The sequence below is a fragment of the Gymnogyps californianus genome, unplaced genomic scaffold (genome assembly GCF_018139145.2).
Source record: "Gymnogyps californianus isolate 813 unplaced genomic scaffold, ASM1813914v2 HiC_scaffold_92, whole genome shotgun sequence".
NCBI classification, from domain to species: domain Eukaryota; kingdom Metazoa; phylum Chordata; class Aves; order Accipitriformes; family Cathartidae; genus Gymnogyps; species Gymnogyps californianus.
The window spans coordinates 98,803-221,634 of record NW_026114485.1 but is presented as its reverse complement, the minus strand read 5'-3'; the positions used below and the strand labels follow the sequence as shown (position 1 = coordinate 221,634).

The window sequence follows — 122,832 nt, the reverse complement described above, 5'->3', positions numbered from 1 at the left end:
GAGAAGAGAAGAGAAGAGAAGAGAAGAGAAGAGAAGAGAAAGAAATCAAAGAAAACACATCTTGCACTAAACTGCAGGAAGATAAAACATTTTAATTTTCAGCTCACTTGCTGCAGGACCAGATTCCATTCCCCTTTCTCACTCAGTGAGTTAAGGCACAGGACTGATTATGGAGAAAAAAGCTAGCAGAAAGAATCAGACTATCAGAATTTACCCCATAAGCTTAAGTTACCCACTTCTGAAGAGCTCTTCAACTCTCACTATACTGTTGACTGAAAAAACTTCTTTGAACAGACCTTAGTTTTAAATCAGCCATTATCACTGTTTTTACAGGTTACATGGATCATACAAGTACATAAGTACCAGGCAATTCTTAGTGTATTTAGTTTCGCAAAACTCCTGTACAAACACTCCAGTGAGCTGGGCAAGCATTTTGCAGAGGGGAGACTGAGATATAGAAAGAGTAAAGTATCAGACTCATGGCTGAGTGCGTACAGTGTAATGAATTGCAGTCAACAGCAAAGGCACGATACCACTTTATGCATGCTCCTAGCTATGGCAAACATGAATTAAATGCATTACCTTACACTTCATTCAAAAATGTTATATGAGAGACATCATGGTATCTTAAAGCCTAAGTTAAAAGTCATGGAACCCAAATCTATTACAGGAATACTTCATCACTACCATGTTCAGTCTCAGGAGGCTTAAAACAAACTGTATATGTTATTTTCCTCAGGAAAAAATTTGATAGCACTTAGCAGGTTGTGTCTGTTGCTTGGATAGAAGACTTTTCAACCTAAATAGGCCCTGCTGGCTTTATTTTTTTAATACATTATGTAGAAGTGGTAAACCCTCCCAAAAAGGGTCAACATCCTTATTAAGTTATGTTCACAGAAATCCTAATTGAAGAAGAGAAGGATGCAGATTAAGTCTGAGTAAGAAGGCAGTTTGAGGACAGGGCACCACATTCTTATGAGCTTTGAAAACTGGAAGGCAGGACCCTTCTGAGGGCACCCAGTATCTCAGCGAAAATCTTAAGGGTGTCCAAGCAGTAACAGGATACTTCAACTCCCAGCATGGGCAAGTCTGGAGGCTGTGATAGGTGAAAGGGAGATCTTTAGGTGAGTAGACTAGAGGTTCTTTGACATCAGTGTGACAGCAGGGAAAGTACCTAAACTCCAAAAGTCTCCCAGAGAGTTTGCAATGTTTCATCTCTCTTGGATACAAATCCAGTGGTTTTTTTTTTTAATCTGCCAAACAGAAAAGCAAGAAATGGCAACTTTTTTTCTTCTCATAACCATTTTCAAGAAATCTTTATCTGGCTCACAGAATAAGCAGCACAGGAGTATCACACAAAGCTATTTCTAGAAGTATCTTTTGCAACTACTGAGAATACCTGTTTTGTTAGTATATTATTTAGTAGGACTCAGTCATCAGTCTTGGAAAGAAGATACAATTATAAACTAAAGAAAGAATGCGATTTTACTACTCACTACCACCATGAACAATAGTTAGCAATGGAATTATAAAATAAGGAGTCACAGAATTGCTTGTGAATGCAGTTTAATCCCTCTTTGATTTCCCCAGTATTTCTCCAGGATGTCAAATTGTACTGCTCAAACAGATGTTTTCATCATGATTTATTTCATGTAGAGGAGCTAATGTTGCAAGAATAAGATGCCATACAGAAGTCTAGAATCACAGAATCATAGAATCATAGAATATCTGAAGTTGGAAGGGACCCATAAGGATCATCGAGTCCAACTCCCTGCTCCTCACAGGACTACCTAAAACTAAACCATATGACTAAGAGTGTCGTCCAGACACTCCTTGAACTCTGACAGGCTTGGTGCCGTGACCACTTCCCTGGGGAGCCTGTTCCAGGGACCGACCACCCTCTCAGTGAAGAGCCTTTTCCTAATGTCCAATCTGAACTTCCCCTGACGCAGCTTCATTCCATTTCCACGTGTCCTATCCCTGGTCACCAGAGAGAGGAGATCAGCACCTCCCCCTCTGCTGCCCCCCTTGAGGAAGTTGTAGACTGCGATGAGGTCACCCCTCAGCCTTCTCTTCTCCAAGCTGAACAAACCAAGTGACCTCAGCCATTCCTCATAAGTCTTGCCCTCGAGACCTTTCACCATCTTGGTCGCCCTCCTCTGGACACACTCTAATAGTTTGATGTCCTTCTTATATTGAGGCACCCAAAACTGCACACAGTACTCGAGGTGGGGCTGCACCAGTGCAGTGTAGAGTGGGACAATCACCTCCCTCGACCGGCTAGCTATGCTGTGCTTGATGCACCCCAGGACACGGTTGGCCCTTTTAGCTGCCAGGGCACACTGTTGACTCATATTCAACTTGCCATCCACCCAAACCCCCAGATCTCTTTCCGTGGAGCTGCTCTCCAGCCTCTCGTCCCCCAATTTGTATGTGTAACCAGGATTACCCTGTCCCAGGTGGAGAATCCAGCACTTGCTCTTGTTAAATTTCATATGGTTGGCGATTGCCCAGCTCTCTAGTCTATCCAGATCTCTCTGTGTCCTGGTTTCAGCTGGGATAGAGTTAATTTTCTTCTTAGTAGCTGGTACAGTGCTGGGTTTTGGATTTAGTGTGAGAATACTGTTGATAACACCCTGATGTTTTAGTTGTTGCTAAGTAGCGCTTATCTTTTAAGCCAAGGACTTTTCAGTTTCCCATGCTCTGCCAGCAAGCAGGTGTGCAAGAAGCTGGGAGGGAGCAGAGCCGGGGCAGCTGACCTGAACTAGCCAAAGGGGTATTCCATACCATGGAACGTCATGCCCAGTATATAAACAGGGGGAGTTGGCCGGGAGGGGCGGATCACTGCTCGGGCATTGGTCAGCGGGTGGTGAGCAATTGCTTTGTGCATCACTTGTCTTTTCTTGGGTTTTATTTCTCTCTCTTTGATATATTCCTTTTCATTACAAGGAGGAGTGAGGAGTGGCTGTGTGGTGCTTAGTTGCTGGCTGGGGTTAAACCACAACATGCCTTTTCAGTTTTTATTTTCTCACTATAGTGTATCTTGAATCACTGTCAGTTATTGAATTGTATCCAAAGTGTATCCTTGCAATGCAGTGTTTAAGGACAACAATTCTCCCAGCCTTTTCAGTCACCAACTCCCTGCTGTTGAGTGGGTTACAGAGAAGGTGCATACTGTAGGAATAGAATTTCACATAAACCATCTGTGACAAAAGGAATTTTAATAATTTGAATTGTCTCTTTTCACAGTTATAATTTAATTAGAACTTTAATTTGAAACAGATCTGAGGAAAAAAATAGTTTTCTAAAGTTGTTTTGATCATTCTATTTTTAAGTTTTGATAGAAGATATCATAATGATGGGAAATAATGGGATAACCAGTTTGATCCAGTTTTACTCTTTCAGTTAACTTACATCTACATTTTATATGACATTTCTTCACAGTAGCCCTGGGAAGGAATTCATAGCTGTTACTGTAAGCTATGTGAAATGTCTTTTTTTCTCTGAGTTTGCCCAGAGACTGCACATTTTCTGAAAACAAACCAGCAAATTTCTATACTTCATCTGAATCACAGCTCTCACATTCTCATATGCTTGGAGACTCTACTTTTTACTCTTCATTCACAAAGAATCCACAGGCGCCACTGGAACGAGAGTTTTGCCAGGGGTAAGGCAGCTTCAAGATCAAAGTGCAGATTTATCAAGAAAACAATAAAGAATAGGAAAACAAAACCACTTTAACTATATAAAGTCATTGTACATTCATACCAAGAAGATTTCTCTCATTACCACATTTGTGAACAAAAGGGAGAGGCAGGCATAAAGAGGAAAGGCAGACTGACGTTAATGAGGTTGCAAAAATGTAGCTGAGAGATTCGTCCCTCAAGTTTCATATGTGTGTAATATAATCAGTAATGGATTAACATGCTGGAAGTGAGAGGTTTGGAAGCTTTTCTGAACCCAGAAGAATGTCTGGTTTAAAAGTGATGATGTTGCTATTCAGAACAGTCTCCCCCAAAATTTCCTGAGAGTTACTATGGCAAAAATATTGCAATATTAAACTTTTCTAATAACATTCTTGTTTTAATCTTGGTAGAATTTACAATGAGAAAATGCAGGAGGGAGAAGGAAGTTTATGTTTTCCTGTCTACAAGACTCTTATTCAAATATACTGCAAAATGTTATATTGATGGCCCCAAAATACTGTAAAAAACATTTTCCAAATGACATGATCTAGTCAGTTTAACAGAATAAGCTATAGTGGCAGTAAAACTAGAGAAACAGTATATAAAGGTGGTCCTAATGCATTTATTCTTTGAGGATCCCTTTTAAGACTTTTCTGTCCCAACTCCTTCAATCCAAAACTTTTCTATTTGCATATTTGCTAATCAGTTGTGCTGTTTGCACTGAACTACTGTGATTTAAAAGTCAGTGCATGTACTGACTTTCACATGTATGAGTACAGAAAAAAGCCAGGGAATTATCTTACATATTATATTGTTAGAAAAGGAGAAAGCATAATTTGTAAGGGGGAGGCTCTTTTTGCTTGTTTGTTTAGGAAAGGCCAGGCTGTTTGTGATGAAATTCAGGAAGAGAAGGATATTATTAGGATAGCAAGGTAGGCAGGATGTAAACTACTCAGATCTAGTTGGTCTCATTAATTCCAAGTAAAACTGTGTCTGTGACATCCTTGCAGCTGAAAATGGAAATCTGTTCCACTGTCCATACCCTCTATTATTGTTTAGTTGGAGGAGGGAGAGATTTATACCTAACCAATTCTCAGCATGCTGCTATGTAAGTGCATATTCACTGATCTATAAACACTTCCAGCTATACACTTGTGATACAAACTCCTCCATGAACACAAGTCAGTATGAGTGAGACCTTCAATCCCATTTCCCAACACAACTGAGAGTCAGTATAAGCAGAACACAGAGAAAAGCTCAAGGTGAAAAAGGAGATAGAATCAAGTAAAGAAAAAGAACAAAATAGCAGGACAAGAAAGCCTATAGGGAAAAGACAACATGAGAGAACAAAGAGGAAAGGAGTATTACAGACTACACACAGAAGGAGCATAAAATAAGGGATGATTTGGAATAGGTGTCTAAGAACCAAATAGGGCCAAGATCTAAGCTTCCCTCAAAACTTGGATTCACTGATTCAAATGAAAACAAGACTTGTCCTTAATCATTTTTCTCTGACTCAAAGGAAAGTAGTGGTGGACTAAGGAGTGAAAGGGGAGCTAGACTTAATCGAAGTAGAAGGGAGAAGGAGAACAATGAACCTGCAAAAACATGGGGAGTAGTTGCTCTACCAAGGAAAAGAGGGGGGAAGGTAGCACTCTCTTGGGGTAGAAGTTCAGAAGGGAGCAGAAGGGATGGAGTGAGTGACTGCATGAAAAAGTAAACCTGATATATGTATTATATAGTGAATCTGTAAATGAAGGATAGGATACTATACTATGTCTGAAATATTTTATTTACATCTTTCTTTTAACAATTTCTGGTCTGAATGAAAAGACTACTGTTTGTGTTCTTTCTACGGATGCATTTATAATATATGGTGGAAGAGCTTTCATTGTATACCAAATAAATCTAAATAAAAACAATGTACAGTGTATCAATCCCTTGTGTTGATACAGAAAAGAAAGACAGTTTTAAAATATGAACTCAATACATTTTTCTTTCTTGATTTTTCTTAATTTTGAATTACAATTTTCTGGATTTCTTTTGTACAACAGTAATATTCATATCCTCTCAGACACTGAGTGAAGAACCTGGTCCTTCCGAACAGAACAAATTCAGCTAATATATAACACCAGTGATATGTCATCTCTCCTTTGAAATATACTTGTTCACTCTGCTATCTAATGCCTTCATAGGCTTAATTTTTCTATAGATCTGATGACAGGCATTTGATCACATTTCAAGAAGATCAATGAGTAATAAATATTAAATGACTGTTCCTATTTTCTTTTAAGTAAATCACAGATTACCAATGAGTTCTGTGGGCCCTGGATCCCAACAGAGAATGGAATTTCAGAATGAAAAACACAGCAAGAAAATAAATGCTGACTACCACACAGCCTGAACGTCTGGGTGCCAGGGATACTATGAAACAGAGATATTTTGAGATCTTCCATGGTATATGAAACAGAGATTATCTAGGAGAACCTAATGACTTTAAATCATCTCAGCCTATGTGGACTGGAAAGACAGAAGCAAAGAAGACTTTCTGCCATTCTGTTTTCCAAACCTGATGCTGCTTTTTCCCTTGCTGAAAAATTGCATGTTTTCTCAGAGCCTGTTTCTTTCTCACAATAAACAATGCAAAGCCCTCCTGCCAAAAAAATGTCCAAATGCTAAACAGTTGCTATTATAGTCATTATTATAACAGCAACTTTGAGCTCTGTGCTTTTAAATAATAATTATTTTTACAAAAGATTTTTATGTGTCTTGATTGCAGTAATTATGATGCTATAGTAGTAAATGTGTTTTTAAAAAGTCACGTTAGCTTACTGCTCCAAATAAATGAGTTTCCTTAACTGAACTTCATACAAATGAGTGGTTTTCTTTGTATTTATCTTACTTGCTATTCTAACAACACACTAGAATGTATTAAACAGCTGATAAACCATTGTTTCATTATGAAAATAACTATGGACAAAGATGTCAAATGAAAAGCAATGTTTTATATGAAATGTGTTTCATGCAGATAATATCAGATTCTAATTTAGAAATGAGCATTTCTCTCTAGTCTTGTTTCTCACCTATCTGCCCTTGCTTTGTTTAAGGAGATCATGTCAAGAAAATAAAGCAATGAAAAAGGAAAAAGGAATCTGAGACCATGTCCATTGTACAGGCTAGCACATGTACTAGTGATAAGCCTGTATCCTGTGTAAAGAACATCCAGTATAAAGAGCATCACAGGATCCAAGAAATGGGCTTCTTCAATAACCAATCTGGTAGGGAATAAAGACAGAAAACAGTTCAGCCAGTGGGACACCCACCAATGGTGCTATTATCCCAAAATAGGACCAATGTGGGTCATCGTTTTGTTGCTACCACAACCAGCAGGGATTGGAGGTAGTAGAGTACCCGTGACAGTGTATACTTCCAGCCAGAGCTTCCCCAGGGGACTTTCAGTAGCTCAGTCGATTCACAAGCTACTGAAGTTTACAGCTGATCAGAGAAAAGGTTTAAAAAAAAAGAAATCAGGAAGAGGAAACAGAGAGGGACCTGAGAGAAAGGGGGTAGCAAGTTTCTGGCTCCAATGCCATGCTCTTTTGTAACTAGCCACAATGCTGTATTAACTTTTCAAATGAACCTGTCTGTCCCTCTGAGCCCATTTAAGTTGTTGCCACTAGCTGTGGGAAAGCCAGTGAAGCCATACTATACAGCGGTTTGGTATCAGCTATCGATGCAATGCCATTAGATTTCTTACAATGACACAATCCCATCCTATCTCCCATCCTTCCTAGACAACCTTTCCTATTCTTTGGTGAGAATTGCTCCATTGTACATACAGACATTCACATTCTTGATAAGACATTCAGGGGAAAAGTTCATGAGCCACATCCTCTGCTGGTATAACTTCATTTCCCTTCCCCCTTCTCCCAAGAGTGAGTGGGTAATCTGACTCCCTGTGTTGAAAGGAAACAAGATTATCTATTCAGCTGCAGTCAGACATACAGTATGTGTTAAGGCCCAGACAGCTCACGATGCTGAATGGAGATACTAGAGGTTTGTGTTTCTCTGCTGGGAATTTTCAGAGAGCAGAAAGGAATGCCACGTTTTTGTTGTACAACTTCTGACTGAAAACTGACAGAGCTCCAAAGCATAAAATCAGTTATTCTCATGGCACAAGACCTCAAAATGTAGGAATAAAAATGACCAAGAGGATTTGTTGGCTGACTTGAGTGAGCAATGTTAAGACTGTAATGGGACAATAAATAGAAATGTAGAAATAGATCACTGAAAATCTGAGTCCTGCTGATGAGATTGGTCATTACTACTGTGGTGGGTTGCCAGGTGCCCACCAAAGCCGCTCTATCACTCCCCCTCCTCAGCTGGACAGGGGGAGAAAATATAACGAAAGGTTCATGGGTCGAGATAAGGACAGGGAGATCACTCAGCAATTACCATCACAGGCAAAACAGACTCGACTTGGGGAAAAAATTAGTTTAATTTATTACCAGTCAAATCAGAGTAGGATAATGAGAAATAAAACCAAATCTTAAAAACACCTTCCCCCCACCCCTCCCTTCTTCCCAGGCTTAACTTTACTCCCGAACTTTCTCTACCTCCTCCCCCCCCGAGCAGCGCAGGGGGACAGGGAATGGGGGTTTGGGTCAGTTCATCACACATTGTCTCATCCGCTCCTTCCTCCTCAGGGGAAGGACTCCTCACACTCTTCCCCTGCTCCAGCGTGGGGTTCCTCCCACGGGAGACAGTCCTCCACAAACTTCTCCAATGTGAGTCCTTCCCATGGGCTGCAGTTCTTCACGAACTGCTCCAGCATGAGTCCTTTCCATGGGGTGCAGTCCTTCAGGAATGGACTGCTCCAGCATGGGTCCCCCCTGCGGGGTCACAAGTCCTGCCAGCAAACCTGCTCCAGCGTGGGCTCTTCTCTCCACGGGTCCACAGGTCCTGCCAGGAGCCTGCTCCAGCGCGGGCTTCCCACAGGGTCACAGCCTCCTTCGGGCACATCCCCCTGCTCCGGCGTGGGGTCCTCCATGGGCTGCAGGTGGATATCTGCTCCACCGTTAACCTCCATGGGCTGCAGGGGGACAGCCTGCCTCACCATGGTCTTCACCAGAGGCTGCAGGGGAATCTCTGCTCCGGCACCTGGAGCACCTCCTCCCCCTCCTTCTTCACTGACCTTGGTGTCTGCAGAGTTGTTCCTCTCACATCTTCTCACTCCTCTCTCTCTGGCTGCAATTGCTACTACCCTGTAACTTTTTTCCCCCTTCTTAAATATGTTATCACAGAGGCGCTACCACCATCGCTGATTGGCTCAGCCTTGGCCAGCGGCGGGTCCGTCTTGGAGCCGGCTGGCATTGGCTCTATCGGACATAGGGGAAGCTTCTGGCATCTTCTCACAGAAGCCCCCCCTGTAACCCCCCCACTACCAAAATCTTGCCATGCAAACCCAATACAACTACTAATCATTCTGCTTAATCTCAGGCAAAACACTTTGCTTTTGAAATGTTCTTTTGATGGAATAGTAGCATTTTATAATAATAATAATAATAATTTAATCTTTACCATGAACAGAACATTTCACAACATAATTTTTATTGATAATTGAGTTTGACCAATGATTTGCAATGTATCGAAGATAAACTCGAGTTCAGAGTAATCAGTAGAGGAAATTTTCTACTAAAAGTGACCAACAGCAACATGCTTTGATTCATATCATGGAGTGGTCTTAGAAGGTGTGAACTGGATTCTTTTAGGAGAAAACAAAACCAGATCATACAGTCCAAGCACTAACAGTTGTTTGGGCCACAAAATGAGGTTAGAACTAATTAAAAGTAGCCCTCCTGCAGTGCATACAGTGCAAATGTCAGGTCCTCAATAGCAACTATGGATCTACAGATCTTTTCCTGCAGATCTTCATATTTGCTAACAGAACATAGTCTATGCCTTTTTTGATGTGTGCAGAACACACACAAGTATGTAAATTACAGCACACTATCTCTTCCCACTGTCTTCAATAAAGCAATGTGTTAACTTTCATTGCATCAGATGTTAATAAAAAATATATTTTTCACATTTGGCTGGCCAAAACTGAGGTATTTGTCAAATCCCACTGTGATAAACAGATTTGAAAAGAAACAAACACCAAACCACAATTTCTCATTTTAGCATGCTCAAAAAAAGCAAGAGCCAACCAAGTATCTCAGGAAAAAAAACATACCATGGTCCTGTGGAAATATTCAGGAGCCTAAGGCTGTGTCTTAGCTCTGACAACTATTTGCTAACTTGTATGGATTAAATTTGACCCCTTAGAGACTCAGTTTCTTCATTGGTACAACAGGGTATAATGGTAATTAACAGTTCTAAGCTAGATTGAAGCTTGCAAGGGAGTCATATATATTCTTATTTTGTTCAACTTAACTGAAGACTGGGGACATACTGACATACCATTTACTATGAATAAACATATTCTTTCACAAGAATTTCATTCCAATTTCACCATTGTGATTTCAACAATACTTCACTGAGCTTCTACCTAAAACTCCAAAACTTCAAAGATTCAGCCAGTATTAATTTATGGTGCTGATTTATTAATGTGAAGACCAGGTTATTCTGAATGTTAAAAAGCTTATTTCAGCTGGGATCCGTGCACTCTCATACTAGATTTATTACCATCTGGGACATGAAACAGTTGTACAATTTGTTGCTTCATTTCCACTTCTTGCATTTGCTACAGCTGACTTCCCTGGGTTTTTGTTTGATAGCTCTAGTCAGCTGAAAATAACAATACTTTATGTTTGAACAGCAGCTTCCACTCTAATACCTTTACTTATTTTACAAAGGCACTCAGATACTTTGCCGACATGCAAAGTACATTTACTGACTGATTTTGTTAGCCACAACCAAACAGGGCTTGAGTTTACCATGACACATGATTTCAGCTGGCTGAATCCATGCTGCCTGGGAGGACAAGGTTCAAGTTAAAGCCAGTCCTTACCCTATACTTGCATTTCCCTGCTTTGCAAGCCACCTGGTGCATTGTCCAAGAAGGGCTGAAACTGAAATCCAAAGCACAAATTAAGAGTGCTGAGCTAATGTGACAAGACAGACAGGCTCATCAAGGCCTTAGGTCATTCCTTGTCTATTTTTATGGAAAAAACCCTGAAGCACGTAGAAATTATTTTGTCAATGTAAAATTGGTGCTCTGTGTTACTCCACAAAGCATACCAATGCTTTTGTATATTCTTAGTGTTGGCTGATCCAATCTAAAGTCTACAATGCTTCTAGAAACTTTTATGTTTTAAGTTGCTCTTCCTAGAAACTAATAATACTACTGAAAATTACAGACTTAACCAGTAACATTTTAAATTTGTCCTAGTCCTAGTCTTAAATATTGTATACTAAATCTGTTAAATCTATTATGTATGTAAAAGGAAATTCCAGTAGGTGCATTGTAATTTTATGTATTGCAGGGTGACACTGTGCTATGAACTGTGACTTATTTATTGTTATCCAGGGATATCCAAAATACATGTTTATTGTAATGTAAAGGATAGCACTCTTTATATAGTTTAGTTTCCTTATTTCACTATCAAAGCTAAGAAAATCAATAAAAGAAATGGATGTCAGGAAAGGAAGGAGAGAGGAAAAAAGCTGGAAAGAAAATTTTTAATAAGAACATGTTGCCAAAAAGCACTTAATATTCTGTTTTTCTAAGCACTGTGTAATAATATCTGTTGTTCACTGAGAGCTAATAATAAAAGTATCACTGCTGAAGTTAAGCTAAGCTGTACGACTGCTTATTGTCTATTTTCATTTTGTCTCACTGAATAGCTAATTCTCTCACAGGATTATCCTCATTTCTCATAGACTCCATTATTAATGAAAGCATTAAATGATGACATAGTTTTGGATCACCTCATTTGGGGCCTGACCCCTGTCCCATTAAGGCAACTGGAACATTACTATTCATATGAACAGAGGGCAGAACGAAGTCCTTATCTGGGAGATTTCATAGAAAGCATGCCATACTCCAAAAAGAAACATCAAACAAGCAGATCACTAAAGGCCAAAGGTCAGTTAAGAGGTCAATTCCCATCTCCAGGCAAAATGGTGAAAGTATTTAAAAACTGCACCATGAAAAATAAGAATGAGATAGATATTGCAACACAAGCGGTCAAGAATTTTTCCTGCTTTTTTAAGTAAATGAATAATAAATAAGTTAATTCAGATGTTTACTTTCTTTCTTGAGTTAGATACCTAAGATCAAGATTCTGTGGTTCTCAATCCAAACGCAAACCTACATTAATCATGAGCAAGTTTGCATTATACTGTAAGATTATTTTTCTCTACGTTATACATCATTATTTGAAATACATTTAAATTAGAAAACACTTTAGCAAAACCATTACTGTGACTGCATGGAAGTAACACTGCTCTTAATTTTATTTCGCACCTAACTATTTTTTGTGTGTCTAGTACACAAGATTATTTTTGTATACTTAAAATGGCTTTACAGGGAAAAAACCATTAAAAGCCACATCATCTATAAACAAACTTCTTAATTATATGTTTAGCATACATTTATATAAATTTCCATTTACAATATTTGTTCATCTTATAAGAAAATACACTTAAAAATCTCATGAAAGATGCACTGAAATATAATTATTGAATATTTTAAACTGACTTTACCAAAATTTAAAACAAAAATGTTCCTCTAAAAAGTGAAAGAATGTCTTTGGGAATTCCCCTGACTCTCTCTGCAAATATCTTTTCAATAGTGCAAACTTTTAAATGCTAAAAAAACTGAAGGCCACTTATTTCTCAGAAGTGGATGTTTTATGCTTTTCCCTTCATCATTCATTCCATGCTATTGAAACAGGCTGAATGGGGCTTAGTACCAGTGAGTTTAAATTGCTAAACAAGAGGCAAGTCTCATCATATGTTTTGAATATCTACAAGAAACATGCAAAGAATTATAGTTGATTATGTTTTTCTCTATTCTTGATAATACTCCAGTTGCTTCTGAAAGATATGTCTGGTTCCCCACCCTGAGAAGAGTAGTTCATAAATAACTGTCTTTAAGAATTAGAAAATACGTGATAGACTCACACCATGTCTCTTTTTAGAACAAACTAGCATGCTCACATATTTTACCATTTATTTTAAAAAGCACAGGAATAGTGTTATATAATTATGTTTAGGCTTTTCAGATTTCCAGTCTGGAATATCTAATGAAGAAGCATTCCAGTCTCCCCTGTTCTGTGTGTGTGTGTGTGCGTGCCATCTTCAATTCTTCCTGGGTTCTGATTTTGCATTTCTAATGAAGCTGAACTGACAAAGCGTGAAAGTGGTCTAAAAGGAAAAACAAAGAAAGTGACCCTGCTTTCACTGTGCCAAGACTAATCAATATTCCAGAAGCTCAGCTTTCCCCTCTCTTCTGATGTGTTTTTATTTTTTTCAGAGTTCGGCTAACAGTCTCCTCCCCTTTCCTTAAGTTACAGTGATAGTAAATTGCTGTATTCCAGAGCATATGCAGATTGTTAGTTTTCTCTGTCTCCCGCTCACTCAACTTTGCAGCTCTGTTGTATTTGCTGGGAAACCCCTACCTTAACTGCCACCACCGTGTTCTTAGAGTACTGAAGATCTGAAAAGGTGAGCCGATCATTTCACTTGGTGGTGTTTTGAGTACGGAGTCTTAATTTTTCACTCTCTTCCTTTGTATGTTACTTAATGTAATGATCTTTTTGGCTATACCCATGTTCTTTCTTGATCTTAATGTAAGTTATAAAGGACAGATTAGCTGCATTAATCATCTTGGAAGGAAAAAGCACTGTGAATGAATCTGTTTTTTTACAAAATACTGAAAATTAATTGTTCTGAAAAAATCCTTCTTGCACACAGTAGTCGTGTCCAAGCTAGAATACTTACAAATTTAAATATCTAGCTCAGTCTAAGAATGTTTTCACTCTCTAAAGAAGCAAAGCACATATCATTCTGTTAAAATTCAGAGAGAATATTGCACTAAAGTGCCAATCTTCAAACATATGGTAAAAGCAGTGATCAAATCCCATCAAAATAAATTTGTTACAACATGGTACTTTCTCTAAAACATGCTGTTTGAAAACCTTGTGTATTTATATTTTAAGTGCTTCCTAAAAAAAAGGTATTTAGGCACTAGATTTATTAAAAGTAAGATGTTAGAGTTGGACTGTGTATAAACGGACAGTGATTTCAGTGGAAGCAACTAACTATCCATTTATGATTTTCTAATTTCTTCATAAAAACATGCTGGTGTATCAAATAACACTTCAGAAAACAGGATTCTCAGTCTGGAAAACACCTTTGTACAGATTCCATTATTAAATAAATTCATACCAAGCAGCCACAAGAAAAATTCATTTTAAAATGAAAAATAATGTCCTAATGAAGGATTTTTAATATTAAAACATTTTAAGGTTGATTCAGTGTGTGATTTCTTAAAATCAGATTATATCCCCATAATTACTGTCAGACCAAGCTAAGCATTACTTTGCAATATGAACTTGTATTACAGTCTGAAGCGACAAGCTAAGTGGGATATAACTTCTGATGTTTTATAGATGTGCTCTGAATAATTTATAGACTTCAAAGATGAATGTTATCAACATAAAATTGTCAAAGAGAAATCTTCTAAATAGTTGTTGAGGGATAAGTAAACTATTCCTGCTGTGTTTTGCCATGTGAAAAGGAGGAATTCAGCCAATGCATTCAACCATTTAAAAACATCTGAAATGCAGAACATTTTAAACTTTCCAGTTCAAGCAAAATATTTCTCTCCAATGGTTAATGCGAAGGCGAGCTAGAATTTTTTTCAGATAACATGGGCCTGCTAAACAGATGAAAAGCAAGCCTGACATAGTTTTAAATATTATAGCATCTTATGTTTCTATGAATTGTACCAATTTTACATTAGTATATCTCTAGCAACTGCAAAAAAAAATTACTCCTGGGTTTTACAGCATGACAGCAAATTCAGATTAATTTCTGAAGACACAGGACATATATCTGATCAGTCCATATAATCCTTCTTTCAAAGAGTTCTTCTAATGGTCATTGAGGCTATCAAAAACTGCAATCAACAACTTAGGTATTACGAATAATATAAATTTTACTGAAACATGAAGAATACTTGCTTCCATGTAAACATATGGCTAATCATTCCTCTAAAATCTTATTGCAATATTTGATATTTCTTGTCATACAGGTTTCTCCAGTACCTCCCATGGAAAAGGGTCTTCCACTTTTCTGAAGGGATATTGACAGAAGTTAATTGTAAGAGAAAACTTTCTGCAAGATAGATGACTAAAGATAACAGAGAAGATCCAAAAACTAGAAGTAGGATGGAACGCTTTCAACAAGGAGTCCAGAAACATACACTTTTGGCAAAAAAAAAAGTGCAGAGCATAACAAAGGATGATGTTAAAAGTTATTTATTGAGGAATGCCTTTGTGCTCTTCACCATTGTTGCTGTGATTCTTGGTGAGTAATTTGTTCAATAGGAATATTCTGTTCTCCAATGCATTTGACAATGATGATTTGCCAGGGTGATTTGCATTACAAATGAGATCACAAATTCCTCTCCACTGATAAGAATGTTCTGGCTTGGAGAGTTTTGGCTTTGACAGCTCCATGTTGAAGTTTTGGGAAAAGCCATTTTAATTATTCTAGTATTCCTAAGGAGAATTTTGGTGAAAGAAATCAGCTGTTTTATGGATTCTTCTCTTAAAGAATCAGGTACAATAACTGAATTGAATGTTCTCAATTAAATCTTTTTCTACCAAAACCAGCTGCAGCAAAATGCTCAGGATATAACTTTTATTTACCTAATCTACCCAAAATTAACACCTTGCAATGACAAACAGAAGTCCTCAATGAATGAAATTAAAATTGAAGGGTGACATTTCTAAGCAAAGGTATATATTAGAGCCTCAATCTTTTCAGTTTTCCCTCGATAAATGCAAAACAATCAAACCTAAGTACAAGCTTATGTTCTCTCAGTTGCTCACAATCTTACACATGCATCTTTCAGATGCAATTGGGGAAACAATGGAAATGCTACTTGTTCAAAGGACTGCAAGATAGCACCTGATTAAATGCCTTTTTAGAGTGTATGGAGAGGAATCCAGAACATCAAACAGCATTTAGATTTGGAATGCACCAAAATGTTAATTTAAGATATAGCTACACATTTTGAATTTACATTAGAAAGAGAATCTTCTGAGAAAAACATACAATTTTTTAAACAAAATTTCCTTTATATAATTATGTGGTCACTTTTGGTAATTTTCCTTTAACTACAGATTAATGTTCTAAATGACACCAGATGTTTCATGAAATACCATTCCTTATAGTGTGAGCAAGAACATTATGGTTTTACTGTACTATTTTAATTTTTATTTTCTAATTAGTTTAAAATATAAAACTGCGAATCTGCTAATCAAAACCCAAATGTTAGCACTTAAAGACAGGAGTATATATCCTACACCTACGTAGGCCCTAATGTCCTTGATAATGCTGTTCCACATAAATCTGCTTACTATGTTTCTACAACTTTTTTAGGAATTAAAATTTTAGGGCTTTACCATTATTGTTGCTTGATACCACATCTGCAGGGTTATTTTAAATTAATTTTAGGTTTGATGGTCTTTTTCTGGGAGATAATTATATTAATTTTCATATGGGTAAAATAAAGTACTTTTTGTTGCTATAACAGAAATGTCATTCTCTCATATTTATCAACAGTATTTGATCACAAATGCTTTTAATTACTCAATAAAAATTTTTTCAATGCAAAACCCCCATTAATATCAGGGGTAAAAAAATTAGACATTTTATCTTCAATGGTCAGGAAAGGCAGAACAAACTAAGCAGGTTTTGAAACACTGTCCAACCTCAAAGTAATGCAATTCTTAGATTGTCACCTGTCTATACTGCACAAGACCAAATCACTTGCAATTTTTTCACTGTCATCTAGCTCGAGTGACTCCCATAAATTTGGCAATGTGAGAACAGAAATGTAGGCTGGACAAGTGTTTTTACTGTTATTGCATGTTCCAATTAGCTTTAGATGACTAACGACAAATGTCTGACCACAGTTCCACTACCACCTACAGCAATGGCAGAGTGACAGTAAGGCTGGAACACAAGTTGGAGAACTGATGAAAATGTACAGCCTAGGATGAGCCGGCTGCTCAAATTCTGCTAATGAACCTATAGACATATCTGGCATAATATCTGGAAAAAAGTCTTCTCATTACTATGATGGAATATTCAAAATTTTCTCACATTTGTTATTTGTGGTGCAATTTTACGGTGTATATATGATTAGAACAACAAGTTCACACTTGGTAGCTCATAAAAAGGTAAAACTTGGGTTTTTTTACAGTTTTTTTCTGTTGTGGAAATAGGGAAGAAGTAGGGAAGAGTTGGCTAAAGAGTTTGGAAAACACACAGTGATTGAACCGCATCTGTCTAGTTTGGCAAGGACTAAATTGTTATCATCTCTCAGTTGTTTGGTGATCTGTGGAAAATCAGATGGTGGGCTTGATCCCTTTCCTAGCAGACAATAATCAACATTGCAAAATTAACCCACCAATTAGCACCACTGGCTGTCTCATCAGAGATGCTTGGATGTGAATGTAGGTGGAAACCAAACTATACTCAGGTCAGGGTTGAATCATTTACAAGAAACGATGCTTAATGCTCTCTGTAATCTAAACAGACAGATGACATCAGTTTTTAGGGCTGTTGGTCCAGCAATTTTCATAAAGACTAAACTCAGGAAAAGCAAAATTTTAGCTTTAAAGAGCACAACATTTCTTCAGAAACATTTATTTCAGGCCTCTTTTGTCAAGGGACTGACATGAAAAAGCCTATTTAATAGAGAATTTCCAACTTCTTTGCTGAGCAGGATTGATGCTGGTAGAGGTTAAGTGGATAGGATCATATGTCTTAGCCCAGTTTCAGGACTGTAGTTTATAACAAGCACTTGAGCTTGTCAGATGAGTTTGTGTCTGTGGAAACATGCACTTTGTTATGAATTGGGTAGCTGCAACATGCATTTGTTTGTTTTGCATACTGATATTTTGCAGGCAGAGCAGAGATTTTCTGGCATTCACATGATAAGGAGAAATATAGCTGTTTACCCTAACTTCTGCTGTTACTCTGATCCTGAACTGAATTCTAAACTGAATTCACTAGCTGCTGCAATACAAAAGCAATTAATCTTTAAAAACCTAATTATAAAGATGCCAGAAGTTATAACTCATGTTGAGAATTGCTTACGCACTATTCTCTATTTCCCAAAAACCTCAAGAAAGGTCCTTTTGACTTCACATTTTGCATAGTTAGGGTTTGTCTACACATCATCCTTATCATCATTGCTATTTTTAGTGAAATTTAAACTGCTTTCAAGCCCTTTGAGAAACTTTGAGAAAAGCATGGTCAGTAAGTGAGTTACGATGAAGTGTTTCAGATTCTGCTGGCACACCTAGAAATATTAAATTAGTTTTTTGCAGTGGATCTTGGCAAGAGCCAATAGATGAGAACAATTATGTGAGGCGAATTTGGGAAGCTGACCATTGGTGAATTCAGAGTGTCACGACGACCAGGAGCAATTTAAGGTAGGCTAGGGGTCCTGGTGGCTCATGGGAAATCTGCAGGAAGTCTTACAAACTTTGAAGTGCTAGCCAAATTACTGGCAAAATCTCAGGTGCTGCCCTCTCTCCCACGCTACTTAGCTTCATCATCCTGTCCTCAAAATGCCTTCCTTTCAGATACCCTTCCTTCAGCAGACTGTCTTCATTCTCTGCTACCTACCTCCCATTTTCCAAAAAATGCCACAGGAGTCCAGACTACTCTGGCAGGACTCCTAAATGCCAAAGAATCTCCTGTGGATTCTGAACTTGTAGTGAAGGAAAGATCAAGACACACAGAGCTGCTGAGCAGAAATCCTGAGAAGCTGTTCACAGAGAAATACTGTTTTAATTGATGGGCTCAGTGAAGTAGAGAGAGGTTGTGGAGCAAGTACTATAAAAAGAAATTTCTGCATAGTTAAGAAGCCATCATAGCCCCAAATTGTTAGCTAAAATCCTCTTTACACTGCCAAAGTTATATGCCACAGTTGTCCACTGGGACATTCAAGGGGGACAGAGATGGATCCAGTTCTGGTTTCTGGCTACCAGTCCACTGAAGGGAGTGCAGGACTGGCTGTGTCATGGAACCCAGTCCTCTGTAATTGCAGGCAATCTCACAATAGATGTAAAATGTAGATAGGCCCATACAACTTCTGTTCTACAACAGCATGCACCATATAGAGGATCCCAAAACTTTCCAACATCCTTATAAAAAAAAAAAACCTAATTAAAAGTACAGGAAGAAGACAGGAGAGATGAAGGCATTACCAATGTCCCTATGTTCCTGAAAAAGCAGAGTTAAATAAAGCTTGCAAGTGCTCCTTCATAATACAGAAGGCAAAAAAAAAAACCAAACCAAAAAAACCCACTACACAATCTAAAATATCTGAACAGTGAAAAGCTGTGCAGAGTAGCAGATTCTCCTATCTCAACACGCTGCTGGTCTGAACAATAAGTTAAAATGACTCCAAAGAGGTACAAGTCTGTGATACACAGGTAGACAGAACCCTGGATAACGCCCACAAAAAAGACAGTCTCTTGTCTATTGAAGCGACATCTTTTCTGCTACTGGCAGATCCTCTGTATCCACTGAAGACCGAGGCTGACATACCCAGAGAAGGGTATTTGACCCCATTACACACTGACAATGAACACGGTGACAGTGCCTAAGGCAGCCTTGGTAAAATTTGCATGAGAATAAAGCAAAGATTCATCACTATAAGGAGAAACAGCTGTGGGAGGTGAGTCCTAGGTGAGAAAATATGGTAAAACATAAAGAGAGAAATGTGATACCAGACAAAAGGTTAAGATATATACAAGAAAATCAAGACAGTTTAGGGACAGCTAGGAAGAAATTAATTCTATTTATGCTGAACTCAGAGGCTGCCTCTGTCCCAATGCTCTCCTAAAGAACCTGTCCAGTACAACTGCTCTTTCTCACCAAGTGACAAAACCTTCCTAAGTAATATCTTGAAAACATTGCTAATCAAAATCTTAATTCTATTTGAAGTTAAGAAATATTTATAATTTTGGGGAAAAAATTTAAACAGACACCGTAAGGTCCAGAGTAACAGTTAAAAATTCAAAGATGATCCTTTTCCAAAAGGAGAAAAAGTATAGAAATACAAAGAACTTTAATTCTGCTATTAAGTAGCCAGTAATAAAAGTCAGACTGTGAAATATAAACAGTATGCTAGTTTAGCAGTTACTTTCAAAATAAAATTATGTTAATTTATTATCACAATCTTAATTTCTTATCGTACACTGGTGTTACTGAAATGAAACAGCAGTGGTTGTTGAACAGCCATATGTGGCATAGAGTAACAACAATACAGTTGGCTACTTTGTGAATCACAATTGTGCATTCTGGAGACAGTAGCTGTGCATATATACACAGTAAAGGTACAAAATGTGCTAAATACAACCTTACTACCTTCTTATTTGCTCTAAATTGTCAAATCAGTGGACTTGCAAAGTGGTGCTGAAAAGTAACATTTCTGAGTGGTCATAAAAGAATTCAGAGAAACATACATTCACTGCACTCTTCATACAGCTTGTGAAAATATAGGCACTGGTGAGCTTCTCAAAACTCTCTCTAGAAATTAAATTTAAATTTATTTATGTAATACCACTTCTTACAAAGCAGATTTCAAGGCTATCCTGGGTGGAATACAGTACAGCAATAGCATGAGATATTTAGGATGTTTACGTGGTTCCTAAGAGATTTTACAAGAAATTTCCCTGAATGCTAGTAGAATATGGCAATCATGCAATCAAAAGATACGTTACAACAGAAACAGTGGTCATCTTACAGCCTGTCAAGAAACAATTTGTGTTTGTATGAGCATCAAAAGGGACTAAAAAGACATTTCAGTAGCAAATGAACTAGTATTAGGGCTTGCCAGTCCTTTCCACTTTTCAGTAGGCATGCAGTGTAGTCACTATGGTAACTGCAAAGCAGTACAAAATCATAAGCAAGGTGCCAATGACTTGTATGCTGAGTAAATGTTTAACATCATTGTTAGATTCTTACTAGCACCTTAGCTATTGTAAAGCTAGAATGAGTTGTCATCTGTACTGGAATGCCTTCAAGTTGGCCAAAATGAAGATGTAGCTGAAGACAGCATGTTCAGTTGTTTATGAATTCCTGAAACTTTCATTCATCTGGCTTAAATTTCTCACATAATTTCTTGAAAAAAACCAGGCATCTAAGTTTCCAGAGATTTTATGATATCAAATAAAAAATAGTTTTATAAAATATTTATCTCTTTAGGTGAATCAAGATAAAGTGCATTTGAAAAACTATAGAAAAACACCCAATATTAAAGAGAGGTAAATAAAGAAATAAGATCTTCTGGATTTTAATAAGGCTGCTAAAAAAGTAAGATATAAATGCAGGCATTCTGATACTTTGTACTGTAGCATTGACTTTTAAATCAGGATAAATAGCAGCTGAGAGATATTAATTGACTTTATTTTTTCATGCCTTGTTAAAAAAATCATGTTCTGGAACCAGCAACTGTGTAAAATAATCCATGCAGTCACATTACTTGTGTATATCCTCTGTCCATCCTCCCAATTCCTTTCATTTACTGTGCATTCCATTCAGATTTTGTATTTCATTCAGTTTCAGATTAGAAATCAGCATCTTTGGGATTTAGCATATTTTGTCATATATTTGTTTCTCAGCATAATACAGCCCAGTTCAACCTGGAGCTTTGGAGCAATAAGGCAATGCAAGTGATAAATAAAAAAATAGTAAGGAGCTAAGAGATTTCTTCCTCATACACTAATTTCTTTAAATGTGTTCTTCAGAGAATATGCTATGATGTCTACAATGTATATTAGAAAACAACTAGGCTCCTGACCAAGGAGTTTTAAATTACATCATTGACACAACAAGAAATAGAGGGTACGGAATAGGGAAGACACTATGGAAAATAGGGAAAGAACAAATGGAAATTATTCCAGAGAAATTTTAGTAAGAGCTGGATTATTCCATTTATTATGTCAAGCCAACAGACTTGAAATTGTACTGACACTGTTTGTACTTTTAATCAACAGGATGAAACCACAGAGTGTATAACTTTTTAAAAGCCATACAAAAGAATTTTATTTTGATGATAGATTTTATAAGGCATTTTTGATCAAAAGAGGAAAATAATAGGTCCAGTGAACTGTACAACAGTGAAGAGGAAAACAGTTAAAAGCAGGAAAAGAGGCAAAGAAAACCAGGAGAATCAGGATAACAGTGACTGTTACCCATATTCTGTAGTTGTCCTCCCATGTCCTTTCTCTTAGCAATAGTTATATTCATCTTCTGAATCTTGTTCAATTCTGTAAATTGAAGAAATGCATTTTCTTGCTTGAAATTTGACATGTCTACGTACTTTCTATTGGCATGGATAGAAGATCATAAATCGAAATCAGCTTGACAGTTATAAAGTGTGTGCTTGGTTTTCACCATTTACTGTAACTCGGCATAATTGAAAATTCATTTATTCAGAAAAAGTCTATAAAAGATGAGACTTAAGTGTTAAGCATTATTTACACAGAAACATAAGCTGCTCCCTCAAAATGGCTCTAGTAAATGCTCCATTTACCGTTACCATCCACTAGGACTAAATTAAAAAAAGACTAAAATTGCCTTTGTATTAATATAGCAGGGAATTCCTGGGAGTACTAACCAAAGGCAGTTGATAAATAAGACTACTGCATACATTTTGATGTCTTTTAAAATAATTTTGACTTAGGAATACATACATTAAACAAACATGGATGTACAGTCAAAGCCTAAAACGTAAGCAAAGGAAGCTGCATTTGGAATCCAAATCTCAGAGCTGGGTGTCTTTTTAGTGCATGGGCAAGAGCTAGGAGATTCAAAAGGGTAACCCCACAAGTCCACAAACTAAACATGTAACTGCCCAAAACTTGCCAGGAGAAAAAAAATAAACAGGATTACATTCCTACTCCCACTCCTTTCTGAGTGAGTCAGGACCATGCCAGATACTTTCACCCAGTGAAGATCCAGAAGCACAAGAGCCCTCACCTTGGAAATAGTGTCAGCAGTGCTTGAGGAATTGGCTCACTTTTCCTTTCAAAAGGCAAGTTACAGGAGGATGCAATTCCACCATTCCTTTCAAAGTTGTATCCTCAGGCAGAAGGAAATGCAAGATTTCTAAAGGCAAATACATATGCCAAGAGAGCAAAAGATGGCATGATATTTTACCTAATGGCTAAAACACTCATCTATAACAGGGAGCCCCAGGTTGTGAAGCAATCCTTGGAGCAAGAACAAGAACACAGGGCATCCAAAATCCAGGTGATTCTCTGCATGGGTGTGTCAAACGTGCTCAGTTTCTAGATCCCCAGGACTTAGCATGGAAGTAGGCAAATAGATGTTTAGGCCATGGCAATTCTGAGAAAAACACAAGCAGAACAGTGAGAAGTGAGGGGTCTTCCAAAACAAATGGAGAAGTGCCCATTAACTTTATAGATTTTTCACAACTAAGCTTTTTTTATCTAGAGGTACTTTGAAGGTCACAATTTGGACTCAGGTACTTACTATGTAATTAAGTATTGTTTCAGGTGCCAGTTTCCCTTTGCCATTTTTGTGACCTTTAAGATAGGGAAATTCTGCCATTCTGACTAACACCTAACAGTGAGAAGAGAGTTATCATAACCTATATGGAGGCTACATCTAAATTAATCCTCTATGCTACAACATTTTCAGAATCACAGACCACCCACTGTATCCTTCAAATTACTTAACTCACAAGAAGTTAGGCAATGAAAAGGCTTACATCAGACCTCTTTTTAATCAACTGAAATAAAGCACTTTTTGAAATTCATGTGTTGAAAGAGACTGTTGACCAGTAAACTAAATAGATGGAAGGTTCCATCTAGTCATATTGATGTTTTTAGGGATGAAGTGGCTCAACTAACAAAATCAAACAGCTAGGGACTGAAAGCATCCTAGCTATCTTTTTAAAAAGATGGTAACATGATTCCATGAATTTTAGTCATGAACCTGAATTCCTTATCAAAAGAATACAATGAATGATAAATCAAACATAAATAAAGGATTCCAGTAATACTTACAACTGATATGGCAACAGTCTTGTATTCTACAACGGGAAATCCTTCCTCTCAGTCTCTCCAGGTTGCTTGTATGTGTCAGCACAGAGGGATCTGGACAGGCTGGATTGATGGGCCAAGGCCAATTGTATGAGGTTCAACAAGGCTAGGTGCCGGGTCCTGCACTTGGGTCACAACAACCCCATGCAATGCTACAGGCTTGGGGAAGAGTGGCTGGAAAGCTGCTTGGCGGAAAAGGACCTGGGGGTGTTGGTCGACAGCTGCCTGAACATGAGCCGGCAGTGTGCCCAGGTGGCCAAGAAGGCCAAGAGCATCCTGGCTTGTATCAGAAATAGTGTGGCCAGCAGGACTAGGGAAGTGATTGTCCCCCTGTACTCGGCACTGGTGAGGCCGCACCTCAAATACTGTGTTCAGTTTTGGGCCCCTCACTACAAGAAAGACATTGAGGTGCTGGAGAGTGTCCAAAGAAGGGCAACGAAGCTGGAGAAGGGTCTAGAGAACAAGTCCTATGAGGAGCAGCTGAGGGAACTGGGGTTGTTTAGTCAGGAGAAAAGGAGGCTGAGGGGGGACCTTATCGCTCTCTACAACTACCTGAAAGGAGGTTGTAGCGAGGTGGGTGTCGGTCTCTTTCCCCAAGTACCAAGTGATAGGATGATAGGAATCATAGAATCATAGAATGGTTTGGGTTGGAAGGGACCTTAAAGATCATCTAGTTCCAACCCCGTCTGCCATGGGCAGGGACACCTTCCACTAGATCAGGTTGCTCAAAGCCCCATCCAACCTGGCCTTGAACACTTCCAGGGAGGGGGCATCCACCACCTCTCTGGGCAACCTGTTCCAGTGCCTCACCACCCTCACAGTAAAGAACTTCTTCCTTACATCTAATCTAAACCTACCCTCTTTCAGTTTAAAGCCATTATCCCTTGTCCTATCACTACATGCCCTTGCAAAAAGTCCCTCTCCGGCTTTCTTGTAGCCCCTCTTTAGGTACCGGAAGGCTGCTATAAGGTCTCCCTGGAGCCTTCTCTTCTCCAGGCTGAACAACCCCAACTCTCTCTCAGCCTTTCTTCAGAGGAGAGGTGTTCCAGCCCTCTGATCATTTTCGTGGCCCTCCTCTGGACCCGCTCTAACAGGTCCATGTCCTTCTTATGTTGGGGACCCCAGAGCTGAATGCAGTACTCCAGGTGGGGTCTCACCAGAGCGGAGTAGAGGGGCAGAATCACCTCCCTCGACCTGCTGGTCATGCTTCTTTTGATGCAGCCCAGGATACGGTTGGCTTTCTGGGCTGCGAGCGCACATTGCTGGCTCATGTCCAGTTTTTCATCCACTAATACCCCCAAGTCCTTCTCCTCGGGGCCACTCTCAGTCCACTCATTGCCTAGCCTGTATTTGTGTTTGGGATTGCCCTGACCCATGTGCAGGAAACGGCCTCAAGTTGCACCAGGGGAGGTTTAGATTGGATATTAGGAAAAATTTCTTCACCGAAAGGGTTGTCAAGCATTGGAACAGGCTGCCCAGGGAAGTGGTTGAGTCACCATCCCTGGAGGTATTTAAAAGACATGTAGATGTGGCACTTAGGGACATGGTTTAGTGGTGGACTTGGCAGTGTTAGGTTTATGGTTGGACTTGATGATCTTAAAGGTCTTTTCCAACCTAAATGATTCTATGATTCTATAAGAAAGTTTTTACGATGAGGGTGGTGAAACACTGGAACAGGTTGCCCAGAGAGGTGGTAGATGCCCCATCCCTGGAAACATTCAAGGTCAGGTTGGACAGGGCTCTGAGCAACCTGATCTAGTTGAAGATGTCCCTGATCATTGCAGGGGGCGTTGGACTAGATGACCTTTAAAGGTCCCTTCCAACCCAAACTATTCTATGATTCTATTAATTTTTGTCTTGCTGCTTCAGACCTTGATTTTAATACTCAATTCATCACACTGATGTTAATCCATTTAAGAAATTTGATATAGAAGGTTATATGTTTCTTAGCAATTACAGATGTACCCATAGTTTTTAAAGCCTGATATGAAGACTTTATTGTTTCCTTTCTGGTACTGCAGCATCTAGAAGTGAAAACCCTAGGCCAATTCATCAATGTCTTCCTGTTTTAGGAATAAGCAATCCCAAATCATGTCTGCCATTTTTGCCATTTCCATCCCATTCATATCACTGTCAGAATTATTTTCACCTTCTGCTCCTTTCAAGTTTTAAATCCTCTCTTCACTGTATTCATATAAATTGAGTTTTATTTTGAACATCTACATTGGTATAAAAATGCAATAAAATAATTTAGTTCAAGGATTGTTCTGATTGTCATCAGGATTATCTGTAAAATGTTCTCCATAAATTTGACTGTATCACTGACAAGTACACCTCAAAAATATTTTTATAAGTCTAGCCTGGTTTGCTTCTTCATTATGAACTGTATAAATTATTCAGCAATATGGTTCTGTTATATGACTATACACATATATAGAATTCATCTCCTTAACTTAAACAAGCACTACCGATTTTTGTCCAGAAAAAGCCTAACAGATTCTGTCGAGAAATCTACTCTTTCCTGCCATGCAGAAATGGTACACCATTTATCATTTGAGAAGTCAGGCTCTGATAATGTAGATTACTTGTTCTTTTCTGTTACAAAGGGTAGACAGAAACCTGCACAACAGGTTGTGGGAGCACGTTTCACACAAGGCTTTGTTTCATTACAATTTTCAGAATTAATCAGAAACTTGAAACTTTTACTGAGAAAGGCCAGCTCCAGTATTTTATCTTCTCAGTCTTGATCGTGAACTCTTACCACACACACAGATGTGGATGGTTGTTGAAATACTGCACACCTTCCAAAGATTTAGTACCTCCTACCAGGTCTTACTTCCTGATTTTAGTTTGATACCTTGTCATTGTGTCTATCTTTAAATCATCATTGTATGCTGTTATCTCACTATTTAAAACCTGTGAATGTTGGCTCTGAGAAGTGAATTCAAAGAAATCAAAGCTATCTTGCCAAGTTTGACTTTTCTGTTCCAAGTTCATCATTTTTGTTAATAAAACTTTGACAGACAGGATGTAATATCCAGTATCCAGGTATTTAAACTCAGAATGGAAAATAAAGTCTCATCTCCATATATTCTAAAATGAAGAGAGACTGGTAAAATCACGCTGTTCTGCTTTCATTATCACAGACTACAAAGAGGAAATAATTTGCTTAAATTCCTTGTGCTGCTAAGATCACTATGTGAACACAATTAATTTTCAGAAAGATTTGTGAAGCAACTACTACTATACCTATTTTACAAGTAGGGATACTGAGTCAGAGAAAGGTTCTTATGTCTTAGGCATGACTGCATATAAATTAATAGCAGTGCTAAGATTAAGGCTGAAGAATTAGTAACTATCAAGCATCGACCCAGTTCACCAGAATACACTACCAGGGCACATTTTTTCCACATCGCAGAAATTCTTTTTGTAAACTGCAGTGCTGGGAAACCCTGTAATTATGCGCAGAGCACATTAGGACAAAAAAAAAGGAATAATTTTTGGCTCAACAGGTTTACATGGAGCTTCAGAAACTTACTCTCACTACCAATAATATTCATTCAAACAACCATCTACTCAGGCCCTGATTCTCTCTTAGGCCACTTTGTACTGCTTGGACAGCAGTGGACCAGATAATCAAGCCCTTATAGCATAGCATAAGGATTAGTTCTTATAGCAGCCTCAGAAATCCTTACTAACATCAGTGAGGCTTTGTACTAGTGCAGAGATTAATACATGTGGAACTAATTGCAGGACTGTGGCCTAAGTAAGAAACTGGTCTAGCTCTATTTGCTTGTTATCCAGTTGTCAAAATGTAGTGCTCATTAAGTGCAGAAACAAAGGGTCCAGATGGATTCTTTATATCTGAGAAATGTGTTTCCCATATAAAAAGAAAATAATCAGTAACACTGCAGTGGAATTTAAAACCTTATTGAAAAGAAGGGAACTCTAAGACAGGTCTTTTAATCAAGAATAATTCAAAGGCCCTTCCTCTATGCCATTTATGATCTACTTTTACCTAAAAAAATCATTTATACAAAATGCACTTTGACTACCTGAGCCCACAGAACATGAATGAGACTAAAACAAATGCCTTCTAGTCCCACCACTCTCTTCCATAGCGTGAAATCCATGCTTTGTTCCAATTGTGCTCTAATCACTTTTCTCCCATCCTGTAATATTGAGATTTTCTGTCCTACACAAGACACTTCTGGACTCCTCTAACTTAACCAACCTGCTGAAGTCCCTAACAGCATGATCAGACGGACAGGGGTCACTAAGATCAGAGTTATAGATGTTTCCTTACATCAGCAGATGGCAATAAGCTAGTGTAGGAGGCATAACAGCATATTTTAGCTAGTAAAATTTGGCATGAAGATATTATCTGCTGTATGGATGTACCAATCTAAAATCTGATTTAGAAAAAGAAAAAACACAAAGTGATTAAGAATTGAAACTAGCAATTTTCACAAGTGTTCAATATTATGGCATTTTCAGGACATACCCAAGTTCTAACAAGCTCTAGAAGTGAGCTTGAGTGTGCTGCTGCCTAACATCAATAAGGATGCAGTTTCATGAAAAGTTTTAGGAAACCTAAGTCTGCCTATCTGCCAAAAAGGGCAGTCCTACTCTTCTCCAAGGCACATTTCTACCTATTCCCTTGTGAAGGTACCAAAACTTGTGCAGTCATGCAAACAAATTACCTCAGGGAATTGACCTGGCCAAAAAATAACCCAGTAAAATAAGTTATTTTTGCAGTAGGATCAATTCTCTGATCCAACGTTCTATACAGCCACAATTAGCACAAATGCCAGTACTAGGCAGTGGGCAAGAACACAGAGTCAAGAGTGGGAAAGAGGGATAGTTGAGTTTCACCATCTATATAGTTCCAGATACAGCCATGTGTTGCCTGGCTGGATATAGACGACCTACATCAGATAGGCATCAAACCATTTAACACTCAGTAAATTGTAACTAGTTGTGTCAATTAACCAAATAAGCAAATAAAGCAGTTGGTGCCAAGTACAGGACAAAATCTGAGAAGTTCTAGCTGAGAAGTTTGGGTTGCCACACATATCAGCCCATCTATGGCTTCCATTTGTAAATTTATCTCAAGCACCATTTATCTGTTCCCAGCAAGATAAATGGATTCAGGCACTCCCTTACCCCACTCCCTCAGGCATTGAAACCCACCACTTAATCATCCAGTAAGACCTTCCAACCCCAATTAGCTGTTTCTTTGCAAGTGCCTGTGTTTCTGAAGGTAGGCATGTGTAAAGCTACTTACCTCCTGATGCTGTTTTGCTGTGTAAAGACCTAACCTCAAGGGAATTCTCAAGTAAATCTCTCCTGGTTATCTCATCCAATCTGAAGCACATCTACAGGATCAGGTCCCACAGAGAAAACAGGCATGGACAAGACTTCTGAAGGTTGGTGGCTAGTATGTATATGCAGTGCATATATGATTACACTCAAAATCCCAGAAGTCAAAGCACTCAGCTGTAGTAGCAGGGACTGTTTCCTTTTTGTTAATGCTCAAGATGTACCTTTTACATTAATCCAGATTTTAAAAAATAGCAACAGAAATAACCTTCTGAATCTGTTACAGTAAAAAGTAATTTACTGGCTTCAGTAGGACTACTCATATAGGTAGCTGATATTTGAGTGCAATCTGGGGCATAGTAAAAACTGCATGTTACAATCAGATACGTCAAGTAAGTACTATACAGATATTCATGTTCAGATGTTACTACTACTTTAGAGGAGTAAGTCATGATATCTTTTCCCCTCTCTTCAGGTATAATCCTTGGATTTTCTCTCCGATCATATAAAATGAGCTATCGGGAAGTCAAGTACTTTTCATTTCCAGGAGAACTACTCATGAGAATGCTGCAAATGCTGGTCCTGCCACTAATTGTATCAAGTTTAGTCACAGGTAAAAAAAGAAACAGTTTCTTTGTTCTGAAGTTTTCTTTTAAATAATTTGATAAAGATGCACACACCAAATCATAAAAAAATGAACATTTCATGTGCTAGAGCAGAAGTGTTATAACCTGCAGAAAGAGATACCGCTGCTATTGCTGTTTTAGAGACAATATAACAAAAGGTTTGAATTAATACACACAGAAACTAAAAGATGCTTTTCCCAGTTTCTGTATTCAAACAATACCCTTCTTCTTGATGTTTTTTTTTCTTTTAAATTCTTTGGAGCACTTTATCCTTTTTTCGTAACAATCATTTACATTATTATATAAATGTTTTTGGCAAAGAGAAATGTTATCTATGAGATTTGTCTTATTATCATACAAGTGCCTCACAATGTTAAGTGGATTATTCTTAGAGTTTCCCTTTGAAGTAGAGACATTTATTTTCAAGGTGAATAACAAAATTTTAAACTTCCTTAGTCAGGCAGGGAACAATCACAGAAAACTCAATGCGATTCACAAAATGACAGATTTAATTCTTTTTAAAAAATCCTTAAATACAACAGGATTTATGAGAAGTGGGATTTAATAATCCCATAATACATGGGATTATGAGAAATTTCCCTGTTTATTGCTAAAAACTCTGGAAAAACTGTTTTCTACACTGAACAATACCTCATTTAGCACACAAATGGTTTTTAAAAAAAAGATGCTCTTACATATTTGCTACAGAACTCATACTCAAGTAAATATACAAGTATTATTCAATATCTAAATAACAAACTAACCTTTACAAGTATACTACTGTGCAATTTTATAGAAACTACTGTTTTGGGGTTTGTTTTTTTTTTTTTTACACATTATAGGATAATTCATTGGATAAAAGTCTTATGCTTCTCAAGTCAGTCTTAAGACCACTCTTGGCATCCATGATCCAAATCTCTTATTTCCTGTATTTTGTTTGGCAAAGCTGTAACCATAAGATTCCTCCAGGGTCTTGCATGCTGGTAATATTACTTCTTCTGACTGTAAATGATCTGAATAAATATTTTTGCTGTTTGCATGCATGACAGTGTCTCCCAGATACGATGTTCTGGGTTTCCATTTGTATTTATGTAAGTGTGCTCAATATAACTGGTTATGACAATATCAGAATATATGGTTTCTGAGGTGTTAGAAATAGGCTAGGAATGATTACATTCCTTCGCAAATTTTTTGAATATCAAAGAAATTAGAACAATAAAAATGAAGTAATAATTATAGAAGCTATGAGCTGTTATGTAAGTGACAGATAAATTGAGAAAAAGTGAAGAGTTTTGCTATACAGGTAAACAGTTCTGACGGTTATTCACAGACTCTTGGGAAAATAACTATAAAAGGTGAAGTCAACCCAGTCATTTCTCTATAGTCTGTTTTGGTACTTTCATGAAAGAAACAATGCAGAATCACATTCAGAGGTTTTTACTCTCATTTGCCTTATGATTTACAATTATTGCACATGGCTCAAGCAGGTATGCAGTTTTGTCCATGAGATTCTATCTTCTGATGTGTATGTTACCAGGCATGTACTAACATCTGCTTGGGAGAAAATAGAGGTTGTTTGCATACCTTTCATCTTTTACTGTTTATAGGAAAATATGATTATATGAATATCTGTATTCTTAATCTTTTTGTGGTTTAGACATAAATCCAACTGCATACTCTATGCTGGTCTTTATTCTCTACAGTCTTTCAAATGGGAGAACTCCCAAGTCAGCAATCCCAATCAATATCTCTTACAAAGTCAAAGGCAAAATTAAGGCACACTATATGGGAGGCAGCATAAATAACCAAAGAAATAGATGAAATTCCCATTTGAATTATTTTATGACCAAATCTAGCCTGAATTCTTATACAAACACAAGGCTGACAATTTTGCTCCATTTCTGTTTTGAATTTGCTGCACTTATATGAGTTCAAAATATTTTATACCTTCTTATTTCATTATAACTTGAAGCATTTGACATAAACAATTTGCTTGACATAATTATTTTAAAATATGCATTGTCCCTAAAAAGTATATAAAATATATATGCATATGCTAAAAATGCAATTCATCATGAAATAGGCAAAGACTGCAGGATTTGCACCAGCATTAAGAGCACTATGCATTAACATTTTTTGAGCTGTTACATCAAGATCATAATGAAATTGAAATTCCAGTCCTTAAAACTGGCCCACAAATTTTATCTGCATGTTTCAGTTAGGAAGACAGTTATTCACTGAATATAAGGGCATCAGAATGAGGTACCTTTTCTTAACTGGACGATATTTCCTGAAATCAAATTCACAAAAATGATTCATGACCAGTCTTTATAAAAAGCATAGTTGAAAAATAACATTTGTGACAAATATTAAAGCTAGAGAAATTTTCTAAGGGTTATTTGCAAATATTTTGCACAATTCTGCTTATAGCTCAGTTTAACAGACATGCTGCATCTCCTTTCCCAAAATTTCCCCCAAAAGTTTGGAAGCTTGGAATTTAGTTGTATAGGGACCACTACTTTTAAATGCAAGTAAACTAGGATTAATTTTGTGTATTTCTTTCAAATATCTTTGTCTGGTAAAGTATAGCAGAGCATAAAAAGCCCGGTCAAGATCTGAGACCCATTTTTGCTGCACATTGCACAAACAGTAAGAAAACATCCTGCCCTGGAAAATTTACTAACATAAATCAAGCTGGGGAAAGAGAAAGGGAATGTAGAAACAGTGAAACAGAGAGGTCCACTGGCTTGCCAAAGATTATACAGCAGATCAGCAATAACAGAATCAAGCAAAGATCCCAGTCATGAATACCAGTACAACGCACTGTGCATTAGATGATAATGCTTGTCCAAACTGTTAATGGGAGTAACACTGATACGGTACAAATGAATCTTAATCACAGACCAGGATTTTGTGTGCAAGATTCTGTACAAACACAAAGAAAAAGACTGTGAATTTTCTTACACAAAATGCTGTATAGTAAAACAATTTAGAAGGCTGAGTATGGAAGGATTACCTCAAAGAAGAAAAACATCTTAGTATGCAGTTTGTAGTATGTCTTTGTTTATATTCACTCCCTTTTCTAATTCCAATCATGACATGACTGTCTTTCATGGATTCTGGAAGATACAGAAACTTCCCTGCCTCTGATGCAGCCTTTCAATAACAGACTACAAAATCAACAACTGCAGGAGACACAAGTGACTTTCCTTTGGGCAGACTCAGAGACACAAGGTTTTGTCCCCAGACTTTTTCAACATGTTCATAGTATTTACCACTACACAAACTATAGAAAGAGTTGACAAAGTGCAGAGAGCTGGAATTTCCATGTGTGGATGCCTCTTAACTAACCTCAGATGTACATATGATGCTCTTGATTTCAGCTAGCAATGGACTGCAATGAATGGTGACAATGTTAAAAACAAGTAGTAAGGAACATGGTCTATCCCCTCACCAAGATAAAAACAAAGGCACACAAAGTGACTCAAATAATAAAACAAAACACAAGTAGAGGTCACAATTAACAGCCAAGTTGCAGATGCAGTTGCTTGAAATTACCTATAATGAAAGAAGGATAATATTCAAAGAAACAACTGAACTTGAAATAGTCTCTAAGCCACTCCCTTACTTAAGTCAGGAAAAACACAGCATCTGGATATGAACAGATTCAACTGGTGAAAAGCCACATTTTGCCCAAAGCAACTTATGGATGTAAAATGTGGAAAATTAATGCTGTGACATGTTGTATAACCTTAGGCAAATCACGTTAATTTTCTTTTATGACAAGGTCACCCATCTAGTTGACCAAGGGAAGCCAGGAGATGTGGTGGTTTTGGATTTTAGCAAAGCTATTGATACTGGGAAAGTTGTCACGGCACCAAGCCTGTCAGAGTAATCCTGATTTTCCTTACTGAATATATTACTTTCTCAACTAGTTTTGGTTGTTTGTTTTTTTTTTTTTTGCTAACAGCATATTATAAATGTATGTGGAATAAATAGCTTCCCTAAGTCTTATACATAAATCCTGAGTTTAGACTCCTGTTTACAAAGATAGTAATATAAAAGTTACCCTCTTGGTCACAATGCTTTGAAAATAATGTTGTTAATTTTATGTAATTAATTAACTTGCACCTGCATTGTATGTAAATTAAGCATTCTGAAAACCTGGGTATAAAAAGCTGGATTTTCCCTCTCATGTCAGTACCCCTTGGAAAGATCTCTTTTTGATGTGAAGATGAAAGATTTGTTACTGTATTTGTCACTGATAGTTATTGATATGAAATTATATAGGCATAACAGCTGTTAAGAGGCAGAAGGTGCAGAGTAACAACTGTCTTCTCTGTCTGCTTCTTACACTGTCTTGGAATCAATTCTGCCACAGGTACTTTATCAATTTCAGTTATTGTTTTGCCCTCTGATGTGTTGTCTTCCTGGGGTAAATGTCAAGTATTACCTTACAACATGTTCTTTTATTTTATGAGAGCTTCTGAAAGGCAGAAAGTACCTGGCATTATGCTGGAAAGACACAAGCTTTTCTTCAAGAATGTTGGAGTGTGTGTGTTCAGTGGTGGTGGTTATCCTACTAATGCAGCTAGGATATATGCAAGTAGTATGTTTTTGTTTAAGAAAGTGATGAACATAAAGCATTTAAAGAATTTGATAGGAGCCAGCTATGAATGAGGCACAGCAAGCTGGGGAGAACAGCTAGAAATAACTAAAAGATTGCATGAGAGAGACTTTTTGTCTAAATGATCCCTTTACAAAAGAAGGTGGCACAAGGAGTCTGTGCAAGGATACGTGTAGGTGAACCATCCTTCTTTTGGGACTGCGGGGGAGGGATACTCCCTAGTAGAAAAAAACTGGGAACAGTTTCTGTTCCCCAAACATGGCAGATATCCAAGGACAGACAAGTCTCGATGGAGATTGCATGGCGCTCTGCCCCCCACACCTCCAGTTGAGTTCCAGAGAGCACAACAGGCACAGGAGTCATTCTGGCTAATAGGTCTGCTTCACAATGGACCCCCATTTTTACAGCTTTAGAAATTCTCTACAAGATAAAAAGAGATTATGTGGATTTCATTTACTGCTCTTTCTTTATTCTGCCCTTTTACTGCTTTTTCATATTGAAAGAGCTTTAAACTAGATTTGAATGGGGGAAAGGGATAAAACCAGGCTCGCTAGAGATAAGCCTGGGGGCGTGTCGTGGTTTAACCCCACCCCAGCTGGCAACTAAGCACCACGCAGCCGCTCGCTCACTGCCCCCCCACCCCTGGGATGGGGGAGAGAATCAGGAAAAAAAAACCCCTCGTGAGTTGAGATAAAGACAGTTTAATAGGACAGAAAGGAAGGAAAAATAATGATAATGATGATAATAATATGACAATAGTAATACTAAAAGAATTAAACTATACAAAGCAAGTGGTGCACAATGCAATTGCTCACCACTCATTGACCGATGCCCAGTTACTTCCCAAGCCGCGATCTGCCCCTCCCAGCCAGCTCCACCAGTTTATATACTGGGCATGATGTCATATGGTATGGAATAGCTCTTTGGCCAGTTTGGGTCAGCTGTCCTGGCGGTGTCCCCTCCCAGCTTCTTGTGCCCCTCCAGCCTTCTTGCTGGCTGGCCATGAGAAGCTGAAAAATCCTTGACTTAGTATAAACACTACTTAGCAACAACTAAAAACATCAGTGTGTTATCAACATTCTTTTCCTACTAAATCCAAAACACAGCACTATACCAGCTACTAGGAAGAAAATTAACTCTGTCCTAGCTGAAACCAGGACAGGGCGGCATGCCAATGTTTGAGGGATGGTGTGCTAGCGAGGTCCTTCAGTCTGCTCCACGATGTGCTGAGTACACTGGAGCACATTTGAAATGTCTCTATACTAATGCACGCAGCATGAGGAATAAACAAGAGGAGCTAGAAGCTTTGGCCAGTCCCAGAGCTACGACATCATTGGCATAAGCAAAACCTGGTGGGATGAGTCCTGTGACTGGGGTGCCATGATGGACGGTTATAGGCTCTTCAGGAGGGATAGGCAGGGCAGGCGAGGCAGGGGGGTGGCATTGTATGTAAGGGAGGGGTTGGATTGTATGGTGCTTACAGTTGGCGACGACATGGTTGAGAGCCTCTGGGTAAGGATGAAGGGGAAAGCAAATAAAGCAGATGTTGTTGTGGGAGTCTACTATCGACCACCCAGCCAAGGCGATGACACCGATGAATTATTCTACAAGGAATTAAGGGATATCTCTAGATCAATTGCCCTTGTCCTTATATGTGATTTTAACTTCCCAGACGTCAACTGGGAATATCATACAGCAGACACAAACAGGTCCAGAAAATTCCTGAAGCATGTTGAAGATAACTTCTTGGTGCAGGTACTAAGGGAGCCAACTAGGAAAGGTGCCCTCCTAGATTTGTTTGTAAACAGAGAGGGACTCGTGGGCGAAGTGGTGATTGGTGGCTGTCTTGGTCACAGTGACCACGAAGTAGTCGAGTTTCAAATTGTTGGAGATGATAGGAGAAAAACTGCTAGCAAAACTTCGACCCTGGATATGGGGAGAGCAGACTTTGGGCTGCTGAAGGAGCTAGTTAGTAAGATGCCCTGGGAATCTGCTTTTGAAGGTATTGGGGTCCATGAACACTGGTCACTTTTTAAGAGCCATCTCTTAAGAGCGCAGGAGTAGGCAATTCCAAAGTGTCAGAAGTCAAGCAAGCAGGGCAGAAGGCCAGCTTGGCTGAGCAGGGATCTTCTAGAATTTACGCGGAAAAGGAAAGTGTACGGACTTTGGAAGCAAGGACAGGTGACACGGGAGGACTACAGAGATGCTGTTCGCCACTGTAGGGAGAAAATTCCTGTGGCCAAAGCTCGATTAGAGTTCAAGCTGGCCAGCACTGTGAAGGACAACAAAAAGCATTTTTTAAGATATGTTAACAGCAAAAGGAGAATCAGAGATAACATTGGGCTCTTGCTTGACGAGGTCGGTCACCTCACAAATAGGGACATAGACAAAGCAGAGATGTTTAATGCCTTCTTCGCCTCTGTCTTCAACACCGATGATGGGCCCTGGGATCCCCAGATCTTATCAAATATCCCAAATCTTATCAAAACATCTATCCTCTAGTAAATTATTACCATTTTTCATTTTGACAATCATAATGTCCTTTATTAACATATTAAATTAATAGCAGTAAACATAAAGGGCCAGAATTTTGAATTTACTCTTCCTAACTGCTCACATCGGAGCACACAAAACAATAGGAAGGTCTTGTAAAGAGACCTGTGCATCACCTCTTCAAAAAAGAGGCTGGGAATCCATCCTGCGTCTAGCTTTGTGGAAGCAGGAGCCATACTGCATGAAGTCTTGTCCTGGTTTCAGCTGGGATAGAGTTAATTCTCTTTTTAGTAGCTGGTACAGTGCTGGGTTTTGGATTTAGTGTGAGAATACTGTTGATAACACTCTGATGTTTTAGTTGTTGCTAAGTAGCGCTTATCTTAAGCCAAGGACTTTTCAGTTTCCCATGCTCTGCCAGCAAGCAGGTGTGCAAGAAGCTGGGAGGGAGCATAGCCGGGGCAGCTGACCCGAACTAGCCAAAGGGATATTCCATACCATGGAACGTCATGCCCAGTATATAAACAGGGGGGAGTTGGCCGGGAGGGGCAGATCGCTGCTGGGGCATCAGTCAGCAGGTGGTGAGCAATTGCATTGTGCATCACAGGCTTTATTTCCCTTGAGGTTTTTTTTTTCCCCTTTTTTTGTTATATTCCTTTTCGTTACTATTATTATTATTATATTTCATTATTATTATTGTTAGTATTATATTTTACTTTAGTTATTAAACCGTTCTTATCTCAACCCATGAGTTTTACCTTTTTTCCCGATTCTTCTCCCCATCCCACTGGGATGGGGGAGGAGTGAGTGAGTGGCTGCGTGGTGCTTAGTTGCTAGCTAGGGTTAAACCACGACAAGTCTCTATGTAGTTCCAGTGTTCTCCTGTCTACTTGCTGACAAGTCTATGGTGGAAAAAATGCTATCACTTACTACAAGGTCCCAGGTGCTGTCTCATATCAGCCACAAATGTTTATGATAATTTCAACAGATGGAAAAACTCTCATTCAACAGGATTCCAGAGAGGGGAAGAAATGCTGTGGAGCCAGCATTATCCTTCTCTCATGAAGAAAAAGGAGGGGCCTAGAAGTAATTCCCTTTAATTCATTCTGGCAGTGTTACGACCCAGACCGGACAGACCAGAGGGTCCTGGAGGTTCTGGGATCCCCCCGGGCTAAATTAAGGTGAAACGACACCAAACGATCACTTTGAATGCTTGATTTGAACAATCCAAACTGTGGAAGGCGTAACGGTGGGCAGCGTGGGTTGCAGCAAAACATTCACAAGAAGAGAGAAGAGAGAGAAAGAAAAAGAAAGGGGGGGGGAAGAAAAGAGATAGTCACCACCCTTGGATCCCGCGGCGTCGACGACGAGCATGGCAATCCTCCAGTGATGGGCACACACAACGTGGCTCTTTGCAGTTGTGTCTTTTATAGTCTAAATCTCTGTCCACAGTCACGCCTCCTGAAGACTTATATGGGTTCATTCCAGACAGTTCTCAACATATATGGTAGTGTTCCAGAGGGTTCTTTATCTACTGAGCATGTGCGGCTTATTGGGGTGGTGGTCTTAGGGACTTTCCAAGGAGCTACAAGCCCCCTCCTCAGATAAACTTTGTGTGACCTCTGACCATATATGGTGGGTTACCAGGCTGGGTCTGCCAGAACACAGGACTTCACACCCTCTGGCACACCCCCTGTGTCCATGCCAACCAACTTCTTGCTGATGGCCCTCCCTCTTTGTTATGCAGACCATACCTTGGTTGCTACAATGTTTGAGACATTGACAGACATTAACTCTTTCAGTCCCTCACAGGCAGAACAGACCTATAACTGTCTATATTGCCTGTGCAACATCTTGGGTACTCACAGTAAAGCTGGAAGCCAAAAATGTTAACAGAAGTCAGTCTTACTCTTCTGTGTTTCAGTTTAAGAAATATAGCATTCCTGATTCAGTTCATATAGTTCATATGTGAAAAGCGAGAAACAATTAGGCAGTGTTTGCTCAATTTATCTGGTCACCAGAGCAATAAATCTATTTTCCAAATTCTAAAATTTGAAAATTTTCCAACTTTCCCAAAATTCTCTGATTTTTGCATGTCCTAAAGAAATTATTTTAGAATTCAAAGCAATCAAAACCCATCAAATCAATGAGAAGTTTTATACTGATCTCAGTTGACTCTAGTTATGAGTGAGAGTAACGGTGAGAGATTTAAACGGGGTGTAACCAAAACTAGCACTCAGTTGCCAAGGCGAGCAGCTCCAGTGCTGGCAGGATCCGCAGCAGAGCACTCTAGCACGGTGCACAGGGGGGTTTCCCGAACCGGGGGAACCTCAGGGGGAGCCGAGAGAGCTGCCAGGAGCCTGCAGCTCGCGCTACAGTGGCTGACGGGACCTGGGCGAGGCCAGGAGCAACGGCGGCCAAGCCCCCCCCCGCCGCGTATAAAAGAAGCCCTTATGGAGCGCTAGCGACTAGGAGCACTGCGACCAGGGCGGGCCAACAGGGCGTGGTGCGGCGCGGCAGTTTGCGCAGGAAGGGCGCTGAAGCCCTGCCAGCTCGACCAGGGAGCAATGGTATCCACCCGGCAGAAAGCCATGGCCTCTCTAAGCTCTGCACCCACCACGACTGACGCAGCTGCCCAGACAGAGCTCCGGTGGGAACATGCTGCCACCCAGGTGTCAGGCTGTAGGGTGTGCCCTACTCTTATGCCAGTACCAGATGGCAGTAGTGAGCACACCTGTGGGAGGGGCGCCCAGGTAGAGGAACTCCTCTGCTTAGTGACAGAGCTCCAGGAGGAGATGAGTAGGTTGAGGAGTATCAGGGAGTTCGAGAGACAGATAGACTACTAGAATCGCACCCTACTTTCCCTGAGACAGGCCCAACAGGCAGACAGGACACATGATACAGAGGATTCCCTATCCTCTCTCTGCCTGGCAGAACACAGTGACTTAAGGGATAGGGAGGAATGGTGACAAGTTCCTGCCCGGTGCAGCAGGCAGGTCTCCTCTGTGACTACCCCACTTTTCCAGGTGCCCTTGCATAATAGGTATGAGGCTCTGCAAGTGGAACCGAACAATAACGAGCACGATGGTTCATCTAGCTTGGAGGTGTTGCTGAGGTTAATTCGGCCTACGCCCTGCATCAAAACTGCTTCCATAAAGAAAAAAATTGTCATAGGAGACTCCCTTCTGAGGGGAACAGAAGGCCCAATATGCAGACCAGACCCACTTCTTAGGGAAGTTTGCTGCCTCCCTGGGGCCTGGGTTAAAGATGCGAAGAGAAAGCTTCCTACCCTGGTACGGCCCTCAGATTATTATCCATTATTGATTTTTTCAGGTAGGCAGCGATGAAGTTGCAACAAGAAGTCCAAGGGCAATCAAGAGAGACTTCAGGGCCTTGGGATGACTGGTTAAGGGATCAGGAGCACAAGTAGTGTTCTCCTCTGTCCTTCCAGTTGCAGGGAATGATGAGGGAAGAAACAGGAAGAGCCAGCAGATCAATACCTGGCTCTGTGACTGGTGTCACCGGCAGAATTTTGGGTTTTTTGATCATGGGTCGGTTTACACGACACCAGGCCTGCTGGTGACAGACAAGGTACACCTGTCTCAAAGGGGGAAAAGGATCTTTGCACAAGAGTTAGCAGGGCTCATCATTGAAAGAGCTTTAAACTAGATTTGAAGGGGGAAAGGGATAAAACCAGGCTCGCTAGAGATAAGCCTGGGGGCGGCACACCGATGTTTGAGGGACGGTGTGCTAGTGAAGTCCTTCGGTCTGCTGTCTCAGTGGAGGTAGGGGATGGAGATCCATGTGGCAGCAAAGATGTAAGGGTTATTGATGTGTTGGAAACCATGAAAGCACCTGAGAATGGTCACGTAGGAAGTAGGGCTTCTCCCACCAAAAAAGGTGGCGGGATCAATAGCCCAACTGAAGTGCATCTACACCAATGCACGCAGCATGGGCAACAAACAGGAGGAGCTGGAAGCCATTGTGCAGCTGCAAAACTATGATATAGTTGCCATCACAGAAACATGGTGGGATGACTTGCACAACTAGAATGCTGCAATGGATGGCTATAAACTCTTCAGAAGGGATAGGCAAGGAAGGAGAGGTGGTAGGGTAGCCCTGTATGTTAGGGAGTGTTTTGACTGCCTAGAGCTTGACGATGGTGATGAAAGGGTTGAGTGTTTATGGGTAAGAATCAGGGGAAAGGCCAACAAGGCAGATATCATGGTGGGAGTCTGTTATAGACCACCCAACCAGGATGAAGAGGCAGATGAAATATTCTATAAGCAGCTGGGAGAAGTCTCACGATCGCTAGCCCTTGTTCTCGTGGGGGACTTCAACTTACCAGATGTCTGCTGGAAATACAATACAGCAGAGAGGAAACAGTCTAGGAGGTTCCTGGGGTGTGTGGAAGATGATAGATAACTTCCTGACACAGTTGGTGAGTGAGCCATCTAGGGAAGGTGCCCTGCTGGACCTGTTGTTTGCAAACAGAGAAGGACTTGTGGGTGATGTGATGGTTGACAGAGTCCCTTGGGAGGCAGTCCTGAAGGGCAAAGGAGTCCAGGAAGGCTGGACATTCTTCAAGAAGGAAATCTTAAAGGCGCAGGAGCAGGCTGTCCCCATGTGCCGAAATAGGAGTCGGCAGGGAAGAAGACTGGTCTGGCTGAACAGAGAGCTTTGGCTGGAACTCAGGGAAAAAAAAGAGAGTTTATGACCTTTGGAAGAAGGGGCAGGCCACTCAGGAGGACTACAAGGATGTCGTGAGGTTATGCAGGGAGAAAATTAGAAGGGCCAAAGCCCAGCTAGAACTTCATCTGGCTACTGCCATAAAAGACAATAAAAAATGTTTCTATAAATACATTAGCAACAAAAGGAGGGCTAAGGAGAATCTCCATCCTTTATTGGATGCGGGGGGAAACATAGTGACAAAGGATAAGGAAAAGGCTGAGGTACTTAATGCCTTCTTTGCCTCAGTCTTTAATAGTAAGACCAGTTGTTCTCAGGGTACCCAGCCCCCTGAGCTGGAAGACAGGGACGGGGAGCAGAACGAAGCCCCCATAATCCAAAGGGAAATGGTTAGCAACCTGCTACACCACTTAGACATACACAAGTCTATGGGGCCAGATGGGATCCACCCAAGGGTACTGAGGGAGCTGGCGGAAGTGCTCACCAAGCCACTTTCCATCATTTATCAGCAGTCCTGGCTCACTGGGGAGGGCCCAGTGGACTGGAGGTTAGCCAATGTGACTCCCATCTACAAGAAGGGCCGGAAGGAGGATCCGGGGAACTACAGGCCTGTCAGTCTGACCTTGGTGCCGGGGAAGGTTATGGAGCAGATCATCTTGAGTGCCATCAAACGGCACGTACAGGACAACCAGGTGATCAGGCCCAGTCAGCATGGGTTGATGAAAGGCAGGTCCTGCTTGACTAACCTGATCTCCTTCTATGACAAGGTGACCTGCTTAGTGGATGAGGGAAAGGCTGTGGGTGTTGTCTACCTGGACTTTAGTAAAGCCTTTGACACTGTTTCCCACAGCATTCTCCTGGAGAAACTGGCTGCTCATGGTTTGGACGAGTGTACTCTTCACTGGGTAAAAAAACTGGCTGGATGGCTGGGCCCAAAAAGTGGTGGTGAATGGAGTTAAATCCAGTTGGCGGCCGGTCACAAGTGGTGTTCCCCAGGGCTCAGTATTGGGGCCAGTTCTGTTTAATATCTTTATCAATGATCTGGATGAGGGGATTGAGTGCACCCTCAGGAAGTTTGCAGACAACACCAAGTTGGGCAGGAGTGTTGATCTGCTTGAGGGAAGGAAGGCTCTACAGAGGGATCTGGACAGACTGGATCAATGGGCCGAGGCCAATTGTATGAGATTCAACAAGGCTCAGTGCCAGGTCCTGCACTTGGGTCACAACAATCCCATGCAATGCTACAGGCTTGGGGAAGAGTGGCTAGAAAGCTGCCCAGCGGAAAAGGACCTGGGGGTGTTGGTCGACAGCTGGCTGAATATGAGCTGGCAGTGTGCCCAGGTGATAGGAAGAGAGGAAATGGCCTCAAGTTGCGCCAGGGGAGGTTTATATTGGATATTAGGAAAAATGTCTTCACCAAAAGGGTTGTCAAGCATTGGAACAGGCTGCCCAGGGAAGTGGTTGAGTCACCATCCTTGGAGGTATTTAAAAGACGTGTAGATGGGGGGTGCTTAGGGACATGGTTTAGTGGTGGACTTGGCAGTGTTAGGTTTACGGTTGGACTCAATGATCTTAAAGGTCTTTTCCAACCTAAACGATTCTATGATTCTATGATTCTAAAAGAACAGAATTGTCAGATTGTCTACAAGTAAAGCACCTTTTGGATTGCCAGTGTATTTGAGCTGCCTGTATATTTGTATTGGAAGCTTTCTACAGAGGAACCCTGTAGATATCTCCTACAGTAGTAAGCCTGCTATGACTAACCAATCCATGACCATCCTAGGAGTATGTTATTTTTTTTCTTATGCCTTTCTTTTAATACACAAAATGTTATTAAAAAAATAACTTACCTTCTTTTTCAGACAACTCTTCCCTCTTCCTCCCCCATCCAATACTATATAAGCATGTCAACGTTGTAAAAGCTGAATTGCATGGCAGCTTTAGTTTTATGCACTTGTACATTTCATGCACACATCAGTTTATTCATTAATATAGGTATTTACATATGCGATTTGCATAACTGGACAACAGTGCTATTTAATTTGAACATCCAAATACTTTTTTCCACAAATAAAGGAAAACTCATGCTTTGATTTGTGTGTCTCCAAAACCAAGACTGGCTAAAAATATGGCCATGCAAATTACTAAGTTTGTAAAGATCTAGTCATCTTGTAAATGGGATTTCCTGTAGGAATAAAGAAACAACTGAAGAAATATTACTAGTGTTGATCCATGTTCTGTAACAATTTCATTTCAAGCTAGCATCTGTATTGTAGATTAGGGCCAACAGCAGCTAAAAATATACAAACATGAAACTTTATACACATAATTACTTTAAACACCGGCTCTTCAGTACCTGTATTACTGTTTAAAATAAATGTCTATCAAGTCTGGCATATAGCCTCTAATAATCATTGTTTAGACAGGCACTCAAAGATGAAAAAATTGGAACCTTCTTATACTGTTCCACTCCACAGTATTTAAGGGAACGTGGGCAGGATAAGTTTAATAATCATGTCATGTAATTCTAAAATAGTTTGGACAAAAGCTTTTAAAAGTTAAAAAATGAGTTTAAGTAGCAGGCAGCTAAATTTTTGAAAATCAATAAGAAAGAAAGGTAGGTTGGAAACTATTCAGCACCTAGAAGCATCAATTTTCAAGTTGAAACACAAAAAGAACTATGTGCAGATTCAGTGTGTGTTGGCAATCAATTTGACTATGATTTCCTGAATATGTTTCCTGAACAAGTTTTTGCACAGAAAGTGCTCCAGGAAGAAACAAACTATATCCAGTTGGAAGTCAGAAAGCATTGTGCAAGGCATGGATGTTAGAAAATCATAATGAAATGTCATACATATTCGTACAATAAATTCAGCTTTGGGTTGAGCCTCTTACTCAGAAAGTGCTATATATCTTAATCTATGCAAATACTAAAAGCAAGGAGCTACAGAAAGGATCATAAAATGAAAATATAACTCACTTCTGAACCATTTCTGAAACAATTTTGCAGTAGGAAATACACAGCAATCTATCTTCACAAGAGCCTGAGAACAGTTCTAAGTGAACCCAGATCTCACTAAAAATTAAAACACAGTGAGAGAAGAGATTAAATTCCTGCATATAATGACATTCTGTATAAAATAAAATTTTATTATACCTTAAAAAAGAAAACCTAAGCACGATATACAGCATCCAATGGTGGAACGTAGTAGTGTAGGTTTTGAGGTCTTATTCTCTGCAAGCAGTAATGCACAAACAGCAAGGGTGTTCAAGAAGAAAGTCTGCAATAATTAAAGAGAGCAAAACTAAAAAAATCCTCTAAAATCACTCGAGTTTGCTAGTGGTCCTTAATTAAAGGCTGATTTAAATTTTGTTGTAAAATATAGCTTTTCTTAGTGGACCACTACTTTTAGTTGTTTCACAAAGTATTGAATAACAGGTTGTTACACACTGTTATTCAGTTTGCATTCTCCATGGGATTCCAATTGAGTTGATAATAGGCAACAACCTCCCATCCACAAAGGTTTAGTTTTGATTTTTTTATCTTAGTTCAAATGCATAACATCAAGACTTTGCTTGCTGACAGGCAAGTTGCTGGCAAAACAAAAAGCAAAAACTATTTGAAAGAACATGTAAGAGTTAAAGCATCTTGTCTGAGCACTGATGGACCATTGTAAATCCACACTGTCTCTTTATTAACATTTCTCTTTCAATCAAAGGCAGAAGGACTAAAAATACCTTAGGGACAATTCATAACAATTTTTTTTGTTTAATACAAAGAAATATGAACTGGTTACAGGAAAACAACATACCTGAAAATTAAAACCCACAAAAATATTACGAAATGCAAAATTAGTTACATTAGATTGTAAATGGAAAAGACTTGGGTTTGTATTTTATACTGCAAAATGTCCAAAATGCAAAAACATATCTCTTCAGCAGTTTCGGAATTAGGACACTGAGAGCAAGCATTTTTTTCAGGATATTGAAGACGGAAACTGTAAAGAATGATGTTTTTAATAATGAATGACTCTGTGATAAAGTGACAGAGGAACTAAAATGGTGCCAAGTGCGAAGTAATACACCTGGGAAAGGCAAACATGCTACACCTATACTACACCTAATCACGAGCTCTCAGTTGGCCATTAGTACACAGGCAAGAGTTCTCAGACTCACCGTGAACGGTCCGGAGAAGGTGACAAGGCTTATTAGTGGTATGGAGTTCCAGTGAAATGCAAGGAGGGATTAAACAGACTACAACTTTTTGGCATCAAAAACATATGTCGTGGTTTAACCCCAGCCAGCAACTCAGCACCACACAGCCGCTCCCCCCTCCCCCCACCCAGTGGGGTGAGGAGGACGAAAGGGAAAAAAAAGTAAAACTCATGGGTTGAGATAAGAACAGTTTAGTAACTAAAGTAAAATATAATACTAACAATAGTAATAATGAAATATGATAATAATAGTAATGAAAAGGTATATAACAAAAAAAGGAAGGGGGGGGAAGAAAAAAAAGTGATGCACAATGCAATTGCTCACCACCCACTGACTGATGCCCAGTTAGTTCCCGAGCCGCGATCCGCCCCTCCTGGCCAACTCCCCCCTGTTTATATACTGGGCATGATGTTCCATGGTATGGAATACCCCTTTGGCTAGTTCAGGTCGGCTGCCCTGGCTCTGCTCCCTCCCAGCTTCTTGCACACCTGCTTGCTGGCAGAGCATGGGAAACTGAAAAGTCCTTGGCTTAAGAGAAGCGCTACTTAGCAACAACTCAAACATCAGAGTGTTATCAACATCATTCTCACACTAAATCCAAAGCACAGCACTGTACCAGCTACTAAGAAGAGAGCTAACTCTGTCCCAGCCGAAACCAGGACAATATCCACCCCTTATTCTATACCATTTATGTCATGCCCAAATCCCACACTTTCTGATACATTTCCAATTAATCACCATCACTTTTCCTGTCTTTTAATATATACACACAGATATCATTCCTGCGGTCTATGGGCCATCTCTATCAAATGTCTGTTCAGTTCATTCAGTCCATGACTTTGAGCTCCATCTATCGTAACAGTCTGTCTGGGCAGGAGGGATGGTGCAAAGTCCGCTCAGTCGGCAGAACAGGATTGGGCTTCAGTGTGGTGTGGCGGGCGGGTGACATTGGGCGCAGCAGGAGGATGGTGTGTGGTGTCGGATTGTTGCATGCTGCAGTCAGTCCTGGTTCCATCACTACTGCACTTCACTCAGTTTTGTCAAAGTTCATTCTTCATTAATCTAAGAAATTCTTACTGTAATACCATTAATATAGCATATAACAATTATAATAATGATGACATACAGTGGCAAGATTATATAGCAATTAATAGCATACAATTTAATCTATTGGCTGTTCTCACCTAAAATCAAATCCCCTTGAGGCACACATCGGACTTCCCCATCCTTCCGCATCACCCACCAAGTGCACCCAGGCCCTTGAGCAAAAGCAATCCCACGAATGGGTTTGCCTTTGCCTGAGGCAGGAGTAACCCAGACTGTTTTTCCTAGCAAATTTTTTATATGCATTACGGGGACTTTATCCCCTTCTACAGTACATAAAAGTTCTGATTGGGCGGGGCCAGCTTGATTGACAGATCCTCTAGTGTTGACTAACCAGGTGGCCTTTGCTAGATGTGTATCCCAATGTTTGAAGGTCCCACCACCCATTGCTCTCAATGTAGTCTTTAACAGTCCATTGTATCGCTCGATTTTCCCAGAGGCTGGTGCATGATAGGGGATATGATACACCCACTCAATGCCATGCTCTTTGGCCCAGGTGCGATAGTGTCCATGGTCAGGTCCAGCCCTCGATCACGAGCCCATCTATATGTTGCATCTCTTCCTTGATGGCCTGAGGTGTCATGGGCCCACCGAGCCATGAATAATTCACCCTTATGCTGCCAATCCAGATCCACCTGAGCCACTTCAATCCTAGCAGCCTTGTGTACCTGTTGATTGTTTTGATGTTCTTCAGTGGCCCGACTCTTGGGTACGTGGGCATCTACATGACGTACTTTCACAACCAGGTTCTCTAGCCGGGCAGCAATATCTTGCCACAATGCGGCAGCCCAGATGGGTTTACCTCTGCGTTGCCAGTTACTCCGCTTCCATTGCTGCAACCACCCCCACAGAGCATTTGCCACCATCCATGAGTCAGTATAGAGATAAAGTATTAGCCATTTTTCTCGTTCAGCAATGTCTAAAGCCAGCTGGATGGCTTTCACCTCTGCAAACTGACTCGATTCACCTTCTCCTTCTGCAGTTTCTGCAACTTGTCGTATAGGACTCCATACAGTCGCCTTCCACCTCCGATGCTTTCCTACAATGCGACAGGACCCATCAGTGAACAGGGCATATTGCCTCTCATTTTCTGGCAGTTTATTATACAGTGGGGCCTCTTCAGCACGCGTCACCTCCTCCTCTGGCGATATTCCAGAATCTTTGCCTTCTGGCCAGTCTGTGATCACATCCAAAATTCCTGGGCGACTGGGGTGTCCTATTCAACTCCGTTGTGTGATCAGTGCAACCCACTTACTCCATGTAGCATCAGTTGCATGATGTGTAGAAGGGACCTTCCCTTTGAACATCCAGCCCAGCACCGGCAGTCGGGGTGCCAACAGGAGCTGTGTTTCAGTACCAACCACTTCTGAAGCAGCTTGAACTCCTTCATATGCTGCTAATATCTCCTTTTCAGTTGGAGTATAGCGGGCCTCAGATCCTCTGTATCCCCGACTCCAAAACCCTAGGGGTCGACCTCGGGTCTCCCCAGGTGCTTTCTGCCAGAGACTCCAGGTAGGGCCATTCTCCCCGGCTGCGGTGTAGAGCACATTTTTAACATCTGGTCCTGCCTGGACTGGCCCAAGGGCTACTGCATGAACTATCTCCCGTCTAATCTGTTCAAAGGCTTGCTGTTGCTCAGGGCCCCATTTAAAATCATTCTTCTTCTGGGTCACTTGATAGAGAGGGCTTACAATCAGACTCTAATTTGGAATATGCATTCTCCAAAAACCCACAACCCCTAAGAAAGCTTGTGTTTCCTGTTTACTAGTTGGTGGAGACATAGCTGCTATTTTGTTGATCACATCCATTGGGATATGATGATGTCCATCTTGCCATTTTATTCCTAAAAACTGAATCTCCTGTGCGGGTCCCTTCACCTTATTCTGTTTTATGGCAAAACCAGCCTTCAGAAGGATTTGGATTATTTTCTCCCCTTTCTCAAAAACTTCTTCTGCTGTGTTGCCCCATACGATGATGTCATCAATGTATTGCAGGTGTTCTGGAGCTTCACCTTTTTCCAGTGCATTCTGGATTAGTCCATGGCAAATGGTGGGGCTGTGTTTCCACCCCTGGGGCAGTCGATTCCAGGTGTACTGGACGCCCCTCCAAGTGAAAGCAAACTGTGGCCGGCACTCTGCTGCCAAAGGGATTGAGAAAAATGCATTGGCAATATCACTTGTGGTGTACCACTTGGCTGCTTTTGACTCCAGTTCATATTGAAGTTCTAGCATGTCCGGCACAGCAGCACTCAGCGGTGGCGTGACTTCATTCAGGCCACGATAGTCTACTGTTAGTCTCCATTCTCCATTAGACTTTCGCACTGGCCATATGGGGCTGTTAAAGGGTGAGCGAGTCCTGCTGATCACTCCTTGGCTCTCCAGTCGCTGAATCAGCGTATGGATGGGAATCAGGGAGTCTCGGTTGGTGCGAGATTGCCGCCGGTGCACCCTTGTGGTAGCGATCGGCACCTGTTGCTCTTCGACCCTCAGCAACCCCACAACCGAAGGGTCCTCAGAGAGTCCGGGCAAGGTGGACAACTGTTCAATTCCCTCTGTCTCCAAGGCAGCTATACCAAAGGCCCACCAGTACCCCTTTGGGTCCTTGAAATACCCTCTCCTGAGATAGTCTATGCCAAGGATGCATGGGGCCTCTGGGCCAGTCACAATGGGGTGTTTTTGCCACTCATTCCCAGTGAGGCTTATTTCAGCCTCCAATACAGTTAGCTGTTGAGATCCCCCTGTCACCCCAGAAATACAAATGGGTTCTGCCCCTTTATAGCTTGATGGCATTAGAGTACACTGTGCACCGGTGTCCACTAGAGCCTTACACTCCTGTGGGTGTGATGTGCCAGGCCATCGAATCCACACAGTCCAATAAACCCAGTTGTCCCTCTCCTCCGCCTGGCTGGAGGCAGGGCCCCTCTAGTCCTGGTCATAGGATTCTCCACTCACTTTCTGTAAAAATGGATTAGAATTCCTTCTCATAGGATCAGGAGTAAGATCAGCCCTTCCACTCTGTCTGCCACACTACTCACACAGCTCACCGGAGGCTGACGCAACCATTTTCCTGGAAGAATCCTCATTTGTGGTTGTTTTTCCTTGCAATTCACGTACCCATGCATCTAGGACCGAGGTAGGTTTTCCATCCCACTTCTTCATGTCCTCTCCGTGCTCACACAGGTAGGACCACAGGGTACCCCGTGGTATATACCTTCTCTCTCCTCTCTCTTGCCCAGAAGAATACCTTCTCCTAATAGCTGTGATTATATTGGTCCATATAGGTGGGCGGCCAAACTTATCCTCAAATCACTGGAACTCTCGGGACCATTTCTCGGCTAGTATGTCTGGCAGTTTCTCCACAGCCGCGATGAGGGAGGAAGAGAGACTTTCTTCGTATTGCCAAAGCTGGTGAGCCAATTCATCTACTGTTGGTCCCTCTTCATCTTTCCAGTCCATTACTGCCAATGCATTGGCATAAGACGATGGTGCGCTTCGTACAAACTTCTGCCACATGGTGTTACGACCCGGACCGGACAGACCAGAGGGCCGTAGAGGTTCTGGGATCCCCCCGGGCTAAATTAAGGTGAAACGACACCAAACGATCACTTTGAACGCTTTATTCGAACAATCCAAACTGCAGAAGGCATAACAGTGGGCAGCGTGGGTTGCAGCAAAACGTTCACAAGAAGAGAGAAAAGAGAGGAATAAGGAAAAAAAAGAAAGAGGTGGAAAAGAAAAGAGATAGTCACCACCCTTGGATCCCGCGATGTCGGCGACGAGCGAGGCAATCCTCCTGCGATGTCAGCGACGAGCGTGGCTATCCTCCGGTGATGGGCGCGCGCAGTGGCTCTTTGCAGTTGTGTCTTTTATAGTCTAAATCTCTGTCCACAGTCACGCCTCTTGAAGACAGTTCTCAACAGATATGGTAATGTTCCAGAGGGTTCTTTATCTACTGAGTATGTGCGATTTATCAGGGTGGTGGTCTTAGGGACTTGCTGAGGAGCTACAAGCCCCCTCCTCAGATAAGCTTTGTGTGGCCTCTGGCCATCTGTGGTGGGTTATCGGGCTGGTTCTGCCAGAACACAGGACTGCATACCCTCCGGCACACCCCCTGTGTCCATGCCAACCAACTTCTTGCTAATGGCCCTCTTTGTTATGCAGACCGCACCTTGGTTGCTACAATGTTTGAGACATTGACAGACATTAACTCTTTCAGTCCCTCACACATGGGTCGTGCACATTGGACTTCATCTGGATCTGTGGGTAACTGCCCATCGTCTGGGTCATAATAAACCATCTCCCGCATGGCTAATTCCCTCAGGTACTGGATACCTCTCTCCATGGTGGTCCACTTGCCTGGGTGACATACAACATCTTCCTTGAAGGGGTACCTTTCCCTCATGCCCGACAGAAGTTGCCTTCAGAGGCTGAGGGCTTGTGTCTTTTTTCCAATTGCCTTCTCAATGCCCCCTTCCCTAGAAAGGGATCCCAATTGCTTGGCTTCCTTACCGTCTAATTCCAAGCTACTTGCCCCATTATCCCAGCATCGGAGCAGCCAGGTGATAATGTGCTCGCCTGGATGACAGCTGAAGTCTTTTTGCATATCTTTCAGCTCACTCGGGGATAGGGATCGGGTGATTATCTCTGGTTCTGCCTCTTCCTCCTGTTCTCCTGATGACCCTGCTTCACCTTCATCCTTCGCTAAGCGAACTGATTTTTTTGTATATTTCTTCTTCTGTATAGGGGCGATTGATATTGGCACCGGTTGATTCTCTAGTTCAGCTGCATCATCCATCGCCAAGGTCTGAGTAGCTACAGTGCTTATCGCCGGGGTTTGAGTAGCCACAGTGCTTGTCATAGGGATTAGAGTAGCTGCAGTACTTGTCACCAGAGTCTGAGTAGCCACAGTGCCTATTGCTGGGGTTTGAGTAGCTGCAGTGCCTGTCACCAGGGTTGGAGTAGCCGCAGTCGTGGGAGCTGATCTCTGGGTGGTATTTCTAAATAGTTGTTTAACCCTAGACAAGATCTGAATCACATTCAGGAACAGGCTGGTTCCTAGCAATAGGACCATGCTGAGTTCAATATCCCAAGGATATTCAAAATTTACCAACTCCTTCAATGCTATTGCAATTAACCTAGCAGAGAAAGGAAGATGTGGGAAGATGTCTCCCCAATAGGTTGGCTCCCCGAGGAGAAAAGGTAGAAAGTGCAATTATTAATATTCTCTAGGAGATAGCACCCAAAGTACGGAGATGTCTCCTCCACAGATTGGTTCCCAGAGGAGAAAAGGTAAAAGGTACAATTATTAATAGTCTCCCATAGGCGGCTGCCGAAGTACAGAGGTGACAACAATGCCGAGTACAAACACCCCATTAGTTTCACGGCCTGCACTTCTATCATATCATAAGCCAGTGTTACAAACAACAACAACAACATGATAACTCTAGCCCGGTTCCCATAGGTGATAAACAGCACAACAGGGAGCATATACTGCAAGTAGGGCATTACATAACACAACTTCAAGAACCACAACACCAACCTTGAGAGCAAAAGAACCCACATTGTAACCGGTAACTATCAAACCAATACAATGAATACTTATAACAAGTTTGTTTTAACACACTCTGGTCAGATCTGTCGTTATCTCAACCCTTCGTGCCCCACGTTGGGCGCCAAAAAAAGGCTGTCGTGGTTTAACCCCAGCCAGCAGCTAAGCACCACGCAGCCGCTTCCCCCTCCCCCTCCCAGTGGGGTGAGGAGGAGGAAAGCAAAGGAAAAAAAAAGTAAAACTCATGGGTTGAGATAAGAACAGTTTAATAAGTAAAATATAATACTAACAATAGTAATAATGAAATATAATAATAATAATAGTAATGAAAAGGAATATAACAAAAAAAGGAAGGGGGGGGAAAGAAAAAAAAAGTGATGCACAATGCAATTGCTCACCACCCGCTGACTGATGTCCAGTTAGTTCCCGAGCCGCGATCCACGCCTCCCAGCCAACTCCCCCCTGTTTATATACTGGGCATGACGTTCCATGGTATGGAATACCCCTTTGGCTAGTTCAGGTCAGCTGCCCTGGCTCTGCTCCCTCCCAGCTTCTTGCACACCTGCTTGCTGGCAGAGCATGGGAAACTGAAAAGTCCTTGGCTTAAGATAAGCGCTCCTTAGCAACAACTAAAACATCAGAGTGTTATCAACATCATTCTCACACTAAATCCAAAACCCAGCACTGTACCAGCTACTAAAAAGAAAGTTAACTCTGTCCCAGCTGAAACCAGGACACCAGGTAGAGTTGAAGACAAAGAAATGGGTTGGACTGACCATCAGACTAGCCCAGTTAATCATTTCCCAATAGGTTTATGTTAAAACCTCTATTGTTGCACTCCTTCGAATTTCATATCAGATTGAAGGGGTGTCTCTGTCTTCACCTGTTAATATTTCACCTACCAATTACTCTAAGGCAATGACTACTGTCAACAGTTTCAGTTTTCTGAGACAACATAGCTATTTTGAGAGCCAGTTCAAAACCAAGGAAAAACTCTTCCAGGATCTGGGAATCACCTCACCTTCAGCAAATGTAAATTCACTCCACTGACATGAAATTGGACTTAAAAATAAAACAGATAAAGCAAACCATATGTCAAGAAAGAAGGAAAGAACTATGCACAAAAATATCAACAGCTCTTAATTATGCCACTCTTGGGAAGGTGACAAATAACAACAGTGTAAGAGCCATATCAGAGTACAACAAAAAACAACCTGAAAACTTGTGAAGAGAAGAGTTACACCAAGAGATACGTAGATACATGGAGGCTCTGTTCAGGCCTTTCACTTTCCTACCCGTTTCACCTCTTTACCTCATCATACTTGCTTCCTTGTCAGTTTGTCTTTGCCATAACCACTCATGAAGACCAGAAGCATCTAAAAAATCATGAATGTTCCTGAGGGTACATTTTAGGGACACCAGGAACACTACTGGGAGTACTTGCACAGCAGCAGAAGAAACGCATATCATCCTTTCATCAATGCTATAAAATCTGACAGACACAAAGTACTTTCTGAATCACTGCATCAGCTACACAGATGATTGCAGAAGAACCAACTGGAGACCAAACTATAAGCAGAAGGTTGTTATCTCTCAGAAACAGGAGACTGTAATGCTATCCTCAGGTCATCTACCCTTGTTTTCACCTCTGATTTTTCTTTTTCCATGTTTTGATAATGGGCAGTTGTTGACCTATAATATATTATTTCCATTTAAACCACAATTGTAATTGCTGGATCTGCTACACTGTCCTTCAAATATGTCTTTGGATTATAAACTTCTATAAGGCAGATTCATCATTATCATCATTACTGGAGGCAGAGATATTAGAACAGAATAGAATAGAATATTTCAGTTGGAAGGGACCTACAATGATCATCTAGTCCAACTGCCTGACCAAATGTTAAAGCATGTTATTAAGGGCATTGTCCAAATGCCTCTTGAACACTGACAGGCTTGGGGCATCGACCATCTCTCTAGGAAGCCTGTTCCAGTGTCTGACCACCCTCTTGGTAAAGAAATGTTTCCAGTGTCAAGGCTGAACCTCCCCTGGCACAGCTTTGAACCATTCCCACGCGTCCTGTCGCTGGATACCAGGGAGAAGAGACCAGCACCTCCCTCTCCACTTCCCCTCCTCAGGAAGCTGTAGAGAGCAATGAGGTCGCCCCTCAGCCTCCTTTTCTCCAAGCTAGACAAACCCAAAGTCCTTAGCCACTCCTCACAGGACATGCCTTCCAGCCCTTTCACCAGCTTTGTTGCCCTCCTCTGGATGCATTCAAGGACCTTCACATCCTTCTTAAATTGTGGGGCCCAGAACTGCACACAGTATTCAAGGTGAGGCCGCACCAATACAGCGGGATAATCACCTCTTTTGACCACCTGGTTATGCTGTGTTTGATGCACCCCAGGATGCAGTTTGCCCTCCTGGCTGCCAGGGCACACTGCTGACTCCTATTGAGCCTGCTGTCAACCAGCACCCCCAGATCCCTTTCTGCAGGGCTGCTCTCCAGCCACTCCTCTCCCAATCTATACTTGTGCTTGATGTTACTCTGTCCCAGGTGCAGAATCCGGCATTTGGTCTTGTTAAATTTCATCCCATTAATCATTGCCCAATGCTCCAATCTATCCAGATCCCTCTGCAAGGCCTCTTGTCCCTCAAGAGAGTCAACAGCACCTCCCAGCTTGGTATCATCAGCAAACTTGCTAATGGTGCATTCAACTCCTGCATCCAGATCGTTGATAAATATATTGAACAGAACTGGCCCTAGAATTGAGCCCTGAATTGAACACCGCTGGTGACCGGTCTCCAGCCGGGTGTAGCCCCATTCACTACAACCCTTTGAGCCCTGCCCTTCAGCCAGTTCTTCACTCAGTGCACCATGAACCTGCTCATCCCACAGTTGGACAACTTGTCCAGAAGGATGCTGTGAGGGACAGTATCAAAAGACTCACTAAAATCCAGAAAAACTCCATCCACCGCCTTCCCTTCATCCACTAGGCAGGTGACCTTATCATAGAAGGATATCAAATTAGTTGAACAGGACTTTCCCTTTGTGAACCCATGTTGACTGTGCCTCATGACTGCATTGTTCTTTAAATGCCTTTCGATAGTACCCAGTATGATCTTCTCCATAATTTTTCCAGGTACTGAGGTTAGACTAACAGGTCTGTAGGTCCCTGGGTCTTCCCTCATGCCTTTCTTGTAAATTGGAATAACATTGGCTAGCTTCCAGTCAGCAGGGACCTCTCCAGACTCCCAAGACCTTTGGTAGATGATCAAGAGGGGTCCTGCTATAACATCCGCTAGCTCCTTCAGTAGTCTGGGATGAATCCCATCAGGCCCCATGGACTTGTGAACATTCAGCTGATACAGCTGGTCCCTTACAATGTCAGTGTCCACAAATGGAAAGTCACTGTTCCTGCAGTCATGGTCCTCTGACTCAGGGGACCGGGCAGCCCAAGGTCTATCAGTATTATTAAAGACTGAGGCAGAAAACGCATTGAATGCCTCCACTTTTTCTTCATCCCTATTAGTCAGGTGACCATCTTCAACAAGTATCGATCCAATGTTTTCTTTAGACCTCCTCTTGCTATTAACATACTTAAAAAAGCTCTTCTTGTTGTCTGACACAACACTGGCCAGTTTCAACTCTAGCTGAGCTTTAGCCTTTCGTGTCTTCTCCCTGCATAAATGAACCACAGCTCTGTAATCTTCCTGTAAAGCCTGACATCGCTTCCAGAGATCGTACAATTTCTTTTTCCTCCTGAGCTCCATGAAGAGTTCCCTGTTCAGCCAAGCTGGTCTTCTGCCCCACTTGCTTGACTTTTGACACAATGGGATTGCCTGCTCCTGTGCTTCTAAAAGGTGGTTCTTAAAAAATGACCAGCACTCGTGGATTCCTAAGCCCTCAAAGGCAGATTCCCAGGGGACACTGCTAAGTAGCTCCCTGAGTAGCTTAAAGTTTGCTCTTGTATTGGGTTTGCATGGCAAGGTTTTGGTAGCAGGGGGGCTACAGGGGTGGCTTCTGTGAGAACCTGCTAGAAGCTTCCCCTATGTCTAATAGAGCCAATGCCAGCCATCTCCAAGACAGACCTGCTGCTGGCCAAGGCTGAGCCAATCAGCAACAGTGGTAGCACCTCTCTGATAACATATTTAAGAAGGGGGAAAAAGTTACTGCACAGCAGCAATTGCAGCCAGAGAGAGGAGTGAGAAGATGTGAGAGCAACAACTTTGCAGACACCAAGGTCAGTGAAGAAGAAGGGGGAGGAGGTGCTCCAGGTGCCGGAGCAGAGAGATTCCCCTGCAGTCCCTGGTGAAGACCATGGTGAGGCAGGCTGTCCCCCTGCAGCCCATGGAGGTTAACGGTGGAGCAGATATCCACCTGCAGCCCGTGGAGGACCCCACGCCAGAGCAGGTGGATGTGCCCGAAGGATGCTGTGACCCTGTGGGAAGCCCACGCTGGAGCAGGCTCCTGGCAGGACCTGTAGACCCATGGAGAGAGAGGAGCCCATGCTGGAGCAGGTTTGCTGGCAGGACTTGTGACCCTGCGGGGGACCCATGCTGGAGCAGTCTGTTCCTGAAGGACTGTATCCCATGGAAGGGACCCATGCTGGAGCAGTTCTTGAAGAACTGTAGCCCATGGGAAGGACTCACATTGGAGAAGTTCGTGAAGGACTGTCTCCCGTGGGAGGGACCCCATGCTGGAGCAGGGGAAGAGTGTGAGGAGTCCTCCCCCTGAGGAGGAAGGAGGGTGTCCTGGTTTTGGCTGGGATAGAGTTAATTTTCTTCCTAGTAGCTGGTATAGTGCTGTTTTGGATTTAGTGTGAGAATACTGTTGATAACACTCTGATGTTTTAGTTGTTGCTAAGTAGCGCTTATCTTAAGCCAAGGACTTTTCAGTTTCCCATGCTCTGCCAGCAAGCAGGTGTGCAAGAAGCTGGGAGGGAGCAGAGCCGGGGCAGCTGACCTGAACTAGCCAAAGGGGTATTCCATACCATGGAACGTCATGCCCAGTATATAAAGTGGGGGGAGTTGGCCAGGAGGGGTGGATCGCTGCTCAGGCATCGGTCAGCGGGTGGTGAGCAATTGCATTGTGCATCACTTGTCTTTTCTTGGGTGTTATTTCCTTTTTTTTGTTATATTCCTTTTCATTACAATTATTATTATTATATTATTATTATTATTCTTAGTTAGTAGTGTATTTTATTTTACTTTAGTTATTAAACTGTTCTTATCTCAACCCACGAGTTTTACTTTTTTTTTTTTCCTCCTCCCCACCCCACTGGGAGGGGGGAGGGGGAAGCAGCTGTGTGGTGCTGAGTTGCTGGCTGGGGTTAAACCACGACAGATGGGCAGAGACAACATGTGATGAACTGACCGCAACCCCCATTCCTTGTCTCCCTGCACTGCTCGGGGGGAGGAGGTAGAGAACTCGGGAGTGAAGTTAAGCCCAGGAAGAAGGGAGGGTTGGAGGGAAGGTGTTTTTAAGATTTGGTTTTATTTCTCATTATCCTACTCTGATTTGACTGGTAATAAATTAAACTAATTCTTTCCCCAAGTTGAGTCTGTTTTGCCCATGACAGTAATTGCTGAGTGATCTCCCTGTCCTTATCTCGACCCATGAACCTTTCGTTATATTTTCTCTCCCCTGTCCAGCTGAGGAGGGGGAGTGATAGAGCGGCTTTGGTGGGCACCCGGCATCCAGCCAGGGTCAACCCACCACAGCTCTCTTGAATTCCAGGGTAGCAACTCTACTGACCTTTTTTCTCATTACACTGAAAATTTTAAACTCAGCCATTTCATGATCACTGTGGCCAAGGCAGCCACCTACCATCACATCTCCCATGAGTCCTTCTCTATTCACAAACAACAAGTCTAGGAGATCATCTTTCCTAGTTGGCTCCCTGAGTACTTGTGACAAGAAATTATCTTCAACAAACTTCAGTAATTTCCCAGACTTGATTGTCACAGCAGTATGATATTCCCATTCGATGTCTGGGAAGCTGAAATCTCCCATAAGGACAAGGGCTACCAATCCAATATTGAATATTTGTCTCTTGATAGCACTGCTGGATGCCCCACCTGAGTTCTGAGCAATAGAGAATGAGGAAAGTCACTGTGCACCACAGGAGCTACAAGAGTCAAGCCTTGGGTCTGGGTTCCAGTAACATGTTGGATTGTCTGGAAGACGAGGAAGGGTGCCCAGCTGGTTGTTCATCCTGGTATCCAGTCACATGACACAGCTCTCACTGGTGATGGAAGATAAGGAGGAGAAAACAGAGACACTCAGGGCAGAAATCTCTAACTGGGAAAGATTTGTTGAGACTACAGATATTACTAAGGATCAGCAACATCTGGGATTTGAGCTGCATGTTAGAGTCACAAAGCAGATCCTGCATCAGCTACAATTCTTTTCATCCAGGCACTCCTGTTAGTGCATATTTTTTCTTTACTTTCTCTTCCAGACTGTTTCTGAATATATTCTATATCCTCTGGTTCAGACCTTGGGAAATGAATGCAACAAAATATAAACAATGCTGTTGTATATGGCATGAAGAGTCTCCCAGAAGATATCCCTGCAAATATTTAAGAGCTTGCCTTCCAGTTGTGTCATAGTTCCTTTTCATGGTTGATAATTTTTTGCAGAGATGTGGCACGGAGTGAAATACCTTTTCCTTATTCCTTTGTTGCGATGTTGTCTCCAGATGAGCACCTGAGGCAGCCATGAACACAGCAAAATATTTGCTGAAACCTAGAATGTCCTTATAGAATTGCCAGCCTTTTTTAATTGGATGGAAAGTCTCTCAATGTGAACTTTTTCATGTTCACGCAGTCTGATTTAATTTTCTTCATGCAAGTCAGTCTAGGGTGCTGTTATACTGCTGAAGTTTGATGCAAAACTCTTATAACATCCCACCAGTCCCAGAAATAACTGTGGTGGTTTTTTTTTTTTTTTTAATTCTAGAAAGCATCAGTTTTGGCTAGGTCTGGGCATACTCTGCCACTTCTATGCACTGCCTCAGATATTTTACTTGGGCCACCTTGATGACACTCTTCCCCATTTACACAAGGCCTTTTTCCTTTGATTCTCTCTAGGACTTGATCTTCCCAGGTTTGACTGAATACAGAGATGTCATTGATACATACCACAGAAAGTTAATTGAATTCACCTAAAAGCCCCATCTATCTGTCTCTGGAAGGTAGAAAGTGCCATCTGAATTCTAGAAATGGGGAAAAAAATTCCTATAGCTCCTACTTGTTCTCAAGGCTGGCCTTTCTTGAGTGGCCTGTCTCAGTGTTTCTCAGGTCAACAGAGGTTGTATATTTTGCTTTTCTGATCTTGGCCAAGGGTTCATCATTGTAAAGCATTGCCATCTGAAAGAGGGACACGTGCAATCAATGCAAACACAGATTCCTCAGAGGTTTGCACACTTAGCAAAACAAGGCAGTTTTCTACACCACAAACTTTCAGTTCCTGCTGCTGTGAAGACAGTTGTATCTAGCAAAATGGCAAGAAAAGCAGCTGGGATGGCAAGCTCTTAAATTGTGATTCCTCAGCTCACCAGATACAAAAGTCCCATGTACTCCTTCTATAGATAGTTTCTTGAAGGGACCTTTTTCTCTGCAGGAGTCTATCAAAATCAGCTATACCAACATTGATCTACAAAGAGAAGTAAAAAATACTAGGACACAGAAAGACTCATGCAAAAAGAAATTGTCTTATTATTTATGGGGCCATATCATGTGGGAAGTGAAAAGATCAAATTCTTCACCGTTTGACACAATTGAATAGCAATTCAGTTCTAATAGTGAGTAAGAAACATGGGAATAAAAAAACCAGTAGAGTGCTCAACTCTCATGCCATCAGAAGCTTTCGGATCTTAATGTTATTCTTAAAGACCCATCATCTCTGGAAGTCAAGTATCAAAGCAAATTAAGTCCCTGGCCCTCTGGTTGTGAAGAAAATCTCAAAAATAGGTCCTGACTATATTCTGAAAACTTGAGTCACACAAGAGTACTTATTTTTAAAAATGTTGTTTTCTAAGTTATTCCAATATTTGGAGAGCATGACTTGTAATTCCTGAGTAGTTAGAGTTATCAGTTCTGATATTATTCTTTAAGCAATATTCATCTTTGCTACTTCACTGAAGAGTTTGAAGGGCCTCATGTGTCTCACAAGTTATGAAGAGTTTTTTGGACTAAGTACATTAACACAAACATTTACTTAGTTGCCTCAGTTAAGCATGTTTTCAGGATCAGGCTCTGATTTGTAATAATTATATACTTAAGCAGAATTCATGTTTTTTTCATCCTCTCACCTTTTCATCCTCAGGCAACTATATTGCTAGCTCTATATTGCTAGGTGGTAGATAAGAAAAAGAAAAATACAGCATAGTACTAGAAGTACACTATTTGCACTAGAATTAACATGCTGATGCTGATTCCTTCCTCTGTAAACAGCTCTTATTTTCTCTCTACTCATATGCAAAGCTAAATACTTACTTTATTCTGACATTTCACCATCCACTTCTAACTTAGATCTGAATACTTAGATAAATTTTCCAGTGAATATAGTTCCTTTTCAGAGTTAGAGAAAAAATAGGTTTTGGTCAAGAGTTCATCTAATGAATGGCTATTTCATTAATGAATACATTCTTGCACTGAAAATCAGCTTTGTTCAATATTTACAATTGCGGTATGTCTTAACTCCCAAACCCCCGAAAACAAAGTTAGAGAATATTAGCTTACTAAGCCTGGCTAATACCTGTCTCAAGGCTAATGAAGCTGTGCAAAGGGCCTGCATCCATAAAGAAAATAAAGCTTTCAAATTCAAGATAGGGTGTTTAATAGTTCATTAAAAAGCAAATAGGCTTCTTTTCTGTTCTGCAGAACATCACAGTCCAATAATAACAGCGATCTAAAAAAACCACCTTTTTCATCTGTTTAGTTTAAAATCAGCTGATATTTTCTTTGGTACCTCAGACCTCTCATAGAAATTCATATCCTCAATCCCGCCTGCAAGCAGATGATGTCCAGATGGTAACTGTATAACACTTGAATCATGGAAGCCAAAACCTATTTTTCAGCCGTACTTAGCACTGTAACATTCTGGAAAAGAGCTGAATAATATTATTAAAAAGCACTGATTGCTACTGTCAAGCATTCCAGAGGAAGTCTTAACTTCTTTCCATTGCCTCCTACAAGTCTGTAAGGTGGAGAAAGACAAAGCAAAAAATGTACAGCTTTGATGTTGCAGGGCTGTAACTGAATCAGTAACCCAAAGTTCAAGAGGTCATTGAAAAAAATGAGAGAAAAGAAGGAAAACAAAAGCCTGTTCACATGAAACTCCAATTCCACACTTTCATAATGAGTTCTCAGAACAGCCTTCACATAATTACTGAATTATGAAAAAAATCCAAATTATAATGACAATTTAAAATGTAATAGACTAATTGCAGCTAAAGTAATGACTCCTTAGTATTCATATGGTATATTACCAGAGGACCTTAAATTCACAAATAGGAAGTAATTTTTTCCTAAAGTTGATTTGATTGTTACCCATTAAATTCTTGGGGGTATTTAGGGTGTGATTAAATTATGATTTCCTCCTATGGTCCATGAAAAAAATGGAAAAATGCTCATGATATTATGCATTAGGATGTTCTTATTTATTATTAAAATATTAACTTATGGATTATAAGTGGTGTTTTAAAAGGCTGCTAGTTCATAAATTTAAAAATGTCTATACAATTTTTTTCAAATGATGTCTGCATCAGATCCCATACTCTTTAAACAGACTTCACTATATTTGATAAAGGAAGTCTCAGATTGTTTCTAGATTCTTTATTAATACAAGATTCAGTTTTTGATGTAATGTAAAATTTTATATGCAGAATTTTTCTTATCAAATCCAAGTTAATGTCATTCTTTGAAAAATGAGAATCTAAAAATACTCTGTATTGTCAAATTAGTTACTGTTCTGCAATTTCTAATGCAACTAATGACTTAGAGACACGAAAGAGCTCCATGCATTTCCTTTTGACACAGATAGATAATACTATGTAGTGATGCATCTTATTTGTACTTGGACTATCAGAGAGACTGAGGCTCCACTACACTAGGTCCTGCACCAAAATCACTACGGTATTGGGGGTGATGTCTTTCAGGACAAACTTCCCCAGATTGAGAAGATGCTATGTCTACATTGCTGACTTCACTGTTGTAGATAGATAACTGAGCTAATTTTATATCAATATGGGGAGCAGGATAGCAACAGCAGCATGGAGCTCCATTCAAAGCGATTTATGTTGCTTCATGTGAATGCAGATAGCACTACAACTTGGCGGAAATTAAAATTGTACTTGAGGTGTGAGAGGAGAAAAGTCAGAGAACAAAGTGTGAATCCATCAAAAACAGCCCATGGAAGCATACATACTGTTGCAAAAAAGTATAAACTAAAAAAATGCCTGGCACATGGGAAGGAATGTAATAAACTAAAAGGATTACAAGAACATGTAAACACCAGCAGGGTCTGTATAGCATAGACAGCTATTGAAAGCAACAGCTCCATGAGCAGCTCAGATAAATTCTTTGGAAGATCAATGGATAAAACAGCAGCAGATGAATGAACTGCTAGCTTGAAAACAAACTGAAAATTTATCACTTTTAAGTTGGACACAGATGCACCAATCAGTGTTGTGTCACTGACAAGATTTCTAAAAAAAAAAAAAGAAGCCAGAGCAACTTTGATTATTAATAAACCTGGTACAAGGATAGATAGTAGCTACTGCAACAACAAAAAAATATGCAGGATTCTTTAGTGAGTGGGTAGTTACTAGAGTAACTTCAGATTACTAAAAAAAATCAAGTAATAAAGTCTTGTTGAACATATCTAAAGGCAATGTCACACCATTCTTTTCCAAATTATCTTAATATTGCTGAATTAGCAAAGAAAGATTATCTCAGAGTTTAAAAATTGTACTAAAATTAAAATTCCGAGCAGAAATCCAATGGCCAGGTTGTTACCAGATGCAGTAGTTACACACTACCACTAGTTCAAATCTTAGTTGAGTCACATTCAACTGGGCAAAACTTCTTTCCAAATGATGGCTGCTGCATGAACTCTATAAAATGAACTTAACTAGCATCAGATCCTAGTGGACAATCATCCAAATAAAAAACACTATCACTGCAGTAGACTCTATTATTGGAAGTTTTAGTGAAGAAGCCAAGAACTGGCTGGCCAACAATACTGGATCACATTTTGAGTGAGAAGGTGATACCTCCAGCATAGAGCTGTGACAAATTACAGATCAGTACAATCTCATACCCCAAATCCTGCGTCATTTTGCACATAGAGATATGTCTCTCTCTATCTTTTTTTAGGCAGGCGACCTTAATTTTCCATTCTTTAAATCTTGCACCTCTCTGACTAGAATTATATTCACTTCATTTTTCTAGCAATTCAACAGAAGTGTCTCTTCAGACATCTGTTACATACTGAAGATGTAAAAGCAAATGCATTTTTACATTAGACTGCATTACTAGCTACTCTGCCTTTAGGGATACCTTTAATCTCACATCTGTATTCTAAAGTATGTCATATTATTTTTTCAGTAGCAGCTAAAGTAGATCAGGAGTGATTTAGCATAGTAAATAGTTTACAGCTTCATCACATGGTATACAGCCAGTCAGATAACAGAAGGACTGTACATTTGTGGAATGTTGTTTAATAAGTGCTGCACATACAAAAACATGTCTTTGAAGGACTCCAGGCACAGTCTGTCAAAACTCAGACCAGCATTTTAGCAGATTAAAAGCTTCCACATGTATTTTAAGAAATTGCATTATGGATTTTATGGAGCACTAAGTAATGTGCTTAACACCATTCAGAAGGGAAAGGTATCTTTATCAGTGGTATCTTGCTGGGATGCATGGTTAAAGTAGATATTTTTGGCAATATGTTAAGAAGAAGTGAAAAGTAGTATTTTCATCCTTGGGGAATAGGGTAAAAGTCTGTTACAACTACTAGCATATTTATTTCAGTCTTGTAACAACATGTCCTGTAGGATTCAAGCTATCTTAATGTGCTTTGGCTTATCAGCTACCCCAATGAACTTTTTTCTAATTAAACTGAAATAATTTACCATGTTACATTATGCTTTTTCTTAAGCAAATGTTCTGTGCTCATTGTTTCACTCCTGATACAGAAAATAAGCAGCTTTATGCCCAACAGAAGAATCTCATTTCCAGGAAAGGTTAGTCCAAATGTCTGGACATAAAAGGATGTCTTTTTAGAAATGCACTGTGCAGGTAGCAGCAGTGTTTTGTTACCAAAAAGAATTTGTGAGCTGCTATTTTCTGTGTTCCTGGGTCTCTGATTCTTGGCTTGAGAACAATCAGTCCTTTGTACTCTGTTATTACAATGAGGTAACCAAAGAAAAAGAGTCTTGGTCTGAGACTGTCAGCTGTTACTAATCACTGCTCCATGGCTTGCTGTGAATCCCTGCTTGCTTCTCCCTCCTGCTCTGCTTAGCACACATAAAGAAGATAAATTGCTCCCTAGTTTCCCTTCAAAAAGCATATTGTTTGGCACATTCCAATACTGTGAGCAAAAGATGGAATAATGCGAAGAGTTAAATGGGTATCTAAACAACCCCACAGCAGGGTCCTTCTCAGGCAGATGTGAGTTTCAGGAAACGTACTTTCCTACCAGTTCTCCAAATGTATTCTGTTATCTTGCAACCCCGAAAAGTAAAACAACTACACTTTTCAGAACAGTACAGCATATTCCTGCAAGAGGTTTCCTGCAGTAACACAAATATCACTGACACTCAATAAATGCAGCATCTAAGTGTACCATATTTACATATTTAATTTTATTTGGAGCTGTAATACTTTGGTGTCTAGAAATTATTTAGCAACAACAAGCACAGTCTGGGGAGTTTTACTAAATTTTTCCCTGCCTTCACTGACTGACACTGTCCTAATACAGAGAAGAATTTTAAAGGAAGAAAATCAAGTTATTTGTGCATGTGTAAAAAAGAACCATGGAAGCAAGCAAAGTAAGAAGTGAGCAAGGCTGTGGAATACCCTACCATGAAAATAGTTAGGGTAAAAATAGCAACTGATTTGAACCTCAAGCTCAATACATTTATAACCAAGACTGTATAATATATTTGCCTGCTGTATAAGTATACTATACTTGATGGCCCAGGAAATACTTTCCACCATAGATTGCTGTCATATTTTTTTATAAGATAACAACTAATCTTGGTGCACTGAAACCAAGTTGAGTTTCATAAAGTTAAAGTAATGTTATTCCACTGAAAGAGCATTATCAGTGATGAATGACAACAAAATGGTCTTTCATTCGTGGTTAACTGAAAGGTAAAAATCACTGTAAAGCCACTAGAGATTATTTGGGCCTCTACCATTCACATCAGTCAGTGATGTTCTGACAGTATCTTACCATGGTTTCACAAACATATTCCTTCTAATGACGAAGCTGTGATTAGAACATGTGTTTGCAGCCAGGAGGATGAAGGATGAAAAAACATGGTCAGTTACTAAATATTTTCCCTCAACAAGAGTTAGAAAGGGATGGAGGAAAAAATTTGCAGCTAGCACACATTGCACCTATTTGCTAGCATATTTTTACACTATTTCCATCAAGAAGTATGGGACCAACAGAAAGTACAATGTTCAGTTTGCATCACTTTTGCATGTGCAAAAACTTTCAGAATCACTGAGAGGTATCCAGTGTCCACATTCAGGTATAATTCAAAGCAAGTGTTCTATGAATACCAGAAATAAGTATGTATGGCAAGGTTAGGTTAGCATCCTCCATAAAAGGGGTTTTTTTCATCATATACAACCTTTCTCCTCACTGCGGTGGTGGAGAATCCACAAAGAAAGGCACACCACTTTATTTAAGTGCTTATGTGGACTCTTCTACACGTTGTTAAGTCCCATCTTTCTGTTAAGGTCTGTGATTTCTCTGATTCACTCATGCAGTGAGATTTTTTCTTAAATGTAACAGGAACATCTGTGTATCTTCATAAGGGTACATTTTTATGCTGATTTTTTTTGAAGGCAGTGCTGGTTTGAGTAGCCATGGCCCTCCAGAGCTCTCCTGAGCCCAGGTGCTCTTTCACACACCTTTGTTCTCTCCTTGTCATCAAATGGTGGATGCTGTTTGCTCAGCTATGTGGTGAGAACAGAGCCAGCTTAAAGATAAGCAGGGGAAAGTAAGGAATGCTTAACTTGCTTTAGCTGCCACCAAAGAGCAAAGGATGCAGTTTAACAATACAGCCAACGTGAAGTAATGGCAAATTGCTGACAAAAGGGCTAGTTTTCTGCTCCTGGACATGCTCTCCTTCTGCTTCCCTTGAACAAGTTCTGGTGGTCACATGACACCATTCTGAGATGATTCAGAATGACAAACTGACAGGAAAAACTAACCCTACAAAACCCAAAGTTAATAGTTTTCTGGTGGCAAGGGATGGGGTAGGACTACAAAGCTGTGGGGCAGGTCTAGTTCTTTAGGAAGCACTCTTAGCCATTTAATTAGCTCATTAAATTGCATTACTATATCCCAGCCATCGGTTTCATTAGTCAGCTTGGCTTCATCATGGTCACATAATTTTGGATCAAATTAAATTACTAATTACTAATTTTCCTGTGAGATATTTGTCCAATGTTCTTAATAGGCCTGGAAAAATTATTAAAATATCTAATTTCATTATTTAAATTTCCATATTCAAAAAAGGATAAGTTAAACAGATTTGGAGACAGCTTGTCCCATCAGTTGAGGCAAAAAGGCATACAGAGCTATATTTCAGACATGTATTTTATGTGGCTTCAGGAAGTCATTAGCTGTATTAATTTAATATTAATTAACTTCACCAATGCATATAGTTCTTTGAAAATGTTATTTAGCTTTTTTCTTTGCAATTTTATTCTTTTACTGCTACTGCTATTAAAAATAATAATCTAGAGACTGGACTAATTTTGGACCCGATCTTCTGAAGGCCTCAATTTTCAAAGTTTTAAATATTATTTAACCTTTGTTTTCAGGAAAATAATTAGCAATAAAAAGATGTTAGGTTCATAATGTTTTGTTTTTAAAGACTGAGTCTGAAACATCTAAAGGAAATTTATATAAAACTCTACATTAGCAAGGAAGTGCTGTCAATTCAGTTCTAAATATGTTGAATAAGGAAAGAACTCATAATGATCACAGAAAGCCTCTCTTTTTTTTATTTCCAGTAGTCAATATTTATGAGGACCAGAATGGACAGTTTGTTCTACACACTCATTCAGAATTCATTCATCATTTTATATATTTAAAAACTTCACCATTATGTGTCATGGTTTGACCCCAGCCAGCAACTAAGCACCACCCAGCTGCTCACCCCTCCCCCCTCCCAGTGGGATGGGGAGGAGGATTGGGAAAAAAAAAAAAAAACTCGTGGGTTGAGATAAGAACAGTTTAATAACTAAAGTAAAATAAAATATAATACTAACTAATAATACTAAAAATATAATAATAATAATAATAGTAATGAAAAGGAATATAACAAAAAAAGAGAAATAAAACCCAAGAAAAGACAAGTGATGCACAATGCAATTGCTCACCACCCGCTGACTGATGCCAGAGCAGCGATCCGCCCCTCCCGGCCAACTCCCCCCTGTTTATATACTGGGCATGACGTTCCATGGTATGGAATACCCCTTTGGCTAGTTCGGGTCAGCTGTCCTGGCTCTGCTCCCTCCCAGCTTCTTGCACACCTGCTTGCTGGCAGAGCATGGGAAACTGAAAAGTCCTTGGCTTAAGATAAGCGCTACTTAGCAACAACTAAAACATCAGAGTGTTATCAACAGTATTCTCACACTAAATCCAAAACCCAGCACTGTACCAGCTACTAAGAAGAGAGCTAACTCTATCCCAGCTGAAACCAGGACAATATCCACCCCTTATTCTATACCATTTATGTCATGCCCAAATCCCACACGTTCCAATACACTTCCAATTAATCACCAGCACTATTCCTGTCTTTTAATATATACACACAGATATCATTCCTGCGGTCTATGGGCCATCTCTATCAAGTGTCTGTTCAGTTCATTCAGTCCATGACTTTGAGCTCCATCTGTCATAACAGTCTGTCTGGGCAGGAGGGATGGTGCAAAGTCCGCTCAGTCGGCAGAAGAGGATTGGGCTTCGGTGTGGTGCGGCAGGTGGGTGACATTGGGTGCAGCAGGAGGATGGTGTGTGGTGTCGGATTGTTGCATGCCGAAGTCAGTCCTGGTTCCATCACTACTGCACTTCACTCAGTTTTATCAAAGTTCATTCTTCATTAATCTAAGTAATTCTTACTGTAATACCATTAATATAGCATATAACAATTATAATAATGATGACATACAGTGGCAGGATTATATAGCAACTAACATCATACAATTTAATCTATTGGCTATTCTCACCTAAAATCAAATCCCCTTGAGGCACACATCAGACTTCCCCATCCTTCCGCATCACCCACCAAGTGCACCCAGGCCCTTGAGCAAAAGCAATCCCACGAATGGGTTTGCCTTTGCCTGAGGCAGGAGTAACCCAGACTGTTTTTCCTAGCAAATTTTTTATATGCATTACGGGGACTTTATCCCCTTCTACAGTACATAAAAGTTCTGATTGGGCATGGTCAGCTCGAACTAACCAGGTGGCCTTTGCTAGATGTGTATCCCAATGTTTGAAGGTCCCACCACCCATTGCTCTCAATGTACTCTTTAACAGTCCATTTTATCGCTCGATTTTCCCTGAGGCTGGTGCATGATAGGGGATGTGATATACTGTCGTAGTTTAACCCCAGCCAGCAACTAAGCACCATGCAGCCGCTTCCCCCTCCCCCCTCCAAGTGGGGTGAGGAGGAGGAGGGAAAAAAAAAGTAAAACTCATGGGTTGAGATAAGAACAGTTTAATAACTAAAGTAAAATAAAATATAATACTAACTAATAATACTAAAAATATAATAATAATAATAATAGTAATGAAAAGGAATATAACAAAAAAAGAGAAATAAAACCCAAGAAAAGACAAGTGATGCACAATGCAATTGCTCACCACCCGCTGACCAATGCCCGAGCAGCGATCCGCCCCTCCCGGCCAACTCCCCCCTTTTTATATACTGGGCATGACGTTCCATGGTATGGAATACCCCTTTGGCTAGTTCGGGTCAGCTGCCCCGGCTCTGTTCCCTCCCAGCTTCTTGCACACCTGCTTGCTGGCAGAGCATGGGAAACTGAAAAGTCCTTGGCTTAAGAGAAGCGCTACTTAGCAACAACTAAAACCTCAGAGTGTTATCAACATCATTCTCACACTAAATCCAAAACACAGCACTGTACCAGCTACTAAGAAGAGAGTTAACTCTGCCCCAGTGTCGTGGTTTAACCCCAGTCAGCAACTAAGCACCACACAGCCGCTTCCCCCTTCCCCCTCCCAGTGGGGTGAGGAGGAGGAAAGAGGGGAAAATAAAAAGTAAAACTCGTGGGTTGAGATAAGAACAGTTTAATAACTAAAGTAAAATATAATACTAACAATAGTAATAATGAAATATAATAATAATAATAGTAATGAAAAGGAATATAACAAAAAAGGAGGGGGAGGAAGGAAAAAAAAAAAAACCACCAGTGATGCACAATGCAATTGCTCACCACCCGCTGACTGATGCCCAGTTAGTTCCTGAGCCGCGGTCTGCGCTGCCCAGCCAACTCCCCCCTGTTTATATACTGGGCATGACGTTCCATGGTATGGAATACCCCTTTGGCTAGTTCTGGTCAGCTGCCCCGGCTATGCTCCCTCCCAGCTTCTTGCACACCTGCTTGCTGGCAGAGCATGGGAAACTGAAAAGTCCTTGGCTTAAGATAAGCGCTACTTAGCAACAACTAAAACATCAGAGTGTTATCAACAGTATTCTCACACTAAATCCAAAACCCAGCACTGTACCAGCTACTAAAAAGAAAGTTAACTCTGTCCCAGTCGAAACCAGGACAAATGGCAAGATGGACGTCGTCAGATCCCAATGGATGTGATGATCAACAAAATAGCAGCTATGTCTCCACCGACTAGTAAACAGGAAATGCAAGCTTTCTTAGGGGTTGTGGGTTTTTGGAGAATGCATATTCCAAATTATAGTCTGATTGTAAGCCCTCTCTATCAAGTGACCCGGAAGAAGAACGATTTTAAATGGGGCCCTGAACAACAACAAGCCTTTGAACAGATTAAACGGGAGATAGTTCATGCAGTAGCCCTTGGGCCAGTCCAGGCAGGACCAGATGTTAAAAATGTGCTCTACACCGCAGCCGGGGAGAATGGCCCTACCTGGAGTCTCTGGCAGAAAGCACCTGGGGAGACCCGAGGTCGACCCCTAGGGTTTTGGAGTCGGGGATATCGAGGATCTGAGGCCCGCTATACTCCAACTGAAAAGGAGATATTAGCAGCATATGAAGGAGTTCGAGCTGCCTCAGAAGTGGTTGGTACTGAAACACAGCTCCTGTTGGCACCCCGACTGCCGGTGCTGGGCTGGATGTTCAAAGGGAAGGTCCCTTCTACACATCATGCAACCGATGCTACATGGAGTAAGTGGGTTGCACTGATCACACAATGAAGTCGAATAGGAAACCCCAGTCGCCCAGGAATTCTGGAAGTGATCACGGACTGGCCAGAAGGCAAAGATTTTGGAATATCGCCAGAGGAGGAGGTGACGCGTGCTGAAGAGGCCCCACTGTATAATAAACTGCCAGAAAATGAGAGGCAATATGCCCTGTTCACTGATGGGTCCTGTCGCATTGTAGGAAAGCATCGGAGGTGGAAGGCGGCTGTATGGAGTCCTATAGGACAAGTTGCAGAAACTGCAGAAGGAGAAGGTGAATCGAGTCAGTTTGCAGAGGTGAAAGCCATCCAGCTGGCTTTAGACATTGCTGAACGAGAAAAAATGGCCAATACTTTATCTCTATACTGACTCATGGATGGTGGCAAATGCTCTGTGGGGGTGGTTGCAGCAATGGAAGCGGAGTAACTGGCAACGCAGAGGTAAACCCATCTGGGCTGCCCCATTGTGGCAAGATATTGCTGCCCGGCTAGAGAACCTGGTTGTGAAAGTACGTCATGTAGATGCCCACGTACCTAAGAGCCGGGCCACTGAAGAACATCAAAAGAACCAGCAGGTGGATCAGGCTGCTAAGATTGAAGTAGCTCAGGTAGATCTGGATTGGCAGCATAAGGGTGAATTATTCATGGCTCGGTGGTCCCATGATACCTCAGGCCATCAGGGAAGAGACGCAACATATAGATGGGCTCGCAATCGAGGGGTGGACCTGACCATGGACACTATCGCACAGGTCATCCATGAATGTGAAACATGTGCTGCAATTAAGCAAGCCAAGCACTTAAAGCCTCTTTGGTATGGAGGACGATGGCCGAAATACAAATATGGGGAGGCCTGGCAGATTGACTATATCACACTCCCACAAACCCGCCAAGGCAAGCGCCATGTGCTTACAATGGTGGAAGCAACCACCGGCTGGCTGGAAACATATCCCGTGCCCCATGCCACTGCCCGGAACACTATCCTGGGCCTTGAAAAGCAAGTCTTATGGTGACATGGAACACCAGAAAGAATTGAGTAAGACAATGGGACTCATTTCCAAAACAATCTCATAGACACCTGGGCCAAAGATCATGGCATTGAGTGAGTGTATGTCCTGGTTTCGGCTGGGACAGAGTTAACTTTCTTTTTAGTAGCTGGTACAGTGCTGGGTTTTGGATTTAGTGTGAGAATGATGTTGATAACACTCTCATGTTTTAGTTGTTGCTAAGGAGCGCTTATCTTCAGCCAAGGACTTTTCAGTTTCCCATGCTCTGCCAGCAAGCAGGTGTGCAAGAAGCTGGGAGGGAGCATAGCTGGGGCAGCTGACCCGAACTAGCCAAAGGGGTATTCCATACCATGGAACGTCATGCCCAGTATATAAACAGGGGGGAGTTGGCTGGGCGGCGCCGATCGTGGCTCGGGAACTAACTGGGCATCAGTCAGCGGGTGGTGAGCAATTGCATTGTGCATCACTGGTGTTTTTTTTTTTTTCCCTTCCTCCCCCTCCTTTTTTGTTATATTCCTTTTCATTACTATTATATTATTATATTTCATTATTACTATTGTTAGTATTATATTTTACTTTAGTTATTAAACTGTTCTTATCTCAACCCACGAGTTTTACTTTTTATTTTCCCCTCTTTCCTCCTCCTCACCCCACTGGGAGGGGGAAGGGGGAAGCGGCTGCGTGGTGCTTAGTTGCTGACTGGGGTTAAACCACGACACAATTTTATTCCTAAAAACTGAATCTCCTGTGCGGGTCCCTTCACCTTACTCTGTGTTATGGCAAAACCGGCCTTCAGAAGGATTTGGATTATTTTCTCCCCTTTCTCAAAAACTTCTTCTGCTGTGTTGCCCCATACAATGATGTCATCAATGTACTGCAGGTGTTCTGGAGCTCCACCTTTTTCCAGTGCAGTCTGGATTAGTCCATGGCAAATGGTGGGGCTGTGTTTCCACCCCTGGGGCAGTCGATTCCAGGTGTACTGGACGCCCCTCCAAGTGAAAGCAAACTGTGGCCGGCACTCTGCTGCCAAAGGGATTGAGAAAAATGCATTAGCAATATCACTTGTGGCATACCACTTGGCTGCTTTTGACTCCAGTTCATATTGAAGTTCTAGCATGTCTGGCACAGCAGCACTCAGCAGCGGTGTGACTTCATTCAGGCCACGATAGTCTACTGTTAGTCTCCATTCTCCATTAGACTTTCGCACTGGCCATATGGGGCTGTTAAAGGGTGAGCGAGTCCTGCTGATCACTCCTTGGCTCTCCAGTCGCTGAATCAGCGTATGGATGGGAATCAGGGAGTCTCGGTTGGTGCGAGATTGCCGCCGGTGCACCCTTGTGGTAGCGATCGGCACCTGTTGTTCTTTGACCCTCAGCAACCCCACAACCGAAGGGTCCTCAGAGAGACCGGGCAAGGTGGACAACTGTTCAATTCCCTCTGTCTCCAAGGCAGCTATACCAAAGGCCCACCGGTACCCCTTTGGGTCCTTGAAATACCCTCTCCTGAGATAGTCTATGCCAAGGATGCATGGGGCCTCTGGGCCAGTCACAATGGGGTGTTTCTGCCACTCATTCCCAGTGAGGCTTATTTCAGCCTCCAATACAGTTAGCTGTTGAGATCCCCCTGTCACCCCAGAGATACAGATGGGTTCTGCCCCTTTATAGCTTGATGGCATTAGAGTACACTGTGCACCGGTATCCACTAGAGCCTTATACTCCTGTGGGTCTGATGTGCCAGGCCATCGAATCCACACAGTCCAATAAACCCAGTTGTCCCTCTCCTCCGCCTGGCTGGAGGCAGGGCCCCTCTAGTCCCAGTCATAGGATTCTCCACTCACTTTCTGTAAAAATGGATTAGAATTCCTTCTCATAGGATCAGGAGTAAGATCAGCCCTTCCACTCTGTCTGCCACACTACTCACACAGCTCACCGGAGGCTGACGCAACCATTTTCCTGGAAGAATCCTCATTTGTGGTTGTTTTTCCTTGCAATTCACGTACCCATGCATCTAGGACCGAGGTAGGTTTTCCATCCCACTTCTTCATGTCCTCTCCGTGCTCACACAGGTAGGACCACAGGGTACCCCATGGTGTGTACCTTCTCTCTCCTCTCTCTTGCCCAGAAGAATACCTTCTCCTAATAGCTGAGATTATATTGGTCCATATAGGTGGGCGGCCAAACTTATCCTCAAATCACTGGAACTCTCGGGACCATTTCTCGGCTAGTATGTCTGGCAGTTTCTCCACAGCCGCGATGAGGGAGGAAGAGAGACTTTCTTCATGTTGCCAGAGTTGGCCAGCCAATTCATCTACTGTTGGTCCCTCTTCATCTTTCCAGTCCATTACTGCCAATGCATTGGCATACGACGATGGTGCACTCCGTGTAAACTTCCACCACATGGGTCGTGTGCAGTGGACTTCATCTGGATCTGTGGGTAACCGCCCATCGTCTGGGTCATAATAAACCATCTTCCGCATGGCTAATTCCCTCAGGTACTGGATACCTCTCTCCATGGTGGTCCACTTGCCTGGGTGACATACAACATCTTCCTTGAAGGGGTACCTTTCCTTCACACTTGACAGAAGTCGCCTCCAGAGGCTGAGGGCTTGTGTCTTTTTCCCAATTGCCTTGTCAATGCCCCCTTCCCTAGAAAGGGATCCCAGCTGCTTGGCTTCCTTACTCTCTAATTCCAAGCTACTTGCCCCATTATCCCAGCATCGGAGCAGCCAGGTGATAATGTGCTCGCCTGGATGACGGCTGAAGTCTTTTTGCATATCTCACAGCTCACTTGGGGATAGGGATCGGGTGATTATCTCTGGTTCTGCCTCTTCCTCCTGTTCTCGTGATGACCCTGCTTCACCTTCATCCTTCGCTAAGCGAGCTGGTTTTTTGTATATTTCTTCTTCTGTATAGGGGCGATTGATATTGGCACCGGTTGATTCTCTAGTTCAGCTGCATCACCCATCGCCAAGGTCTGAGTAGCTACAGTGCTTATCGCCGGGGTGTGAGTAGCCACAGTTGTGGGGACTGGAGTAGCCACAGCGCCTGTCATTGTGGTTTAAGTAGCCACAGTACTTGTTGTGGGAATTAGAATAGCTGCAGTGCCTGTTGCCAGGCTTTGAGTAGCCATAGCACTTGTCACCAGGGTTTGAGTAGCCGCAGTGCTTGTCATAGGGATTAGAGTAGCTGCAGTGCCTGTCGCCAGGGTTTGAGTAGCTGCAGTGCCTGTTGTCACGGTTTGAGTAGCCGCAGTGCTTGTCGTAGGGGTTGGAGTAGCTGCAGTGCTTGTCGCCGGCGTCTGAGTAGCCGCAGAACCTGTCGCGGGAGTTGATCTCTGGGTGGTATTTTTAAATAGTTGTTTAACCCTAGACAAGATCTGAATCACATTCAGGAACAGGCTGGTTCCTAGCAATAGGACCATGCTGAGTTCAACATCCCAAGGACATTCAAAATTTACCAACTCCTTCAATGCTATTGTAATTAACCTGGCAGAGAAAGGGAAGATGTGGGAAGATGTCTCCCCAATAGGTTGGCTCTCCGATGAGAAAAGGTACAAGGTGTAATTATTAATAGTTTCCCATAGATGGCTCCCGAAGTACAGAGGTGACAACAATGCTGAGTACAAACACCCAATTAGTTTCACGACCTGCACTTCTATAGTTTCATAAGCCAGTGTTACGAACAACAACATGATAACTCTAGCTCGGTTCCCATAGGTGATAAACAGCACAACAGGGAGCATATACTGCAAGTAAGGTATTACATAATGCAACTTTAAGAACAAGCGCACCAACTTTAAGAGCAAAAGAATCCACATTGTGACCAGTAACTATCAAACCAATACAATGAATACTTATAACAAATTTGTTTTAACACACTCTGATCAGATCTGTCGTTATCTCAACCCTTTGTGCCCCACATTGGGTGCCAAAAAGGACTGTCGTGATTTGACCCCAGCCAGCAACTCAGCACCGCGCAGCCGCTCACCCCTCCCCCCTCCCAGTGGGATGGGGAGGAGGATCGGGAAAAAAAAAGTGAAACTCGTGGGTTGAGATAAGAACAGTTTAATAACTAAAGTAAAATAAAATACACTACTAACTAAGAATAATAAAAATATAATAATAATAATTGTAATGAAAAGGAATATAACAAAAAAAAAAGAAATAACACCCAAGAAAAGACAAGTGATGCACAATGCAATTGCTCACCACCCGCTGACTGATGCCCGAGCAGTGATCCGCCCCTCCCGGCCAACTCCCCCCTGTTTATATACTGAGCATGACGTTCCATGGTATGGAATACCCCTTTGGCTAGTTCAGGTCAGCTGCCCCAGCTATGCTCCCTCCCAGCTTCTTGCACACCTGCTTGCTGGCAGAGCATGGGAAACTGAAAAGTCCTTGGCTTAAGATAAGCGCTCCTTAGCAACAACTAAAACATCAGGGTGTTATCATCAACATCATTCTCACACTAAATCCAAAACCCAGCACTGTACCAGCTACTAAGAAGAGAATTAACTCTATCCCAGCTGAAACCAGGACATTATGTACCAAAAGTAATTTTAAAGAAACCAAAAGTTAAAAATATTGCGGGCAAAATGTTAGATTCTCTTTATCAAAACACAAGAATTTTATTATAGGAAAGCAAACACATAAACTTCTTATTTTTTCCAAAAGTTTTTAAAGGGCAGCAAAAAGCTTGCTTAAACAGGGACTTCTCACCTGAAAAGCAGTAGCTGAGCATTTTAATTTTTTCAAACTGAAATTATAGACATGCATATATGTATATGCTCACATGCACATCCCCTCCCCGCAGTGACAGAGCCTTGCTTGCTCCGACAAATGATAAAATCACTGAAGGTACTAGGATCAGTCCTAAGTAGTGACTGTTTTTTTTAGGAAAAGCAAAATAAAATGAATCTTGCTACTTGCCCAGTTCTTCAGTGGCATAGTACTTACTGTTGGGACTATTTGAGGTCAGTGAGTGTAAAGAAAAACATCCCATTTAAAAACTGCTAGTTATGGGCCCTGATTTGGCAAACCACATTAGTTAGTGATTAATATTAAGGACAAATTTAAGTCCAAGAATGCTTTTCTGACTAGGGATTTACACGCAGAAAGAGGTCCTCAGTCATACCAGCTGCTGACTGATTATCATTGTTGTAAATGTGCATATTCCTTCTAATTATGTAAATATGTATATCCCTTCTTTTAAAAAAAAAAAACACAGGCAGAAACTCTTAGGTACTGTAACAGGAAAAGTAGATATATGCTTAAACTCAAATCTCAGACTTAAATAGCTCATAACTTATGTCTTGAGGACATTAGGCTGTTCTGCAAGAAATCAGTTGATGCAGTTGCACTAATTAAATGGAGAAAGTGTTCTGAAGTTGTAGGACTTTTTAGCATAGGCTCTGCTTTTTGGCTTTTACAGTAATTCCGTGGAATTTATTTTTGAACAAGCAGATCCAAGCTATTATTGGCTTAAATGTTATCTAAAGAGAATATGCTCAGTGTATTTTATCTTTGATCTTACTGAGGAGTATCATCCCTCTGCGTTAGTGTGCCCTAGTATAATCCAAGATTACACATAGACTATGTACAGCATGCTTACAATGTTGAGAAAATTAAAAACAATAGAAGCAACTCTGGATTTATAAATTCTAGAATTCTGTATAATCTAGAATCATAAGTACAGTAAATATATATATATAATTGGCACAAAACCAGTAATAGTATAGTAGGTATTCAAGAAAGTTGCTGCATGTTTAGTTCATGCTAATTTGCAGAACCATGATCAAGTCAGGTGAACAATCGGAACTATCAGATTAACAATTCAGCATTTTTAGCAAATTGTCTTAACTAGATTTTTTCTCCTTTTCCCTGCATCCTTTCTCTCTCTTTCTCCTTCTCTTACAATACCCTACTTGCTTGCTTGCTGCCTTTCCTGCATCCTAAAATATTTTCATTTCTTCTCTAACATCTTTGTTAAAGAACAACATAGTGCTTTGCTTTTTGTCCTGACACTCTGGAGAACTCCTTGTCATGTCTTTATTTCACCCACAGTGTGACTGATTCCTCACTTATTTCTCAAGAGTGAAAGAGTAGGTGAAGGGAGAGAACGGGGTAAGGGCTTGGGTTTGTTTTCAGTTTTACAGACTTATGCCTGCCCCCTTCTTTCTTCCCTTCCTTCCCTCCCTCCCCAGCAATACATAAAAAAATCATTCCCATTCATATTGTGTGCTCACACACACTGGGAGAAATTACAGGCGCTCTGTTCGGGGTTGCCTTGACAACTTCAAGGCTTCCATTTGCATGGGGACCGGTGGCACAGCAAAGTTTCCCAGGCTCCCTGGGGAAAGGGAGGGGAGGGGAAGAGAGGAGGCAGAGGTGCTGGAGCCAGAAGCTGTGTGGAGGAGAGAGCAGCGAGCAGGATGAAAGGGGCACATACATCTCCCGCGGGACAATGGGAGTTTTGCTGGCTGGCTGTGAAAGGACACACTGAGGATACAATGGTCTGTGATACATGAAAGCTTCCAGACCCTGACATGAAACCCTTCCAGAGACCCATTCAGCTCTAAGAAATCTTGTCAACATCTTAAAATGTAAAGAAAACAAACCCCTTCATTTTCTCATGTTTTAAAAACAGATTTTAAATATTTTTTCGATAATTCTTGTTGTTGGTATGCTGGAAGCTTTTGCAGTTTCAGCCCTGGAAGATACTGAGTGTCCCTCTTGTGAATTCCCTGAGTTCCCATTAATGTCAGTGGGAGGGAAGGCTGCCCAGCAGCTCCCCAGTAAGGGCTCTCTGAGGTGAGAACTTGCTTCCTCCTCATATAGCTTTTGTTCATACTTACGCCTGTCATCCCTCTGCTTTGAATGCTTACTGCTATACATGCCACGAGCAGAGCTCAAGAAGAGAGGAATTGCTGTCCCCTACTTTCAAGCTGAGAAGTCATTTATATGATAAGCAAGAGCAGAAATGAGACTGAGCAACCTAAAATAAGGGGCTGTGTAGTCACAGCCAGAGTGCATAATAGGAAATCAAGCTCTAAAGCAGCTTATAAAGAAAAGAGCATGACTCTTGCTCCCTGACATATCACTTGCACACAGTTCACCACTCAATCCCAAAATCAGTCCAAGAAAGAAATAGGATCACAAGCTCCAATCCTTCAACACAGCAATCTTTAGTGGTAAGGTATGCCCTACACTGACTCCTAGTGATTTTTGGAGTGTAGGAGACTCAACCTAGTATCAAGTGTGGCGTACAAAGAAAATTAGGCTTGGTTAAAGCAGTAAGAACATATGCCTGCGAACCCTCTAGACTGAGTGCTCAGCATCTGGTCCTGAATCTATTACCTGGCAAGGGCAGGATACTGGGAACTGACTGATTTAACATCTGTGCATTTCCAAATCTTCTCACCAAACTATATAGGTTAAATTTACCTTTTCATGCTCAGGATGTAAACCAAGTGTAAAGTTGGTCTTAGCTAAAATGAAAAACTACACAGCCCATTGCTGCTACTTTAGAAATAGCAAGTAAGAACATAAAACAGCAATTAAAATATATAAAGACAAAGTTGACAGGACTAGTATGCATGCATTCATTTTTCACTTTTTAAATTACACTTCTTTTTAAGTTATATACTGATACTTTAAAAATAAAATTTGTAACAAATGCTGTCTGAAATAAACATTGTACAACTCAGTAGAAGCTCTGAAAGACTCCAACAATTCTTAACTTTATTTTTATGCATTGGTTAATTATATTTGCATTATTTTGCATTTGCATTATTTTGAGGACTCTAAAAAACCAAGCAATACTCCATCCGCTGACAAGACTGGCTATAGGATTTACTTCTTGTTTGTAAAAATAACTATTTATTACTTGGTAGCATTTACCATTTTCCTCACAGAATTTCAAAACATAAATGTAAACTTACCACAAGCATTATCATCCAGTTTTACTGATGGAAAAGCTGAGCAGAGAAATGAAGGATCAAGTGCTTCAAATGTTGGATTTCCATTTTCAGTTTCTTCCTGTGCCTGTAACACTTTGTTCTTCCACTACAATGGCACATATAAATCAAGTAATTCAGGGTGCAAATCTAGTAATCACCCTTTGCAATTCATTTTGTGGGTACAAATCTTACTGGCTCTAATTGCTTCTGCCGAAAGGACAGGCAAGCCCTAGCTGAAATGAAAGGGTAAGTATGAAGCATGCGATTGGTTTTATACTTTGAAGATTTGATCAGAGCCTGGAACACAGCCTTGATCTCAGTTACATCAGTGACTATCTAGAGTAGTTTCACTGTAACTCTAGTAGCACATATTTCCTCCTTTAGAAGATAGACAGAAGTATGATATATCCACAATGATAAGCATTTTGAGAAAATATTTAGTTTTGCCAGGCCATGACTCTAGTTTTATGTTTCCATATTATTTATATTCACACAGTCCTTTTGCCTTATTTTAAATGCTTTCTCCTCTAAGTACCCAGAACAGAAGATAGGCAACTTTCATTATCTTCTATACATTCAAAGATGGCATCTAGATAAATATGTGGGCAGTCCACAAAAGTTTGGATTAGATAGTGCCATATAGAGGTACATAGGAGGAGATAATAAAGCAGAGATCTTTTCCTGACCTCTTTCTTCATTCTGCACTTTGAAAGCATGATTCCAACAAGAAACACCAGCACTGTTTTGAGACAGATGGTGTAGCCCTCCAGATGAAGTATGGGGAAGTTATAGACTACTTAAAATTTTAAGGAGAAGGAGCAAAGGGGCATTTTAAGGAGAGGAACGCTAATTGCACCTGTTTGGAAAGAGAAAGAGCATTTCCATTTCTGACAGTCCTCATGAGACACTCCTTCTCAGAAATTCAGAGCTCTTTCCCTGGCAGAACTACACCTTCATTTAAAAAACACAATGCAGCCCTGTTGGTGCAATCTCATGAACAAATACTTTAGCAGATGCCATACTGAGCATCCTAGTATTCATATTAGATCAGATGCATTAAGACGAGCCAAGAATTAGGAATAATGATGTCGCAAGTTTTGCAAAGCTTATAAAAGATTCTAAATGCTTATTCATACAATAGTAAGGATTTTCTGAAACAAGCTAACAGCATTTAATCTATTTTAAACTCCCATGGCTTGGGACAGAGGTAAACTCAGGTCATTCCATTAGGGATTGAAGAAAACTCTTCGTACACATTAATTGTAGCAAACATTATCAACATTACTTGAGGGTACTCTGTTTTCTTTCTTACCATTACAAATTCGGTGCAGCACATTTCTAAGGTACATTTTTCAGACTATGGTAACTATGCTAATCAAAACCCATGAATTGGCTCACTGGAATATAGGGAGTGCCACACTGCATCAGATCAATAATCTTTGCTTTTAACAAGTGTTAACAAAGCACAGAAAGCTGTAACTCTTGTAATAGAAAATTATGTAATAACAAGCATTAGGGGTGGGATGGGAAGACAGTGGCAGTACAAGCTGCAAAAGAGGGCCAACTTACCTTGGGTAGCTTTAAATGTACTGGTCATCAAAACTCTTCCCACAAAACCATTTTCATCATGCTGAGTTTATAGTCTTTACTCACAACTGTATGAGGTGAATGTCCTTGTGCTTAAATTTACTAGGAATTGCTGCCCTGGATAGTAAAGCATCAGGGAAGATGGGAGTCCGAGCAGTAGTCTACTACATGAGTACTACGATCGTTGCTGTACTGATTGGTATAATCATTGTGGTCATCATCCACCCTGGGAAAGGTACTAAAGAAAACATGCACAGAGAAGGCAAAATCGTGCAAGTGACAGCAGCAGATGCCTTTCTTGATTTAATCAGGTATGGCTATGATATTGCACATTTTCTGTACCAATAACAACAACAGTGATATTTAGATTCACACAAGAAGGATAGTAGAGAATTTTAGACAGTGAATGCCTAAATTAGCCAAATTTCTTACCAATATCTCTAACCCCTACAACACTACAAAAGAATACATGGACTTATTTTCAAATCAGGCTGTTGCAAGGGAAGAAACTGCTTTTAATATTCAAAGAAAGAAAGAAAGATTCTTTCTTTCACACATGAAAGAAAGACTTCTGCTATCTGCATGGGTCTTTTCCCCTCCTTCCATAGCACAATCCTTATTACCAAATTCCTCTGCTTTCCCTTACTTCCAAGTTTCAACAGTTTTATCACTTCACTTGAATCCCTGATTTAGCTATTAATCTTAATTTTGAATTGTAACCACCAGTCTGGGTGCATCTATTCAACCTTGTTAAATTGTATGGATGGGAAATAAATTCCAGGAACAGGCAAGTAAAATGCTTGAAATAGAGGGGCACAAATATAAAATCTTGTTTTCTCCTTGCTCAGAGACTCTGCAGTGCCTCTTTTATAGAGCTAATATGTCACAAATGTATTCCAGGGAGTAGGGAAGCTGAGGTTTTAAACTCGGGAGCTTTTCCACAGGTAAAGCCACCAAAATTTTGTGTTCCACTAACCCATTTGGACAAGCCAGAGACATGGAGAAAGGCCTCCAAGAGTCATGCTGCCAGGAAGGGGGACTTCAGAAAGACCCATGAAGAGGTTTGCACTCAGATTCCTCAAGATTTATTCAGTTAGGGTGCTTCTAATTCCCTCAGAAATGTCACCATTCTGGAAAGCAAACAAGCAAATCCTCATATGTAACAAGTATACACACACATATATATTTATATGTGTATGTGTTATTATTAAAGAATATTCAAACTTCAGAAATATTTATTTCTTAATCACGACAAGACTCTAAATTGAGTGATGTCATGATGTACTAGGCTATGTGACTGCAAAATTTGTTTGAGATGTAGAAATGCATTAAATATTAATAACTTCTTTATTCATCTAGATTCAGACAGCATTAATAAATACAAAATTAAAAGTCAACACTGACCCACAGAGCTTTGTTCATTTGGTAATTTAGCTAATATTCTGCTCCATAACCAGACCTGCTATACAATACTGGATACAGAGATTGCAATTGACAGGATCTATCCAACCCTACTACATTTCATCCTGATAAAGCTAATCAGGCCAATGCTATATGCAAAGCTTTACTCACTGTATACACAATTACATATTGGTGTTAGGATTCCTTTGAAAATTAGCTGGTCAATTCTTTTATTAGCTGTGCCACTACTTAAGGTATTACTAGAGTCTTATTACTTCTCATGTTATTTCCTTTCTTTTTCACAGAAATATGTTCCCTCCAAATCTGGTGGAAGCTTGCTTTAAACAGGTAAAAATGTTTTGTTATTTCCAACTAAAACATATAATAAAGTAAAAAATTTAAATGTAATAGTATTTTCTTTAGAAATATCATGTACTTGTACTTACAGCAGAAACAAATCTTATGTATCCTGCCAGCTGTCACCAAAAAAACCCCAACCAAATCTGTGCTTTGTTTTCAATCATATTGTCTCAGTATTTGCTATGAGAAGTGAAGAAAACACACCTGGCACAGCAAATCAAAAAATAAGTTTTTTCAAAATGTCAAATTCATAAGTCCACAGCAAGCTTCACTGAAGTCAATATAGAATTTACTTTTCAAAAACAGTGTTATGTTAAATTGGGAGATACTGAGATATGTACCATCTGTACAAAGACTGGAAGATGTTCAAGAATGTCATGTGGGGAAATGTGCATAGGTTAGAAACTGAGGCAACAATTTTGTGGACATCAATAACAAAATCAAACTAGGGGACTTCCTGTCACCTATGGTAGGAGTGCACAGGAATGTTCTTTCTATGTTGCTTCCCAAATTCCTCTATCATTAGCCTGGTCTTAACCTTGACTGTTCTACAGAGAAAATAATAGTAACTAGTTACATTCCTCCTTTAAAAAGAGAACATGATAGTTTCAGTGAAACCTATAATGTGTATTGCCATAATCTAATTGCTTCATATTGACCCCACAGACAATCTTGAACTGATATTATTTACCAGTTATTGCTGTAGCAATTAAAAAAAGCTGGAATGTGGAGGTCAAGAAGCAAGAGGATAAAGTAGAAACTTTCCAAAGTCCAGCTGAGTTACATCTTGCAGAAGAATTGAAAAGAAACAGTAACATTTTCTTTAGTTACATAAACAGAAACCAACAAAAAGCAATGACTTTCTAGATTAAAGATTTGGTCGAGATTAAAGATAAACTAGTCCCAGGTGCAAAAACAACAAATGCTATGCCTCTGTTTTCAGTAAGGATAGTGATGCAGAAGAGCAGTATGGAAATACAAAAGTCTGTATCTAAACTAGAAACAAAATTCAAAGAATTTAATGTAATAAAGTCAGGGAATGATATCATTTTTATTTCAAAATCATGAAAGAATTAGGGCATAAAGTTACAGACCTAGCAGCAAGTATTTTTAATAAATATGTCAAGTTGGGAAGTTATTATCTATAACTGGTGAAAGCAATCATAATGCCTTTCAAATTGCAATTTCAAAAAGATTTGGGAATTGATTTAAGCAGTTAATAACCCATTAGCCTGATCTTGGTTGTACTTAAGGATACAAGTACCTTGAGGGAAAGAGTAAAGACTTAGTAATAAATGAAAATGAAAAATACACGAAAAAAAGATAAAGAATAACACGGGTTTCTGAAACAGATTTTACCAGAATAACCTTCCATCTTTCTTCCACAAGATTGCTCATTTTCTTATTTTCTTTTTTTTTTTTTTTGGTGCCACAGAAGTGCAATGGATCTAATCTCTTTAGACTTCTGTAAAAGAGAGTTTTTAATTTGAGGGAAGTTAAATAGTTGAGCAGGGGATAAGATTATTGTGAGAATTGTAAAATTTGTGGAGATAGCAATGGAAGTTGCTGAAGGACTGGGCGTATTTCAATTGATATTTTTATGAATGACATTGCCACAAGATGCACACAATGAAATTTACAGATGACAAGAAAGTTGAAGAACTTTGTATCGAGATATCTAACAAACATCAAAGAAGGTAGTATGTCCCTGGCACACTGTAACACTATAAAGTCACAAGAACAAAGTGAATTGGCTCTTACAGACATTGGCATGTTCAGTTATCTCCTGGTAGCTCTTCATCACATGTGAAATAAACATTTAGAAATTAACTGTAATTTCTGCTTTGAGATGGGAAGTCATCATCACAAAGAAAAAAAAATTAAAACCCCTCTAATTCAGCTCTAGGATATATTAGGTGACATAACTCCAAGAGAGGAAATAAAACAAGAGGAATGTGACTGTCTGGAATATTGGGTATATTCTGGTCATTACGTTCAAGGCAGATTAATGTAAAATAAGCACAATGGAGAGAAGAGTTGCTGTTCAAAAGAACATAGCGTATAAAGCAAAAAGAAGCTTGCTTTAAAAACTATTCAGATATAAAAAACAAAGTGGGAGCAGAGCTGTATAAGATAAAGAAAAATGTTTATACAAGAAGAAATACAAATCACTATGACTGAATTTAAAGTGGGAATTAGTAAGGTTTTTAACCTTCATTACCTAAAAGGTGAGATCCTGGAAAAATCTTCAATTATGAGTCATGGGGAAAAACTACGTCATCAGTTTTAAGATACGACTTGAAAAATTCATTCAATAAAGTATCCTACAGCAATAGGAAACTCAACTCAGTGACTAGCTGTTGTGGTTTAACCCCAGCCAGCAACTAAGCACCACGCAGCTGCTTGCTCACTCCCCCCACCCAGTGGGATGGGGGAGAGAATCGAAAACAACACAAACTCATGGGTTGAGATAAAGACAGTTTAATAGGACAGAAAGGAAGAGAAATAATAATAATGATAATAATAATAAAATTACAATATCAATAGTAAAAGAATTAGAATATAGAAAACAAGTGATGCACAATGCAATTGCTCACCACTTGCGGACTGATGCCCAGTTAGTTCCTGAGCAGCTTTCCCCCGTCCCAGCCAACTACCCCCAGTTTATATACTGGGCATGATGTCATATGGTATGGAATAGCCCTTTGGCCAGTTTGGGTCAGCTGTCCTGGCGGTGTCCCCTCCCAGCTTCTTGTGCCCCTCCAGCCTTCTTGGTGGCTGGGCATGAGAAGCTGAAAAAATCCTTGACTTAGGATAAACACTACTTAGCAACAACTGAAAACATCAGTGTGTTATCAACATTATTTTCCTACTAAATCCAAAACACAGCACTGTACCAGCTACTAGGAATAAAATTAACTCTGTCCCAGCCGAAACCAGGACACTAGCAGTCCTAAATCTATGTTCTTAATTAAAGATGTCCTGTAGATTCTTTTTACATTAAGTATATTGTATTTCTCATGTGCTTTACAGCTTAAAGGGATCTCCTAAAAATGGTTCAAAAAACAGAAAATATTTAATGAAAGTTTTTTCTGACTTTCGTCAGCAGATATGCTTACTGAAGCACCAGGTTTTTAAATCTGTCCTACTGATACTATTACCTTTTGAATCAGGTACCAAAACTTAGATTTTAGGCATAAGTTATTTTGTTGAACCAGATTTGTTACACTAAAAACATTTTACAGGAGAAACAAGTATCTGTAAGATTCATAGGTATCCAGATGACTTTTTATATCTGACTCTGTAACTTTCTTTTCAAAAGTTTACATCAGGTTTTTCATATGTTTCTCAGAAGATATATGAAGAAGGATGATCCATCTGGCACTAATCTGGTTCTGTAACACCATGTTTGCTGGCCCAAACACAAAACACACTACTAATAGTAGCCCACACTCAAAGGCGTAATACTGATCCACAGCTTTGCACACCTGGAAACCATCACTGGCATATACACTCCACATTCAAATCACATCTTTTGATATATTAGATGCTCACATTCTGTCTTATATCATCCTTAGGCAGGTTTCTTTCCTGACAGAGATCTGCACTGGAACCCACTGGAAGGTTTTTCTTTCTTTCTCACCATGGCCAGCAGACAGGTCCTCTAGTGACTGTGTTAGGACTCACAGCAAATTTTGAACCTATTATTTCTCCACCAATAGCAAGCCCCTCCCAAAGCAGCTCCACTGACACACAGGACCAACTATCATTTCAAAGTTTTTTAACCTCAAAAGATCAACTATTACTCAAATTTTGTGACACTAATATGTGGAAAATTGTACTTTCCTTCAAGTAATTCATTTTAGTGAAGTAAAATTAGTTTTCTGGACGTGGAATTGCTCTCCTGCAAAATGAAATGGAGGTGCTGTGTGGAGAGGGGTAACCAAGGTGGGGAGGGCTTCTAGATGGAGTTGGGAAAGCTTTTAGAAGATTGCTGCTGGGACAAGAAGAGCCAGGAAGGAAGACTGGGACCTTAGGACTCATTTAGGAAGGATCTTCCTAAATTTTCTGCTGCTTCTCATTTAGTCTAATGGTCCTTTGGATTCCCTTTCCTGTTCTTCTTTCCCAGCAAGTCTGTGAGGCAAACAAAGCTGCCTCCTCTTGCTTCTTCTCCTTCTTTGCACATTTTCTTCCCCAGAAACAGGAAGAATAGTGGAACAAAATGTCCCTTTCCCTCTGTCCTGGTTTCGGCTGGGATAGAGTTAATTTTCTTCTTAGTAGCTGGTATAGTGCTGTGTTTTGGATTTAGTGTGAGAATACTGTTGATAACACCCTGATGTTTTAGTTGTTGCTAAGTAGCGCTTATCTTAAGCCAAGGATTTTTCAGTTTCCCATGCTCTGCCAGCAAGCAGGTGTGCAAGAATCTGGGAGGGAGCGTAGCCAGAACAGCTGACCCGAACTAGCCAAAGGGGTATTTTACTTTAGTTATTAAACTGTTCTTATCTCAACCCACGAGTTTTACTTTCTTTTCCTCCTCCCCACCCCACTGGGAAGCAGCTGCGTGGTGCTTGATAGACAACTTTGAGCATAAGAAGACACACACATCCACAAAGTTATCCTTAACCTCATTTAGCAATGAAAGAAAGACTAGCTCAAACGACTGTCTCAGAGCAAATAAAGTTGCTCTGATTCCTGTTGCTCAGATGATTGCCATTTTGAATCTCACTCTAAATAAACTGTTTCTCCACTGCTCTGGAAAGTGTTCTAGAAAGACTATTCTCCCTAGGCTAAAGCTAACATTTCTGAATACTTAAGTCTGACCAACAGGATGAGTCAACAGATAAGATCTACATCTCTGTGTACCAGTCTAGCTGAAACGAAAACAGACTTTGCTAAGTGAGGTCCTAAAATCCATATTATATCCCTAAAGAGACTTAACTAATAAAGGATTAAAGGCATCCTCCTGCTGGGACAGAGTTCCAGAATCAGCACAAAAAAGAAGGAATATGCTTATTATAACCTAAAATGATTTCTAACTGGGTTTTTAAAGGTAAGAAACTTCATGTGATTGTGCTTTCTCCCTTGTAGCTGCCCAACTTTTTCCCAGTCCCTTGTTGTAATTTTTGAGCCCAATGGCCAATTCTAACCTAATTTGACGGGGGGGGGGGGGGGGGGGGGGGGGAGGGGGCAAGTCTCAGAGAAATCAAAATTGTGCTGCCACTGAAAGAAAAGCGGTTTATGCTCTTAACCTGTTCCAACAGGCAGCAGCCATTCAGTCAGGCAGCACACATCTAACGCTGTCTAATAGCCATATCATGTGTTGCTTTTGACCTAGTCAAATAGGTAGGAATGAGAGAAGGACCTGAGGGTAATGGAGGAGAATCAGGACAAAGTCAGTTATGATGTGTCTAGGGAAAGTAGGAAATGAATAGGAAATGTGGTAGGAAATTAGGCTTTAATTCCAGTCCTCATTAAGCAGCTTGCTTTTTTACATTTCTCTAATCTGCATGCCCACAAGTCCAACACCCTTCAGATACTTGTATTAAGGAATTTTTACCTAACTTTTTTTTTCTACTCTAAAACAGTAACAAAAATATACATATAATACAGTTATCATACCCACACACATATTTTTAAATAAAAGTGTTTGATGTACAGTGTTAGGCAGTATTTTAACACTCCTGTCACGACTGAAATAAAATCCCTTCAGTGATAACTTCTAGATAATTTCCACTCTAATACCTCTCTGTCACTTAAAGAGGCAATCCCATCCCTCCTTCCCTGGCTGTATAGTCCCAGTCTCAGTGTTTTGCCCTCTCTGGCATTCATCTGATTCCTCAGTGAGCTGATTCACCTCCATAGCCTTTACCAAAAAATAGCCACTTTTTTGCTTGATAAGTTTTCTGCCAATTTAAAGAGTAGGATTGGCTCATGGAGGGATCAAACTAGAACTGATACAGAGGAGAAATTATCACAGGTTGGATGGGAGCGGGTGAGGAAGTGGAACTGTGCTTTTCCATGTCAGCCAACTGTTGGAACAGCTCAGCTGTCTACTCTAACCACAGCCCAAGTCTTAAAACTTTTTAGCAAATTTCATTTAAAACTCAAAAATATCTAACCTCCATGGAGATTTGTTCTGCTACATCTTATTCAGAAATTTTCTGTAAATCTCCTCTAAGCAAGTTTTACTTGAAGTTCTGAAAGACTTAAAGCCTTCAGGGGATACAGCAAATATGTGGAAGGAGTGCATCAAAACTATTCAGGTGTGGAAAATAGCAGAAAATTAGGTCAGTGTTGCTAGATGCTGATATTCAGGTTTCCCATCTTAGTCATAAGTACTCCATTTCACTCAAATACTTTCAGAATGTGCAACAGTCTCCAAATATTACTAATAATACTACAGCTCCTGGACTTAATATTTGGGGGTTTTTTGTTGGCAGGCCCAAAGGAATAAAAATCCAAAGTTGCTGAATAACCTTGACACCAGCATCCCATTGCTTTAATATGGTATTTAGCATCCTGAGATATATTAGAAACATTTTACTAGTGATATTTAGTATTCTTTGCTCAAAATAATTTAATCAGGACAGGACTGCAGGGCTTTTTGAGCCCAGAGAGAAATATTCAGGATACACATTTCTCTTTGGAGAAGTATTAGGTGGTGAAAGACTGGTTTTCAAAGTAGACATTTAGGAGCATATTGAGATTTTGAAATTGATTTGCCCATTCCATAATGGAACCATTTAATGTAGAACCCTGTTCTTAATTAAGAAAAGTGGTGATTTGTTACTGCAAAGCAGAGAAAACTAATGGCTTTGCTATAGCAAAGGAAAAAAGAAGTATGTTATATTTCAGTTACTTTCACTCTAATTTTTTCTAATTCAAAAAGATGAAAAAGTAAGGAAACTCCAGAGCACATGAAAATATTTCAACTAGCCAAAAAAGGCCTATTTATTTAACAGTTGGGAAAATGTTTTTGGGAAAAATAACAATTTATAAAAATGCAAACTAAGAATCAATAGTTTTGTCACAAAACTCATGAGCATGACAAATCTGCGTCTTTGATTTTGACATATTTATGAGAAAGCTAAAGGTGAAGCTTTAGCTCTTGAAGTTAATATGAATTTTTGTTGCTTTCAGGAAAGCTAGGTTTTCATAACAGTACATTCTACTAACAAATATTACACAAAGAATTCAAATGTCCTACAATAGTAATTAATAATTTAATGTGTGATTTTTACCTTTGCTATAATTCACAGAATTCCTATCTTTCTTTTCTTTTTGTCTTACCAGTTCAAAACTAACTATGAAAAGAGAATGTTTAAAGTAGATATTTCATCCAATGACACATCCACAGTGGCTTCCATATTAAGTAATGTGTCAGAAGCAATGGAAACCCTCACTCAAATGAAAGAGGAAATAGTTCCTGTTCCAGGTTCTGTAAATGGAGTGAATGCTCTTGGCTTGGTGGTTTTCTCAATAAGCTTTGGCCTGGTAATTGGAAGCATGAAGGAGCAAGGTCAGGCATTAAAAGACTTCTTTGATAGCCTAAATGAGGCTATCATGAGATTGGTAGCTCTAATAATGTGGTAAGTGCCTCTCTGATAAATTCCATATTAAGTTACTAACAATATTTTTTCATCACAATCATGCACTGGATAGCAAGTCTGTTTGGCAGGAAGTCAGACAATAAGATCTTAACTATCTTGTAGCTTTTTTTTTTAAATGAACCCAAGAACTGTAATTCTGTATATCAATAATTTGCCCAAACATACCTATTCTTTCAGTGTGTTTAGCTTTTGACACAAAAAAATCAGGATATATGGCAGAATTTGCCAAGCTTATATAGAGCCATTCTATGTCTTCATAAAGACAGAGATCACAACGGTATGCTATCAAAGTTTCCTTATAACCTACTCTGACTTCACTAAAGAAAAACAACAAACCTCTCCCATAATCTTATTTCTACACAGCAAGACTAAAAATAAGTATATTTTTTCCAGTAAGTAAAATTCTATTCTGCCAGGAAACATCTATACAAAGCAAAAATCTTTTCTCCTTCTTTATGAGCTCACTTAAGATGATAAAGCAGTGGATGAGAATTATTACTTCTGAGACATTTCTACATGGATTTGATGGCTGAAAGTTCGATTGAGATATGCTGCATAAATTTTGTTCTGTGGTAACTTAGTATAAAAAGACAAGGGGACATTTATGGAAATAAGGCTGTATCAAAAGTCCAGCTGCAGCAGGATTATGTTAGAGATTTATGCTCAGCACTAGCTCCTTCTTCATCTGTAGCTGTGCTTGCCGATAGGAAAAAGCAGATTATACCACCTTTGTTGCTGCCCCACAATGCAGCTAACCTCTGTCATACAGATGGCTTCATGCTAAAGTATTTATCCAGTGCCCCAATCGATAAAATGGGGCATGGCCAGAAACAGCTTGAAATCATCAGAAGTTAGCCTTCTGTGTGGGTTCCTTCCCCAAAAACATGGGAAACAACACTGGAGAGATAATAGAACTGGGCACTTGGCATAGTCTCCAACTATGTTGGTTGAGCCTTTGTTCATACAGACAGAATTATGACAGAATTATAACAGAATTAGCTAAACTAGCTTTTAAATGACACTTGAATTCCAAAGGGAGCTCATCTCCCTACATGTCTGAAAGGCATGCTATACGTCTTCTTGAAATCCTTACCAGATCCTGAATCCAACAGAGCCTATCAGAAACATTCACTGCTGTGGTTTCATCCAGGTTAAACTGTTAAGAGTTAAAGAGTTAAACTCTTGGGCTGCTTCTGAATAATTACAGTCATCCTACCAGCAAAATCCTACATTCATGCATGCATATAAACACAAAAGGTATGGATGAGGGAGTGGATTTCTACTTTGTTCAGTGCAATACTAATTTGATTTCTTATTTGCAGGTATGCTCCACTTGGAATCCTCTTCTTGATTGCTGGAAAAATTGTTGAGATGGAAGATATGGGTGTGATCGGTGGCCAGCTTGCCATGTATACTGTAACAGTTATCATCGGTTTGCTAATTCATGCTGTCATTGTCCTACCTCTTCTCTACTTCCTGATCACTCGTAAGAACCCTTGGGTATTTATTGGAGGCCTAATCCAGGCATTAGTCACAGCTTTGGGAACGTCTTCCAGGTATAATACAATATTTTAAGGTCATATTGTTTTTATAATATTATTGGTTTGAGAAACAATTTTGCCTAATGTAATTGGTTAACTCCATATTCAAATATTCACTTGGGCACTTTATTTCAGTTCCACTGCTCTCCAACAGAGATGATTATTATCATTATATTGATTTGAAGTCTATTTTCTATAAGAACCCTTGAACAGAGATGAAATAGGTCTGTTTGGTGATGCAGACTGTATGGCTGGAACCCTTGTGACTTTGATTAGCCTTGGTGTTTGAGATTTGTAAGTAGTTTGTAATGGCTTGCTGATAAAGGATGCTGCTGGCAAGGGAAGTTTTACATTTGTGCGTGGCAAAATGGAGCAGCAAACAGGAAGGTTCAGAGGGGATTCTGAGAGAGCTTGAGAGCCCTTCTTGGCAGGTGACATTCTGTGCTCAAAATCCTGATAGCCAATGATGGATATCAGGAATGCAATAGAAATGCCATTTTTGCTCTTTGTTGATGAAATCATAGGGACTTCATATGAATAAAAAACCTGTTTGCGTCTATGATGAAAAGAAACATCATTGTAATCAAATATATATTTCTACACCATATGACCTTTCATTTTAATAGATTTTAAAAGCATCTCTTAAAGACAGATGTTTTCAGTCAGCCATTCCATATAACTAAATTCAAGACCCTGGTGTTTGGGATTATTCTGAAGATCTGGATGAGACACTATTGGGACCATTAATGTAGAATCTGATTAAGTTTTGTATCACTGAAAAAACTCTTTAGGACTTTAAAAAATTATGCCAGTATATTAATGGGTAGAGAGGGAAAATTACTAATTTCACATTTGTCATTTTAATGTCAATCTTTGCAAATTTGTGGAATGCCTAAAAGGGAATTTGATTAATAATGATTTTAAAAGGTAGATAATATAACTAATGCCAGTCAACATAGTTTAAGAGAAAATAAACTCAGGGGGAGGGGGGGAAGGCAGTGACTGTGTGCTGCTTAGCTGCCTATCAGGGTTAACCCACAAGTGGTAAAATAATGTAATCGTCCATCAGAATGCCCTTTCCAGGGGAGCCAGCAAATAAAGATGAGAAAACATGCTGTTTGCTGAAGGGCTGAATAGCTCAATTTCTATAAATTCAGGAAAACAATGCTTAGGGGTGATTTAATCATAACTCGATGACATCAAAAATGGGAAGCGGTAATTTTTAAATAGATTCTTCTTCCTAGCATGCTAAAGTATAACAAAATCTGGTGACAAAATACTGAAGTTAGACACATTCAGACTAGGGACTACATAGAGAGCGACAGTAATTAACCATTGGAAAAACCTTCCAAGAGCATCAGGAGAACCACCATCATTAGAAGTGTTTAAATTCAGCCTTGGCATTTTTTAAAAAAATATTCTGATAGATCACATAAAAATTAAGACAATTAGAACAATCTATCTTGTCACCACAAAGCATGACATTCTTTTCTGTCGTGGTTTAACCCCAGCCGGCAGCTAAGCACCACGCAGCCGCTCGCTCACTGCCCCCCCACCCCTGGGATGGGGGAGAGAATCAGGAAAAAAAAACCTCGTGAGTTGAGATAAAGACAGTTTAATAGGACAGAAAGGAATGAAAAACAATGATAATGATAATAATAATATGACAATAGTAATACTAAAAGAATTAGACTATACAAAGCAAGTGGTGCACAATGCAATTGCTCACCACTCGTTGACCGATGCCCAGTTAGTTCCCGAGCTGCGATCCCCCCTCCCAGCCAGCTCCCCCAGTTTATATACTGGGCATGATGTCATATGGTATGGAATAGCTCTTTGGCCAGTTTGGGTCAGCTGTCCTGGCTGTGTCCCCTCCCAGCTTCTTGTGCCCCTCCAGCCTTCTTGCTGGCTGGCCATGAGAAGCTGAAAAATCCTTGACTTAGGATAAACACTACTTAGCAACAACTAAAAACATCAGTGTGTTATCAACATTATTTTCCTCCTAAATCCAAAACACAGCACTATACCAGCTACTAGGAAGAAAATTAACTCTGTCCTAGCTGAAACCAGGACATTTTCATTCCCTCTTTGTAGAATTTATATCATGTATTACCTTCTTTTTGTTTCAGTTCTGCAACACTACCTGTTACATTTAAGTGTCTAGAAGAAATAAATGGAGTGGACAAACGAGTTACAAGATTTGTACTCCCAGTTGGTGCTACAATTAATATGGACGGAACTGCTTTATACGAGGCTTTGGCTGCGATTTTCATTGCACAGGTTAACAACTTTGATCTGAACTTTGGACAGATTATCACAATCAGGTACAGAAGCCATTATTACCTACATCTAATAAAAGCACCTTTGTGATGGCTCCTTCTTGCCATTATATGTGGGATTAAACAAAAGCATCTAGAGCTAAAAATGAGAACTGCTACAGTAGCTGAATAACTGTAATGATTTACATCTTCTGCACAGAAGAGGCCCCCCAGCACATATTCTCCATTAGGTAAACCTTTAAAAAACTGTAGCATGACATACCTATCACTGGACTTAGTAGAGTCAACAAGAACAGTTTTTAATGACTTTTAAATTTTCTTTCTTAAGAACTCATGCACCTTTTGGGAGCTGTAGATTTACAATCAGTACCAGATAGTTTCTAATGCATGTACAAAACAGTAGCATAAGAGCATCACAGTGGCATGGTACAGTGCTAATGCTAGGAGATGTAGTGTTTTCCTAGTCATGATGGTCTCAGGATACAAGTAGAGCAAGCTGTGTAAGGAGCAGTAATACCTTTTATTACACCAGCTGATAGAGGTGGAGAAGATAGGTATGTTTTCAAGCACACAAGCCTTCATGTTTGAAATAGAACAGCAAACAACCCACTAAGTACCACTCAATGATAACTGATCTGCATTAATTTATTATGTTACTCAAACAGTTTAAGAGAAAAGGGTGATGGGTACATGTGCAGAAGAAAGAAATGTCAGCAAGGGGAGAGAGGGACACTGTAGGACAGAGACAGGTATTTTATCACTCCAAAACACTGAAAGTTCAGATATGGTGAACTGGGAATGTAGAAGATTTTCAAGCAGAAGTGCTTCTCTCCATAAAAAACATCAGCTTAATTCAATATTCAGCAGCAGAAGGCAAAACTCTGTCTTCACACTCCGAGGCAATAGTTCCATATTCATTAGTACTAGGGCTGCTCCCTGCCAAATCACCTGACAAAACAAATTCTTCCTAAACTAGATGTAAACAAGCATATTTCTATCAAGTTACTAGACTGTATGATTCAGGGTTTCTGGCAGCTTTGTTTTCTGATGGCTGAATGCCAACTGCTGGAGGACAGATACTTCACCTAACATGAAGTTATAGTGAGATGGACAGAGAATAAAAGTTCTTGCATTAGATCTGCCAGGACAAAATTACCTCCTCAGCTTTTCTTTTAACATGTTTGAGCTTGTGGAGTGAGTTTGTTCGATGGGTGGGGGCATGTAGCTATAATGTTTTTGTCTGGCCCTTAGCATCTAGTAAGGGATTTAACATCTAACAAAATCATGTTTCCAGGGTTCTGGATAAAGGTTTATTGTAAACATTTTGGATTAAGATCCACACTCCCCTGCAGCTGTGTAGCATTCAGATTAGGGACTGGTCTCATCTTTTTCTTTACTACTGAGCAAATGCTTTCTTGCTTCATACCTGGTTTTAATGTTTGCCAGATGATAAGGAGAGTTTATTATGGAAGTCAATTAATTGCTCTTGCCATCTCTTTGCACAGCATCACAGCTACAGCTGCCAGTATTGGGGCTGCAGGGATTCCTCAAGCTGGACTGGTCACCATGGTCATTGTACTTACATCAGTAGGTTTGCCTACAGATGATATCACTCTTATCATTGCAGTGGACTGGTTCTTGTAAGTATTTTTATGGAGTCACTAAGGGCTTAGACCATATTTAGAAGTGCAATAGCCAGGGACATTTTGGCAATACTGTGATCAGTGGTGTACTTCTTTTGCTGTGGAAGGCAGTTGGAAAGAAGTGTTAAAAATAATCACAATTTCTTGCGATTAATGTATTTTCTTAGAGCAGATGGTGAGGGGTGTTACTTAATGATGATTCCTCTTGCATGCAAAAGGGTTACTTAGAAACCTGGATCCTTAGGGTACTAAGAAAACTTTCAGACACACTGTAATTCAATCAACAAAGAATTGCTTTAGTCTTCTATTTTTCATAGGCTGTCAATGAAAACCTTTCCATCAGGCTCAGAGCTGGTTCAGACCCAACCCAGTTCATTGCAGCCCTGCTGACTATCTAATCCAGGAAAGGTTCATATGTCTACCCCATGGACACAGAATTGAAAAACAGTTGTGTAACTCTCTTATCCAGCCACCACAATGTATTGCCCTTCAGTTTTTCCGTTCCTCTGTCTGTAAAAGACTAACTGACACCTGTAGGTATATGGGGAAATCCCTTAGGTCCAGGAACTAAATCAAAGGCAGAAGGTTTCCTCCAACCTCTGTTTCATCTAACCCCTATTAGTTATAGTTTCCAGAGGCTTTTACCCTTCAGTCTTCTCAAGTGATCCCTGCAAGAAGTTGCCCATGTCATTATCAGAACATAATGTCTTCAAATGATTATTGGAACAGGTTGCCCAGAGAGGTGGTAGATGCCCCATCCCTGGAAACATTCAAGGTCAGGCTGGATGGGGCTCTGAGCAACCTGATCTAGTTGAAGATGTCCCTGCTCATTGCAGGGGGGTTGGACTAGATGACCTTTAAAGGTCCCTTCCAACCCAAACTATTCTATGATTCTATGATTCTATGTTTTTCTAACCACATGCCCACAACCTTATGTAGGTGGACGCTTATTAAATAACAGTGCCAGTCACTCCTCGTCAAGCTGCCTCCTACATCTTCTGGGCAGAGCCCTCTAAGATGGCTGAATTGTTGTAGTTTACTTTGAATCATTTTAGCAGAATTCCACCCTAAATTACTGACCGTAGTTTAGGGTCAGGAGGGAAATGACCCTAACAAGGTAGATTCTCATTGGCTTACATGTTCAGAGGATATAAACCCAAACCACCAGAGTATAGAAATGCCTCCGAGAAGCATCTGCCATATGCTCCCTTTGTCATCCTCATCACACAGCTGTTTCTTGCTGTGAAGCTGCCAAGAGTATTAACACATTTTGTGGTCCAAATTCTAGTATATTTGTTAATTTCTGTAGAAGGAATCATGGCATTAACAGTTCAGATAAATGAATATACATAAAATTGCTGAATCATCTAGTAGCTATTTAAAGGCCATTTTAACAGCTAGTCTGCATGCTTCCCTGAACAAGTGATCAAGTCAAGGCTAACTTACTATTTCTCCTTAGGGATCGTCTCCGTACCACTACCAATGTCTTGGGAGACTCCATCGGAGCAGGAATTGTTGAACATTTATCACGACATGAGCTAAAGAACAAGGATGCTGAGATGGGCAATTCTGTGATAGAGGAGAATGAAATGAAGAAACCGTACCAACTGATCTCACAAGAAAATGAGAGTGAGAAGCCATTAGACAGTGAAACCAAGATGTAGAGTAAAGAAGGCATGAGTCCAACACTACAAGTGTGGAAAACACACTTTTTCCAGCCATTTATATCTTGAATTCACCAAGTTCACTTATTCCTTGTTTTCTTCCTTTATGCTAGCACTGGAAAGAATTAATGAAAATATATTCCAAATTAGCAGCGATCAAGGTATATGTTGGCTTCCCACTTAAAAAAAAAACTAACAGGCAACAACACCGGTCCTGCTAGACATGTGCTAACTGAGGATAAATAAAGAGAGATTGTCAATTAAATAAATAAAAAAAAAAATCAGTGTATATGCTACTCAGTCCTGTAAATGTGTTCTTATTCTTTTTCTTTCTTTTTTTTTTTTTTTTATGAACTGGAAAGTAAAAACAGATAACAGAGCCTGAAAATGGTTTTATTTTTTTAAATACCTGTTGCAAAATTCCTAACATCTATAAACACACAATCAATACTTCTAACTTGATAACTGCAACCAGCTAAGTAAATTAACTGGGTTTTTGCTTTTTATCTGAAGTTTTTTTCTCTAGTGTTATATCCTTGTTCAAATACTAGCAGGACAATAAAAAGAAGGACATTAATTGAAAGGACAAAAGAGGAGAAGATATATAAATAAAGAAAAAAATACCCCCAATGAGCAATTTTATCAGCTGAGTTGAAATATTTCTGAGAAAGTGATTTTATCTGGACACAGTTTTTTGCATTAGCCTCAGCTGATCTTGACAAAAACAGCCTAGTCAGCTCCCAATGACTTGCAAACATTTATGTATGTATGGACCTCACTCTGTATTTGCCCCCTTAATTTCAACATCACAACCTAGTTGAATAATCTATGTGTGTTTTTGTAGGAGCAAGGCCCTAGGCTGTATCGACTCTGGGACAGAAAATGTGTCTTCATGTCTCTGAAAAAAAAGATAGCATGCTCTGGGTATGCCAATTATCTACTTAATAAGCAATAATAAGAATAGAAGGCAGTGCCAGCCCTCTGCAGAAGGTGCAGAAAGGTGAGATGCTCAGATCTTAAAGGGACTGGATTCTAAATCTGAATCCCTGAGACCAACAGGAGGTTTTCTGATTGGAAACCTCCCAAATGCTTGGTCATTCCACTGATAAATTATAAAGCTATTAGCTGGATTTACATTTTTCCATCTGGAGAAGAAGGTTCCCTATCTCAATGTGAAATTTCGAAATCCTTGTGTGTTTATCAGCAGCATCTCAAAAAGAAAAAAATAACCCTTTAGAAAGTAAAACTAATGGGTGCTTTTTTACTTTTTACTAGGAAAAATATATAAATTGCAAAATAGTAAATACTGTAATAAATGTTGAAATTTTAATTAGAAATAATTTTGAAGCACAATATTGTAGGTTTCTTTCAGGGAATAGATAAGGAAAGAATGAAAAAAGGGAGATAATGCACTTGTAATCCTGTGGCTTTTTTTGTTCATTTAAATGTTATTCCCTGATGAAGCCCTTTTTTAGAAATATACATTATGTATTTTTTCCTTTTTGCCTTGTGTTATTATAGAGGTTAAACTGGAAAGATTTATAATGCAGTTACAGTTGGGGGAATGAAGAAATATTAATCAAAAGGCACAATAGTGTTGAGTGATCTTTTTTATTTAAATGTTTGGTTCTCTTCTTTATCCCTCCCCCCACCAAAGAATTCTGATAGAAATGAAGGATTCCCTTGCAATGTCCCAGTTGCCACTCAAAAAGATATTCAATATGTTGCTCTTGTCACTAAAAGAACATAAATATGGTGTACAAGTAACTGTAGTGAAAATGTCAGCATGCTGGTTGAAGGCAAACCTTTTCCCATGTTTAGAGCAATGAAGCAAGACTGTTTTATTTAGGACTGAAAACTCCTGCCCGTCTTCTCCAGTTGAGTAACTCAGACAATACAAGCAGGAACTCTCCAGTGAATTAAGCGAGCAGGATTTAATACAGAGTATTGAGCAGTCAAACCTACAAAGCTCTAAATGAATCTCTGACTGAAAGAACACAGGTATGGGGTGGGGTTTTTTTGCTAACAGAATGCAAATCTAGGATACAGATAGATATTTTCTGATATGTAATTAGAGATATTTTTATATAGATACTGTATTCAGAATGTGTGTATAAATGTTAACTGTAGAATTTATGGCATAGCAATTTAATTTTTGTTAAGATTTTGTTTGGAAATACATTGCAAAGACAATGTAAATGGCTGTCTTTCTATGACATCAGCTGAGAAAAATGAATTGTGTCACAAAGAATGTGATCTTTTTTTATACTAGCTTTGTTTCTTATGGAAATCAGGTATTATAGAAAGATTCCCTTCCCCATCCCTCATTGGTTTTGCATTGATATGCACCCAGAGTGGATTGAGAAACATTACTTTGTAGATGTATTTTCAATAAAAATAGTTTTACGTTACTGCTTTTCTGTCATTTAGGATTTCTTTTAAAGGCTCTGTAACAGAAGCTTCACACAAACTCAGAGCAAAAAACCTCATAATATGGGATTTCAGGAATTCCAGACCATTTTATACAGCAGGGCTTTGATATAGCAGGGCTTCCTCACTTCAAATACCTGCTTACAGTTTCATGATCAAAAATAAATAAATAAGTGAAACTGCACAGACAAAAGAAGGCAAGGAAGGGGGAAGGGAGGACCATTAAAAATTAAAAGAACCAACGTTATTCCAACTTAAGCTCATTCAAATTCAAGTATATAAATTCATATTGATATCAGCAAAATATTAAAAAATAAAGCATTTATATTTTCATTGATTCAGCTACTGCAAAGCTGCCAGTTCATTATGGATGTGTAATTAGATGGTCCAAAACTCAGAAAGGTTATTGTGCCATGGGAAGCAAAATACATCCATTGACTGGGGTATTACAATGTCGCAACATTACAGTCATCCTAGACGATCCACTGTTTTTCTCACAGAAGTGGTTTGTGATGGTGTCAGGGTTCATTTGGCAACAACTCCAGCTAGCAGAGTTATCATCTAGTGGAAGTTAATGTCTTGTCAGAAGGACAGGGAAGGTATAAAAGAAAGACAGGACCTGAATCACTTGCATCTGGAAAGCTGTGTTGGTTGGACCAGATGGAGGCAGCAGGGAGAAGTCCTGCCTTCTGGAACATACACCAACAAACAACTGGACAATGACCTCTATTAATTTGTCTGCAGTATTTTGAGTGAAAACAATATATAAGTTCAACCACTTCTGTAAAAAAAAATTTCAGAGAAGACATGGTATTATAAAGCGCATGAGCATAATTTTTCCCATTTTTTTTCTAGTTATCTACTCATTCATTCACTCAATCTTTGTGTTTCTAGAATTACTATCATGGTGGGAAGAGCTAAAGAAAGAGAGTTAGTGTATTACTTGGAGGTATTACTGGCACAGTGGCCTCACTCACTCTTCTGTGCCCCCATGCAGAATAAAGATCTCTGGTATTCCATAATTTTTCAGCAGTGTTTTCATTTGGAAGTTGGGGTACAAAACAGCCATGCCATTCTTAGGCAAGAATTTATGTCTCTGTAACAGTGTGTGGCCAGTATAAAGCAAAGTGATCATGCATGTGGAAAATCAACAACTGGCACAGGAAAGTACTTCTGTCTTCCTTTCTGAAGGACTGAATTTGCATAAGTGACATTTGTGTTCCAATGCAGGCACAACTGATGAGAAATTTAGGGCATTTTTTTTTCAACTGACACTGTAACACGTGCTTGGTTTAATAAAGTGTCGTGGTTTAACCCCAGTCAGCAACTAAGCACCACGCAGCTGCTCCCTCACTCCCCCCCACTCCCAGTGGGATGGGGAGGAGAATCAGGAAAGAAGGTAGAACTTGTGGGTTGAGATAAGAACAGTTTAATAACTAAAGTAAAATATAATACTAACAATAATAATAATGAAATATAATAATAATAATAATAGTTGTAATGAAAAGGAATATAACAAAAAAAGGGGGGGGGGGAAGAAAAAAACCCCAGTGATGCACAATGCAATTGCTCGCCACCTGCTGACCAATGCCCGAGCAGCGATCCGCCCCTCCCGGCCAACTCCCCCCTGTTTATATACTGGGCATGACGTTCTATGGTATGGAATATCCCTTTGGCTAGTTTGGGTCAGCTGCCCCGGCTCTGCTCCCTCCCAGCTTCTTGCACACCTGCTTGCTGGCAGAGCATGGGAAACTGAAAAGCCCTTGGCTTAAGATAAGTGCTACTTAGCAACAACTAAACCATCAGTGTGTTATTAATCAACATCATTCTCACACTAAATCCAAAACCCAGCACTGTACCAGCTACTAAGAAGAAAATTAACTCTATCCCAGCCGAAACCAGGACAACAGGTTAAGGAGCATCCGGGAGTCCGAGAAGGAGATTGACTGGTGGAACCATACTCTGCCCTCACTGGAACAGAAATGTCAACTAGGCATAACACATGACAAGGGGGATCCTGCACCCTCTCTCCACCAGGCAGAAGGCAGTGACTTGAGGAATAGAGGTGAATGGAAACAAGTCTGTCCTCGGGGCAGTGGGAGAAGCTCCTCCTTGTCTACCTTGCCTTCCCAGGTGCCCTTACACAACAGATATGAGGCTCTGGAATTGGAAGAACAGGGACATGATGAGGTGGATGATGATCCATCTATGCTAGAGGAGTCACCAAGGTCAGGTCAGCCTATCCCCCTCATGACCACCTCCATGAAGAAAAGATGGTGGGTTATTGTTGTAGGTGACTCCCTTCTGAGGGGATGTATTGGGTTTATGTGGCAAGGTTTTGGTAGCAGGGAGGCTGCAGGGGTGACATCTGTGGGAAGACTGATGATGATGAGTGTCTGATGAGTCAGGTGAATCTGAAGTTTATCAGTGAAAGAGTCTTTCTCAGCATATAAAATAGAAAATTTAAAATAGAGTATGACATGGCAGCAAACAACTGACAGCAAAAGTGAGAAGAGACCACATGCTTTAGAGGAGAAGCTATGCTGGTGGAAGAGAAAGTATCCTGAATTCCTTAAAGGACTGTTGTGGATAACCACCAGTAGGCAGCTAAACACCACACACCGGCTCGCTCACTCCCCACCAGCAGGATGGGGAAGAGAATCGGAAGTGAGAAAACTCATGGGTTGAGATAAAGACAGTTTAATAAGTAAAAGAGAGAAAAGACAAAACAAGACAAAACGAAGGAAAACAAGTGATGCAAAAAACAATCGCTCATCACCAGCCAACCGATGCCCAACCAGTCCCTGAGCAACGGCAATCCCTGCCTGGCAAAGTTCCTCCCAGTTTTATTGCTGAGCATTACATCATATGGTATGGAATATTCCTTTGGTCTATTTGAGTCAGCTGTCCCGGCTGTGTTCCCTTCCAGCCTCTTGTCCACCCTCAGCCTACTCGCTGAGGGGGCAGAGTGAGAAACAGAGAAGGCCTTGACACTGTGTAAGCACTGCTCAGCAATAGCTAAAACATTGGTGTGTTATCAATACTGTTTTGGTCAGAAACCCAAAACATAGCCCCATACTAGCTACTATGAAGAAAATTAACTCTATCCCAGCCAAAACCAGTATAAGGTCTTTGACCTAAATCTAGGGGGCACATGAAATTAGTGAGAAGAATGAAGCAGAGAAACAGAATAACTCTTTTTTTTTTTTTCATTTTTCTTTTGACATTGTGGTGTGTTAACTTTGGCCAGCTCCCAGCCAATCTCAATCCCCCTCCTCAACAGGGGCTCTTCCATGGGCTGCAGTCTTGTCAGGAAAAATCTGCTCCAGCATGGAGCATTTCAGCATTTTTCCCAACCTAACAAATATTGCCTACTTAATGGAGTCTGAAAACAAAAATACATGGATTTGACATAAGGTTTTAAGGAAATTCACTGCAGATTCTTGAACAGGATTATTGAACAAGCCAAGTGTTTCTCTTCTGAACCCAAATCAGGTTTTAATGATTGGAGGAAACACTGAAACAGAAAGTTGGGAGTGTAGTTTTATGCTTCCTCATGTAGCACAGACACTATTAGTAAAGGTCAGAGCTATTTTTCTCCATGTCTCATTTTAGCATTGATTAGGGGAAAGTCTTGTAGTCAGCAGCGCTAGCACAATCCTGTTCAGAAGAAAGTTGGCAAGGACAACAGGTTTAATGTGGCTGCTACCAATCCACACTGTTAAAGCCTGCTGCCAGTACAACTGATCCAAGAGTAATGCTGGCTCATTGACTTTCAACCGCTCCAGCAGGAAACATCAACAAACATAGCACAGATGAAATGCCTTGGTGGCACCTGGAGAAGACCTCAGAAAAGGATCTGGACAAGCCTGATTTCCATTAGGGTAACCAATTCAGAAGGCCAAAAAACCCCCGCCAGACAGGCAAAGGAAAGCATACATTTGTCAGGTAACTCATTCTTACATCTCCTCCAGTTTTATAAAAGGACTTGCTTATTTTTTTATATTTATACATTAGTTTCTTTTTTGCTGTCCAGTTGTGGTGGATTGACCCTGGCTGGACACCAGGTGTCCACCAAGCTGCTCTATCACTCCCCCTCCTCAACTGGACAGGGGGGAGAAAATATAACAAAAGGCTCGTGGGTCGAGATAAGGACAGGGAGAGATCACTCACTAATTACCATCACGGGCAAAACAGACTCGACTTGGGGAAATTAATTTAATTTATTACCAGTCAAATCAGAGTAGGATAATGAGAAATAAAACTGAATCTTAAAAACACCTTCCCCCCACCCCTCCCTTCTTCCTGGGCTCAACTTTGCTCCCGATTTTCTCTATCTCTTCCCCTTGAGTGGCGCAGGGGGACAAGGAATGGGGGTTGCAGTCAGTTCATCACTCTTCGTCTCTGCTGCTCCTTCCTCCTCACACTCTTCCCCTGCTCCAGCGTGGGGTCCCTCACACAGGAGACAGTCCTCCACGAACTTCTCCAAAGTGAGTCCTTTTCCACAGGGGTGCAGTCCTTCAGGAACAGACTGCTCCAGCATGGGTCCCCCGTGAGGCCACAGGTCCTGCCAGAAAACCTGCTTCAGCATGGGCTCCTCTCCACGGGGCCATAGGTACTGCCAGGAGCCTGCTCCAGTGCAGGCTTCCCACGGGGTCACAGCCTCCTTTGGGGCACATCCACCTGCTCCAGCGTGGGGTCCTCCACGGGCTGCAGATGGATATCTGCTCCACTGTTAACCTCCATGGGCTGCAGGGGGACAGCCTGCCTCACCATGGTCTTCACCAGGGACTGCAGGGGAATCGCTACTCTGGCACCTGGAGCACCTCCTCCCCCTCCTTCTTCCCTGACCTTGGTGTCTGCAGAGTTGTTTCTCTCACATATTCTCACTCCTCTCTCCCAGCTGCTGTTGCACAGCAGTTTTTTTCCCCTTTCTTAAATATGTTACCACAGAGGCGCTACCACCATTGCTGATTGGCTCAGCTTTGGCCAGTGGCGGGTCCATCTTGGAGCTGGCTGGCATTGGCTCTATCGGACATAGGGGAAGCTTCTGGCATCTTCTCACAGAAGCCACCCCTGTAGCCCCCCTGCTACCAAAACCTTGCCACGCAAACCCAATACACCAGTGACAGCCCACAGAGCTCTATGAAGTTTTGACAAAAAAAAATTACTCTAGTCACTTAGTAAAGCAGAGGAACTGTCATCTAGAAATCTATTGCTTGGAAACAATTCGCTTACCCTTCTTTTCTTGCTTTGAAACAAATGTTCCTTGCCCTCCCTGTGCTCTTTTTTTTTTATTGGCTTTCTGGCTGGTGGAAACATCTGTTTGCCTGAAGACAGTTGAGGTTTATGTCCCAGTCCCCCTGGAGAATATTAATGCTCCTGAGAAATGGGTGTAAAAACCCCTCAGGGCACTGATGAGAGGATACTCTTTCCTGTTTAGGTACTAGTACTTGTGAGAAGACGCATAGCATAGTCTATGAAAATATTAGCTGCCCAAAAAAGTTGCAACTTCTGTCTTTGCTAAAATAGTCTGACACTATATATAGATCAAATTGATTTCAAATAAGATCACCAGTGTGATCTTAAGAATGTTTTAAGAATGTCAAAAAGTCCTCATTCCAAACAGTTTTCTCAGCTAGTGTATTGGGTTTGCGTGGCAAGGTTTTGGTAGCGGGGGGGGCTGGGGGGGGGCTAGAGGGGGGGCTTCTGTGAGAAGCTGCTAGAAGCTTCCCCTATGTCCTATAAAGCCAATGCCAGCCGGCTCCAAGACAGACCCGCTGCTGGCCAAGGCCGAGCCAATCAGCAATGGTGGTAGTGCCTCTGTGATAACATATTTAAGAAAGGCAAAAGAAGTTACAGGGGAGTTGCAGTTGCAGACAGAGAGAGCGGAGTGAGAAGATGTGAGAGAAACAACTCCGCAGACACCAAGGTCAGTGAAGAAGGAGGGGGAGGAGGTGCTCCAGGCACCGGAGCAGAGATTCCCCTGCAGCCCCTGGTGAAGACCATGGTGAGGCAGGCTGTCCCCCTGCAGCCCATGGAGGTTAACAGTGGAGCAGATATCCACCTGCAGCCCATGGAGGACCCCACACCGGAGCAGGTGGATGCCCAAAGAAGGCTGTGACCCTGTTTGAAGCCCACGCTGGAGCAGGTTTGCTGGCAGGACCTGTGGCCTCACGGGGGACCTATGCTGGAGCAGTCTGTTCCTGAAGGACTGCACCCCGTGGAAGAAGGGATCCATGCTGGAGCAGTTCATGAAGAACTGCAGCCCATGGGAAGGACTCACGTTGGAGAAGTTTGTGGAGGACTGTCTCCCATGGGAGGGACTCCACGCTGGAGCAGGGGAAGAGTGTGAGGAGGAAGGAGCAGCAGAGACGAAGAGTGATGAACTGACTGCAACCCCCATTCCCTGTCCCCCTGCGCCATTCAAGGGGAAGAGATAGAGAAAATCGGGAACAAAGTTGAGCCCAGGAAAAGTTGAGCCCTGTTTGTCTGAAATAAAATATCTTTCCCTAACACTCTTGTTTCTACCCATTTGTCAATGATTTTATCTTTTGCTTTTAATACTGCAAAAACTAACACAGTGTCCTTGTTCATGTGCCAGCATCCTTGATTATGAACAGCTTGGGGAATAGTGTTTGATAGGTAGCTATTGCTGAAGAACCTGGAACCTAAAAAGAAGAGTACAAATACTTGCTCTTGAACAGGTCCTGTCATTATATGGTGGACACCTGTCCTGCCTACATGTTGCCCTTGCTTTGACCTAATGACGCTGCTTCCCAGCATACATCAGGCCTTAGCATGAGCTGTGTGTTAGCCAAAATCTGAGCAGGATTTGAGTGAACAGTCACAGGTTGCCCTGTGTGGAGTCAGGAGTCGAACTCGATGATCCTTGTGGGTCCCTTCCAGCTCAGGATATTCTATGATTCTATGACTGTGTGTACATAGTTTTTACTATCAGTTTCACTTTTTTATTTTAGAATTTGAAATCTGGAAGGAAAAACATCATTAATTAGCATATCCCCAGCAAGAAAAGAAAGTATAAGAATTCTGTTATTTAGCTTAATTAGCTCTCAATTTCCCAGGAGAGTAGAGAGGTTTGCTAGAGCAAATACAGTAATATGACAAAATCTATGTAAATTAGGCAATGGGAGCATATTTGTTCAATCTCTTTTGGAACACTGGTAATGATTACATAGTGTGATGTGGTGTGATTAGCATCACTTCTGCATCACACACTGCGTAGTTAGGAGCACTAGTGGAGATGAGGGACCTGATTAATCCATCATTTACATAATCCATCCAGGGATAATCAGAAACTGACTCCTAGCTACCATCTTATATTCCTTTTTCTTTTTTCACTCCATCTCCTGTATGCATTTTTTTAAATCGATCAAGCCCTGAAGTAATTAAGGAGATTTTACTGAATTGCAAAAAATCTACATTTGTGTTCTCCTTGCTTGGCAGCAGTGGGGACCATAAGAACTTAAAGCTGCTGAATGTGTATTTGACCATCCTTTAGCCTGGTCAGCTAAGGAGGAGCTAAGCTTGCTGGAGGACTGTGCACTAGCTGGGCTGTCAGGACTCCCTTGTTGGCTTTGTCCTTTGGGATTCTGGTGTTGCAGAAAGCTGGGAGATTCTCTCTCTTCTTTTATTATCAGCACGATCATTGCTGGAACCCAATATTTGAAGTTACTGAGGAACAGAAGTCTGCAGCTGGTTGCCTCGGGACTGATAAGGAGGCTGTGGATAGAGCTGAGTGGAGCAGTGGGATTTGGGTTTGGGATGGAGATGGTGGCTTCAGGACTCTGCCCTAAGGTTACCATCACCGTCCAGCAAACTCTAATATTTATATCGACCAATTTGCATTGTATGTAAATACCTCATAATTTTGACTGTCTTCAATGGGGAAATTTTTTATTGCTCTTTTCTCGATGGGGAAAGGAAACAAAGTATTACAGGCTTTAATTTCAATGACAGTAAGGCTGTTCAGGGATCCTGGCCTACGATCGCTTGGAAAACATGACAGAATAAGACATTTGAATGGTTAATTGCTAGACCTTCCTTCTTTTCTGCTTCCTCAGGCTTTCATTTATTTCAAGAATTATCCCCTGCCTTCCTCTTGCTCCAAAATCTCACTGCCGAAGTATAGTTTCCTTCCTAAGCCCTGGGTCTCTCTAACTTTTCCAACTGAACTTTTGTTTTAAGGATCCTCCTCCCCACCCTACATACATTTTACAGCAGTAGAGAGATCCTGGGAGGATTCAGAGGGAAGACGATGACTGCTTTTTTATCTTAGAAGTTTGTGGTGTTTTCCCTAAGAGAAAGACGTTTTCCCTACTTGACAATTTTCTTTCCTCTGTGGGCCCCATATATTTTTTCCCAGTAAGAAAACTCCTAAAAATGGTATATTAAAAGAGAAAGAATGAGAGACACAATTTAAGTATTGCCTTTATGCAATTTATGGCAAAGTCTCGATATGGAGGTGTTGCATATCTACAACTACCTGAAAGGAGGTTGTAACGAGGTGGGTGTCAGTCTCTTCTCCCAAGTAACAAGTGATTGGATGAGAGGTAATGGCCTCAAGTTGCGCCAGGGGAGATGATTTAGATTGGATATTGGGAAAAATTTCTTCACCAAAAGGGTTGTCAAGCATTGGAACAGGCTGCCCAGGGAAGTGGTTGAGTCACCATCCCTGGAGGTATTTAAAAGATGTATAGATGTGGCGCTTCAGGACATGGTTTAGTGGTGGACTTGGCAGTGTTAGGTTAATGGTTGGACTCGACGATCCTAAGGGTCTTTTCCAACCTAAATGATTCTATGATCCTATACTCCATTAGGATTAGAACAGGATTTTTTTTCCAGTGTACTTTTTATTATTATGAGGGCAAAAGTTAGATGGGTTGGTTTTGCTCATTCTCATATCTAAAGTGTTAGTGATTGGTCATTGGTCCTTCTTTTCCCTGTGTTATATCTCTCACTCCAAAGAATGACCTAAGTGATTGAAAGTGGAAAATAGATCTTAAGCTCAAATTTTGGATGAGGAGTTTGAGGGTAGATGGTAATACTCCAGTTACACAAATGTTGAATGTATCTTTTTCTTTCTTCTTGTCTTTTCTTAAAAATCAGCATTTGAATTTATTGAGGCAATGTCTCAATAAGCAACTAGACAAAATGAGTCTACTCATTAAAGCACTCTCAAAGGCTGGTTTTATAAAGGTCTGGCTTTTAGCTTAGTAAAAAAAATTAACATTTTCTTTATTATATCTTAATCTCACTGTTCAAAAAAAAACCAACAAAAAAAAGATTTATAACACACATACATGTTATACACACTGCTATTCATACAAATCATATCATTATTTCTGAGTGTAGAGAAATGCTAAAATTAATGTATAAATATAGTAACTCACTATCTATTTGATGTTTTAGGGACCCAATCCTCTTTCCACTGAAATGATTAGGAAGATACCCATTATTAACTGTTTAGGGGAAAATATTCTCTAAATTAGGAAACTAAACTAAAAAAAACCCCAAAGCACCAATTTTTATGCTGAGCTTCTAAGTTAACTGTTTATATCTGAGGGACAAAGTGGCATAGACTTAGTTATAAAAGTTTTTTGTCTATGATGTTTGCAAATATTTTTGACTCCTGTGCAACTAATTATGCCATCTTGGCATAACTGATTTGGAAAGCTAGTCAGGTCCATTTTGTTGGTGTGGGGACTGAAATGGAGATGGAAGAGAAGTGAGCAAGTAGTCTGGCACTCCATTCTGAAAAGTTACCGATTTCTGAGATTTTAGAACCAGAGTGGACCATTTTTCTGAATTCCTCCCAATGAATGAATGTGCACAGTTTTTCCTTCCAGATCTCTCTGATGCAGGCACAGCAGACTTGAACTGGAGTTTCCCATTTTCCATAAAGATGATTTTTTTAAGCTATTTTCATACCTCTTCTTGGCTTGAAAGCCTCAGGACATTTCAACACAGTCCCATTTTTCTGTGAAAATATTTCAAAGGGCTTAGGTTTATTTTAAAGCACAAATGCGAAAAATGATGAAAACTCTAAAAATGCAACAGAATAAAAATGTCAGGTTTTTGTCAGCTCTACCTGCAGCAATGTTCTGCGTACTTTCAGAGAACTAGGAAGTAAGAAGATTTCAAAGTAGGAAAAATAATTAAATACTGTTAATCAAACCCAAAATCCCTTACTGAATGTCACCATGGCCTGGTTACACTTAATTTTGGCAAGTAGAATAGTGGTTATCTTTACTTTCATTTTAGCTCTGCTGTTCAACCTTAGAACTATTAGCATCCAAGCAAATGAGCATGCAGGACCAAACTTTCTGACTCTCTTAAACTGCAGTGATGTACACTTACAACAAAAGGGGGAAAATTGGCTTGTTCTTTATCTTCAAACCTTGCTTTTTCTCTAAAAATCGTCCTAAAAAGATGTATGTTCAAGAAAATAGTATTTCAAGTGTGTTCACAGCACCTTGCTAGTGATCATTGTGTTCAGCAGAACAGTACTTTTCTGTCTCCAGTAAGTTATGGAAACCTTGGTTAATCCTTTAGTGCAGCGTGGTTTGCTGCATTTGAGCTCCCAGACAACAATAACCTCTCGTGATTACAGAGCTTCCTGCAGACAGATGGGCCTAATCCCAGCACTCCATCAATTTAGCAATCTATTCCAATCAGGACTTGATGGATTTGATATGCCATCTGTAGCCAAACGAAACATGTTCAAAACAGGTAAAAAAACTGGGAGGCTTGTGAAATCTTTCAGAAAAGCTTTCTGCTGTTACACACAGACAATTATGCCAAGAAGGAAAAAAAGAAAACAAAAAGGACCAAGGAAACTCCTGCCTTGCCCTCAGTAGTTTAGAAAACAACATTCTAACTATATTACTAAGATTGTGACTGGGAAAACTAAGTAAAACTCTTCACATCATACTTTATGCATTGAAAGAGGCAGACAAATTCAGATGAATATGCTTGGTTGAAAAAATAGAGGGGAAGAACAAAAATCTGAAATATTTTTGAAAGAGATGTTTCACTTCAAAGTACCCCCAACAAAATGAATTGCTGTTTGGATCAAACAGGACATTTGTTTGAGCACAGAACATTTCATTTTAGTGAGGTAGAGCTGGAAAAACACTGCTTTGGGATAACTAGAAATTACTTTTTCATTTCCCCCCTTTTGCAATTCAAGTAAAATATTCCATAATAACCCAATACACATACTTCTCCATTAACAACCAACTGAATGCATACACAGTCATGTAGATTCAATTTCCAGTATCAGTCTCTTACTTCTGGCATTAGCTTTGGAAAAGATTTTGTTTCAATGCATGATCCTGTCCACGCAGAGTTTTGTTGACTTCATTGGGAGTTTGAGATCAATGGGTTTGTTTGCAAGATCACAGCTTACTGTACTGCCATCACCATCGGCCAAGAGTGCAGCACCCTTTTATGTGTAATGAAAGGTGAATTAAAGAGGCTTTTAAAAAGCACAGTTCCTAATTATTGATTTGGTGTATATTAGAAGTAGCAGAAGCAGCAGTGAAGCCTTTTTTTTCCCTTAAACTGGAAAAGGTGTTACAAATCTGGGGCAAATAGCAAAAACATGGATTTATGATGTTTTAAGAGAAATAATGTTGTTCAATATTTAAATATCAAAGATCCTGTTTCCAGATTTTATTAGCCTTTATTTATTAGCTATGCCTGATTTAATTGTGTGTGAAAATGTTCAGAAATACTCTAAATAATTAAAGTGAAACAAGTTAATAACAACATTGTAGCTGGTTTTAATGCAAGGTGAAAGCTATGCAAGGGAAAATTATGTTGTGATATTAATTTAAAGCTGTTATAGTTTCTGTACACTCTTTGGATATTCCTTATCTTTCAACACCTCTCCTTAACTGCAAGAATTAAATAAAATTTCCTTAATATTTCCAGCCTACATTGCTGTAGGGCTAAACTGTACATGGTAACTGATAATCTGAAAGTTTTATCTAGGATTTCAAAGAGTAGATATACTTGATTGTCATGGTTTAACCCCAGCCGGCAATGAAGCACCACACAGCCACTCACTCACTCCCCCCCTGGGTGGGATGGGGGAGAGAATCAGAAGGGGAAAAGTGAGAAAACTCATGGGTTCAGATAAGAACAGTTTAATAATTGAAATAAAATTAAAAAAAAATAATAATAACTTGTAATGAAAAGGAAAATAACAAAAAGAGAGAAAAATAAAACCCAAGAAAAACAAGTGATGCAAATGAAAAACAATTGCTCACCACCAACCGACCGATGCCCAGCCTATTCCCGAGCAGCAGCCCCCTGGCCAGCTTTCCCCCTAGTTTATATACTGAGCATGACGTCATATGGTATGGAATATCCCTTTGGCCAGTTTGGGTCAGCTGTCCTGGCTGTATCCCCTCCCAGCTTCTTGTGCACCCCCAGCCTCCTCACTGGCAGGGCAGCATGAGAAGCTGAAAAGTCCTTGACTTAGTGTAAGCACTGCTCAGCAACAACTAAAACATCAGTGTGTTATATCAACATTATTCTCATCCTAAATCCAAAACACAGTACTATACCAGCTACTAGGAATAAAATTAACTATCCCAGCCGAAACCAGGACATTGATTTGGCTTGGATGGAGTTCATTTTGTTCGTAGGAGCCCGTATGGTGCCGTGTTTTAGATTTGTGACTAAAATAGTGTTGATAACACACAAATTTTTTAGCTGTTGCTGAACAGTGCTTGCACAATGTCAAGGTGAATTGGATCTGGCTGGGATGAAGTTAACTTTCTTCATAGCAGCCCATATGGTGCTGTGCTTTGGATTTGTGACCAAGACAGTGTTGATAACACACCAATGTTTTAGGTATTGCTGAACAGTGCTTACACAGAGTCAAGGCCTTTTCTGTTTCTCAGACTGCCCTGTCAGCAAGTAGGCTGGGGGTGCACAAGAATTTGGGAGGGGACACAGCTGGGACAGCTGACCCCAACTGACCAAATGGATATTCCATACCATATGATGTCATGCTCAGCAATAAAAGCTGTGGGAAAGGAGGAGGAAGGGGAGACATTTGGAGTTATGGCATTTTTCTTCCCAAGTAACCATTACGCATGATGGAGCCCTGCTTTCCAGGAAGTGGCAGGACATCTGCCTGCCAATGGGAAGTAGTGAATGAATTCCTTTATTTTGCTTTGCTTGCGTGAGCAGCTTTTGCTTTCCCTATTAAACTGTCTTTATCTCGACCCACAAGTTTTTTTCTTGCTTTTGCTCTTCCAGTTCTCTTCCCCATCCTGCTGGGGAGGGGGAGTGAGTGAGCAGCTGGTGAGTGCTTAGTTGCTGGCTGGGGTCAACCCACCACAGCAGGTTTATGACTGATTTTAAAATAACACTAAATACTGGACATAGAAACTTAATGGTTCCTATTCTCCTTCTGGTGATAAAGGAAAAGCTTTATACAATCTGCTTAGTGTGTAACAAATAACATTTCTCCTGTGTGTGTGAATTGGTATAATTTTTTTTTAAATGAGCAAGGACTTGATCCCTTGTTTCTCCTAAACTTTCAGGAATATAATGTGTCGTGGTTTAACCCTAGCCAGCAACTAAGCCCCACACAGCCACTCGCTCACTCCCCCCACAGTGGGATGGGGGAGAGAATCAGAAGGGTAAAAGTGAGAAAACTCGTGGGTTGGGATAAAGACAGTTTAATAGGGAAAGCAAAAGCTGTGCACACAAGCAAAGCAAAACAAGGAATTCATTCACTACTTCCCATCGGTAGGCAGGTGTTCAGCCATCTCCAGGAAAGCAGGGCTCCATCACGCGTAATGGTTACTTGGGAAGACAAAATGCCATCACTCCAAACGTCCCCCCCTTCCTTCTTCTTCCCCCAGCTTTATATGCTGAGCATGATGTCATATGGTCTGGAATAGCCCTTTGGTCAGTTGGGGTCAGCTGTCCTGGCTGTGTCCCCTCCCAACTTCTTGTGTACCCCCAGCCTCCTCACTGGTGGGGTGGTGTGAGAAGCAGAAAAGGCCTTGATGCTGTGTAAGCACTGCTCAACAATAACGAAAACATCCCTGTATTATCAACACTGTTTTCAGCACAAATCCAAAACATAGTCTCATACAAGCTACTATGGAGAAAATTAATTCTATCCCAGCCAAAGCCAGCACATAATGAATGTAATCTGAAGAGCTTTTATTAAAGATATGTAGTTAAAACAAGGAATGGTAGCTATTTTGAAATCTAATTTGTATTAGTATTCTACTTCTGAGCATTTCCTCTCAACTCCCTTGCAGCATAACCACATCAAACTACAATCCTATGACTTCCTTGGGTAGCTTCTTAGCCTGAAGCTTTTTGAGTATGTTCTTTGGTTTAGCTCAGGTTTTGTAGTCAAATCACTACTGTGTATGGCTGAGTTCTCCATTGAGCTTTAATAACATGTTAGAATGGAGAGTGAAAAAAGTCAAAGGAAATGACTGTCGTCTTTAACAAATATAAAAGATTCCTTCTCCTCTAATTTTAAATTCAAGGATGCCTCCACATGAATAGATTCAAAGCCAGAAAAACACACAATAACAGGTCTGGTTATATGGCATGTTAAACATGAAATAGAGCTGTACAGCACAACCTCTGTTTCTGTCATAACTGGAAAAGTAAAAACATGTTTAGAAAAGAACATAGTCTAATGAAGATGCAACTGATGCTGGGAAGGAAAGAAAGTCTTCTGTCTAGGCTGTCATAGCAGACTGCATGAACACATTCATGCTCATTTTGTGCAGGCTGCAGGGGAAAAAAAGTAGTCAAGATCTAATTAATTTCACAAGCCTACTGCAACTGGAAATTTCTCCTCCATTAGACCCTGACCGTTAAGTTCACTGACTTTCATTCCACAAAGATCCTCCCCCCAACAAGACATTCTGTGGGAATTCTGATTTGCATTACTTTAGAGTGAGATTTGAAAGAACTTACACTCAGCTTGGATTCAGCTTCCTGGGGAACAGGAGAAGCTCTTTGAGAAAGTAAGAGAGGGAGGAGAAAGAGGGGAATCCAGTTAAAAATCTCAGACTCATGCAACACGCCAGTCATTCCTAATTGTTGTGGAAGTGTAAGGGAAGTCTAAAAAATGCATCAAGGACTCAGTCATGCACAATCCAATTTTCTACTGTATTTCAGTAGATTCCAGAGCAGCAAAAATATTAACAAACTTTCTAAATGTATATTGTTTATAATGTAAAAATATACATTATTATCTACAAATTAATCTGTGTTCAGTACATTTTTTGTGACTTTTTAAAAGCTATTTGGACAGTGGAGGCACTGTAGTCTGGAAAATGTCAAAAGCAAGGAAGGCCTTCCTATGAGGTGTATGATAAGGAGGGACAGCTGATAGCAATGGTGTATCTTTACTTTAAAGGTTACTTTAAGTGTAACTTTACAGGTTTATGCCTTAGCAAAGATGTTTCCCATTGTCTTTTCTCACTTGCCAACACTTCCTTATGTGCCCCCAGGCAGAGTAACTGATCCGAGCTTAAATACATTGGCTAGTTGGGCAGATACTTTGAACAGTAGTTCGAAATCAGTGGAATAAAGGTATTTTACATGAGAGGAGTTATTTTTTCTTCCCGTCCACTGTAAAGGGCCACTACAGGAGGGAAACTGTTTGAGTTGTTAAATATAAGTGCTGGGCAAGGAAAAAACATGTGTTTATTCAATTGTCAGCTGTGTGTAAAGCTTTCCATTGATGTTAATGAAACATCTTTACTCACTGAATATAATTATGACAAGTTGTTTAAAAACATGCATGTGAATATGTGTCTGTTTTGTAGCTTTTACTCATTGGACAGTTATTTTAAACTATTTTAAATAACTTAAGTTTGACTTCAAATAATTTTCATGTGATTCATAATCTTCATAGGTGTGTGGGACTTTTTAAAAACTTTGTAAAAAAAGAAAAAAATAACTTACATATAGTCTATGTCACAAGTATTGAATGGCCTTTTAGCATCTTATTTGCATTCCCCTTCGAGTGTTGCATGTACAGCCTAACAGAAAAATTATTCTTCCCTTTTCTTTTTGGTGCTGAATTGACTTGACAACTTGAATGTAATTCTTGGAGGGAAAGAATGAAGGGGAGGTGAATGAAGGTCATCATGTATGCTTGATGTACAAGGAAGGAAGAAAACTAGGAGAGCATGGATTAAGGAAAGGTACTCTTTTTCCTGTGATCTATTCTTGGGATGTAGGTGGTGACTTTTGGGTTCTGGGCCTGAAAGAAAGTGATAGGAAGATCATTGTTTGGATGAACAGTGGTTTAACCTCCTACCAAATTAAAAAGCAGTGCTCAGGGATAACATGGCCTTCACCAAGGAAGTGTACAATGTGTAAAAATCCAAAGGTGTTCCTAAAGTCAAAATTAGGGGAGATACTGGGGTGAGAAGAGGAGAAAGGTCCCCTTCCTCACAATAAAGCTGAAAATTTCTTTTTTTGTCCAAGCTTCATATGTAGCTGACACTGACACTCTTCAGTCAGTAAACATCTTTTTCAATGCTATCATAAGATATTAGGGAGAAAAACAAGCTTACTTAATAAGAGTAATTTTTCATTTATTTAGAGAGTTTAATTGCCAAAAGGATTGCTGAAGAATAGAGACGATGCTTTTCAAAGAAAGTCTTTATTAAAGAAACAGTGTCAGTGATTTGAGATGAACAGAAAACATTTATATGAAACTAAATCTTCTGAAGATTGCATGGACGTTTCATAAATGTCATGCTGGAAGAACTGCTTAAACAATTTCTATTTAAAAGTCTGGACAGTTACCTTTAATTGTAAACATTTTCTTCTTAAAAAGAAACACTTTTAAAGAAAGCAAGGCAGATCACAAGGGCAGTCAAAAGCAAGGGTTAGTATTTTGTTCTTCCTGTGGTGCTAAAATAGAACACTTCCCTTTAATGAGGAGGAGGGAAGCTATTCGATTAATGAAATAAAGTGATCTCAATGTGCAAAGGTATTAGAGCTACCATTTTATTTCCTTAAAGCACAATTTACAACAAAATGACACAATGAAACCTATGCTCATCTATAAAATTAACTAAGTGTAATTAAATTGAATAACGGGGCATATATAATATGCACTTTTCAAAAATATATTTAAGAAAGGGCAAAACTCTGCTTAAAATTGTACTTAACAAAGTATTTTGATCATGGGATCAAATGAATGGACCTACATTCTATTTCCAACTCAAATCTAACCTTAGACATCACTGTGTTGAAAATGGGCATTGATAGTTGACTATCGCACTTTCTCTGAGCATTGCAAGGGATTTGTAGAGATTTATTGCCTAAGAATCATAGATTCTGATTTGGAGATTGGTCCACATTTTTGTAAATCATTTCTTTGGATTATTTAATACATATATGGGTTGAGTAGTGCAATTGTGAAAAATGTAAGCCATCTGTACATAATCAGGGAGTCACCATAGTCTTGCTATAATAACAATGTATTTTGATGCTGGTTTCTAGAATGATATGTGTATTTCCAAAATAATAGAGCAACTTAGCTTCAAACACTGTTTTGTGTTGTTTTACAGTTTTTTCTAAAATCAGCTGGTTAATGCCGTTACATTTTTACCTTAAATATGTTTCTTTTTCAACTAAAAACCTAGTTATCTATACAGAGGTTAATGGAAGATTTATGCATGCAAAAATATAAGGATGATTTCTTAAGTATGGGTGACCTATGAAATGATCTTGGCAAGCAGGAGTATTCATTAACTGTAGTCATTTGCAGTAAATCTTTGAGATGCATAGATAAATATATATATAATATACACAATTGTATTGGGTTTATGTGGCAAGGTTTTAGTAGCAGCGGGGAACGCAGGCATGACCTTTGCGAGAAGAGACCAGGGACTGCCTCCATGCCAAACAGAGCCAGTTCCAGCCGGCTCCAAAAAGGACCCACTGCTGGCCAAAGCTGAGCCAATCAGCAAAGCTGGTGGCACCTCTGTGATAGCATATTTAAGAAAGGGTAAAAAAAGCTGTGGAGCAACTCTGAGAGAGGGGAGTGAGAAAAATCTGAGAGAAACAATCCTGCAGACACCAAGGTCAGTGAAGAAGGACAGGGAAGGAGGTACTTCAGGTGCTGGAGCAGAGATTCCCCTCCAGCCTGTGGAGAAAATCATGGTGAAGCAGGTAATCCATGCAGCCCATGGAGAGGGCCATGCTGGAGCAGATATCCACCACACTGCAGCCCGTGGACGACCCCATGCCACAGCAGGTGGATATATCCTGAAGGAAGCTGCAGCCTGTGGAAAGCCCACACTGGAGCAGTTTTTCCTGAAGGACTGTAGCCCATGGGAGGGACTCCACGCTGGAGCAGGGGTAGTGTGAGGAGGAAGGAGTGGCATAGATGAAGTGTTATGGACTGACCACAACCCTCATTCCCCATCCCCCATGCACCACTCGGGCAGGGGGAGAGAGGGTAGAAGAGTCAGGAATGAAGGCGTGAAGTTGAGCCTGGTGTCACAGTCTGTTTGGATCTCTCATTTACAGGACAACATACTCTGCAAAATAAAATTAATTTTATGAGCTCATTAAGAAAGAAAACAAACAAACATGACAAACAAGGGCTCAAGCCACTTTGCACAGACTAGTCTAACAACACATGAATTCACTAATTCACCATTCAAGTCATGAGGTTTCTCACTCACAAGTTCTCTAATTCATAACTCGCAACTTGTAACTTCTGCACCTATGAGCAAAATAGTTACCTAGCCGATAGTGAGAGTGCTCATCCTTCCTCCTCCATCATGGTGTGGGCGTCCCCTGTATCACATTGGGAAGCACGAAAGCCTCAGCAGTCCAGCTGCTGTTGGATCAGCTTCAAAAGCTTTTTGGGTAAGCTGACATTTTTATACCTTCCAGCTTGGAGGTTTAGTCTATACCATTTCCATGAGTTCGCAGATTCTGATGAAACTGCTAGATACTCAATATGCAAAGATGATGACTGCAGGGGACAGCAGTCTGCAGGTGATAATGGCTGCATAATGGCCCTTTAGCTCTTTCTGGCCACCTGTCCTGTATATGTGGTGCTCTGGCTTTGACCTAATGGCGCTGCTCCCAGCATACATCAGGCCTTAGCATGAGATGTGTTAGCCAAAAGTCTGAGCAGGAGTTGAGTGAACAGTCACACTCCACCCCTTGATATAGACCAAACATCTAGCAAACCCATTGCCTTGGCGATTGGAGGTACTGTTACTTCTCTTGCCTTGCCGGGGGTGAGGGTAGGGGAGATTTTTGAGCACTTTCACTGAAGTCTGGCTTCACAGTTTGTAATCAGGTAACAATTGATGGTGCATGCTTTCAACATGGTGAGATAAGTGATAAACATGCATATAAACAAGCATACTAATAAAACTAATAAAATAGAACACAATAATACAATGCTCATAGGATGTAACATAAGATGCAATATGCCAGTTGCAGATGGTGTGTATCCCATAAAAATATCATACCAGTGGTGTCCAGCAGTTACTTCAATTTCTGTTGCGATTCTGACAATTCAGCCAGTATCATGTTTGATAGCAATAGTCATTTGTTTTTGGTATGTAATAGCTTTTTCATAACTGGTGATTAAGTTTTCCAGTTCTTCAATTTGAGAATATACTGTGTCCCATATTGGTCCTAAGGGTACGGACCAAGTTATAGGCCAGAATTCCACCAGCATTGATGTGAGGCTTGCTTTATGGTTTCTATTAAGTCGTTCACTGGTTTCTAGTGCTGTAACGTTGCACCGGCATTCTCAGGCAGGAACAATTGTTTTGTTCCCATCATTCCGTAGAACATCACAAAGTGATACCACATGTATACAGCCTGGCTTTCCCTTAAGTACAACTGTGTGATTATCATACACTGAGTCTAAATAACAGGTACCTGAGGATATATTACTGGAACATGTCTTGTGTTACTAAATGTTCAGGGCAGTACCATTCATGGTTTCCCCATTGTTCACATCCACGAGTATCAATTAGATTGCCTTGGTTATCTATCCATTTGCTTCCTTGAACTGGTGCCCATATTCTATTAGCTACAATGATGGGAAGCGGGATGTATTGGTAAATGGGTTCTTCTTTAATTTTCTTATTCACTGTGCTGTAATAGATAGATCCACTTAACTGGTTACTTTTGTTTCCTACCTCTGAGTATACAATTTTGAGGAACCGGGATTTACAACCCTGGCACCGATCCAATAATAGGGCCCCTAACACACTACGGACCCAATTAGCCTGTTGTTCATATTCATTTATAGCAAAGATTTTTATAGTAACAACACATGCAATGGCACTGTCAGTGTTAGAAACAAAATTGTGAACACCAGTATACATGTCCTTCAAAATCTGTTGGAGCGTTTCCATGGGTTTAGACTAATCGTAAAGGTTTTAGTAGTTGTATCTATTCCCTTTACCATATCCATGGTCTGACCAATTATAGCTTGTTATCTTAATTGTCCTACCCTAGACATTTTATTATTAACAATCTCCAAGTCCATAGAATTTAACACTCCTGTGCCCAATCCAGCAGCTCCCAAACCTATTGAAAGATCTCTAGCTGTGCGGGTTTTCCAGTGGGACTTAAACCATTGATTATATATAGGTATTGTCCATTGTGAGAAATTTGAATATACTTTACTAATATTAGTGTTGCCCCAGCAAATCTTAAAAGTAAAATTCACATACTTCAGAAGTAAAAACTTCAAATCTTTCAGGAAATCCTTGGGCAACTATTACTGGTGGTGTAGTGGTAGTGGAAATCAGGGAAATGTCAAATTGCATACTGCCCACTGTGGCACATGAATCATGACCTCGATGGTTAATTGGCACACAAACTCCCATAATGAATCCCAATGGCTCCATTCCCAGTGGGCATTGCCATCCCTGGTTGGGTTTATCTGATATTGTTACATGCGTGCAAGTGTGTAAGAGGAAAAACTTAATAGGTCCTTCAGTGGTATCGTGATCATATTGTGGGGCAGTGTCCCCATCTATAATGCAAGTATTAGTCTCTCTGAGCCAAGTCCAGATTCTTGGATACGGACTACTGTCGTGGTTTAACCCCAGCCAGTGACTAAGCACCACACAGCCACTTGTTCACTCCCCCCCCTCCCAGTGGGATGGGGGAGAGAATCAGAAGGGTAAAAATGAGAAAACTCATGGGTTGAGATAAAGACAGTTTAATAGGGAAAGCAAAAGCCGCGCACACAAGCAAAGCAAAACAAGGAATTCATTCACTACTTCCCATCGGCAGGCAGATGTTTAGCCATCTCCAGGAAAGCAGGGCTCCATCACGCATAACAGTTACTTGGGAAGACAAAATGCCATCACTCCAAACATCCCCCCCTTCCTTCTTCTTCCCCCAGCTTTTATTGCTGAGCATGATGTCATATGGTATGGAATATCCCTTTGGTCAGTTGGGGTCAGCTGTCCTGGCTGTGTTCCCTCCCAACTTCTTGTGCACTCCCAGCCTACTCGCTGGTGGGGTGGGGTGAGGAGCAGAAAAGGCCTTGATGCTGTGTAAGCACTGCTCAGCAATAACGAAAACATCCCTGTATTATCAACACTGTTTTCAGCACAAATCCTAATCATAGCCCCATACAAGCTACTATGAAGAAAATTAATTCTATCCCAACCAAAACCAGCACAACTACCAACACTTAGGCAAAAGGTAAGGTTAGTGTGGGTGGTCGGGTGGACACCTTGGTTCTTGCTGCCCCACTGGTGGGTTTTGGATATGTTGAGCCTCACTGTCCATGTTACGGCAGAAGTTACCAGCTTCTGTGGGTTCACTTGATTATTGCATAGTGCATCAACATTTATGTGAGAGAATGCAGGATTTCCCAATGCAAGGATTAGAATTGACACATGAAGGCTCTTGTCTTTTTAGATGTTGTCAACATTCTCTCCGGTGCTAACACCTTACCATAGAGAGTAACAAAGCTCCAGGGAATGCTTAGTGTACTTTGTAGATGGATACTTTCCATAGTATGCAGGT

General features: G+C 40.5%; 1 protein-coding gene across 4 annotated transcripts; it reads left to right on the top strand.

Annotated features, from left to right (window-relative positions):
• Positions 1-15,043: 15,043 nt before the first annotated feature.
• On the top strand, positions 15,044-98,334 carry LOC127029278 (excitatory amino acid transporter 1-like). 4 transcript variants are annotated; one of them, XM_050914844.1, is made up of 9 exons: positions 15,044-15,224; positions 29,814-29,951; positions 81,943-82,147; positions 83,543-83,585; positions 90,891-91,186; positions 92,530-92,763; positions 94,878-95,072; positions 96,533-96,667; positions 98,130-98,334. In XM_050914844.1, the coding sequence occupies exons 1-9, from the start codon at positions 15,044-15,046 to the stop codon at positions 98,332-98,334; spliced, it is 1,632 nt and encodes a 543-aa protein (XP_050770801.1). The 4 variants fall into 4 exon arrangements, with proteins under 4 accessions (XP_050770801.1, XP_050770803.1, XP_050770802.1 ...); XM_050914846.1 differs by lacking the exon at positions 29,814-29,951; XM_050914845.1 differs by lacking the exon at positions 96,533-96,667.
• The last annotated feature ends 24,498 nt before the right edge of the window (positions 98,335-122,832 follow it).

Excerpts from the sequence above, each read along its gene's own strand:
- LOC127029278 (XM_050914844.1), top strand. The coding sequence starts at position 15,044 with ATGACTAAAGATAACAGAGAAGATCCAAAAACTAGAAGTAGGATGGAA. Across the intron at positions 29,952-81,942 it reads TGTATCAAGTTTAGTCACAG|GAATTGCTGCCCTGGATAGT; the intron begins GTAAAAAAAGAA and ends TAAATTTACTAG. Across the intron at positions 95,073-96,532 it reads GGACAGATTATCACAATCAG|CATCACAGCTACAGCTGCCA; the intron begins GTACAGAAGCCA and ends CTCTTTGCACAG.